The following is a 144,179-nucleotide window of genomic DNA, read 5'->3' on the forward strand; positions in this document are numbered from 1 at the left end:
CAAAAGATAGAGATCTGAGTAAACAAACAAACGGCGAAATGTTTGACTCGATTCCGTTTGTCTTGCAGTGACATCTTCAGGTCAAGGAAATTGATACCAAACTTCGCCAAGATGCTAGAGAACATCTTCCTCCCCCTCTTCGAGGCCACAGTCAACCCTCAAAAGCACAAAGCCATCCATGTATTCCTAAAATACGTAAGTATTTTCTAGTGACTGACAGATCGAGCAGTAAAAGGACATCGCCACGTGTTGAACCGCTCCTCCTATGTGATGTTATTTTTATTCCTCTGTAGCTGACGGGATTCGACAGCGTGGACGATGAATCCAAACACAGTGACCACATGTTCTCTTACAAAAGCCCAAAGCCTGAGGCATGGACCACGGACGACAACCCTCCCTACACCTATTACCTCTTCCACATGTATGCCAACATCATGGTGCTCAACAACCTGCGCAAGTAAGTCCTGCCCGACAACCTGAAAAAAGACACCCCATACCAGACGTCACAGGCCTTCAAGCATTTGATTCATTTGATTAATGATACACAGACACTCTTGGATGTTGATCCCCCCCCCCAGAGTTATTATAAAGGGAAGCCTTGTTGTGCTCGAGACGAACTTAAAACTAACAAAGCATCCATCAGTAGTAAAATGTTCCAGCCCTAAGGTACAGCCATGCACAAAAAAACCAAACTGCGTGTCTCTGCACAGGGAGCGAGGACTGAACACCTTCCAGTTTCGCCCCCACTGTGGTGAAGCAGGCTCCATCACCCACCTGGTCTCTGCCTTCCTGACAGCCGACAATATCTCCCACGGACTCAACCTCAAGAAGGTGCATCCTTAAAGTCACACGTTGGTGTGATACTCAAGCTCTCCTCAAAAATTAGACCGCTGACTGTGAAGTCCATCGTCTCCCCCTGTTTTTTTTGCCAGATAATAAGTGGTAACAGTAAAGGGCACAAAAACCCTAAAACGTATAACTTCACAGGACAAAACAGATTTGAAATGTATTTAAGAGAGGCAGAATTTGGTTATTTCTGAGCTTTTCAGCTATAGTGACCCGACACTGCATCAGCACTTAAAAGTAAAAGCATCTGAAACTGGAAATAGGCTAACAGTTATATAAACAAAACCTTTGCATACAGCGAGGGCAGCTGTGGCTCAGAATATTGCTGGTTTGATTCCTGTGTTCCCCTTTCAACATGTCAGTGCATCTTTGGGACAGATACTGAACCCCACTTCCCCCCCTTAGTGTTCCTCACCTGTAAGTCGCTTGGGATACAATTATCTATTAACTGTCAAATGCATTCCTTTAACCTCCAGTGATGAAGTTCCCCCAGTAATTCTCTCAACATGAACAGCATTATTACTCCTCTTACAGTCGTGTGTGTGCATTTCTTCCTGCTCTGCAGAGTCCGGTGCTGCAGTACCTGTTCTACCTGGCCCAGGTCCCGATTGCCATGTCCCCACTGAGCAACAACAGCCTGTTTCTGGAGTACTCAAAAAACCCACTGCGAGAGTTTCTGCACAAGGGCTTGTGTGTGTCACTGTCCACCGATGATCCCATGCAGTTCCACTACACCAAGGTCGAACCATAAGAAGTATCATAATATTTAACCACATCTCAAATCAGTCAACAATTAAAGCAAATATTGGAATTGGTCCTGGTGGCTTTAATCCAGAGACACATGGGCATCTTATCGAATCAAATCAAATTTATTTGTATAGCACATTTCATGTACAAAACAATTCAAAGTGCTTTACATAAAATAAAATCATTGCAGCAGGGAGTGGAAGAAGCATTAAAAATACATAAAGAATATAAATACAAATAAAATAATTTAAATGAATTTAAAAACAAGCAACAGTCTAGATAAATTAAAAGATATCGTGCAGATTTCATGCATAGACACATGAGAAAAGAAATGTTTTTAACCTGGATTTAAAAATGTCTACATTTGGTGAAAGTTTAATCTCCACTGGCAGTTCGTTTCACTTGTTTGCAGCATAACTGCTATGTAGAAATCAGTATCACTATGCTTTATATTATGTGTTGCAGAAGTATTGGGAGGTATGGAAATAACCCCCCCACCATTTTGTTCTTTAAAATAATTCAGGAGGCCTTGATGGAGGAGTATGCTATCGCAGGACAGCTGTGGAAGCTGAGCACCTGCGATTTGTGTGAGATTGCCAGGAACAGCGTTCTGCAGAGCGGCCTCTCACATCAGGTAAACCGCTCTTCTTTCTGTTGCGTGACTCGGTTAGGGAACTAAAAGAAATGGAGGAAAGAGCAACGCATTACTGTCAACACACTCTATTATAGACATGATACAGATTCGTTGTATCCATAACGCGGTCATCACACAACAGTATGATGACATTATCACGGATGTTAAAAGCAGATGATCTGTTTAGTTTGGTTGTGTTGTCCGTCATGTCTGGAGGAATCCATGTACTGCCATCTGCTGTCTGTAATCAGAACTGCACTCAAAACTGCTGAAGGGAAGTCTTTTGTTTAACGGTTTAGTGATCATCATTGTCCGTCATTTTATTATCCATCACACATGGCGTAGCCAGTCAATTGCAACATGTTGAGATATATTACTCTACAATAAGACTACTGGGTCTGTGGCTGGCTCTAGATTCCCCTGGGCACTTGTGATTCAATCCAAAACACAGAATAGAAAATGAGAATATACATTTTTCATGGAGCACAACCTCCAGCTAAATCTCCGAAACATTTCTCAAAATAATTACCAATTGATTCACTAAACCAGCAGCTACTCTGAACAAAAACCCCGCCGCCTGCTCGGTAACTAAAATACTGCATTAAGCACATGTTCAACATCCGTTCTTCATCTTGTCAATCCCCGATGTCCACAGGAGAAGAAACACTTCATTGGTTGCAACTACTTACAAGAAGGACCAGAGGGAAACGACATCCGGCGGACAAATGTGGCACAGATCCGCATGGCGTACCGCTATGAGACTCTGTGCAATGAACTCAGTTTTCTGGTGGATGCAGTGAAGACGTTTGGTTTGAATCCAGCCGAGTGATGGACCCTCCCCAGAGAGGATGGGAGCACGAAACAGGACATTCTTCTTTCTTTTTCTTTTTTTTTTTACATACTCATCTGGATGTTCCTAACCCAGACTTGAAAACAAAGACCGTGTACGTAATGTTTAAAGGTGATGGCGCAGGCATTTTGGCCCACTTCATGTAGGATTATAGGCTACACACTTTCAGACCAGTGCTAACGTTACCCGTCTCTGCGTACCTTGGTTTGTCCTTTCTTCTGAAGGCTGCTTGTGGATTTGGGTATGTCAGAGGGCATCTTTCACAAAAGCTTTTTTTTTATTTTTTAGAAGTGACACGTTCACAAGTAGAACATAAAATGATTTTCACAAAAAAAAAAACTTTATAATCACCAACAACTGCTTGGTGTTCTGTTCTGTCATTGGGTGAAGGATTTTTTCTGTTAAATGTTTGATATGAGGTCTAGTTAAATATGTCATGTAATGATATCGTAGTCAGATTAGCCTATCGGTACTGATTGGTAATGATTTTCTCTAAAGTGAATGATATGCCTGCCAAATATTTGCAAGCACGTAGTGCGATAGAACCAAAAAGATAGTTTTGTGGCGACTTAGAGAAGTTACCAGTGTCGAAAACTGTACTTTGTATTCTCTCCATTAACTGTGAAATTGTGAAGAGATGAGATCAAATTGTTTGTTTTTTTTGTCTGTCGTTTCTAAGTTTTTCATACCTAAAATAAAGTTTCCAGAACACTCAAGAATGTGTCTGTGTAGCAAGTCATTTCTGTCCACAACAAGAGCTCCGTTTAAAGTCCCCGAGGAGCCAACCTCATCAATGGCGTCCCATAAAGTAAAAAACTACTATTAATGTATACTCGGATAATAACCTGATGCAACGGATAATTAGACATAACTGAGTTTTGAAAGAAATACACATAAAACAGATAAGCTAAGCTAACAATTATAAAGTTTAATATTAATATGCATGAAACCTACTGATCTTAGTTGTTGCAGCAGAAATGCCACGACTTAGTGCCTTGTGCATACTGCAGAACAAATTAATTAGCATTAAACTTCCTACCAGCTGTGCACACACACACACACTGACAGCTGGAAATGATGCCAACAAATACTGTTCCTTCAGTGTTTGGTTGGAAGGGAGGCTCATGCATGTATACAATTCATACAGCTGACTAGTTACTTCTTCATGAGGTATAAATCCTGAAATTGTCATCCTCTAAATTTTAATATGTCTATTATAGCAAAGGGGACCCATCCTGACAGCTGGACTTAATGCCATCACATACTGTTCCCCCTGTGCAATTCTTGCTCAAAGCATTTATCTGTGGCGCCATTTGAAAACTTATCAATTTAATTTTGAAAGTAAACACTTGTTTGTTTTCAAAACTGAACTTCCAGGTAATCCTGAAAAGCGACTCCAACACAACTTACACCGTAACGTGACTGAAGAAAAATAAGACATTTCAACTCAAAGATGGAGGTTCCCCCACTGCACTGGCAGCAGTACAGCTGTGTTGGAGAATGTTCTAGACAACAACACTCTCCCTTGGGGTGCTGTTTACTTAAGGAAATCTTATCCCAAACCTCAACTTTAGCATATTAATTTAGGTCTAAAGTAAAGCTAACAGACCACAACATTAGCCTTACCCTACCCCTAACTGAACCAAATAATATATATGGATATAGGTGAACTTCTGTGATTTGGCACACAGACCAACTTCCTCACTTTTCCTTCTGATGACAACAGTTTGTTTTCACAGCATACATTATGGCATGTCATTACAGCAAGTGCAGATGTATTACGGATGACTCCATTTCACTTGGACAACAGTTCTACTGCTGTGCATATGTTTGTTGTTGTGTTTATGCATTTGGCAGACGCTTTACAGGTAGGCAGGCAAGGTAAGGGGGTCTTGCCTAAGGACCCCTACAGGAGGTAGTACTTACCACTATACTACCTTTAAAGGTTCCCCGGGGAACTAAGAACAATTTAGGGCTTTCGTCTGAACCATCTTGGGCTAATAAAGGAAAAAATAGCTATAAATGAAAAAAATGACTTCCCAAAAGGAAACTATATCAAAAAGATTTTAACTGGATCCTCCAAGACTCTTCCTTTTATTCAAAGGAAGGACGGTTGACTTACTGCTGATGTGCTGTAAAATGCGATGACATATTGCTCGTCTGACGCGGTGCATGAAAACAAACCTAGAAATCATTTCAGTTCATCATTTCAATGTAAAATCAATGACACATTACAACATTAAAGTTTTTATTGCAAGTTTTTTTTTTCTGATGACAGCAGATAGAAACGTAGTCTGTGCTAGGGGTGTAATATAAACAAACCGCCTGGTTATAGAAGTTAACAAATTGTAGATTATACCAGCGAGGAAGCAGACTTGTGTAAACCTTCAGCCCATTAGAACACCGAGTCATAAAGTGCAAAGATGGAGAACATCTTTGTCAGGGATCATACAGTAAGAAAGGCTTCCAGGCCTCTTTCGCTCCAGCATTGCCTCTGATAAGGATGGGACTTCCATCGGCAGAATTCCAGGTTAATGCAACCACCTGAAGGCTGCAACATCGCATTACACAGCGGTTTGAGCGTTCAGTGCATGTACAGTAAGAAAAATAACAATAAGTCAAACAAAGAAATAACAGAATATGTGTGTTTACGGGACCAGATGCTTCACAAGTATAGCAAGTTGTGTTTGAATGGCCCATGCAGTCATGCAACAGCAAGATCGAGCTCCGTCTGCTGATCTTGGTGAAAAGTGTCTCTCACTGCTGTGCACGGATTACAGTGTCGGAGATTTGTACTAATTCCACCCAAAGAAAAAAAAAAGAAAAGAAGAAAAGCTGTGCAATTTTTTTCAGCAATGACAACCAAAAATTACTTCCGATTGCATTACAGTACTGGTTTTATTGTCTATTAGAGAGAACAGGATAAAAGACGATTATATCAAAAGACGAGCAAAAACTGAAAAGTGAACACTACATCACAGAATTCAACGAACAGCTACAGTTTCAGACGTGGAAAAGCTGGTTAACATGAATGCAATCGAAAGGAGAAACTGACTCGCCGTTACAACACAACGCTGAATTAGCAAGTCAGATCAGTACAACCTAAAATAAGAGCCTTTGACTTCAAAAATAGAAAAATTTCACGAATGAAAGTTAATGTTGAGTCATATTCACATTTTGTGAAATACTTGGGCTCGGACAAACTCCTCATAAATAACAAAGCAGAAATACTCATTCGAGATAAAAACCCTCTTTGTGGTTTAAATACAACAATTATAATCCTGCAAAACAGCATGTTTTAAGGAAAGGGTGCTTCACTTGTTAAACCAGTCATTTTTAGATACAGGCGTGAAAAAGCAAAGCAAGGACAAGAATGGATGCTTTGCTGGTGCAAAGTATAATATTTCGACAGCAGTCTGACTGAAATAATTCTAACAGAATCGTGTATGATGTTAAAAGAACGATAGTTCAAGTAAAAACAAGAGAAAATCTTAAATGACAAACAAGGGCCACATCAGATCAGCAAAGAAGACACCGCAACGAGCCAAACTGTCAAAAATCATGAAAAACTATTTAGTCCTTTACAATCGAAAGTAAATGGGTCACAGTCGGGCAATAATCTGCTTCAAAAATCCGCTTAAGACAGCTTCACATAACAGCACTCACACGGCATGTCATGTTGGGTATAAACAAGCAGGGTTACAGTGCACGGACGACACGATAGCTTTATAAGTGCAAAAAATAGATTTGGCTTCACAGCTTCTTACGAAACAGGAATGCGTTTGGTGCCCGAGACTTACTCAGATTCGCTGGAAGCAAACGTTTTGGAAATATTTTTGGGAAACGTGTTCGTTTTGCTTTCTGAGACCGACTCTCTCAGATGCTGCAAGGAGATGGGCAAAGACTCCATAAAGCTACCGTGCACTGCCATTAAACTGTTTGGCATCTAACGATATGATAATTAGCCAGTGTTGGGGGTGCTGACAGGCTAATGTATTAACACTGGAAAGTGCAAGGCTAAGCTTTTCTCTCTGTTCCCAGTTTTGGTGCTACGCTAACTCAGACACTTAAAAATAGTGGCATAACTCATGTAGTTCAACTCTGGCCAGAATGTCAACAAGGTTCTGAGAAAAAGAGTCAAACTTATCAAACCCTCTGAATACTAGATGCTCACTTAGTGCAACTATTTTTTTTCCTTCCTCTGGTTTCATCCCATTCAAATGAATGAAAGGCAACGTTAGTTTGTGTTGGGATTTACTTAATAAAGTGCTACAACAAACCCAATCCAAGTTTTCCTCTCCCACGCTGGGTAATGTCTGCAGGAGCTGAACGTTTGGGTGTTCTGTGTGTTAAATCAAAGAGTTACAATTGATTATAGTGTACAAGCACAAGATTATTACTCAAGACAACATGTCACACACTGTTCCCAAAAGACACCACAGCTACAATACATGGATTGCTCGGAGCATCATGGGATTTTTAAAAGATATAGGGATTCATATTCACGGTCTGTCTTTGAGAACATTAAAAGAGAACCCTGCCGGTTTCTCTTGCACTTTGCCTTTTATGGACAAAAATATATAGAATTCTTCTCTGTGAAAGTGACTTCTTATGTTTCAGCATGTAAAGTCTGCCTACGTGGGTTGATTTCCCTTGCTATCTACTTTGCTGGGTGTGCTGTGCGTTAAGGCCTGTGTGGGTGGCCTGCCTCGTCAGCCAAGTTGAGGATGTAGCCGGCTATGTCTTGCTCTGTGGGGATATCAGACATCACCCACGATTCGTTGGCAGCGGTCACTTGCAGACGACATATTGGACAGTTTTGGCTCTGCCCACTCCTGCGGAAACACAAGCATGTGCGCAGCAATCAACGGTCAGCGTGTATCTAAAACCTTCAAACTAAAGTTTACTCTGTCATCTTACCATTTATCTATGCATTTCTGACAGAAGCTGTGTGCACAGGGCAGGATGAGGTCGGCCTTTCCGTCCATGCAGATACAGCACTCCTCCTCATCAGTCAGTTGCTTCACTCTACATAGAGAGACAAACGCAGAAAAGGGTCCGGCTTCCGAATGCTTTCTAAAAGTAAGGTACTACTTTTTCTTAAGCATGGAATATCACTTTTAAAAGGATTTGATGGAGAAAGATATCCCTTTGTCAATAAACATGCATTAAAATCTAGAAATGATCACATCAACCACCCCTCTGCCCAGCCTATGCAAAGGAATTCTCTCAGAGGGAATTCTCTAACTTCCAGTGCACTGACCTCCCCATCCACATGCTGGCCTGGCAGGAGTCTGTGGAGGGAAGCTGTGCAGACGGGCCCTCAGTGGCGCCATCTGCAGACAGCACCTCGGCGGCCTGGCTGGTGATGTCGCGGTACAACTGGATGAACTGGTACAGGTTCATGATCCTGGTAGCTTCCACTATGCCACTCTCCTTGTTGATCTGAGCAGAGACAAGAGGCGATCACATGACACACGCGACCTAAATCCCACACATAGCAAAAACTGATGATGGGTTATGAGGTTTTCATTTAATTCAGGCAGGTGACTGACAGCTGCTATTAAAGGCCGCAACATTACCAGCCTCGGTCAGCGATTTTAATCCAACCTTATGAGGCATTTTGAGCTTATTTTTGTCATTTGTTTACATTTGTCAAAATGTTACTGAAATACAAAAAAAAAAAGAAAAAAGGAAAACTTTTATAACAGCTAAACATACTAGTTCACACCAAAGTTTAAAATCCCACCCAGAGCAATTGCCAAGCTCGACTATGGGCATTATTTTACCCTCATCTCCTTGTGAAACGGTTGTCCCACACAACAGCTTGTAGTTTCTTTTGCATAAATGAAAGGTGTGTGGGCAGCTGCTGCTCTTGGCAGATGCTCTGGGTTTATTTGGTCTCACCTTGGTGCACACGATCCTGACAGCCACCTTCCACAGGGCAGTGGCATCGGATCCTGGCTGCACTTCAAACAGCAGGTGCTTCTGCTGTCCAGCAGCTAGCTTGGCCGTCCTGAGAAGATAAGAGGGTAAGTTCAGCTCTCATTCAGTGTTGTTCTCAGTGTGGTTTGCTGCAGCACTTAACAGCACAGAGTGTGAACACAGCAACTTTTCATTTTTCCAAGCTGTGTGTTCAGTTTGAATATCTATGCAAATTTATTCCAGTTACTTCCACCGATCAGTCATCAATTACATCACTCTGTGCTCAATTTGTGTTTTAACAGTTTAACTTGTCAGAAAGTTTGAAGAAACCCAAGCTTCTAGACTAATACGGTGTTGTTTCATGTCACCAAGTGTGACTCTAGCTCACTTCCTCCACATCATCCTGCCTTCTAGTTCTTATCTCTGAGCGCTAGAAAGGTAATATTAAATTAGCAAAGAAATATCATCCAAGATAGTCACAGAAAACTACCTTTATAATCCACATAGATATCAGCCGAGTTCTGTCACGACAAAGCTATCTACGTTTTAAACCGACATCCGCCCTTGACAGACTGTCACTTACACGTCGTTAAGTTCAGACACTCTTGCCAGAAACTCTTCGTAGGTCAGGTAGCCACTGTCACGTACCAGCCCGGCATGTTTCACCAGCTTCTCAGGCAGATGGTTCATCACCGCCTGACCTGAGATCTGCTGGCCCATCCTGGAGGCGGCAGCACTTACAAAGCAGCAGAGGCAGAGGGCAGCACCGCATTCAAGTTCTGCACAGCCTGGTGGGAAACGATCGGTTAAGTTAGTCCGGACATTTAGGAAGTTTGTTTGTGGTGTGTCCATATTTTGTTCAAACAAACAAGTAAACTAACACTGACTGCGCCCTGTTGCTAATCTTTACAGCTGTCTGGTTGCTATCAACATGAAGTCAGAGTGCAAGATGTAGCAATGACCACTGAGTTGCCTCAGTAATGGGTGAGAACACAACTATTTACATAACATAACATTTCTATTCTATTCTATAAACACGTTGGCTAAGGTTGCAGCTGATGTGATGAGTCTCAATAAAGTCTCGAGTTTGTACCAGCCTCTATTTCTTTCTCCTTTAAACAGGTCTAAATCACGATCCTATCCACTAAACAATCTATCTACTACTATGTAGTAGATGGACTGTATCTACTACAATTTTGTGTTGAAGATTATCAGTCAGTGCTAGCTATAAAAATAAGAATAATTCATTCACTGACTTTAGTTAGTGTTTATGTTAAACTAAAGGGGGGGGGGGGACTCATAAAAAACCACTATGGGCAGCAAAAATGACACATGGACAGTTGTATCTTAAAAGACCAGGTGGACCTGAACACGTTTTAAACCAATCTCTATAAAATATCTGAAAAAAACCCAAACATACCGTTTCACATCAACAAATACTTTCTGTAACTGCACACATAGCATTACGTAGTAATGTCAATATTCCATAAGATACCTACCCATAGATTTTATGCATAAGATAACCAACCAAATGCTTACTTGACAAACACAAACTACGGCTCACCTGCATTAGCTAAATTAGCATTATGTAATAAAAGTCCACCAGAGCTAACTGTGCATACGTCAAGCTCGTTTCTCCAACAGGGCGAGGAGTGAAATGCTGTGGCGACGACGCCTTGAAGCGCTTCAGTTACACGTTTATAACAACGAACATCATCTACCAACGAACCTAAGTTAGAGTACGAAGGTTTCACAGAGCTCCTGAGCAGCGTTCTGCTACCAAGAGGCAGTTCAGTTTTCCCTGCAAATGAACCAACCGGTCAACAAGCAAAGAGTGAAAAAGACAAACCGTCCGCAAATCACCATCTGTTAAGAACAGGTGCTCTCTCACCACGCTTGTCACACCCGAGGTTGGAGTTCCAAACTTCACACGTAGCTTCGCTGTTAGCTTCCGCTGCTGTTGACAAAACGTTGAGGCGCAGCTTAATTACGTCACGGCTCTATCGTGAGTCGCATGTTATTCTACGTCACTTGTTTGTCTTTTTCCCCCTTTCTTCAAGAGGTCCTGGCTGCAGACCTCTGCCACTCCCTTTCTTTTATCAAAGCAAAATAAAACAAGACAAGAAAAAAATAATTGTTCGGTTGTCTTGTAGTATTCTACGTTACCCATTTGTCTTGTTTTGTAATGTTGAGTTGCTGAATTGATTACTTTATATCATAATGAAATTAGAAACAGGACTGTGTGTGAGACAAACAGTATTCACAGGCTGAATAAAACCAAGTGCATTCTAACCTGCTTCAAAGACTCAATACAACACACAACTAGACAGACTGCATCAGGCCTCTTTCTAATTCAAAAGAAGCTAAAAAGACCACATGTTGATTTAATGAAATAAGGTTAAAATGGCTGGAATTTCACAGATGTTTTGTGAATTATGTCATTTTGTGACACTGGATTACTGCGTACACCATAATCTAATTTTGTCAATTCAGTTAGTTTTAAGAAAATAATAAATCTAAAAAAGTTTTAAATATATGCTTGAACACATCATACAAACAGCTGGCAGTATGATATAATGAAAGCATTATCTGTGCAACATATTTAGATAGCACATAGATTAATCTTCTTAAAAAAACACTATATTGATTGTCTTAAAAAAGAGTTTTGAATCTGTATTTATCTATTTAATGATCTATTTTTGGTTTGGTCCACCATCCCATTTTTTTTTAATAGATTGTGAAGGAAAGCTGATGAGAGAGTGAATAGATTACATGTGACAGCAGGAGGTCAGGGAGGTAATAGGTGGAAGAAAAAGCAAGAAGAGGTAGAGAACGTGACAAGGAGAAAGATAAGATGAGGGGAGCTGCTCAGACTGGAGAGCAGAACAGGTCACCTGAGTAAAGATAACGCAGGGGGAATAAAATGAAAAAAAAAGGAGCACATTTATGACAAAAAGAGACACTGAAACCTGTATGAAACTTAAGCATGAGGAAAAGTCCATGAAAATGACAGCCGGAAATGAGGTCGGGGATGTGCATAAAATGAGGTTAAACTCATCATTAACTTATCTAGCCTGATGAAGCATTTTTGTAACAAAGTTTGAGAAGTGGGATCAACTTTGCTCCTGTTTCTCACCTCAAAACTCAGTTCAGGTTTGGCTCTATCAATGGCCAATCCATCTATTATTTACTGGTGATCACAACGCGTAAATGGGAGTCATGCAGAGATGAGACTGCATAACAGAGGACACCCGTAACTCCACCTCACTCGAGGAGGGACTCGTCCTTCACAGATTCTCATTCTTCACTCACACTGATTCTCACTGGATTGGGATCTGGAAGTTTGAAGAGTTGTGCTTGGACTGCAACAATGTTTAGGTGCTTCTGTATGAGCAACAGACCAAGGTGTGTATATACATACATACGTATGTATAAATATGTATATATATATATATATATATATATATATATATATATATATATATATATATATATATATATATATACGATATATATATAAATATATATATATATATATATATATATATATATATCTCTATATATAGAGATATATATATATAAATATGTGTGTATGTCCAGAGAGAGAGAGGGGAAGAGAGAGAAAGTAAATATGTATACATGTGTGTTTGAGATTCCACTGACTAGTCAGGGTCTTGCCTACATAATATCTAAATATCTTACCTACTGCCTACCACCAGAAGACCCCTTTTTTTTGTTCTTTTTTCCCCAAAGACAACTCAAACCTTAAAAGTGTCCACAGCGGTCGGTGCATAAGCCACACTGTGGACACCACATAACTTCTACATCTTTAATGTTGTGGTTGGTTGCGCTTATATGGCTGATACTAATATTAGCCCGTTTCTCCAAAACTTAAAATTCCAATTGTTTTTCTCTGAACAACACTCTTCCTCTTACGTCAGTTTTCTCCTGTTTTTCCCCATTGTGTCAGATTGTTCACATTACAAAACCCAAATTTGTGATTCTTTCTGGGCTACATTGATAAAAAACACTTCATATTTTTATTGGATATGAATTTGTGAACAATTGATAAGATGATATATAAACATATATATGATATTATGCTTCATTTTTATTACATGTTATTGTTTATTAGTACTTTTTGTTTAAAAGTGTCTGCTGTGAGAAATGATATGTATTATGAAGTTATCAATTGGAGTACAAGTAAATGGGTATTAAGTATATGCGAGGGATTGAGAAAAAAGATTATTTTGAAGAATTTTTCAGTCAATTATATAATCTCTAAAGGGGTTTGGTTAAACAGAATCCAACAATGTGGGTTTTCTAAATTACAAGTAAACCCTTTTGGTTGAGTGGATCGTCAGTAAGACAATAGTTTCTATGGCAGTTTCTTGATTAACCAGCAGATGGCAGCAGAGGACATCTAACAAAACTGAATCAAATTTTAAATGACTGATTAAAGGATAAGACCGGTTTTTTGACATTGGGCCCTTGATTTCACATTATAACATGATGTTCTACTCACCCCTGCTTGTTGTTGGTCATTTGGAGCTGTTCCGAAGATATTCGCGAGGCGTCTGGCTGCTCTCTTGAGATATTCGGCCATGAAACGGTTTCCTATGGGCAAGCTTATACAGGCACAAACTATGCTGTTTATAATTTATTAATTACTGTACATTAGCACTGATAACGTGGAGGTGCGTCGCTTACTTAAAAAAATCCGGGTTACTAATTTTGAATTTTAGCCGAATGAATAAATAGGCAGCAGGTCTGTGGGCTGTCTGTGGCAGTAGCACGACGAGGACGTCAGTAACACCCACTTTACGACAAAAAAAATCAAAATTACAATAAACCGGATTTTTTTAAGTAAGCGACGCACCTCCACGTTATCAGTGCTAATGTACAGTAATTAATAAATTATAAACAGCATAGTTTGTGCCTGTATAAGCTTGCGCATAGGAAACCGTTTCATGGCCGAATATCTCAAGAGAGCAGCCAGACGCCTCGCGAATATCTTCGGAACAGCTCCAAATGTTCAACAACAAGCAGGGGTGAGTAGAACATCATGTTATAATGTGAAATCAAGGGCCCAATGTCAAAAAACCGGTCTTATCCTTTAAAGCTTACTTTGCACATATATAACTCTGCAGAAGAGACAAAGTCTAACCTGACATTTTCTTTTTGATTGATGTTAGATGCCAGAAGCAGCTATTTAAAGCAGCATCAAATCTATCTGAAATCATGAACTCCATTCAGCTATTCAGTCATTTAATTTTTTTTTTTTTTTACTTCTGAAAAATGTCTCATAAAATTGTTTTATTTCAGCTACTAGCATTGATTCAGAAAGTCTGAAACCAGGACAGACAAATCAGAGCAGCACTTTTGCTACATTTAAATGGAATTCAGATGATACGACAGAAAAAAAGGAGATACCAGCCGAGCATAAATGTTTTTATAAACAGATTTTCAGAAAATGAACAGAAGTATAAAGGTTCCACGTACACATTAGTTATCCGAATAAATCACGATGAAAACTTACAGCAGGTCTCTTAACAACCCAAGAAAATATGGATTGATTTGAATTCACTTCACAGCAAAAGTCCAAAATGAATGCATTGCATCAAATTAAGATGTAAAAAAAATCATTAAAAAACTTAATCTCTTACTTTTTAAACTGACTAACGGGTTGTGTGGTCCATAGACTAACAGTTCTTATGATAAGCCACTCTTTTTGAGTGGCTGTGACAACTATTCTTACACACTCTATGTCAAAGCTGATCTTGCGGTCCACATTGTAAACCTCAATGTTCCCAACTTTGAACTCCCCTATTGTGATGTAAGAGGAACACTGTCTTCCCTGTTTTGTCTCCACAGACTTCTGGCCTACTTCCAGAGCTCCATGGTGAAGAATGTCATTCTGTCGGTCCTCCGTGCCTGTCACAATTTTAATTCTGCTTATTTTTGTCGATCTGTTAAATATTATGATGAAGAAGTCTCCAGTGCATGGAGGTTTCCCCCAGAAATACTCGTCAACAATACTGCTGTAAGCCTTGGTGGCATCGTAGTTTTCAAAGACGTTGATGTTTGTGTAAAGGCTGGCGGGGGGATTGTCAGGAATGTCTATGGAGTCTTCTTCAAAATCATCATCCTTCAGCTTGTTCTCTGCTCCTTTATAGGAGGAGTAGTAGCCCATGTGCTGGAACAGCGAAGGTTTGAAGCGGATCACGTCCTTCTGGGCCAGCAGCCCCCTGAAGTGGATGAGGAGCCAGTCGCAGGGCATTTCCTGGTAGAACATGAGGAGGAAATGAGCCAGACGTGGCAGGTCTCTGGAGTGGTACAGCTTCCCGATGTAACCCAGCTTAGAGAACTCCAGCATCACCCAGTAGGAACCTTCTCTTGATGTGATCACCTTCTTTAGCGCGGTCAGGAAGTTCCTGGAGCAGCGCACATCGTCCTCCAGCATCATGTAGAAGTCTGACAGGTTGGTGCAGAAGTTAAGGAGGAAAGCGTAGTCCACATTCTGCTTAGAGCGGAAACGGACCCGGTCCTCTGGGTCGTTATAGTTCCTTTTCAAACCGTCAAGAGATGGATAGTACTCCTCTGGGGTCTGGATGACCAGGAGGCGTCCGGCTATGATGTGGTGAGCAAACTTTCTGTTCATTTCCTGGACCAGGTTCTCACACCAGACCAGGTCAAAGTCTGCCAGATGGACCACAACCACAATCTCTTTCAGTTCCTCGTAACTGGACTGATCAAAGATGGATTTGATCGTCTCCAGCAGGTAGTTTCCTTTTTTCCTCTTGACAGATGCCAAGCCAATTGTGAGATACTCTGTGAAAAAAGAAGTCACGTCAGTCACTAATCCGTGGAATAATCCTAATGTATGTCTTGTTTTAAGATGTATAAACTATTAACAAATGATGTCTGGATGAGTATAAATACCTACTTTTGCGTGGCAGAGGAATCCCAGCAAGGTAGCGGTATGTCACATTGATACTCCCAGAGAAATTGGACAAGTCTCTAAAGGTGTGAACATATCTCTCAGAGTTTGAAGGATGTATCAACGTGTCACCTAGTTGTCTTTTTTCAGCCTCCTAAATTGAAAAATAACATGATAAAAATGTTTTTAATTAAAAACCATCAATATTCAGCACCAATAAGATTGTTTGGTGTCAAGTTTTTAAAGATAAGAAGCTTACCAACACATATCCATCATCCATGTAAAGGTTGAAAAAGAGCAGAGAGGTGAGAAGGAAGGCAAAGAATGGGAGCATGGATCGCTTCCTGAAGCACCTCATCTTGTCCACCGACTTCCACAGTAGCCTCATGCTCATGTTCCCAACTGCTGGAAATTACAGAGGAGCAGAGGTTTGATTAGCATTTGCTAAGTGAATGTTTTTATGTCAACCCTTGTGAGCACTGGGATTATGTCATTTTTACAAAGGATTGGCAGCAGGCTTCTGTCAACAGCAGACGTCTGCGTCCCATCATCTGCTGTAATAACAAGATTTGATTAAATTCCTTCACTGAGCGGACTGGCACAGAGTGCACCAGTTGATAGAGCTAAGTTCTGCAGCTCTGAAACGAAAAATACTGAAAATGCTGAAATGATGGCAGTCAGTCAATTAAAAGCAAACAAGAAATTCAATGACAAATTCAACTCTTTTGTAAGTCTTTTTCTTTTTTTCTAGAAATCATAATATGGCAGCCAGAGCAGATTTTTGTCGTCAAAGGAGGCAGAAACGAGAATAACAACAACTATATAAAAATTACAAATTTTTTGCACATTGCTGAATTCTGAAAGTATCTCAGGGGTGAAACTCAATCACCTCTTTCACCATTGTACTTTATTTTAGTCCATCACAAGTTTTGTCAGGAATTAGTAACAAGACAGTACGTGGATTTCCATTCACTAGCAAACCAAATTTGAAGCAATCTTTTTAAAAGCTGGAAAAAGAAAATGTGAATCCAATCCTGTGTTTAATGTGAATATTTGGCACACGGTGTCACCAGAAGGTGACAGTATAGGGTACATTGCTTATGGTTGTATTTCAGTAAAAGAAGTAGCTGTCCTAAATAAACTTCAGGGTAGGAAAAAAACAATAAGTGCAGCAGACATCCACAAGAGGAGAATGGAGCATCTACAAGAGGGGCTATTCTTCAGGAATTTCTTTTATCTCAGGAAATATTGGACATACTACATCATTTCTGGGAAGACACCTGTCAGTCATGACGGTCAAACCAGGAACAGCTGGTGAGTCACATCATTTTAATCTTTGCCATCTCAGAAGATATTTCCGTTCCCCCCATATGCACATCAAATCTTTAAAACAGACAAAACCCCCCTTAAGTGAACACATAAACTTGTTGCACATTAATGGAGATCATGTGCCATTTGTACCTTTTGCCTTTCATTTTTGTTTTTTACACGTAAATGGCAATGGAAACCCAACTACTTAGCTTAAGAACACTGCACAGTAACAGTCATTCTTTTATCTACATTCTTCTAGGCAACTCTTTTCTAATTACACTTGGATTTGACCAATTGTTAATATCAGAATATTGATTAGTGCAGCTTTAATCAAAATAATAATCAGTTGCAATACTGATGTAGCAGTCGCAAAGATGGACAGATCTTCATCTTTAATTAGGTTCTAATGGGCTACTCAACATGACAGATGTGGCCAACAGCACTCAGACTGATGCAGCAGGCTGATCTTAACGTTTATGAGTGGATTAAGCAAAATGACTGCTGGTAATGGATCATTTTTGGCCGTTAATCTATCCACTCACAAGGGGAGACGTCAGTCACCTGTTCTGTTTGCGTGTAGCAGTCACACAAGCCAGATTGTTTTCCAGAAGTCTCTTGACATCTCTTTATAAAAAAAAAATGCTCCAAGCACCGTCTGGTCTAATATTTGCTCACAGTTTTGGAAGTCTTATCTTAAAAAAAACGTCATCCTTCACTTATCCTTATCTTTCCTATTTGGCATCCCATCCAAAAAGAAACACTGATCCCATGACACCTTCCCTTATTCTGATGTTGTACAACACAGAAAAGCAGCCTTCGATGTGAGAAGTCGTAAGCTCCCCGGTGGCACGGACAATTTCAGCAAAGACCTGTTGCTGGGTTTGCTGACTGATTTAACAACCTATTATTAATTCTGTTATCCGCTGCTCGAGTTCCATTTTAGGCTGAAAACCATCGGCTAGAGAAGAAAGCCATTTTGTGCCTCTGACAGGAAAAGGCTCCAGCGTGGCACCTGAGTGAAGCAAAATTAGTGGAAAGACAAGGACAGCTGTCACAAGTAAATATTATGAAAGTCCTCTCAATCCCCCCTCCCACACACACACGCACACACACTTGCACACCATTATCTGAGACAGCAGCCTGTGAAATCAGATATTGAGACGAGAAAGGAATATCTAACAGGGCACGATAATGGCTTCATGGTTTCTCTGAGGGACAGAATCCTGCTAAGAAATTAGATTTTTGTTTGCTTTCTCTCACTGAATCTAAACAACAAGTAAACTTCCAATGAGTCATATGGAAATGAAGGTACGTTTGTGAATATACAAGCACCATTTTTTTGTGGCCTGTTTAGTTTTAAATGCTCGCTGTAGTGTTTCTTTGATTATTTATTCAGTTTTTGTCGGGAAATTATCAGGCTGTATGCCCTGCAAGCTAATTTCAACAACTGAAGTCATTTCAGATTAGAGGTGCTAAAATTACAACAGGTAGAAGGGAATACCAATAAGCTCCTGCATTTAAAACCATAAAATGTCCCAGGCGGGCTTCTCTTCATGACTGCACATGAACAACAGCCTCACCTGAACAGAGATGAGAACTGATTTGCTCTGCTTACTAGAGTTTTGTTTCATAAAATCAACTGTAAATGGGAAATTGCAACACCACTCAAGGCTTGCAGTTGCTTGGCAGTCTTGATTTGATGGTAAATCTTTTGGATGAACCTTTTAAAAAGGTAAAAACGAGGCTGAGTTGAATGCTTAAAACAAGTAATTTTCCGCATTCTACAGCTGCAGATGGACACGAACATTCCAGTACATTCACATGCATGGTTAATTAGAGCTACGGTTACAGTTTGACTTGGCCACGACTTTGTCCCAGTAAACATGCACAAGAGAGGAATAAAGTTATTGATAGAAGTATGTTCGAAGCTGCCACACTGTGGTGTGCATAAGAAAACATTTGATATTTTGGTGCTTCAAACCAGATTATCGTTCATGTCAGTATAGCTGAGTTCACTGCACGTCTTTAAGTTATTTGAATGGTGATTTTGCTAGAAGATGCTGCAGTTATAAATAATCTGGATTTTATTAGAGCAGAGCGACAGTTGTAAGTGCTTTAAGTGACCGTGAGTTGACACGTAGTCTTAACGGGCTGCTTTTTAATCAGTTTCTGATGCATTTAGCTGTAATTACAGTGCATTTTATTTGTAAAGCACTTTACATTGCATTACAACCTCACAGGACAACAATGAGAGCTGTCTGACTAAGAAACTGAAAATGTGTAAAAGGGGCAGCTTTATTGGGGAATTTGGCCTCACTGATATAAAATGACGCTTTATTGCTTTTTTTATTTAATTTAAAGGCACTTTATCCCCTGTGGTTATTCTATGTTGCTACCAGCTTCTTTTTCTTCTGTGTACTGGACGGGAAGTAAAACTCCAAGGCTAGCTGGAGTCCAGTTGAGCGCATACATGCAGTAAGTCGACTCTCAGCTGCATTATCTTGGTGTGTTAGTCCCACTTTGATAAGTTTGATCATATGTGATCATGGTCAAACTAAAATGTTTACATGTATTCTAAAGGTTTGGTCACGGTCGGAATACACAGTAATTCCTTAATTTCTACTGTAATGTAAATGTACTAATTGAAAACAATATATTTTAGGTAGGGTTGTTTTCACACCTGTGGATCTACTCAAGGCAAGCAATAAGCAGTGTTCAGTGCCTCAAAGTAATCATAGGGTTTAATTGTCTCAATCTAATAGTCTAAAGCGTAAACAAAAGTGAAGTTTAGTGCATGTTTTTCCATGAAGTCAATGGATTTCATCTTTGATTGATGGAAGCCTCATAGGACGACTCTTTGGTCTGCTCTGAGAACTCCAATTTTGATTCAACAATGGACTGTTGGTTAGCAATCCCTATTAATATGGTCTATATCAAAAGGTCTCACATGATCTTAGCGCTGTCATTCTCCACCACCTTTGGAGGTGTCTCCTATTCTGATCTCTACTCAACACAGATGTTCCTGTACACTTTTCAGCCGCCTGTATATGACATCCTGATACATGACTTTCTTGATCCTTGATATTTTGTCCTGCATAGTAACTCTGATGCTTGCTAGCCTCTGGCCTCTTTCCTTTTGATCAGTGTGCTGGACTTGGGCTGAAACCCTGTGTGCATAGTGAGAGGCTTTTTTGTCTTGATATCAGTGGCTTCCATCTCCTGCTGAGGCCAGGTTTTCATTCCTGCGGGGTATCTGATAACTAGCGGGACATGCGTGTTAATGGCTCGGAATCAACAAATGGGAAGAGCAAAGTGTCTGTACGTCCACATAAATACACACAGCATAAATGAATAAATAATGAGAAATAAACAAGTTTTCATGATAGAGTGTTGTGGATGAATTCGGTAGTCTCATAGCTGGAGGAAATAAAATGCTCAGCTGTACAACAGTGGATCCTTCTGTATCACTTGCCACACAGCAGACGGGTAAACAGGCTGCGGCTGTGGTGAGCATCCTGATGGCAGACATTTCATTTGCTTTACTGATGGGAAGTTTAAATCACCTGCTGCAGCGCCTTCACATTTTGGGCCATACATATTTCATGTTAGTTTGTGCTGTTTCCAGGAAGGAGACTTTCTTTTGGTTCTTTGTAGAAGTAGGAGCGTTTTTTTTTTTTTAAATTAGGGTGAAGAGGTGCCCTGTGATGGACTGGAGACCAGTCTAGGGTGTACCCTGCCTCACGCCCAGTGGCAGCTGGGATAGGCTCTATCAATCAATCAATCAATCAATCAATCAATCAATCAATCAATCAATCAATCAATCAATCAATCAATCAATCAATCTTTATTTATATAGCGCATTTCATACCACAGGCAACTCAATGTGCTATCTCTAAAACCCCCGCAGGCCGCAGCCCTGAACTGGATTGAGTGGGTATACCATGTGAGGTAACCATGAACTAGGTCTCAGTGGATTTCAACAGATTTTTCTGTACCTGTCACTATATATTAGTGATCCATTCTAAAGTGAGAACTGGCAGCCTTCAAAAAAAGCTATGATTTGAACGGCAATTTGGAAAATGAAGGGCTTGCATATTGCGTCAAATTTAGAGGAGACAAGCTGGAGGGTTGAGGATTTAATGACTTAACCATAATAGAAGTGTGCCTGCAAAAAGAGAAAAAAAACAACGTCCATCAAGGTGCCCTGTCGGCAAGACACTTTATCCCTATTTGCATCAGTATCGGCAACGTCTCCACCAGTAAGAGAGGGATTTTACTGGGAGGCCCACATGTGGGAATATGTGTAACTGCGTGATACGCGGAAGGAGGATCTGGCTGCTCAGCAAAACCATTCCCTGAATAAATTTGGACCGAAAATGATGGATAGGATACTTGTTGCAACAGAGACAGATTGCTCTGAAACTCCACAGAGATGTATACTGTATGTATGACAGTCAGCTCACATTAAATACTCATTGAATTTGGATGATTTGGCATAGGCAATGACATGCAAAGGCTCTGCAAAGATATGCATCCTGCGTTTTTGAGTAAAACTGAATATAAAAGAGCAGCATTGAATACTAACAGCTTAGCCCACTGAGGCTTCCATATCTTCTTTCTCATTTATATTTCAGGCTTTCTCTTTCCTGTTGTGCAATTACAACTTATTGCATGCCTCTGCAAACACACACTCACCTCCTCTCATACCTCTCAAATTCAACTAAGATAACAAGGTTGATTCTACTTCAAGTGGGAGGCAGGCTCAACATAGACCTGGAAACTAAAACCCTTTTCACACATGAGATACGTAACATTAAATCAAAGCAACGGTGTTCAGTCATTCACACCTTGGTCTCTTTTCTGTTAATGTTCTTCACTCTTCTTTCAGACATGCCTGTGAAAGCGATGGAAAAAGCCACGATGAGCCCGTGATATTCAGATTCACGTGAGATTGGACCATGGGTGAAGTGCGTAGGTGATGGCTTTAACCCCTCAATATTGCAGTCTTTCAGTTTTCTGCCAACAAAATCTCATATTGCCATAACAAAGTGTGCAGTGACTGTGTGGAACTAAGATATGGAAGCAGTTGCAGTTGTAAACATCACTTTCCTACATGTTTAAGCTTATTGAACATTCATTGTTATACTCATTAATCACTCTAAGTACACAGCTTTTATGAACTCAAAGAATTTTTTTTATTTCACTTGAAGACTCGAGGAAGTTTTACTTTTGGCATAAGAATCCTATCAATGTAGATATGATGTAACACTAAGCTAGAATTATTGTAGATAAAATCAAGGCATTGGCAGGTTTGAACAGTGTTATTTATTCAATATCATGACCTGTTGGATTCGTCCAAAGAGCTGATTTTATATCAGATTAACCCACTTTTTCCTGTGTTAGAAGTGATGTGTATATCTTTTTAGGTCCAGTTGCCACCAGATTAATGGAATGAAGTGCATGTGTGAAAGGGGCTTGAAAGAGCCACAGCCACATAACAGAGCAATCCCTGTACATGATCACCAAAGAGTAGCTCACAGATTATAGTTCCAGTACCGACTATATGTCTGGATGCAAATGTGCTCATTTTTTGTATTTCTAAACTAGCAGTTACATGGAAAACAAAACTGAGTCACGCATATGAACTTAAGATGCTTTCAGGCTTCGTTCGATAACGATTGACGATAACGTGTGTATTCCAATCAATATTTTTATTTTTTTATTTTTACAATAACATTAGAACATAAGTTCAGTAAATATGTGTCACTCATTGCACTACTTTATAATTAGAGAAGAAGAATTTCATAATCATTTATCACATAAAGAACAAGTTTGGTGTTGTTGTAAAATCAAGTCACCCTCAGTATCAAGTTTCAATATAATGACCAGAGAAAAAATTCACGGGGAAATATTTTCTTTATACATTTACTTTTCGTGAGCAATACTTACTGATTATTAATTAAAATAAACAAGTCTATTCATGTTCACCATGCAGTTGTGCTCGTGCCACTTGCTTCTCTTCTACGTTTTTTTTTACTCCATAAAGCTGCTGTTTCATCTTCCAGTCGTATATATACAGCCTGAAATAGAAGGTCTTCTCTGTGTGTCACTCTCCGTGTGTCACTCTCTGTGTGTCACCTTGAATGAATAAAGCAAGCAGACTCAGTGTTCCTTCAAATTTCCTGAGAGTTCAAAGTCCACAGCAGACTGAACAATGACGATGGCGCTGCATATGCAGTGAGGCTGTTTCACTTCTGTTTCAGAGCAGATCATCGCAGCACTGAGATGTGCTCAGGAATCTGTGCCAAGGGCTGCTAATAGCTTTTTTTTAAAATCCCCTCAAGTTTCTGAACTTCATACAGACTTTGAATATAATCTAACACACAATGTGTGTCTCTGACTCTATATCCTGCTATTATTCTCCATCCAGTGCCTCGGGCAAAGAGGTAAATGTGAGTCAAAGCGCTGACTGCTGAGGAGAGGCCATCCTCATTACAGTCACTACCACTGGGACTGCAAAAGCCTTTCATGTTCGTCTTTGACCCTGAAAGGTAAATACACTCATGTACAGCAGGCCCCCTGAGCACAAGTGCCAAGCCTCAGAAGTAGAGAATTATATCTGCTTGGGGATTAAAGCCTTCTTTAATCTTGAATACTGTGCAGCTCGTTGCAGCAACTGTGATAACAGATTACAGTGATCTGATTATTTTAGTCAACGGGAATCTGAATAGGGTTCTGCGACCAATATAACACTCACAGTAAATCTTACAGATGGTTTGAGTTGAAGCAAAGCGGCTCAGAGGCAATACATTGTTATTAGTAACAGGAAAACAAAGACTTGGATAAGAACAGAGTGATGTAGTGAAAAGCTGATTAGATCCGAGATGTAGAAGCATTTCACACTGATTAAGCATTGCTCCTCAGTCTGACCTGAAACAGACCCTTTAGGAAAAAAAGAAAAATTAAAAATCAATACAGCAGAGCTAGAGACACTGTCTTTATTATTCCACACATTGTACTTTCTGGTAGCCCGAGGCAGAGGAGAAGTGCAGCCTACAATCTGATCAATTCACTTCTCCAACTCCACGACTCTCAACCCACTGATTTTTCTTTCTCACACCTCACACCCAGTGCAAGACCTGTAAACACACTTTGATGTGTGAAATCAGCACATTTCTATATTCGAGCCAACATACACTTGGGCCTTGAAAAAAACAGCTACAAAATGCTTCACACATATATTTTTTCTAACTGCTCAGTCCCCCAGTTAAGAGAATTTCAATCAAAATCCTTTTAAATTTTTTCATGACAAGTGAATAATTGCCAGATTCTGTTTTGCAGCTTTTCCACATCAACACTTTAGATGTCAGAAAAGTCCCGAATTTGCAGTTTTCCATCAGTTTTGTTCTTCTGACTCCAGTTCGAATGGTTTTCCCTCTGCATGTGATGCTGGTCTGCTACTGCCACTGAATTGTGAGTGCAATATCTTCAGAAATCGATAGAAATGACAAATTTTTGTTTTTTGCCAATCAGATTATGTCGTGAAATGTATAGCTATTAAACAGCAACAAATAAAATGAACAAAGCACAAATACAAAATACATCCCAGACACAATTATTGGCACATGTCACTAATACATCAACACCATAATTAGTCATAGGTGTTGAACACCTACAACTAATTACACTCCGCTGTAACCGTATATACATATTTACCTAGCTATATATTTAACAACTGTTCATAACTGTCTATATTTTACATACATATTACTTTATATTTATTTTCCTACACCTGCTGTTTTTTACTGTATACTATATATAAATATCGTATATATTTTTTAACACACTCACTGCATATAATAATATTTTTATTTTCATACCTGCACTAATCAACATACTGTATATATTCTATGGTATATTCATTCATACCTGCAGTAATCAATATGCTGTGTGTATATATAGTTTTAGCACATTCACTGCATATATCATATATAGGGCTGGACAACGATTAAAATTTTTAATCTAATTAATCACATGATTTCCCTGATTATTCACGATTAATCGCATTTGTACGCAAAATCCAAAAATGAATTCAAAAGGAGTGTACAGCTTTTTGCATTTAGTTTTATTTCAAATCTGCTGCCATACGAATGAAAGTGCCATAACATTTGTTGTGCAAACACACTTTTAACATCAGCATTTTTATGTAGAAGCCTCGCTCCACTGTGTGTTTTGTTGAATGACTTGCTGGTATCAATTGTGTGTTTTGCCTTTAAGTTATATTTTAGACTGGAACTACTACGGTGAGAAGACAATTCAACTTGGCAGTGTTTACAGATGACTTTGGTTCTGTCGACTTTAAAATGAAAATGGCCAAGTAAAAGTTCCGTACCCTTCTCCATGTTTGGTGGATCCGCCGATTACTTTCTTTTCCGTTCCGCAGCAGACAGCAACAGACTTTTACAAAATAAAAGCCTGTGAGCAACAGACTTTTACAATTTTTTTTATAATTTTTAAATAATAAAACTAGGGGTGGTTTGTGGCATAGTAGGTGCCACATGAGCAGGCGCCCCACGTACAAGAGGCTATAGTCCTCGCTGCAGTTGGCCCCAGTTCTAGTCCCGCATTGGACGGCCCTGTTCTGTGTGTCGTTGCCCCTCTCTTGGCCCCCTGCTTCCTGACTCTCTGAACTTTCCTATCCATTAAAGCCACAAAAGCCCTAAAAATTTTCTTTTAAATTTATAAAAAAAAAAGAAAAAAAAAAATTATTATTATTATAATTTAATAAATTAAAAAATAAAACATGCGTTCATGCGCCATCAAATATTTATCGGCGTCAAATAATTAATGCGCTAACACGATAATAACGAGTTAACTCGCCCAGCCATAATCATATAGTATATTCAGCTCATACCTGCACTGCCCATATGTAGATACTTTGCACTTTACTACTCTGTACTTCTAGTTAGATACTAAACAGCATTTCGTTGTCCAAGTACTTGTTACTGTGTTCAATGACAACAAAGTTGAATCTAATCTAATCTAATCTAAAACTATATTTCCACATCAGGGACCTTTTCCAGGTACCAGGGTCTTTTAGGAGGTCCTTTCCTCGGCCCGTCTGCTTTGACAGCAGGAAGCAGGGTGTCTTAAAAGAGTTCCAGGTGAGAAATCTAAGCCACGAAAAGGTCCCTGATAGGGCAGTAGTTCTTTTGAGGTTACCCTGAAGCTTTTGGGTGGAGCTTGCAGCTCTGTACATTTCTGCTTGGTTCCAGCATTTTATCTTTCATCTTCTGTCTCAGTCATTTCAGGTTTAACATCAAGTGGCTCATCAAATCTTTTAACTTAAATTGCATGTCTTGAATAGTTATTACTGTTTTTAAACACAGCATTCAAACTCACATTAATTTCCAGAGTCAGGGAGGACACAAAGCTCAGATTGGGACACAAAAGCCGTGAAAACAAAGCAATAAAACCCTAGTCTCTGGTATTTTCACAGCGTTTCCGCTCTGAGCCAAAAAAAAAAAAAAGCCCACTGAAATGTAAATCAGACTGATTCTGAGGTGATCTAGCAGAAGCGGACTTCCTGGCTTGTTGGCTGTTTTGGTAGAGCGGTGCACTGCCACCTCTACGGCAGACAACGGCGCTGCATTAAAAACAGGTGGGAATCTGTCATGGAAATCATTGCATGGGCTCAGGAACACTTCCAGAAATCATTTTCTGTGAACACAGTTCACAGTGCCATCTATAAATGCAGGTTAAAAATCTATAATTAAAAGAAGAAGACTTCTATGTGAACTTCGATGTCTGCTGTCCAGACCTTTCATCCCTTGAAAACGATCTCCCAAGGGTCCAGCAACTGGTCACCTCAGTCCCCAGATGTTTAAAGAAGTCCCAACTTTTTCAGATGTGTTCCTGCTATTCAATTCAACATTTGATATGTTTTTTTATGTTCTACTGTGAATAAAATGTTGGTTTAAGAGATTAGGAAATGATTGGATTCTGTTTACTATCAGTCATTTAACAGTCACTTTTTATTAAAGGTGACTTAAATATGAGAAAAAAATAATCTTTTCATTCACATTTTATACAGAATCCAAACATTTTTGGAGAGAAGGTTGTAATACGGTTTACAGTGAAGAGTTTCAGCATAACGGTGCCATTTATTTTTTATTTTTATTCAAAAACACAATCAAAAGCCCAAAGTTTCATCTTAACTCTGGTTGGAATCATTTTTTGTCTTTGCCTTGACAAGAGCCGAGGCAAATGTAAGTGATAAGTGTTATTCGCTTGTCCTTCTGTTGACATTGTTTGAGAGGTTTAAGCAGAGGCAGAAAAAGAAATAAAACGTTTCCATTAAAAACATCAAATTCACTTTCTTTCTTAAATTGCAAAGGCAATTACCTTGTCTGAGCATACGTTTCGGATGTACTAACTCTCATATTTTTACTTCTGATTGCTCTTCTACCTGTGATTTTGAATGTTTTTGCCCTGCCGAAAAAATGTCAGGCAAACAAAATGAAAAAATGGTCAGTGATGATTATCCTATCACTGTCTTCCATGCAGTGAAGTTTAGATGGAGTCCCATCCGGTGAAGGTCAAACATTATATATACATATGTACTTTTTAATTATATGTTTTTCTGTGATAAAGTTACTTTGAATCTTGCTTTTTTTTGCTGCTGGACTGTGGTTGAGTTATTTGTTGAGATCTCACAACACTGTTCATTGTTCAGCAGTATCAGGGTTGTTGTGTTTCACCTTATTTGAGCATGAATCCAATTGCAACACCTATTTGCTTTGCCTGTTTTCCGCCCATCCTTGCTAATGAGGATGATGGAAAGAAAAAAATTACACCAACCATTCTGGAAGAGTGCTCAGTGCTTGTTAGGTTAAGTGGCTTTCAAGTGAGATGATTTGTTAAGTGCTCGAATAACATCCTCTAATTAAACACAAACCAAAGTGCATCAGTAGCCTCTGCCGTCCAGAGGGACATATATATGACATGTATATATGTATGGGAGGAGTATCTATTCATTGACTGAAGTATGTTCAACACTGCAACGCTGAGCTTAAGACATTCTTCTAACTCTCTCTGTGGGAGATCATCATAGCTAAGCATAGCTGAATTCCCTACACATACGTCGTTGAGCTACTTGAATGATGATTTTGTCAGATGATGCTGCAATTATAAAATCAGGATTTTATAAGAGCAGAGCACAGAAATGCAACACCATCCATAAATGTTATCACATACATACCAATCCAACTGACTCGTCCATGTCGTTACTATGGTTACTGCTAATCAGCAATCAATCTTCGATGTTCTTAAGCCGAGCCATAGATACATCAGTGAACAACAGTGCCATCTACTGGATGGTGCTTTGTGAATCACGAGCCATTTGTTTGTGGATCTGTGCGAATTTGTGGAAAGAATGTCTCAAAAATACGAACGTGTGATTAGTGATCCACAAATGCTGAGTCACGATTCCCAAACACAGTTTTCAGTTTTACAAATGGAAAATGATATATTTACAAATGCACCTACATTTGAAAAAAACCAACACACAAGTAAGTTACAAATAGGAAATTTGTATTTGTGGATAGCAAAACACGTGTGCAACTCAAGGCATATTTGTACATCATCCTCTGTGCATTTGCAGTTATTTTTGAGACAAATCTAAGCCCATACTTATGGATCCGTCACATTGTTTACAGATTTTTGCTCCAGGTTACATAGAAAAATGCTGATAGACTGTCTTGACAAAGCATCCGGAGAATTATTGGCGCAAGTTGAAAGATGTTTACACACACGGATGCATATTTGCGTCCCCAACTTGAAAATGCATTTATCCACGTCCATGCATTGGCTTAATATGTAATCATGGCTCTCTCGCAGTTCCCTTTGTGCAAAGTCTGAACACACCATTAATCTTAGTGACAACTAGCAAAAGAAAGCATGAGAGGGCCAACATTGAGACCTGTTGGACATTATATTATTTTAACAGGAAACACCTGGAGCCTGCTTTCACCACCACTGCAGAAGAGCTCCAATTTGAAATTGAAAAGTGTCTGAATGCACACCAACGCAGCCACACCACTGAGTGGTTTTGTCAGACTTTCTATCCTGTAATCTGAATATGTAAAGCTGTTACAGTCACAACTAATCCATATGCAACACAGAATGATAATGAAGAGAAAGTGCTTTCAAAAAATGCAATTAATCTCTTATAAAATGGTGCCTCGGTGCCTGTAATGAGATGCCATTTTAATAAGCTTGTGTGTTGAACAACAAAGCCATTTGGTAAACACTGTTGTTCATTTGCCTGTTGACATCCAGGCAGCGCATGAACCCACATGGATGGTGCCGAGCTGCTGTGTGTTCAAGTGTCTGTTGGAGTGTGTGGGTGTGTCTGGAAAGCTTTTGATAAAGTGTTCCGGGGGAATATTTTCTGCTGCCTTGCGGTCCAAGTTTTACAGCAATCCTACTGAAATAAGGTTTTCTACTATATTCAACTTTGCTTGTTAGAGGGTGATAAATATTCACAGCACTGAGTGACACTTCTTTGGCTTTGTCTCTTGATATTTAATGGAGAATGTCTGTGCTGTAGTGGTCTGGAATCGCTCCCACCTTTTCACAGAGCGGAAGTTAGAGCCCACTGATGCTGCATTGTTTTGCACTTTGCATTTTTCATTGTGCAGGGTTAGCATCGTGAAAGGGCCTTTTTAAACCCATGTCATGTTCTTTTCTCAACTCCAACAAAGAAGTTTTAGGGCCTTAGCCTTACTGAAATTAAACTAAACAAAAAAAACAATGGTGTTACTTCATAACCACAAGGGGAATCCAGATGGTATTAATAAAATGATCTGGTCTTAAAATAAGGGTGAATTCAACCTTAGATAGACAACAACACATGACATATTACGCCTCTATAAAAACAGAAGTTTTGGTCTGGTCTGATCTGGAGCATTCAGGTGTGTCTTAACACAATGCCAAGGAGGAAAGACATCAGCAACGATCGATTGATTGAGAAAGATTATTCACAAGTGGAAAACGTTCAAGACAGTTGCCAAGCTTTTCCTTGCAAAAAAACCCAAGAGCTACATCTCAGACTCTTCAGGCCTCAGTTAGCATGTTAAATGTTAGAGTTCATGACTGTATGTAAAACAAGTATGACTTGTTTGGAAGGGTTGCAGGAGAAAGCCTTTTCTCTCTAAAAAGAACATGGCAGCATGCCTTAGGGTAGCAAAGTCACACCTTAACGAACCGCAAGACTTCTTGATCAATGTCAAAGTCCAGACCTCAACTCTACTCAACTGCTGTGGTGGGACCTTAAGAGAGCTGTGCATAAATGAATGCCAGGAAACCTTTATGAACTGAAGTAACGCTGCAGAGAAGAATGAACAAAAATGACTCCACAATGATGTGAAAGACCGACAACCTCATACAGAAAATGTTTACTTGAGGTTGTAGCTGGTTATAGGTGGTTCAATCAATTAATCAATCTATCAAGCTATCAATTAAAATGATGTACTTAATTTCCACACACTGCATCTGACTACATCGGCATTTTGACTCAATTTTTGTTCACTACTAGATAATGACACAATGGAATATGTCACTTTTTGTTGCTCATTTGAGGTTGTTTTTTTCTTAAGACCTGCTAAGGACCAAATTACTTTTTTAGTATATCCCGGAATGTAAAAGGGGGCATTACTTTCTTTTTCACGTGACTGCATGAGCTCCTGTGCCTGCTCATACAGACTGTCCGTCTTTCAAACAACAAACTTCACTGTTGTTGTCCAAGGTGTTTGCTCTCAAACTAAAGTCAGAGGACACTTTGATAGAGATGTTACCAGTTGTGAAAAAAAATAGGCTGGTTGGCACCATGATTTGATTAATCAATGCAATAGATATGGAACGCAATAGACGGATTTGTGGTTGGATCACTAACAATGGTGTCAACTATGTCATGACAAATCAAAACCCGTTACCTTTTTTCAACAGTTGAGATTGATGTGTTGTCAGTGACTTTATTCTCACTGATAAAAACAACAAAGAACATAAATAACTTAACATAATTTATTTTGTCAGCAAACATGAACTTGTTGCCAGCAACTGCTCTTGTAGCTTCTGTATACACCTGTGAGCTGATTTAGATTTTTTCAATGTGGGCAATTACATACAACAACCACATGTCAAGGACAAGAAAATGTTTTTTTTTACCCACAATTTAATAGGAGTTGCTACAAGTGTGACTGAGGCACTGAAATGCAATCTCCTGACCTGAATTAAAGTTGACGCATGAATCCGGACTAAAAGGAAAAACGTAATAGAGTTCACAGAAAGCGAGCTGTTGAATTAACAGCGAGTAAACAGCATTTCTTCCAGAAGAAAGCAAATCTTCTTGCCCCCAGCGGGGAATTTTACTGACTGCATCTCTGCCTGGTTCAATGTGTTTACTTATTCATCAAGGTGGTGTGGGATAGAGTGGGTGGGGGGGCAGCGAGTTTCTGAGACTCCAGGAGTTACCCTCTCTTCCTGCTGTTGGACAAGAAGGTCAGACATGATTAAAAATGCATGGGAACAAGTGCAACTGCAAGACCTGCAGCAAGTATTCATGCGCCATGATACATGTTTGGTTGTCAGCACAGGGAGATAATCTCACAGCAGACCGGGGGTTGAATTTGATGTATCACATTTGCTGTGAATACTCTTTTAAAAATAATGTTTTTAAAAAGACCCACAATTTGTCTGGTTCTCTTTATCAAATTACAACAAATAATGTACGGCTAAAACTTTCCATCTTTTTCATATTCATTTTCATCAACTCAGCACGGGCCTAACTGCATTCTGTCTCAGAAACAAGGAACTTATACAACATATTTTAAAAGGAATCATAGGTTTTTAACAAAAGCATTGGGTGGAAAATCAGGTCAATGACCCAAGATCCCAAAGTAAGCTACACCAGGAGCTAGAAACATTAGTAGCCTGGGGCCTGTTTAGTTGCACCACGTAGACACAGACAGCAGTCGGCACCATGTCTGTTTAGGTGTCTTCATTAGATAAGGGGAGAGAAGGCAAATGGGAAAGAGGGCAAAATCTCCAGCTTCTGAATAATTGTAATGCCTAGTTATACAACACTTTAATTCAACCTTTATCATGCTGAGACATCTCAACACCACAAAGTCATCAACCTTCAAAGATGAATCCAACCAGGGCTCTGAGACCACCTTGAAGTCCACATAATGGTCACAAGTTTATGTTATCACGACTAAGATGAAAACATGGATGTTTTTTTCTGTAGTTCGTCCGTGAATTTACTTTTCAGCATTTTCTAGCTGCGGATGCTGGTGGCATGTGCTGATTTAAACTGAGAAACTCGTGCTGAGGGCTGTCGTTGGTGCTCATCATACTGCTGACCAATTGAATGTTTGAAGAGAGCAGGCGATCGACCAATGATGGTTATTCTCTAGTCATAGACTACTATGTGCAAGACTACTCACTTCCCCTCGATCTATACTGGAGTAGGGCTATGAGGAGAGCGAGTGTATGGGGAGGGAAACGCGACGCAAATCAAATGTAAGCATATTGGCTGAGATTAAGCAAAAACCTGGACAATTTTGAAATTCCAGCCGGACGCAATTTTTAGCTCTCAAAAAGAGAACATGTCCGGGTAAAAGAGGACGTCTGGTCACCTTGCTGTTAGCTGTCTGGCTAACAGCCCTTTAAATAAATTTCAGAACATTTTTCTTTCTAAAGCCTTTCATGTCAAATCAAATCAAATTTTTTTTGCGTTTTCTTAGCTGGTGGTTGCAGAGGCCAATGTATTAACACAGTGCTGAATTGACTGAGTGTGATAAGGACTGATGGACAGTGCTGAATAAACAAATATTCAGCAAATAAAACTTTGTGCTTAGCGATTCCACAGACACTGATTGATCTGAAACAGAAGAGCCCGAATTCTTTTCCTTGCAGCAACCCCTTTTTCTTTTGAGACAATACTAAATACCCATCAAAGGTCTATGAGCTTCTATGCACACTTCCGTCTCAGTATTCTTGCCACACAGTCTTTGAAAGGGAGCTTGCAAGCCTGAGTTTGAATGTTAAAAGAAGCTTCCAAGCAGGAAAGAAAATATGGCCCATTTTCAGACATGCAAGGTCCATCATACCTGTAACATAGGGATAGTGTTCTTTGAGCGGTTGCTTTGTCATAAGCTCAGCCAATACGTTAGGGTGAGCATCAACCAGTGGTGTTTCAGTCAAAGTCCTTTTTGCAGCATATGCTGCAGTATTAAAGAGACAAAAATACATTGTTGTGTAATTAAAAACAAAGGTGTCACTTTTCATCCAATTTTCCAAATGTTTTCATCGCCTAAAACAAGGATGTGTTCACTGAATTTTTGGATACAACAAGGCTGGCTGCGCATATAGAAGGACAGTAGAAATATAGTGGGAACGCCTTCTGTTCTGTATGAAGCTTCATGAAAATCCCTTAAATAGCTGGTATTTGAAAAAAAATTTTTTTTTTTTTAGTTTGGACTAAAATGACAGCATCATTGTTTTTGAATGGTCCCATTTGAATCCTCACACAATCATCAACAGTAATGTAACACTGGTTAAATAAATACAGCCTACTTAGACTGCTCAGCTGTTGGATGAGTTGTGTCATGTAACCTCAACAGGAAAAATTGCTAACAAATGGCAGCACAGTCCCTGAGGACATGGTGAAAGGAGAATGTGCTCTCAAGCTGTGAAAAACAGTGGCACTGTAAGGACAGGGAAGAAAGCTGTTAACTGCAGTCATTTACTTTAACAGCAGGGATTTCTATTGTGGTGATTATACAAGTTTTACAAGTTTCATTTCCAGAGTCCTGGATCATACTGACTGAGAAACTGATAGATAACAGACTTAACAAACACAACTCTCAGATGTAGAGACCTGATCATGTATGGGGCTAACTGCAACGAGGCCATAACACTTGCTTAACACCATTTAGAATTATTAAACTATGACTATATCTCTATATCAGTCACAGAATAGATTTTAAAAGCCTGCTGATGGTTTCCAAATCCCAGAACGGTTTAGGCCCAAAATACATCTGTGATATGTTCAGAGAATATAAACCTAGCAGAGCTCTTAGATCCAAGGACTCAGGTCAGCAGGTCCAGTCCAGAGTCCAGACTAAACATGGAGAAGCAGCATTTAGCTGTTATGCTGCAAACAAGTGGAACAAACTGCCAGTGGAGATTAAACTTTCACCAAATGGAGACATTTTTAAATCCAGGTTAAAAACATTTCTTTTCTCATGTGTCTATGCATGAAATCTGCACATTATCTTTTAATTTATCTAGACTGTTGCTTGTTTTTAATCATTTTAATTCATTTTAATTATTCTATTTGTTTCTCTTTATGTTCTTTTATGTATTTTTAATGCTTCTTCCACTCCTTGCTGCAATGCTTTTATTTTATGTAAAGCACTTTGAATTGTTTTGTACATGAAATGTGCTATACAAATAAATTTGACTTGACTATTATCCACCGTGCAGCTTCATTGAGACTGCCATGAAAAGCCTTGTGTGATCCATTGGGATGTCAGTATTAATGGGACGGAGAGAGAAATGTATTTGATGCATGCTGAATTTGTCTGCAAAATAATAAGCGCTTAGAGTAATAATCTGCACCTTCTTCTTATTTGAAGCTCCCATCAGTGATTTATGTAACCCAGCATTGATTCAACCAACAACTAAAAAAAGCCTTTCAATTTTCTGTCTCTGTTGGAGATATGCTTACATAAAGGAGATGAGCAAATCTCTATATAAGTTCAGCTTCTTTCCGAAATAATTATTTACAAGAGCTTTTTGCTTCTCAGGCCTTCCAATCATGTAAGAGTTCTGACTAAATTTAGTGTACAAGTGACCAAGTCCACGCATAATATTCTGTACATACAAAGATGTTACATGTTAAGGTCATGTCAAACTCAAACATTTGTTGTAATTTGGCGCTATATAAATAAAACTTAATTGAATTGAATTGAATTTAGCTTTTATCGAAAGTTGCTTACACATGGGGAGCAAAAGTCAAGCTTCAGCCCAGCAAGAAACCCTGGCATAAGCATTAAATGCTTTTTTTTTTTAAATGCCAGATTACAAGTACAAGAGATACAAAAGTGCCAAGTAATTTCAGGTTTGACATGTTTGGCTGTAATAAGTGCTTGGAGAGGTTTTTTTGGAAGAGGGGAGTCTTCAAGACATTTTAGCAGGTATAGAGGGACACCATTACTCTGATAACATTTGGCAACTTGTTCCACCATTGTAGAACCTCAAATGAAAACAGTCTGGGTTGAGACTGACTGCACCAGCTGATGTTCATGAGAGGAAGGCTGGGATCAAGAAGGAGCATAAGTCTGTATGACTGAGGTTGGATAGGCACAATCACTCTCCGGGAAAGCATTATTGTCTTGAATTTGATTCAGAAAGCCACAAGTAGCCTGGGGAGCCTGGTGTGATGTGCTGGTTTTCATCGCACCTTGCCTTTATAAATCCCAAAATATATTAACACACGCCAGCTGTCACAACTTGTCCAATCAACAATGATAAATTCTGCTGCAAAGAATAAGAGGAACTTCACAAAGTGGGAGATCTAAAAGTCAGAAAAAAATGTAATATTTGCTTGTTTATCCTTTGGATCAGTAACAAACGGAACCTACTGAAGTGGAAGTGTGATTGTCACAATTAATGCTGACAGCATGACGAAGACATGCACAGATGCCAAATTTGTTATTTTCATTTTAAAGGGAAAAAAAGTGGTCCGATATCAAAGGTGATGGAAAGGAAAGGGGGTGACAATACAGAGTGTGGCTGACACAGGGGCGTGTGCAGAGAAGCCAAGGCTGAAGGCACACAGAGAGGTTGGCTGCTATTTTCCAAGCACAGTATGTAGGCTGGACACAATAACTCAATATAATGATAATTACTGTCATCGTTCATGAAGCAAAAACTAGGTAGTCTCGTACCAGCCCATCCAATTCAAGCAATTTCAGAGAAAAGAGGAACAGAGGACCATCAGAGTGTACCAACTCTTCAGGGCAGCTGACAGTGAGTTCTAGAGGAATGATTCATTGAAGTAAATGGTTGAGAATACGTGCCAAGTCCTACCACCACTTCTTTTTTCTAATTCTTGTATCATATACTAACCACAGAGTATAGCAGCTGCATTTATCTGTGGTTTGTCCTCTATGCACAGGTGAATCTGCTCACTCCTTGTCATTTATGCCTCTGTGCTTCGTCCACTGTGCGGTTCCAGACACAACATGTCCAAGTCAAATGAACAGGAAGCTGTCCAGTTTACTGATGATCATTCATGTGGTTGTGGCAAAGAGAGAAGACATCTGCTGTGGGAAATTTATTAATAGCAGGTGTCAAAGCACTCAGCAACACAAGTTATGAACAATGTGGATGAAATATTAGCTTCTAGTACTAGGGTAGACTAACTCTGATTTAGAAAAGATGACACCAGGTGCTTTTTTTGGCTTTCTGATGTAAAACTAAATCATTGTGGCTTATCAAATAATTGTGTATCTGCTTACATGAATGTTTCTTTTAATTGACACATCACCATAACTGGATGTGAAACAATATGTTGACAGCTTCTGTGAGGAGACAATGCTTTGTAATTTGTCGCTGGCAGCTGACAGGAGCCAGAGAAGCGTTTGCGGGACCGCCTGGACATTTTTATTTCATGTTCATTTTTATACATGCCCATCTATGCGTGGAATCTGGCATTCAGAAACCTTTTTTTGTACGGGAGAATGGTTTATACATGTGGCCCCAGATGGGTTGCAACACTCTGGACCATGTGTAGGGGTTTCACTGTGCACCCCACGACACCTGCTAGAAGATCGTAGCAGTCAAGGCGAACCGTGGCTTGTAACAGAAGTTGGCTCATATAGAATATGGACAGATTTGTCTTATGTTGTAAAGGGCAAAGCAATGCTACAGAGAGAGAAGGACATCAGTCATGGCTGCCAGCTATCTAGCAGCCTTTGGGAGATAGTTGAGGAGGCAGTTTTTTTGCTGGTGTTGTGTTGGATGGGCTGATCGGCTGGAGGGACCAATACATAAGTCTCTTAGAGGTTTAGCTGAAGGTGACGTTCCTTCATCCATGATGATCTATAAGAGAGATGAGCTGAGAGTTCTGATGAAACTGTGGGGTCATCTGGCGAGAATGATTAGTGCAGCTGGATATAAACTCTGTAGCAGCAGTAATATCAGACACAATGTGAGGGGATGTCTGAACCCAATGAGCATCGTGTATAGCACCACTATAATTTAAGAATAAAAAAATTAAAGTAAGTAAGTAAACTTTATTTATATAGCACCTTTCACAGGTAAAGATCACAAAAGGCTTTACAATCAAATACATAAAAACAAATATAAGAAAATGCCACCAATAAAACAAATGAATAATTATAAATTCATAAAGATGAAAAAGACCATAACAAGATAAAGATATATATAAGTGGAGACATAGGTAAGTTCACTACTGTCTAACTAAAAGATTGCTTCAATAAAAAAGTTTTCAGCTGCTTCTTAAAAGAGTCCACAAATTCAGAGCACCTTAATGAAAGAAGCAAGGCATTCCAGAGTTTGGGGGCCTCTGCTTGAAAGGAACGGTCGCCTCGAGTGTGGAAGTTTGTGTGAGGAACAACCAACAGCCTCTGACCTGCTGATCTCAGAGTACGGGCAGATGTATGGTAATAAATCAGATCAGAGATATATGCAGGGGTTTGACCATGTAGGGCTCTAAAAGTAAGGACCAGTGTTTTAAAATTGATTCTAAAATGGACTGGAAGCCAATGCAGGGCTGATGCGAGCTCTTTTCTCAGTAGCTTTCTGTACAGTCTGGAGACGATCCAGGTCTTTCTTTCCATCGAGAGGAAATAAAAGCGTGGGTGATCATCTCAAGTTCAGCCTTTGAGACCAGTGACCTTAATTTGGCAATGTTCCTTAGGTGAAAGAAGCAGTTTCTAGTCAGTTCTTTAGAGTGCTGCTCAAGAGACATTGCCGAGTCTAAATGAACACCTAGATTCCTAAGACTAGGCTTAACAGACCAGCCTAGATCCTTATCAATGAACTGCTTGATCTCAGGGATTTTGTGATCTGGTGCAATGTTTAATGTTTCGGTCTTATTGGAGTTGAGTTTTATGTAATTGTTGTTCAACCATTGATTGATGTTTTTCAAGCAGTCCATCAAAGAAGTCAGTTTGTGCAGCTCAGCAATTTTAAACGTACAGTACAGCTGGATATCATCTGCATATAGATGGTAGGACACGTTTCTGTGTTGCTTAATTATATTACCTAGTGGGAGTATATACAGAAGGAAGAGCACAGGCCCTAAGACCGAGCCCTGGGGCACCCCACACGACAGTTCAGCAGAATCAGACATAATCTGATTAACACAAACACTAAATGTTCTGGCTGACAGGTAAGATGAGAACCACTGTAAAACTGAACCAGAAATTCCAACCATGTTGTGAAGTCTGTTGATTAAAATGTTATGATCGACAGTATCAAAAGCAGATGATAGATCTAATAAAAGCAGGACAGTGTATTCCCCTTAATCAGCCGCCAGCATAATATCATTTGCAACTCTTAAAAGTGCAGTTTCAGTAGGATGCCTTTTGCGAAAGCCTGACTGAAATTTGTCAAAGATCTCATAGTCTTCTAGGTAAAGTGCGAGTTGTTCTGCTACCACTTTTTCTAAGATCTTTGACATAAAATGAAGTTATGAAATTGGCCTAAAATTCTCAAGTTGTGACGGGTCCAAGTTGGGCTTCTTTAAAATTGGCTCAACAAAAGCATGTTTAAAAAGACGGGGTACGACCCCGGTGACGATAGAATTGTTACAAAAAAAAATAAATAAATCAACAATACTAGGGCCAATGGATTCAAAAACATTTTTAAAAAGCACCATTGGGAGGGCATCCGCAGGAGAAGATGAAGGTTTCATTTTATCAAGCAAGACAGACACATCATGCAGTGTTACAGGATTAAAGGTGGACCAAGTGTGAGGGGGAGGCAGATTACACGCCACGTTGTGAAATGATGATGGCGAGATGTTTTCAACACAAGCGGATATCATTTTCTGATGCCTGTTTTTTGTCTCCAGAGCTCTGAATGTCATTAAAGGTGGACGTGTCTCACTGTGATATTTATATAGGAGCCACTGCTTTTTTTACAGCTCCTTCAACATTTTTATCACATGTCTCGCCTGTCATGAGGGACATCCCAGAATCACATGGTGTAAAGTGCCTTGAGAAGTGAAGCATGCAATCCACAAGGATCCCATCAGCAGTAGCTTAGGTTGGTGATTTCACTCAGTTCCTTGCCAGTAACTGAGGAATTGATCCAGTCACCATCAGTCTAAGGATTAAATATTTATATATTTTTTTGTATTATTTATACCACTGATTGGAAAGTGACCAAAAAAAGAGGGTGTTTTCTTTTTTAGATTTTTTTTCTCTACTGCCAAGGGCTAAATTAGATTTCATTGCTACATAATTCATGTTATTTTGATTGTTCGGGAACCAACTTCAACAACATTTAAAGCTCTGCATGTAACCTTGTGAAAACAATACCGATAAAAGAGGAGTTTAGACGGAAGATTTTCACAAATAAATCAGTCTCAGGAGAAAGAAAATACAGTGATGGTAAAACTGATGTACTGTATACTTAAAAAACATTCTAGTCTGCCGGTAGCTGCAGACAATATTTAAAATGTAGGAGATGGGCCGTGGCTTTCAGCCAGACAAAGAAAATAATCTGTTCAAGCTCAAACAGCCAAAATATGTCTTTAACAGTAGAGAAAATGGTTTAAAATCACTTTTACTTCTCTGTGATTTAAGAAGTGAACACATTTAAGATAATCACAAACTTAAAAATATTCTTTTGTGAATCATGACGGGTGGCTCAGTGTAAGACTGCTTCTCTATTCAAGGTAGGATTGTAACAGCTTGGCTGATTAGTATGTAGCGTTCAGGACCACTGGTGGGACATGATTGCTAAATCAGTCAGTCTTTTTTTTTTTCAGGTTCATGTGACGTCAGTGCTGAGCTGAATGTCAGAAAATGACTGATTTGAGTGAGAAGTGGTGGACGTGAGGTTGGGGGTATTGAGATGGCGAGGTGGGTAATTTCGAACGACACAGTCGCCTTGGAAACGTTAATGGCCTTTGATGACTTTGATCACAAGTAAGCAACACTAGCTTCAGAGACATGTGGGGGATGAAAAACAAAATGGGGCAGGTGCATCGCTAAAAGGTACATCAGAGCATTTCCATGCTTACAAAAGGCCTAAACACTGAAAAAGGGGCAAGAGAGAGTGACATATGCTTTTATTTTGGCAGGATTAATGCTGCTGTTGTAAAGGGTTACATAACACCAACATGATAGAAGAGCAGGATTTGTATAAACTGACTGTATTTCTCTTGTGCTCTCCTGTCTTATTCATAGTGTTTAACATTACAAGGCACATTCACACAATACAGACATAGTGCCTTTTTTATCATGCACTTAAAAAAAGTGTATTTTGATGCGATCCATGATAAAAAAAAGTTTCTGTTTTATGTAACTGCATTGTAATGCCTAACCTAATCTTAAACAAGTAGTCTGTTTTAAAGCAGCGAGGCAGTGACTGAAAGGACAAAGATATAGCCACTGAATCTTACGGTAACTTTTTGACAGTAGTGTGTTCCATTGTTCCATTGTCCAACTTTGTCACCTCTTCAGTGTTGCAATGGGGGGGGGGGGGTGTCACTGTATCGAGGAAGGCGGGTGATAGAACCACTTAGAACCACAAACCTCTGATCAGTGGACGACCTGCTCCGCCTCCTGAGCTACAACCACCCCATACTGTGCATGATGTAAGAGTGTTGGTGTGCTGGAGGATGAACATGTCATTCATTTTGCACCCATACAATATCCGTGTGGCTTTTACCTTGTTCACCATCATTATCACCATCACAAAGAGATTTGAGCCAGAAAGAACTCTGTGACACACTGCTGACCTACCTGGGTGGAAATTTGTTTGTGTGGCCAGTTGTGGAGGTACTCTACCTCATTAATCATTCATCAGACAGTGGAGCGTCTGCTGAGAGCTGTTTCTTGACATTTAGATGGGAGGGAGACTACAGTAAACACATTTTCTGATTGCTGCTCTGTGGTCCTCATATAATCAATTCTCCTGTTATTGAGTTTCACTTGCTGTGGGGCAATAGGGCGAAAGGATAAGATATCACCCAGGACTTGCCAATAATAAATTTCTATCAGCGAAGAAGCACCGGAGGGGACTGGGAAGTGTCAAGCTGGTCTGAACCACATTGTTAATAACAAACAGCCCTCTTATGAGAAGTCAACAATGCCCCAAGGTGAGAAATGTAACATTTGTCACTCTGGACGCATGACAATGTGCGTTGCATCCCTGAAAAATACGCTTTCATCTGCCTGCAGGGGTTACTGAGATTTCACATATGAAATGACACTGCCTGAGAGGGTAATACTGAAGTCATTAAATATTCTCAAAGCCCATCATCTCCTCTCAGCTCTGCAGAAAGAGGGGAAAACTGTGTTAAAGGGACGCGGCCTCATTGCCACTGCTTTTCGAGGTACATACAGTGTATGGAAAACAGAGAGATTTAGAAATGCAAAGGAATATCGGGGGGGAAATATGTTGGTCTCCATGGCGACGAGTGTAATAGAAACATCAGTGCAAGCTCAGTGGCAGAATGGCACTGAGACGCCCAGAATCTTTGTGACTCTGAAACGATGCTTGCTGTAAAATCATCCCACACAGAGCAAGAGGAGGGAGATGTGTCAAAGCGCACAAAGCTCTGCTCTCAAACTTAAATATTCCCCGTTATTTTTCAAAGAGTTGATGATTCAGAAATCTGATGAGCACAAATAGCTCAGCTTCATTCACACAACAGCAGATGCTGCCCCAATTCAGATTTAGTGTTCGAATATTATACAGAGAGTGAAATCTGGAAACAGCGCGTGAACAGCATGACGTTATGGAGAGAAGCTCATCAGCAATATGTGACGTGTCTCAAATATAAGGTGAAGAAATGAAAATCATTATTCAACAGCAGAGAAACAGAGAAAGATTTCTTAGTAAATGTATACGATTAATAGTCATTGTCTTGGAGTATATCCATGCTCGCCCTGCTGAAAGGTTACAAAAATCAGGAGGTTTACAAATACTAATGAATACAAAAGAGCCCGGTGTGCGGTATTGTGACATAGGTTACAATACACACCACCATTTATGATTTTGAGAACAGCGAGCATAGCCTTGACCTAAATGGTGCCCCAGTTAGTAAGAGGCGGCGCTACTGAAAGCTACGAATGACCAATACATCCTCAGCCCTAAACATGGATACTGTGCTTTTTAAAAGTTTTTGAACTTTTAAGGTTTTATCACCCAAAATAGAATCGGATTTTGAGATTCTGATATGAAGAAAAAAAGACAGGAAAATAAAGACGCCATTTAAAATTAAAATAAATGAAATGTCAATTGTAAATATATGGCTGTGCAGTATAGCTATATAATTATTCTGGCTTTGTTTTACCGTATATATTCACTATATGTAATGTAATGACAGTAAAACTGTTTTAATTCTACCGAAGTGATTCTACTATACACACAACTATTGACGTTTGCATTGAGATAGAAGCACATTTGCCCTCATGATGTTACATGATTTGCTGATCTACTGTGCCTCTCCTGCCTTATTCAGGCAGCACACTCACTGGTTTATTCATCACATACTTGACTGCACTATAAAGAATTCCACTGTAAAATAACAGTAAAGTACTGGCAGCAAAAACACATATATATTATTTTTATTTTACAGCTCATCCACTGTATCATGCTTTAACAATAGACCAGTAACAGTACAGTATATGACCAAATCTACCAACATACAACTGTTGTATGTTGTCTGGTATGTGGTTAAATAACATCGACTTCCATTTACTACTACCAATTGAGTTATACTAATTTGTGTCACAATGGTTTTCACCACTGATCCTGCAGCCCACTACAGCCATGGTATTATTGTGAGGTTGGTTTGTTTGTCAGAAAATACAGTTTTATGTTGATAAATTTCAGTTATCGTCTGTTATTTGTTCACTGGAGTCACCGACTGTTACTTTTACATGTGAGGACATTTAATTTTAAGTTGCAGCTGCAGTAAAACACAACTATCATAAAGAACAGTAAGGTATGATTAAATCCTAATGATAAACATGCTTGTGTACAGTAAAGGCATTGTATTAAACTTGCATTAGGCACTTAGTATAATTCTACTGTTGTACCCTTGCCTGTGTTGTTTGTTGTCAGGGATATCTTCTTTCTTCTATCTTATGCACCAACTTTTTCATACAGTTGATTTAATGGGGGGTCAGGACTCTAAACAGAGTGACTGTTGCTATCCACATTCTTTCACTGAACTGTGATCAAGAGGCAGCTAATGATGGAAGAATCCATACAAAATTATTATTATTACCATTATTCATCCATCTGCTAAGTGACATGCTTTCATAATTATCACTTACATGGATGTGAATCTTGCAATCTTACAAGCAGAGACATGAATAGTGATCCGACCCCCCCCCCCCCCCCCAAAAAAAAAAATAAATAAATCAGGCCGGAACCCGAATTCAAAACTGAGCCCAAAAACCCACAGTGGTAATGTTCTGGAGCAACAGCATCATTACTCAGCTTCCTGCGAAGAGTGTACAAGGGAGACTGCTACTATAAGACATAATGGGATGCTAATAAATTCTCTGGGAGATCAGAATAATGTTTCGAAGAATGTCCATCAATCAGACGAGTGAGAGGCTGAGTTGTTCTCAAAAAGCGTCCTTTCTAAGCGCTGCTTTGCTACGTCTAGCGATCACAGTCATGTTTCTGTCTGATATCCCAGTTTCATGTTAGAAATCATTATTTGATGGCTGAAGAGGCAGTTTTTTTTTCACCACTTTACTGTTACTTGGAGCTGGCAGCACTTATCCTCTAATGTCACTGCTCAGACTGTCACTGTTGTGTTTGTCTTGGGTTTGCTTCTCTTTCATCTGAGACAGGTTGCTTTATTGTGTGAATTATTACGTAAAAACAAAAGCTGTTCTTGGAAATAGTTTGGCGTCCTTTTGCTTTTTCAAATCTTTTGCATCTAAAGTGTCCTAGCTTTCAAGTATACTTTTGAGACACAAAATCTTCCAGCTGGCTTTGTTTTTCATTTCTGACAGGTTAAAAGGTGTGTGGATCTGCCAGAAACAACACAATAGGGGAGTTAGCTTGCTCAGTCTGTTATTAAAGGAATAAATCCTAATGAGGTCATCATTAACCACTGACTTGACCAATACCCTAAACACTTCCATGAGGTCCTATAATTCTAACAAACCTTAGATATATCTTAAAAATGGGAGATTATAAACCTGTTAAATCTCATTACATCTGACAGCTTTCTGTTTCCCATAAATTGGTCTTATTCATAGTGCTTTTTAAATGGTCATAACCCTTTCATCATAAGCCTTTTAATCATTTTAACATGAATTCTAATTGCAAATACTAGATTTTATCCTCCAAAGATAAAAGAGATGATTTAAACAGAAAGGACAAATGAGAGAAAAACTGATTTTATGAAAGAGGATAAAATGAACTATTTGGTTGTCAGAGACAAAATAATGATTATTATAAACGGATGATGTTAAACACCAGTAATTAACTGTGAGTCACAAAAGATTTCGTCACTTAATTCTTTCTAACGGAAACTTTAGGAAGTTATCACCAGTTAATCTGTCGACTTTAGAATATTCCAGAATGGTGTTGCGTGTACATTCTACAAAATTTTCTTTCTTTATTTGTCTCCAAACTTTGTTTATACCTTCTAAACCAAATCAGTCAGTGAAGAAAATGGGAATAATCTCCTATGTACGTGTCTGTTAAAAGTTCAAACTAATTAAGAAATTCCATTTTTGTTCATAAGTTTTTATTGGATTTTATAAATTCTTCCTTTTCTGGAAATGGTCTTTGTATAACTAAATATTTTCTGTCTCTCAGTTCATTCCTGATGTTTCACATTATCTGTGAGAATATATTATCATATATCATCATTTTTTGCTTTATTACAGCACTAATTGCATTTCCTTTTTTTCAGGCTGGAGAGTATTTTATTTCTCAATGTTTTCCAAAGGTGCAGCTGAGGACTTCGCCTCGGTCTCATAGTCTATCTTCCAGCCCTTAAAATGGAGATGTGAATCTGCCGGAAGGAAACTTTTGATTTTTTTTTTGCTGGATTTCTCTCTCGGCTGAGAGCTGCAGCAGCTTCACTGCTTAAATGTTTGTCTTTGCGGAGGAGTTTTGATGAGAAAAGGCTGTGACAGAAAATGACCTCCACACCAGCCTCAGCTTCATCAATTAAGATTTTCGAACCTCTGCGAGTCACTCTCATTTACAGTCCGAGAGCTGCATGCCTCCCTGGAAGAATAATGAGAGGAAAACTGTGCCACAGGTTGACTTCGAATATCAACATAACAATTCACTGCAGGAAGTGTAAAGCATCTTTGCTCTGCTCACCAGATCAATTCTAATTTTGTTCCTCAAGTCAATACTCCTCTCATATCTCTCTTTCTCTTCAGCCACATTATTTATTGGCCCTTTTTGTGCATCTAGTGTTAAATCAAATATAATTTTCTTCCTGAGATCACTGCAATATAAGTTTCATATAGAGGCTTTCCACCTGCTTTATAGCATTTACACTGACTCCTTTCCAGCTTATTTACTCTGATGCAACTGTGGCATACCTGTGTTGTCCACCGTGGTGGTATTTCTCTCATCGTTCAAGGGAAACTGCAGCTATGAAGTCTGTACATTTTTTGGAGAGAAACTCCAGGAGAGGAAAAAAAATATACAATGAAACATTTCATATAAATACAAATATGACGATAAAGTGGTAGCAAGAAATCATAGAGAACAGTGTAGCGGCAATGATCATGACAGCATATGAACAGGCCCTGAGCACAAGAGCAGTAGAGGCTGGGGTCTATCAAACTAGAAAGGACCCCAGGAGCAGGCTGTGCTAAGAGGCTTCTGGGACACAGCAGCAGGGTCTAAGATACATGCAGGTAAAACATACATGGAAGAATACAACACAGGAATAGTGTAGAGAAACATATTTACTGAGTTTGGGTTGGAAGTCCCTAAGTCAAAATCAGAAATCTTCCCAAAGGAGGTGGAGAATGACAAAGCCACGGTTCTTTTGGACAGATTAACTGGTGATGGTGGTTGATGATGCTGTCCCTAAAGACAGCAACATCAAGAAGAAGGAAAACAAACCATAAGCCTGGAGCCTCAAACTGGGACAGTGGCTCCAACAGAACCAAGGGACAACATCCGAGATTTCTGTCCGAGAGTGAAGTCCTGGGAACGGCTAAGATACTGCACAGAACCCTCAAGCTTCCAGGACGCTGGTGAAAGACACAAGTGTTTTTTTTTTAACCCGCAGACTGGCCCAAACAATCTTTTCTCATCACCGTCAAGTGTGACAATAGACACTGTGTGAACATGGAACAACATGTTAAGGAAGCAGGTGAATTGATATGATATTTGTGGGCAAAGAGTTCTCCAAATCACTAAATTCTGATTTAAATATTGGCTTTATAAAGAAAACAAACTGTCAATCCATGTGTGTGCCATGTCACACTGGACTCACACTGGTGTCTTGTTTAAGGAACCCGCTCTCATGTATATTACATTTCTTCAGACAATTAAAATTTTATAATTGAAATATATCAAGCGAATGTTAATAAGAACTGTATGAAATTACACCATTTAATTCCAACTCCACACATGCATACATATTGATTACATTTTTTCCTGTTCTTTTAATATTTTTTCATACGTTTTAATAATTGGAAAAATTCCAATTGATTCGAGAATGAACGATAAAGAATTCGCCGTCAGCAGCAGAGTCGTTCTCGTTGTCACTTTCTACAGTTTGACTGATTTTTAAAGACTTAGAATCATTAAAACCAGCCACCATGTAAAGTTAGATAACAGCTAATTAGAAAGTTGATTTTTTTTCAAAATCGTTTCAATTACTTAGTTTGACCTGTTTCCTGAGTGTGGATTAATTTTGCTCTTTCTCTTTTACCGTGACCTTCGCTGGGCAGCTGAATCCTGGATCCTGGAGCCAACAGATCTGGCACAAGAACTGATGGATTCCAAAAGCAATGTCTGTATAGTTTGTTTAGTTTCATTCTTTCCTCCCTATTTTAGACTGAGGTGAAACAGAGACATAGTGCATGCAGAAAAACTAACTTTCAGATGCTTTGTTTCATGCTGCTTTCATCCACAATAATCAAAAGGTTCTGTCAGGTAAGTATGACACAGGGTCCTTGAAAAGTGAAGACACCTGGCAAACCTACCACTGCTTATTAAGACTTTAGGTGCTGTGTGCTCGATGTAGCTGCCTACTGGTACCTTCCAACATTGCAGCATGCCAAAAGCAGCATCGTCTCAAATGCAATAATCTCTGAACAATCACAAAACCTGTGGTCACTGTCACTCTAGGCATGATTTGCTTTAAATAATACAGCAAACCCTGCTGAAACCGGGGAGAAATCTGCTGCTGTAACACTATGTGTCTGTTTGAAACTATGCCATGCTTTCCATTTTTTTGCAGCAGGTAGGTAGAACGGATAGGTGTTAAAGTAAGTCTAAAATGCAGTGATCTGCTTTGTTTGAATTAGAATAATACAGATTTTTCCACTTCTACAAAGATATAATAGTTTGCTTAAATCATTTAGGTGTCAGGTAGAGTCAGGGACATTGAAAAGGCAGGATAAATTCCAAATTGTCTAAAAAAAGTGGGCACTAAATCCCCTAGGCTACGGCTACACGAAAACGAAACGAGTTTTTTTTTGAAAACGGGTACGAAAATTCTTGCGACCACACGGAAACGCGCTGCTGTCCAGACGAGAACGAATGAAAACGATGAAACGATGCAGTACACACGCCACTGTGTCACGCCACGCTGTGAGACAATAGAGAAGTGTTAAAATTGGCTCACAGCGTCAACGTGTGACTGACGCAAAAACGTTTTAGCTGTAACAATGGAAACGAAACTAGGCCGTTTTCAAACTTTCCCACTCTGGAACCCGTTTTCAAAAACTATCGTTTTGGGGTAGTGGGAACGCCGGCTCCGTGTGGCCGCGACAGCGAAACGATAAGAAAAAGTATCGTTTACAGTGAAAAACGTTTCCGTGTAGCCGCAGCCTAAAAGCTTTACCTTTGGCATTTTTCCACCTCCATCTCTGTGTAAGAAAACCTCAGACTGACAAGAGATGCTGTGTGTAGTTTTCCAACTATTTTAACTGTGTTTGCCAAACAAGAGTGTGAATCCTTAGAAGAGCACAACCCGTGAAAGTGCTGTTCCTGATGAAATCTGAAAGTCAGATAAAAGATTCTCAGTAGACGGTGAAACAAACAGTGCATTCAGGTGCATCTCAAAGACTTGTAAAAACAAACATTTACAAATGTATCACCAGGAGGATACCCTGAAGCATTTTACTGAACTGCATCCTGCAATGCCATCACAGCTCTGTAATGATTCAACTGATTCAAAACTGTTCATCTGTGTCTGTTGGTCTTTGGACCTGGAAAAAAAGAATTTGTCAAACTCACAGTTGTCGTAGGAGGACATCTTAAATTTCACAGATAATTAAATCGCACTCAAAAAAAAAAAAAATCACTCTATTATGGGATCAGTAAATAAGCTTAAAAAAATGGAGAGGAACGTTAGGTTCTGACAGCAGTAAAGCATTTAAGAAGCAGTGTTGTAAAGGTTTTCTTTTGCTCTATATCATTGACACAAAATCATCAACTTAGAAAAGGATGATCTTGAATTTAACAACATCCAATAAAATAGTTTGCCTAATTTTTGTAACATTTACCGTACACAATAAAATGGGCAGTGTTAATTTAACACTTAAAGAGTCAATTTCAACACTGAGCCAGTGAACATATGGTCCCGCCCTGCACAGTGTTAAAGTTACACTGCTCTCAGTGTTAAGTTTTCAGAGTTGATTTTACACTGATTAGAGTTAAATTGAGTTATAGAGTAAAATTGTTTTAACACTCACAATTGTTAATATACTTTTACTCCATGAGATAAACAACACTCACAGTGTTATTTAAATATGACACTGCTACTTTTTAAGTGTTATTCTAAATCATCTCCTACATTTTTTATTCTTAAGTGTAAAACCTATGTAACACTCACTGTTAATTAAATTTAACTCTAAACAATGTTAATTTGTAACTAATCCAGTGTCAAAAAATGTACTCAATTATATATGGTTTTATTATAAACCTATTGTTAATATTTTTTACCAATATACAGCCAAAAATTTGCAAAAATATATGTAGGCAGACAAAAAAAAACATTATCTTCCTCGTCTAATCAATTTAAGTTGCATACAAAAATAAAATGCACTTAGGCTTCTCAGCATTTTATTACTTTGAAGAAGAACTTGACAACATTAGTGCCATTTTTAACAAAGCAAGCATCTTTTTGTGTTCGTTCAGATAACAGATAAGAAGCTTCCCCATCACCTCGAGGAGAAGCCATCATTGCTATGCATTTCAAGTCATCCTTCCCGGGACAGTAAAGTCTGCATGAAGTGTACTTTGGCTGCAGCACTGTTTGATTCTGAGAGCAAACCCTGCATCATTAACGACCAACAGAGTTTGCAAAAAGAATTATAAAGTATTTATTGCTCAAAAACCACTGAACCGAGGCTGATTATCATGAAGCTGATGTTCCTTTACATGGGAAAAGGGAGTTTTGTTGTCTGCGCCTCCAGCACCACGAGTTCACATTGAAAAGGAGATCACGTTTAAAACATTTTTTTAGGTTTTCAAATGAGATGCATCAGCATTCTTTAGATCAGACATCAACGTCACATCCCATGCGTTCAAGATTTCATTGCATTTTTTGTTTAAATCACTACAACTCAGAAATCTGCTTTCAGGGTGAAATATAGCGGAATTGGTTTTAAGGCGATGTCTTTTTTAGATTAAAGCATTTTTTTATAGACACCTATCCCACAGGAGCCTATGATGAAAATATTATCCAGACGAATAGTGAAAAGTTATCGTCCCATTCATGACTTTGAGGGTTTTTTTGCAATAAAAGGTGTAGACCCCGACCGGCTTTTGTGGAGAGTGCAGTTTAAAGCCACTACCACACTGAACTATTTCTTTCAGACCTGGATGCCACAAGCAACTTTTTATATATGAAGTAATCTCTTCTGTCTATGACTTCACCAACTTGACAAATGAAGGATAACAATGAGAGGAATATTCATGTTATCCCACACAGAATTACAACAGAAAACAAAAGGATGATGACAGAACTCGGTCGACAGTCAACACTTCTGAACAGCACAGTACAACTGCAGAGCAGAGATAAAAAAGTAGAAAATAGAATTGGAGAGCTTAGTAGCAGCAAGACTCTGTGATGAAATCCCCACTGGGATTTGCAAAATGAGGCGTAAGAGCGAGCTCTGAATGTCAAACACTTATCCAATCAACGACGGGGTTCACTAAGACGAAAAGCATATCCTCGCTAATTAGCGAAATAATCTCTGATCTGAATCAGCATCACAAGCACAGCAAAGAGAATGTGTTGGGAATTTAACTTGTGTGCTCTTCACAGTTCACCAAGTTGCTGATATAAACGGAGGATTGACACACTCCCATCTGATTGTCCTTCTGGCTCCGACACACACAGTGATTACTGAACTGCACAGTGACTGATCTGGTTAATAGTCATAATTCACTGCATAGCTGATGTCTATCTTTCATTTACGACAAAGTAATTATTATGTATGAATTATTATGCATGTGTTAATTCTTATCTCCCAGATATCATTGGGTTTTATGAAGGGGACCTAAGGTTAAATTTGTTTTCATAAGGATCTTAAATTCAGCAATATGCTGGACAATGTCCTTTTAAAAGCATTACCATTTTTTTACTCTATGTATTTGACATTTCTAATACTTTCAGTTTATTAATCCATTTTACATACGCCTTACTTTACCCCTTAACATTTAGCTTTTTTGGAGCAGTCCAACTATATTCTGGGACATAAACACCAGCAGCCTTTGAGTTACTTTTGAATTGTCCATGTGTGCAAAACATTTTAAACCCCTTGCAAATAACTGCTTTTCTCCGTGTGTTTTATCTGTTTTAGCTTCATCATACTTAACAATAAATATTCAATTCAAAATTCTCTAAATTCAGAACTGAAGATGTTCATCTGCAAGCAGCCAGTCTTGGATCAACTAATCATTTGAGAATATTAGATTGATGTGAACATTTGAATCCTGCAGATTGACAGTGCTCTTTCAGTGATGCAAGATATTGTGTGTGTTTGGAAAAATGTGTGTAACATGAAAAATGGGGAGGTTAGATGAAATTGTTCCTCTTAACAATATTTGAATGTTTTAATACCCAGTTTTCGTACTAAAACAGATATGTCTCTATAAAGGGAGTCAAAAAGTCTGAGACCACTCGTGAAGAAGAATTACAGCTAAATTTTTGGTTTGTTTTTTAAATGACAACCATAGCAAATTTGTATAGGTTGTATATGTTTAACTTGGCAAAGAAATGCCTTTTATTTTATCAAGACACTTGTCATGGTTTATTGTTACACACTCAGATATGTACTGTACAGCGGGATAGAAGGAATGAGTGAAGACCAATTGTCAGTTGTTTTCTGTTGGCTCTTTCATGGGAATGTGGATTTTCCATGTGTTAGAAACGTGCTTATTTAACATTTTTTCATGTGGTGGGCTCAAGTTAGAGTCAATAAGAATTTGAGTTGGAAGATGTAAATTAGGCTTTTGTCGCCCAGCGAAGCATATCTGCCTCAGAAATTCAAGTTTATGTAAGTATAGAGATTTAATTGTGCATGTTGAAAAAATATTTAGCATTTGTTAAAAAATGTTGTGAAAAAACAATAAGAATTCAATTTGTCAATTTGTACAGCGGGCCTGCCAGCATAGTAAATGAGGTGGCTAGCATGCTCGTGGTTTTTAGCTGAAACTCCATAGATTTAGTTTGTTTCTTTTTTTATTATCCTTTCGATTTTTAAATTCACAATAGCTGAAAGAGGATAAGATATAGATTTTGAGACAGATTTAGGTTATAGGTGAAGCCATTTAAGAGACTGACTTCTCAACAAAAATGGACACTGTGAGGAAGGGTTAGCCAACCTCTCAGCTAGCAGTCTTCTTTTGTGTTGGACCTGTTACAGGGATAAGCAGCTTTGGTATGTTTGATGGGTCTTCTTTTTCTTTCTTTTGTGTAAGTGTGTGTGTCTTCACTTTGCCATACCTAGTGCCACAAGGGGTCTTCAGTGTGTTGAGTATTTTCTGTATATCGTTTGTACCCAGTCTGTTTTGAGCAAATATATATCAAAGAGGGCAAAATTATGATTCAAGATACTCACCGTCACTTATCTGATGTTTAGTCAGTTTTATTGTGTCTCCTATACTGTAACACTGTGGAGGAGAATAACAGACAGACTTCATCTTCACACTGGGCGTGTGACTGATATATTTTTTTTATCAATATTGCTTGGTTTGGAGTGTAATTATGCCAAGATTCAGTGGTTGGCTATTGCTTTAGAGAGTGTGTGTGTGTGTGTGGTGGCATGTGTAATCTTGGTCCGAGAGGCTTGCTGGTAAACTCTTTGATTCGTAATTGAGTTTGTTCTGTTTTTTTTTCTTTGATGGTTGTCATAGTAAATGTATATTTGTTCTTGGGTCTTTCGTAATGACCATAATATCAGATTTGCGCTATTTGTGGGCATGGAAAATGGATGGATGAACAGATGGATCGATAGATGGATGGATGGATGTCTCTCCAGTTAGCGTACTGTAATCCTTGCAGGTGTCTGTTCAGCTAAATGGCTCAATTCTATTCAATGAAGATTACTGTCACTAACAAAATGACGTGATTACCCCAAATGACTGTAGCATATAACCCGAGTGTCATTTATAAGTTGTTCAAGGTTATTTTCGTTACACAAGGGCATAATACTAAAAATAAAAAATAAAAACATCGCACATTTTCAAATGGAAAAGAAAAACAACCTTTTAAGTGTCATAACAGCTGGAGAGTTCCTCTGGTGCCACACTCATCCACTTGCCCTCCTCAAGCCCCATATGCCTTTGTGATAATTACTTTTCCTACAGAGGTGAAAGTGGATATATGAATCATTAGACTTGGACTCAGCTCACCTCTTCTCATCTCTGATATCATCATATATCATCATTTGATATTGTCCCTGAAAGTTAACCTTCACTGAGTCTCAGACTCGTACTGTAGGAATGTTTCTTGTGGTTCGGTCCCAGCGAGGCACTTAGAAAGACACCACACGGTGACACAATAACTGAATGCAATTCATGTTTTATCAAACAACAAAATTAGGAGTAGATTTGTTTTAGGCCAGATTAGCACAGCCAAAAGTGAACGTAAAGCTGCTTTTTCATCTCTTAAGCAGCTTAGCTTTTTGACATCTGTCAGAGGGCACATTTTCTGCTTTTCAAGTCAGACTTTGATTCAATGCAACTTACTGCTGTTGTCAGTAAATTGAAAGGATACGACTACATGTTTTACTGTGAAATATGTTTTGTAAGCCACCCTTTATGAGCAGATGTTACTGATTGTATTGTTCTTGGTTACATCTGCGCCTTCGACGACCAAATCTGCACCAAAGAGAAAGTATTGTTTGTGTGCTTCATAGTGAGCCTCCTGGGCTTTAAAGGCCTCATGAGCGGCACTACTCTACTGCTTTTATCATATAGAAGCTGTAGCTATGTCATATTCGTGTTCTAATTTGGCACATTTTTGGTGTTCTTCGAATACAACACTGACAAATGGCACCTGCACCTCAAATTTCTGCATTTGATTAACTTTTCAAAAGTAAAATGGAACAAATTATTTAAAAATTGGATATTAAAAGCTAAGTTTTGTCAACTCTTTTTTTTTTTTTCCAAGCTGAAACAATTTTCTGAGGTCTTTATGAGATGTCAGTGACATTATTTGGCCAATATAACAGAGGGACACTATCAGCTCCTTTTTCTTCCATTAAATTAAACGTATCATTTTAGGGCATGGAGGGAATCACTTGACTCCTCTTTTACCCTCTCTTCCTAAGGGTCAGCCAGTTATGAGATCTGTTGTAGCTAATAAATTCTCATTTAGGCACAGTCATGTGTGAAGCTAGCCCAAATTGTAAACACATGTACCACACAGAAAGTAACAGCTGCTAGCCAGTTAATAACACTTTTGAGAACTCATTGATTCCTCCGTCATATATTGGCTCCATAAACACTGGCGTTTACTGTCAATCCATTCCTCTGTGTAGGGACAGTCTTGTAAAAAACAAACCCCCACCTGAATGTAAATTTGTTGTCATGCTGAGACCTTCAGAGGCCACCAAAAATTTAAAGCTACAATTTATTGTAATGTTTCAGGAACTAAGAGACTGCAAATTTGTATATATTGAGATATATGTGATAAACAAACTGGCTCATAAAAAGACAAAACAAACAGAAAAGTAAAATGTTATAGTTTATCTGTAACTTACACAGTTTGCGTTTTCTGAATTTCAATGTGGCATATGTGTAAAATCAATACACATCCAACGTAATGCACATTGTACTGTATATTTTACACTCCCCTGTATGGCGAGATAGTGGAGAACCTTTTGATAGGCGGCAAACATCCAAAATTTTGGCATGAAATTAGGAAAAACTGGCTAAACTCTTATCTGAGACAAACTTATTTTTATGTTGTTCTGAAACTGAACTGAGGTGACTCACTGAGTCTTTATAAGAACTGCGGTTTCTCAGCCCTTGGACGCTCCAGGGCAGTTTCAGGCCCAGGAATGTGCACATCAAAGGTTAGTATCCATTAAAACAGCCCCACCTTGCTCTGGACCTGCGAGCATATCATACTGACCTCTGCATTTTGATGAGACCTTTGGTGTGATTAATGCCTTCATGCATGTTCATAGTTTCATGATCTATTGGGAGCAGGCTGGTCAGTTACCTCTTGCTCAACACTGTTCCAGAGGTTTTTGGCGCTAACAGAAATTGAGAGGATTATGTGCTCCGCCTGCCAACACAATCTTTTGATCGGAGGCCAGGTAATATCAGACAATCTACATTAATCCCTACCTCCCCCCTCCCTGTTGCTTCCTGTTCTCATTCTGGCCGACCTCCCCTCTTCCGGGTTGTTATCAGTCGGAGGGATAATTAAGCCTTGTGGGACTGCTGTAGGCCTCTCTCCTCTAACTTGTCAAAAGTTAGTGGGAGGCAGATCAAACGCCTTTGAAACACAAGCGAAATGAAACAGCTAATCTGCCAGACGTACTAACTGATTATGCTTTGCTTTCCTTTGGCCCTTGTTCTTTCCTTCAAGATCAGAGTCCCCCCAGACTCTGAGTGGACTATCATTGTAAAATCTGATAAATAGTAGGAAACTAGTGTTTGATACTGATGCGAGCAAAAAAAAAATTTGTCTGGCCCAATTAACTCATCAACGCAAATCAAAATCTACAAGTTAAAGATTCAGAAAATGTGCTGCTTTCAACTGTGTCACAGCACAGCAGATTTAAATATTTTAAGGCTTTAAAGTGTTGGACAGCTAAAATAAGCAATTTGAAGACTTGTTATGGGCATCCTACAGACTTCAACTGTATGAAATACAGAGGCCACCCTTTATTTATTTTAGATCCACTGTAATGGAATATATCAGACTCAATGAATCCATTTAGATTTTTAGATATTTCCAGAAAGAAAAATGTGCAGCTTTAAACTTTAACTCTTAAGAGATCAAAGTCAGTGTGTATGTCTTTTTAGGACATACATTTTTCAGCATTGCTCAATTACAAACCTGTGTTTGTTCCATTAATAAAAAGTCATTTTGTAGGTATTTTCAATGAGATGTGGTCATTTCTTGGACAATCATGGGAAAATGCTGATGACTCATCCTGCCCCTTCGGATGTATACTGATATTGCCTCCAATGAAATGCTTCATGCTCAGGAGAAAGTATGGACAATTTGATCAGGTCTTTGTCTGCAGGTACTGTTTACACAAGCATGTAAGGGAGGATGCAGGAGGGAGGATGTGAAGCAGAAATTCGGCTTTGAAAATTGCTGTCTCTTTTTTTTTTTTTTTACACTACATTAAAAATAGCATATGAGGCTACTTACTGTGTTGATACGAATACTGCACGTTTCTGTGCGTATCCACAATAGCAGGGAGCTACAGGTCAGCAGAAAGGACAAACTCTCACCAGCACATACAAACATGCTCGCTCACAGTGTTACAACGAATGCTTTGAAATATTTGCTGACACGTTCATACATTATCTCCTCTGCTGATGTTCCAGGGATTTCAAATTGGGTGGATGCTGGGTGTAAAAGCTCTGCAAAAAATCTGGAACAAGTGTTGCAGCCAAGACTCCTGAACTGACTAGAACATTTCAGGACTCTGCGTTTGTGAAAACAGCTAAACAGAGCTGATGCAGGATATTGGGCAGTTCCTGCTTAGGACCCTGCTGAGTAGTCAGGTTTTTTTCTCGATGTGGGCAGCCACCAGTGGAAGGTCCAGCTGCACACCCCTCTCCTCAGAGTTCTGTTTGTCAGTGGGATTTGAGCATGATTATCAGGGATCTGTTATATGAAGCTTGCTCCTATTTTGAGGAAGGCAATGCAAACTTTCAAGTATTTCATCTTTGTAGTCTTCTGAAATCTATTACTCTATGAATAATGAACAGTGGCAGGTGTTACCCTCTGTGACGATGCAAATGCATTTCACTGTGATCTTCATCAAAAGTTAATTGGGATCCATCGCAAACTTATGCCTCAACATATCAGCAGAGAGAGGTCTGAGAACAAAATCAGCCACCAATATGAAAACAACAAATGAGAAGAAAAGTTAAAGAATAGTTGTTTGGGCGGCATGAAAGATGAAGAGAACATGTCGTATCTTGTTTTGTTTGATCTTCTGTTTATTGAACACGTTCTCCTGTAACAAGCAGCTTCACTGCAGTAAAACAGCCTTACTGTAATAGGCAGTAACACAGGTGCCTTTTTAACAACTGAGCACCAGAACACCACAGATTTCTGTTCACTTGCAAAGAAAAAAACAAAACGATCTTTTGCAAAGTAGCAAAAAAGGAATGCAAATCAGACATGTTTCCATTAACTGGTTTGAAGCAAACAAGCTAGACTGCATAATGTCTCCACAAGGTGGTGCTATAGGGTTCACAGCATGTGGTTGTAATTCAATATAAGAAGTAGTTGTCCGAACTGGAAGAAACTTTAATTTTGGGGAATATCTGGAAGACACCAGTAATTCACAGGATTTAGCCATTTAAATTAGCCATTTTATTCTCTGTCATATCAGACGCAGTTTGCAAAGCTGTTTCCATATCCCTTGTGTGCATCAAGTCTTCTCCAAAACAGGCAAAAACCACCTCAAGAGAGCGTATAAATGTCTCTGAAAGTTTCCATTCCCTTTTTCCTATTTAATATATATATATATTTTGGGGGCTTTTTATGCCTTTAATCATAGAATGCAGAGGGCAGAGACAGAGGGGAGACATGCAGCAAAGGGCTGCTCGGTGTGGGACTCAAACCAGGGCCAGCTGCAGCGAGGACTGTAGCCTCTGTACATGGAGCGGCTGCTTAACCCACTACGCCACCGACCACCCCTTATTTAGCTCTTTTAAGTCTGAATCAAAGATGACAAAGGGAACCTGGCTGCTCTCTACACTCTCACACAACCTGGATAATGTCCCATGTGATTGCAGAAAATCACAACAAGAAAAACTTCCCGTGAGAACTCAATAACACACCATTTATGAAATAGTTTATAATAAATTGCTCATTTTCATCTTTTTACTTTTGACTTTCTCAACATCGAAGTACCGTCAGATGTTAAGTTTTGTTGTGAAATATTACTGCATAAATAAAACAACACATTTGGCTCAGCTGTTAAACTTGTTGTCATTCAGATATAGAATAGAGTTCCTCAAAGGTATTTCTGACATTTTATAATGTTATATATTGTACAGCCAGTGTGTTACTCTTCCTTCCCTGTCTTTTTTTTTATTTTTTTTTTTTTTAAATTAAGCATACAGTTTCTACACAAACGCTGCTCACAGATTTTGCACACAATTAAAGCTGTGAATATTGACATTACGATGAAATGATGACAGTGTCTGATGTGTAGCTCTGCACTTTTTCTGGTGGCAACAGTCACATTTTTGTCAGCAATTAAATCGAGACATCAGTATGAGAAAGAGCCTTGTGTGCTGAACGCTGAGGCACTTTTGAAGATAACCTTAACAATGCAAAACTCCTACCTGCCCGTCGATGTCCTCAAGTTGTATGTCAGTTGTGGGAGGGTTTTCTTCCGTTGGCTCTCTGGCCTGGCATGGATCCTTTAATCACAACATGTGACAGTCGAACAGAGAAGGAAAAAGAGAAACTATAAATATGAGGCACCGCAATTTCTTTCATCCTTCAAAACACTTTCATGTATTTTCACCTTTTGAATCTCTGATTCTCAGTTTTCCCACCCAAAGTGGAAATCACAGAAACCTCTTGTGTTTGTTGTTGTGTATCGTCCACCTGGCCCAGTTTCTGTCTGAATTCTCAGAGTTTTTATTCCCAGTTAGTGCCGAGTACAGATAAAGTCATTGTAGTGAGTGACTTTAATATTCATGTAGATGTTGAAAATGACAGCCTAAATATGAACTTTATTTCTATATTAGACTCTATTGGATTTTCTTGTCTTATCTGACCATTTCTTGATAACATTTGAGTTTACATTACTTGACTATACAGTTTCTGAAAAGAAATTTACATATAGAAGGTTTCTATCAGAGTGAGTGTGAGCGTGAATGGTTGTTTGTCTCGTTTGTCTCTGCGTGGCCCTGTGATGGACTGGCAGCCTGTCCAGGGTGTACCCCGCCTCTCGCCCATTGACTGCTGGGATAGGCTCCAGCCCCCCCGCGGCCCGACCGACGGATTCAGCGGTATAGAAAATGGATGGATGGAAGGTTTCTATCAGAGAATGCTGTAACCAGATTTAAAGAGTTAATTCCATCATCCTTTTCTTCACTGCTATGTGCAGATGTGACATACGACAGTGACCTAAATGTTACAGTTTTCAGTCAGGATTCAGAGTGCATCATAGCACAGAAACAGCACTGGTGAAAGTTACCAATGATCTCCTCTAAGCCTCTGATAGCGGACTACAGATACGGTCGATCACAGTATTTTATCAAAGAGACTTGAACATGTTATTGGGATTAAAGGAACTGCATTAGGCTGGTTTAAGTCATATTTATCTGAAAGATTTCAGTTTGTTCTTGTAAATGAAGAATCTTCCTCACACACCAGAGTAAGTCATGGAGTTCCTCAGGGTTCTATGCTTGGACCGATTCTTTTCACTTTATACATGCTTCCTTTAGGTAACATCATTAAACAGCATGGCATAAATTTACATTGCTACGCTGATGATACTCAGCTGTACGTATCTATGAAACCAGATGAAACCAATAGGTTGGTCAGACTACAAGCATGTCTTAAAGCCATAAAGACCTGGATGACTCAGAACTGTCTGCTTCTAAATTTAGACAAAACTGAAGTTGTTATCTTTGGACCTGAGTGCTTTAGGGAGAAATTGTCTAGTTATATAGTTACTCTAGATGGTATTTTCTTGGCTTCTCGTACTACAGTGAGGAACCTTGGAGTTGTTTTTTACCAAAATTTATCATTTGACTCATATATAAAACAGGTTTCTAGGACTGCCTTCTTTCACCTTCGTAATATTGCTAAAACCAGGAACATCTTGAATAAGAGTGATACAGAAAAACTGCTCCATGCATTTGTTACTTCAAGATTGGACTACTGTAATTCTTTATTATTGGGCTGTCCCACGTATTCTCTGAAAAGCCTCCAGCTGATCCAAAGTGCTGCAGCCAGAGTTCTGATGAGAACTAACAGGAGATATCACATTTCTTCAGTTTTAGCTTCTCTTCATTGGCTCCCTGTTAAATTCAGAATAGAATTTAAGATTCTTCTCCTCACATATAAAGCTCTTAATGACGGAGCTCCATCATATCTTAAAGATCTCATTATAAGATATTTTACTAACAGAGCACTTCGCTCCCAAACTGCAGGTTTACTTGAGGTTCCCAGAGTTACTAAAAGTAAAATGGGAGGCAGAGCCTTCAGTTATCAGGCCCCTCTCTTGTGGAATAAGCTGCCAGTAAATGTCCGGGAAGCAGACACCCTTTCCACTTTTAAGACCAGACTTAAAACTTTTCTTTTTGATAAAGCTTATTGTTAGGGATGGCTCAGGTGATCCTGAAACATCCCATAGTTAAGCTGCTATAGGCCTAGACTGCTGGGGAGCCTCATCTGTCACACCTTTCCTCACTTTGCTCTCTTTTTCCCCTGTTTAATTTCTCAAATGATATTATGTACATGTGACATTATTGTGATCATTAACTCGTGTTTCCCTATTCCAACAGATATCCTTTGAATGGTGTTACAGTGGTTCCCCCCCCCCCCCCCCCCTTTTCTGTCTTCTCAAACCCCAGCTGATCGAGGTGGAAGGCCACCCTTCCTGAGTCTGGTTCTGCCAGAAGTTTCTTCCTGTTAAAAGGGAGTCGTTCCTTTCCACAGTCGCCTCAGGTATGCTCAGGACGGGAGATTGGACTGAAGAGAAGTTTCGGTGCAATCTGTTGGTTTCCTTACTTTGGAAATTGTTTTTGAATTGGCTTTATATGAATGAATTGGACTATATTATTTAAAGGTGGGGTAGGAGATCCTGGATTTTGACTCCAGCGAAGCTGCATTTTGAAAATAACCAGGTAAAAAGTCCCAACCCTTTTCTTCACTTTCCCCCCGAAGGCACGCCTCTAGAGTACATGAACGCGCACGAGCACGAAGGTGCACGAGCGCTGTTCTGACAGCAAGTATCGATCGTTGCCGTATTTAGTATTTAGTATTTAGTTTATGCTAACTATACGTTTAATAATGCTAGGTGCTAGCCAAGCTGGCTCTAGTTTAGCTTCCTGCCAAGCTACAGGACGTGTAATTCGTTCACGGAGCAGGGTACGCGCACGGGGGGGGGGGAGAGAGGGGGAGGGAGGAGCAGATTGCAGTTTGATAGACGGCATCAGTATCCAATCATTGTGAACGGTCCGTTCACAATGATTGGATACTGTTTTTCCTAGATTGTACGTTCTAGAGGCCACTAAAACTTTTCATATTTGTGTCAAAACTTTTAATTAAGTGGTTGCAATGGGGGTGTGAAGAGTATTTCAAGCAATATGTAAAAAAATGTTCCAGAAAAAGATCCCCTACCCCGCCTTTAAGTGCCTTGAGATGACACTTGTTGTAATTTGGCGCTATATAAATAAACTGAATTAAATTGAATTGAATTCACCCACACATCCAAAAATGAACTGTCTGTCCATTAGAGACACAGGACTGCATGTTCAGTCAGACTTAACCATCAGACTCTCACAAACAGATCGTTCTCCTGCGAAAAAGCTCTTTTTCCAAAACAATGCATCTGTATTCAGGCAGAACAGGCTCATTATTAACCATCTCTGCAACAGTGTCTCATTAATTCCAAATTTGAGCTCCTTTCCACCATTAAAATTTTGCATATGAATGTTTGCGATTGTGCGCTGGCTTATGAAATGTTATAACATAGCATGTTTTTGCTTTTATTACATATATACACATATATATATATATATATAAATATATTTATAGTCAATATATGTATATATTTATAGTCAATATGTGTATAGAAAGCAAAATTCAAGAAGTGCAAAAGTATCATTTTAATTTTTACATGGTAAGTTTAACAGTACTTAATTGTACTCGCATGTTAGTTATTTCAAAATCCTCACTCATACACCAACAGAACATCTCTGACACCAAAGTCATGCTTGGATTTCAGCTTGACTTTATCCTGACTAACATGATGTTCTGTGTTCTGTTCCCACTTAATACAAGATGCTAAATTGCACGAGTGAAAGAGTCTGGTTCTTGAGGAGCTGCAGTCATGATTAAAAGAAAACTCTGCTGCGAGCAGATGGCGTGCAGACTTTGCTTGCTTGCTTAAAAGTAGGCAGTCCACCCACCTTCCATATTTTTCTCACTTTTTCTTTACTGAAGAGAAAGCTGAAGAGGGGGACAGACCACTGAGGGCCAAAAAAAAAAAAAAAAAAATCCTTCTCCTCGAGTGTCTCTTATAATGTGATGTGAATATGTTTTTTCTGGTTAAGTTTGTTGGCTTGTTGCCATTGAACATTTGGTTCACACTTGTTTTCGGATTTTGTTGTCCGTTCATAACAGCTTCGCCTATTAGAAGGCAAATTTGTTCATATTATGTAATTTAGCTGTGAACTGTATGCAACAAAGGGCTTGAGCCAGGACTCAAACCTAGGTCGGTTGCATCAAGAAGCATTTAGCTTCTGTAAATGGGACACCAGCTCAACCAGTTGAGCTACCCAGTGCCCCATCTCAATGGAAAAGTTTATATTTTGCCGTCCTCTTTACGATTTAATGGACCCGTAATTACTCTCTGGATTAAAATTCACCTCACCAATATTTTTTCTTCACAATTTGTTCTCATGAAATATCTGTAGATAGACTGAGACACTTTGGGAAAAGCTTTGTATTTTTAACATTATCAGGAACTCGTTATGTAGAAGAAGAGCTTTTGGGTAATTTTCAAAAAGTGCATATGAGGAAAGAAGCTGTAGTTCGCATACATTTAGGCTTGTACAGCAGTGGATATTTGATTCCTTCTTTTATTAATCCATGGATCAGAATATACTGTCACTGGAAAAAAAAAACATTTTACCTCTTCTTTTGGAATACAATGTTCTATAAATCAGGGTGAGATATGAAGCTTCATGATACAGGAGGGGGGGGGGGGAATATTTCCAGCTGAGAAAATGGAAAAAAAATCCTTTTTTGGATTACTATGTTCTTTTTTTTTTTAATGTCTTTGTTGGAAACCACTATGTTGAAATAAAATATATTCATCCGTAGATATCAGCAAGATCTCTTCTTGTACATAAAGATTTTTTGTATAACAACTTTTCTGAAATTGTATGTTTAAATATCCAAAACCTGCATTATCTAATCAGGTATGCACTGATTAGCAAAAATACCCAGTAGATAGACAGAGCTGGGGGTGGTGTTGTTTTTCTGTGTATCTTTAACTTGGCATTTCTATTTAGTTTCCTGACATGATTAGTATTTACCATGTACTTCTGTGTTTACCTACTTCACCTTCCAAACCTGATTAGCTCCAGAGAAACTGTGCTTGCTTGATTTGTTCTAAGCTCGGCGATGTAGTTACTAGTTTTAGAGATTCCTGCTGACATTGTTTCTTCCCATTTATTGATCCCTGTGCGTGAGCTATTTCCCCGGCTACAATAAGGAAACTTCACTACCTCATCTTGAATTTAAAATGAGGCGATTTTAAAAGTCTGAGGGAGCTCGTGCAGAACAACAAACAGACCACTAAAGTGAATCCAAAAAAAACTTGTTTTTTCCCTCTGAGAACACAAAAGCCATTTTCCTTTATTGATTCCCCCTATTAAATCTGTACCAATTACAACACAGGCGTACACAGGCGGTAGCAAATCAATGAAAAGGATTTTTAAACTCCTACATGGCAGCGATGGAGAAAGGCCCTGGAGATCAATGTGAGGGTGATGACCCGAATATTTTTGTATATTCAGTTATACAATACAGTGTTGAGGACCACATTGTTGGCCCACCAGCAAAGATAAGAATATCCTCTGGAGTTGTCCTTTACAGACAGAGAGAATGATGGAAGTCCTGGCTGACGATCAATCCAACCTACAATAAAGGAAATTTCTAATTTGAAGGGCTCCGTTAATTCTCATCCAGCACCTCTGCCAACGGTAGTTTTGACGAGGGTCATTTGGAGAGCTAACATTAATAACAACTGTCATATTACAGCTGGATGTGGCTTGCAACAGCGTCCCATTTGACAGTGTCCTCTTGGAAATAACATATGATGCTATTAGGTGCCATTATAGGTCAAACCCCACACAAACACACCCGGGCTGGCGAGGAGCAACAGTAAATCACTCTAATCCAGCCGTGAGATGAAGGTAGGTTATTTGCTCGTCGCTGAAGGGACGGGGATTTGTGTCACAAGCTGAGCTGCAGTTTACCAGCTTGAGTCACGATGACAGCTGTGATAGAGCTCAGCTGTCACTCAGAAGGACCGAGCCACAAATCTCTGATCACCTGCCTTCTACTTGCACAGAAAAACCACCAACTCAGCCTCTCAGTGGATGTGAGGGGATGCCCCGAGAAACACCCAGCTCTTGAGATAGTGTAGCTTTCTTATCACAAGCAGAATCTGGACGCACACATCTTGTCAGAGCTGTGTAATAAAATCAAATATCGGACAAAAATTGTTGAGTAAAATTTAATGAGCATGCAAGGCATATTTGAGCAGGATTATCTTTTTTTTTTTCTGTCCCTGCTCTCTTACAGATTTTCATCATCATCATCACTGATGCTATTACCCTCCAGGTCCCTCAAGCAGAAATTTGACTCATCACCACTCATCTTCTTCCAACCCTCAGCCCTACTGAGTCCGCCTGTCAATACAGAGGCACTAAATGCTGCTCAGACTGTCAGAGAGCAGCTGCAAGCACGCCTTTCCTCACTTTACACAGTCCTACTGTGAGCCTGGCTCATCACAAACTATTACTTTACTGAGAGCAGAAATTTGGAGAATGTGAGGGTTGTGTGGGGGAGAGTGAGAGGTGAAGCGACAATCTGAACAAGACACAAACTCTGAAGAAGTTGTTTGCACCTCCTTTTGGGAGATGGGAAAGAAAAGCAGGTAAAAGATTGGAAAGATGCAGAGGGAGCTTACCTGCCCACGATGCAGACTCACAAACAGGTCCGTGGCTTTCTGTTGCTGCTCTGCTCCGTGCCGCTCCACTCACCTACACTAAACCACTTCCATGACTCACGCAGGGGGGAGATAACCAGCTCTCAGGAAAAGTGGAGTCAACACTCATTGCAAAGGCAGGCAGGCAGGCAGGCAGGCAGGCAGGGCGCGTGCTCTCGCTGCAGTGCTGCTATATCTCATCCTCGTTTCTCCTCCTCTGCCTCCTCCTTTGCTTTGATCCCCTCCACCCCTCATCCAGTGATGCCACCCCCTCCCCCCATTCCCTCTTTCCCTCTCTCCCACCTCCTCACTCTCCACCAAAAGGTGCCACAAACAGAGTGTGCCTGCATCCGGCGCCTCTTATTGGCTCCCTCTTCCCCCCACCATTCCCTCTGTACAGTAGCTGTCTCTCTTTGGACTGTCAGCCTTAAAGAGGAAATGCATCTCATTCATCACCGCACAGCTCACAGCATGTCCACACTTTAGCCAGCTAAATGTGTGGCCAAACAAAATGTAAATTGCACTTTCAGACTTTTGTTTTCTCTTGTGGATCTCCATCAACACGAACTGAAAGAAAAACAGGAAGCACTCTGATGCTGTCACAGTCAGGAGACGACTGTTTTTCATCGCCCCAACCAAAAGTCACTAAATGATTTTTTCCATCTTTTTTTTTTTTTACCCATAATGTTCTTGTGCTGCCTTCAAATTCAAGATGTTCTAATATTTTCTGGGAAATAGTGAAATGCCTCACTTTCAACACTCCCTCCACTATTGTGGAGGAAATATTGGTTTATAACATCTGCAAATTATTACATTCTGGATTTTTTTCTTCATTCTACACAGTGCCTCAAATTTTTTTTGGAATTGTAGTTGTATATATGCCCTCATCAAACCAAATCTTTTGTGATGTCAGCTTTAACCACAATTTCATGTATGGATCGGTTTTCAAACTGTATTGAAATACTGTGTTAGATTAGAAAATGCTAATATGTGTTGTTTGTGGAGGGTTAGTGTAAAGATTGGATACAACTGAATTCATTAATTAATTGAGCAAATTTAAAAAAAAAAAATTATTTTCATTGTCAACACAAAACGATAAGATTGTGATTTGGTGATCTGTTAGCACGTCTGAGCTGCTGCACAGATTTGTCATTGTTTAAAATAAAGACAGATATTCATAAAATAAATTGTTGTTCTCAGAGATTCTGAAATCTCTGCACGGTGGTGTGGTGGTTAACACCGTTGACTCACAGCAACAGGGTTCAAGTGTGAGTATGCATGGTTGTTTGTCTTGTGGCTTTGAGATGGACTGGCGACCTGTCAAGGGTGTACCCTGCCTCTCGCCCAATGACAGCTGGGACAGGTTCCCCCCACACTGTGACCCCAAAGTTGGATTAAGCATGTATAGAAAATAGTTGGATGGATGAAATCCATTTGAATTTAGTGATGTGGCTGGGTAACTGTGAGACACTTTGTGTACACGGCATCCAGATCTTCCTGACAATTCATGTGGTAAAACCTACAGTAAGTAACCCGCAACAGCTTTGCCTCCAAAGTATTACAACAGTTTACATCTATTCAAGAATCACTGTGGTTGTTGTTTAAAAAAGAGACCAGGAGAAACTCATCCATTCATTCATCTCCAGTAGACTCGATTGCTGTAATGGTCTTTTAACTGGACTTCCCAAAAATAATCCAGAATGCTGCTGCTAGATACAAATAGATTTCAAATAAATATGACTTGACTTGACTAAAAATGTGCACAATATAATAAAAGTGTTATAAATTCAGATATAATTACAGCCCTAAACTGCATTTGCATCTATACATACTGTATTAAATGGTCAATAAAGATGTACAGTAATAGAGGGGGAAACGGGGTTCACCGTTGACAGGGTGGATACAGAAAGAGACAGAGAGCTATTCACGTCACACTTGCTCCTAGAGCCTAATATGCATTTTACAGGACTGTTATTCTTGGTCCCAAACTCACACAGGACAACTCTGGTCGCTCCTCATAGGTGTCATTATTGCTGTTATAGTTATAGAGGACCACATCTCACTTGACCAGCATCTGCGGGAGTAGCCTAAGTTGGTAAATCAGCTTGTTTTTACATAATTTCAACCTAGTGGACTGTAGTGCAAAACTGTAGATTTTAGTAAGAAAAGAACGGATTGGAACTTTGGAAACTCGGAAACTATAAATCGGCCTAAAGAAGGATGTTGTACCAGGCCCAAGGTACCAGGTCAATGAGTGTGGGGGGCTTCTCTGTGTAAATATCCTCATCAAAAGGTGCACCTGCCTGTTAAAAAAATCCACAAATATTAATCTTCAAACATTTTCAGTGCAGATAAAATTATTTTTACTTGGTCAAATCAAAGTAACCTTACAAACTCAACACTGTAGCCGACTGTAGGAGCACTCTCTGTGGGCTGTTCCTTAACACGGGGGATGATTCACATTATCAATTACAGACCAGAGGATGGAGATGCTCTTTAAACAATATCCCACACCAGCTAGTTTCTTCTGAGCTTACACTGACCCAGAAATGAGATGAAGAAGGAACTGCTGAAGTCCCTTTCTGTGGAGTTCTTCCACAATGAATTTCAGAGTGCTCATATAAATGGATCAAATCAGACTCACACGTTGTCCATCCTCTTCTTAACCTCATTATCATTGTTGTTTTTCATGCATCTATACTTGATGACACATTTTAAAGCACAACATGTCAAGATGTAAAATTGTACTGCATATACAGCCTCCATTGAGAGTCTTAAGATTGTGCAACTTGAGTGGACACAGCCTTTGATAATCAGTTCAAACTGGAGCTGCCCCGAAATAAGACCAGGAGTCAAGCTGCCAATTTGCAATTCTAATTTGCCTTCGAGCCCTTTAAATGTAGATCACATTTATTCTGAAAGCTGCCACGTCTTTGTGCAATATTTGTTCTAATTCAGCATGAAAACACTTTAATGGCTGAATCAGATATGTGGTCCTGCGGCATGAAGTGCTCTCTCTGTTGTCGTGTCTGTGTAGGAGAATGTGTGCTGCAGCTGTTTTTTTAAAATGTAAGCCTCCTAAATCATTCAGATCACTCCATGTAGCCCGACACATCAACACAGTGTCCTAGCTGTCAACACTCATGTAGGCAGCTGCCTTTCAGTGAGGTGGAGAGCTTTCATTTAAAGAGAAGTGGTGGAACATCTGCCCTGCTTTTATTGGAGTGTCTGTTTAAAATCAGGGGCCAAATGTGAGTTTCCATCCATTGTGGTCTGCTTATTACAGTTGCAAGAAATCATGTGACCACTTTTCTTTTTAGGCGGTCCAAAACTAGATTTGATATCGTTTTGTTTTTAATTTTAAGACACGTCCATGCACTGCGAGAAGTCTGAGCAGACTTAATTTCATGGTCAGTGATTATTTTTTTTTATCCATGTTCCATTTCTGCCTGAAGGATAAAATCTGGTGTGCACTATTCAAACAAACAGTGCTTGTGCTGGAGGAACCCACTTCACCAGATGTTGTAATGAAACTATTACTTCACACAAAAACATTTGATGTGTTGTCTCCATACATATTTCCATTTAAACATAAACGTTAACTGATTTGCAATGCATTACATCCAGTTTTTACCATCTCGCCTCCTTTTTGCAACTGCGTCACCTGCTGATGCAGCCTGTGATGTCCTCCTCTCTGTCACAAGGAGGCTGCAGACAGAGCATCCACAGGCCCTCTTTCTGATCTCTGGGGACTTTAATCATTCCTCTCCTTCCTCCACTCTGCCTACATTCACCCAATAGGTTACATGCTGCACCAGAGACACTCAGTGGGGTTACATGGCACTGAAAGGATCGGATAATTGGCTAAATTACAATAAGATTGAGTTATTGTGTGCATGTAGACGCCTTAATCTGACAAGAAATTGGATCGGATCGGGTTACTCGCGATCAGATTAAGACCCCGAGGTAACTCGGTTGAAAGTCAAATTAAACATGTTTGCAGACGGTGAAGCACGTGGTGAATTAGACTTTGCGTTCTGCGCATGCTCGAGATTTTTTCCCGGGGTCGTGAACCGGAAGTCGGAAAAGACGATATTTCAATTGTTGTCGCCGTCAGAAACAAATAAACAACGCAATGGAGAATGCGTCGTTGTGCAACGCGTTTGTGCAACAAGCATGCTCATCACAAATTAAATGAAGAGGGACGTAGCTTCATCTTGCTCTTCATTCACCATTTTCTCGAGTGCCTGAGTTTGATTCGATTCATTCACCGTGATATATCCAAGGATAATTACCCTTACTCAACTCATTCTTATTGTAATTTAGCCAATCATCCGATCGTTTCAGTGCCATGTGACCCCACTGACTAAGACACTGTATTTGTGTTATGCCAACACCAAGGAGCCATACACTTCATCACCCCTACCTCCCCTGGGAAGATCTGACCACAACCTGGTTCATCTACTATCCGTGTACAAACCTCTCGTGCACAGAGGGGCTGTTGTGTCCCGCACATTGAAGAGATGGTCCGACGGGGCTGAAGAGGCTCTGAAGGACTGTTTTGACACAACTATGTGGGAGGAATTTTGTGATTCTCATGGGGAGGACATTGATAGCCTAACAAACTGTATAACTGACTACATTAACTTCTGTGTGGAAAACACCGTACCCACCAGGACAGTACAGTGTTTTTCCAACAACAAACCTTGGATTAACCCTCACATAAAGGCTCTACTAAAGGAGAAGAAGAGGGCCTTTAGGTCAGGAAATAAGGATGAGCTGAAGGCTGTGCAGAGACTGCTGAGAGAAGGGAAAAACTCCTACAAGAGGAAGATGGAGGAACAGCTGCAGCAGGAAAACACAAGTCTGGAGAGGCCTGAAAACCCTCTCCGGCTTCAAGAAACCTGACCAGTGGTGGGGGACCAAAAGTGAGCAAATGACCTGAACATGTTCTTCAATAGATTTGATCAGCCATCTGCCCCCCCTCCCCCAGCCCAGTCCTCCATGCTGCAGCTCCCCTCTCTGCACCAAAAGCTCGTGGTCCTTGCTCCTCCTTCACCTCCACCTCCAGGAGTCTTCTCTGGCTCTCTTCTCTTGCCTTCTGTGCGACAAAAAGCCACAGGGTGAGCAGCAACACGAGCGCCTCGATGTCCTCCATGCTATCCTCCTCGTATGTTGTTGTTGTTGTTCTGGTCGCGCAGCCGTGTTACGACGACCCCGCCCATGTCGAGGAGGCACGAAGTGATACTCGGTTGTAAAGGGAAACACAACCAAACCGAGCCGTGCCGAGCCGTATCGAGCCTTGCTGAGCTAGTGAAAATGCGCCATAAGACAACCCCCTCACCCACACCCTCCAACACACAGCCCCCCTGCTCCAACCTGTCCTTCACAACAACCCATGTGAGAAACCAGCTCCAGAAGATCAAAGCAAGGAAAGCCACAGGTCCAGACGGCATCCGTTCCAGGCTCCTCAAGTCCTGCGCAGATCAACTGTGTGGGATTGTTGAACACATGTTCAACTTGAGCCTGAAGCTGGGGAGGGTTCCACAGCTGTGGAAAACATCCTGTGTGGTACCTGTGCCCAAGACCCCACACCTCAAGGACTTCAGCAGCTACAGGCCGGTGGGACTAACATCCCACCTGATGAAGACCCTGGAGCAGCTGGTGCTTGTCCATCTTCGTCCCCTGGTGAGCCCATTGTCGGATCCAATGCAGTTTGCCTACCAGCCTGGCATTGGAGTGGATGATGCTGTGATCTTCCTCCAACATCGAGCGCTCTCTCTCGCCTGGAGAAACCTGGAAGTACTGTGAGGATCATGTTCTTTGATTTCTACAACCTGTACCTTTGAGGGACAAGCTGGAGAGCACCGGGGTGGACCACCACCTCACATACTGGATTTTGGATTACCTCACCGAACGTCCACAGTATGTAAGGACCCGGGACTCTGTGTCCGATGTAGCTGTCTGCAGTACAGGGGCCCCACAGGGAACGGTCCTGGCTCCGTTCCTCTTCACCCTTTATACTGCAGACTTTTACTACAACACAACCACTTGCGAACTTGCGAAGGTCACCTGCAAAAGTTGACTCTGCAATCGTCGGCCTCATCACTAATGAGGACGACAAGGAGTACAGAGAGCTTACGCAGGACTTTGTGGACTGGTGCCAGCGGAACCGCTTCCAGATCAACGAGGGGAAAACTAAAGAGCTTGTGGTGGATTTCCGCAGACGATCACTCTGCCCCCTGACACCAGTGAACTCTGCTCTGTATAAGAAAGGCCAGAGTAGACTCTATCTGCTCAGGAGACTGAGGTCTTTTGGAGTGCAGGGGGCTCTCCTGAAGACCTTCTATGACACTGTGGTGGCATCAGCCATCTTTTATGGAGTGGTCTGCTGGGGCAGCAGCATCTCGACAGCTGACAGGAAGAGACTTGATAAACTGATCAAGAAAGCCAGCTCTGTCCTGGGATGCCCCCTCGACTCAGTGGAGGTGGTAGGAGAGAGGAGGAAGATGGCTAAGCTGTCACCCATGATGGAGAATGACTCCCACCCCATGCAGGAGACTGTAACAGCTCTGGAGAGCTCCTCCAGCGACGGACTGCTTCACACGAAGTGTGTGAAGGAGCGCTATCGCAGGTCCTTCCTTCCTGCAGCTGTCAGACTTTACAACCAGCAGTGTTCCCAGTAGACCACACACTGAACAGTTTAACAGTTTAATATGCAATATATCAACCAAATATATATCCAACTGTGCAATTTAAAACACTATATATACTTATGTTTATATATCCCATATTGTTTATTGTTTATAGTGTTCATACTGTTATTTTAATTCCTTTACTATTTTGGTATTTTTTATTTTTCTTTATCTATTGCTGCTGCTGCAACATCAAAATTTCCCCAATGTGGGACGAATAAAGGTATTCGTATTCGTATTCACCTGCATTACTTTGTGGTTGCAAACTGAAGCCAATTTTTAAATTGTCCTCAGTTTGAAGACCAGGAGCCATCTGCTGTTTGAGTCAGCTGCAGCGACACGTTGCAGTCTTTGATGTGAAGTGAGAAAACATGGATGATGTGAGAAGCATAGTGTAAATGCGCCTGCTTCCGACTTTAAAAAAGGATGCTTTTAGCACCTGACTATAATAGCTCTGGTGTTAAAGCACCTTTGAAACTGGCAGCGTGCAGTGGTGCCGTAATGTAATGTGCAGCTTTGACAAAAGACAAAACTGTTGAAATGTTCACAGGGATTGATTATTGATGTAAAGCACATTTCCATTGTGTGAAAAATTACTTCGATTTTAATTTGGACCCCTTGTTGGAGCTTCCGAGTAGAAATACTTCAGCAGTGCTATAATGTATTGGGAATTTAAGTGTATCAAAAGCAGAGCCATGTCATATCAAGCTCAGAAACCAAGCAGCAAGTGAAACTGGTGTCACACAGGACTCATAAAGGACATAAGCAACAGTCTTTAAAGCAGAACTAAGTAAAAAGGTAGCAGTGTCAAATGGGAGCGGAACATTAGATTTAGGGTTCACATTAATGAGGCAGCGCTTGTTCTTGGTCTCTTAGATTGCAGCAACTGGTGCGTCACAACATCTGCACACCTTTGAAAAGAGAACTCAGAATCTTCATTTATCGTCTGAAATATTTCAACATCTCCTGGATGGAGTGGTGCCATTTCATTTAGACTCATGAAAAAATGTGAAACTTTCAAAAAGATTGATCAATAGAGAATGAGAAGGTACATCATGCCATGTTGCATGTTGGGCTGATAGCGCCATCTTGTAAGAATTGCTCCCCTGTTTCCTCTGCCTACTGCCATTGTCGCCCGATTAGTTTTTGTTTTGTTTGCCCGGTTAGTTTTTGTTTTGTTTGGATAAAAATGTCAAAATCTTGCAGAGGAATGAAGAGATGGAGATAGGAGAAGGGGAGAGAAGATGGACCTTGTAGCAGTAATCAAATCGTGCCTCTCTGAATGCAAGATCTGCTAATTAATTAGTCAGAGTTGTGCCAAAAAGTGATCCTTCATAAAATATGACTCCAGTTATTTGGTCCAAAATTATAATTTAGGGTCTGTCCATAAATAAAGACACCCTCAGAGCGGGCAAGAATACCATATGGTATCCAAACAAACCGGCATGTTGGCGTTAAATTCTCTATTAATTGGTGTCCTGTGACATTACTTTTCGTTTTTTTTCCTGATGAACATGAACATGGTCATGAAGTCAAGTAGCTATATTTAAGAACGCTGTCGGGGTTCAGGTTTATAATGTGGTGAGGACCTAAACGCAGGACGTTTTAAGGGAGGAAGTGAAGACAGGCTGTAAAATTACAAAGGTTTTATTAACATTTAACAAAAGGCGCCACCAAGGCCGTATGTAAACATAAGACATAAAGTTAAAGAACTTACTAACAACAGAACTAGTGGACCAATTGAACAGACTGATGGAACTAGCCAACTTAACTAAAGAAAGGCTTAAGACAATCAATAAACTGGCTAGGAGTAAAACCTTGAGAACATATACTGAGGCAGTGTTTACAAAATGAGCTGCAGGAACATAGTAAAACCCAAAACATAGGAAAACACAAAACCCCATAATCATGACATGTGCAGTCTCATTGCAGCACGTGAAAATGAAAGTGTGTGAATGAGTGTTTTTCAGTTTTAAAAGGCAAATGTTCCACATAAGGAGGATGGAGTTTGTGACAACTGGAGTGACAAGTCCCCCCCTTTATCTTTCAAAGACACATACATGGTGCTGGAATGAAGGAAACATCCAACTGAAATAACTCACTTTGAAAATTACGCTGGGGGTCGTGAAAAACAAATGCACAACTTGTGTCCATCTGTAGAAGCGCTACGAGTTTCTTTTTATGTTTGTTGAATTTTTTAGCACCATGAGGCTCACATTTGTGTTCTTGTGTGAAATGACTAGAAAAATACACGGATGGATTTCAAAGTCTGGAAAACATATTTGTTTGCTTTGCCAAACAGCGAGATGCTCTTGAGATTTACAAGATCATGATCACAACAGAATCTATCTTTCCAGGCTCCAAGTTACACATTTGTGGTCAGAAAATAAAAGTTTGAACAAATCAGTGTCATACTCTGGTAGGGATGGGAATCGAAAAACGGTTCTTGTTGAGAACCGGTTCCCAGTGTTTCAATTCCTTGGAATCGTTTGGCGATTTTGCAAACGATTCCCTTATCGATTCCAATGGGCGTGAATGACGTCACCACGCAACGTTGCGTGGCGAGTCCAGTGCAGCCAGCAGTCAACAGTAAACATGGCGCCCAAGCGGTACAAACGCTCGAAAGTTTGGTTGCACATCCTTAAAAAAGACGACCACAGGGCAACTTGCAAAGTGAATATTTCACCAAAGGGAGGAAATACTACCAACATGCAATAACTGTGAATGAATGTCGCGTTTTCGATCCGCTCCGGACTAACGTTGGTGAATCTGAACCCAGCAACGTTAGCAACGTTAGCAACGTTAGCAACATTAGCATGTCCTCGGCTAACACTGCATGTAACTAACTAACTAACAAACACTGCCTATCATGTTAGCGCCATTTGCCTCATTGTAAAAGCTGCTGTTAGTAACGGTCAAGGTTAAATGAATGCCTTCTCAGGCATTACATTTAGATGAAATCATGAGAGACAGAGCCTGACTGGCTCAGAGCCAGAGGCTGGTGGTACTACCCCCAGTTCACGTCTACCTCCAGCTTCTCCTTTCACCAGAGCAGGGAAGAGTTAAATTACCCAGGCCATGATAGACCAATGTGGACCTCACCGTTGTTGGGTTTGTAAGGTCACGATTCATGTTACTTCTAAACTAAACAAAGTTGATGCTAATCGACCAGTTTGTTGTCCTTTTTCTCCAAATGAGACTCGATAAGGGAACTGATAAAGAACCGAATCGTTAAGCAGAATCGAAAATGGAATTGGAATCATAAAAATCTTATCAATTCCCATCCCTATACTCTGGTAGCTACAAGCGGCTTTTAGGTTTACTGGCATTAAACAATGATTTCTGTTCACTCTTCCATACAGTTCCACATCATTCATCTGACTTGACTAAATTTTCCTTGGATGAACAGTTGCTTCATTTGGTCATCTGAAGTGTCTTGAAGGGACTTTGTGCCTGAAGCACATCCCTTTTCAACTTTTCACATCCTGAAGCTTTGTCTAAAGTAATTAGCATCAGTTTTTAATACTGTGTGTTGCCCTTTACCATCACTTTGGGATGCACAGGGAACTGCTTTACAGCTGCATAATACCAGTTATCCCACTGTGCCGGTAAGCGATGCATTAGCTGTGCCCATAGTAAATGCCAACGTTCTCTGGAGCTGGCTTTAAAAAAAACAAAATAAAACAGATAGTCTTTACCTAAGCTCTTTTTGTCAACCTCTTTGGAAAATGTTGTGAATTAAAGGAAAGATGATGAGAGAAATTAAAGGACTTTTTAAGGACCACAAAAGTGCACGGATACAAAATTAATAACACCTTTGTCTCATATAATAAAACCCTTTATAAGTCTCACAGCCCACTAGACCTGGTAAACCAAAATAGCTTCCTGGATGGATTGATCATTCCCTGTATTTCTGAGGGTACAAAAACGGAATCGGAGGGGGAATTAAATTTGAATGACACTGCATCACCCGAAAAGGATTTCCTGGACATCGAAGACCCGTAACTCCTTCAATGTTTGAAGAGTTCATACAAATATGAAAGGAGGTAAGGCTTCAGGTCCAGATGGGCTTCCGATAGATATTTAAATTATTCAAAGCAAAATTAATAGTCCCATTATTAGATGTTTATCTTTAAAACAGGTTTCCTCCCCGCTTCGTTATGTTGTGCGCTGATCACTCTTATTCTAAAACCAGGCAAAGCGTCAACCAAACGCAGTTCTTACAGACCCATATCATTTTTAAATTCTGATGCAAAGATTATAGCTAAAGCTCTAGCTAGGAGACTTGAGAGGGTTCTACCAGCCATTATACATGGAGACCAGAATGGTTTTGTGCAAAATTGTCAGGGGTTCCACAATGTGAGGAGAGTTCTTAATATAATTCATGAGTGTGAAGAGTCCCCTGATACTGCAATACTTTCACTCAGCGGGGAAAAGGCGTTTGACCGAGTCGAACGGCCCTATCTACTCGAGATGCTACTCCACTACTCTTCGGCAATGGTATCTACTAATAACCTCATCTCTCAGCCTTTTGAGTTATTTTGACGCACAAGGCAGGGGTCGTCTATTTCACCTCTACTTTTTGTAATAGCCATGGAACCATTAGCAATAGCGATTAGATCTCACCCCGCAATCCATGGTATTAGGACTGATGACACAGTACACAATACAGCATTGTACGCTGATGATACTACAGTATTGTGTTTTTATCCCATCTTGCAGAATCGATACCATCTCTCTTAGAGTTGTTAAATCAGTTTGGTAGTATCTCTGGGTTCAAAGTAAACAAAGAAAACTCATCTATTTTGTTTTTAAATGTAAACGAGAGGAATAAGCCAACACATTTGTGAACGCCACAGGGGGATTTAAATATTTGGGCATCAGAATAACCCCAAAGATAAATATTCTGAGTTCAGGAAGAGATCGCTAGAGGGACAACACTACCTATTTCAATACAGTACTGGGAAGAATTAATATAGGAAACAGGGCTCTCAAGTTTTCAAGTTTGCTTGGAGTGAGATTCGGGCGGGGCAGGGGCCGGGCCGTGTGCGCGGCGGGGTTTTTTTTTTGGGGGGGGGGGTTCTAAATCAAGACAGCTGTACCAGAGCTGGGTACTGAGCTGTACGAGCGCACAGTAACCTGCCAGTGACTCGTTTATGGTATCGGCCATTAGAATTTCTGTGCGACGAAGTTGATCATTTCTCAGCGTGAGAAATGGCATGTGTGGCGTGTGAGCGTGTGAACTTGTTGAAATGCGTGTGTCTCACGCTCATTGCGTGAGACTTGAGAGCCCTGATAGGAAAGATGTCTATACGACCTACGTTTTTTTCAGTCGATTCCACTAGTCCCTCCTCCTTCTTTTTTTTCCTGGGACCAGAAAGCTTCTTTCTAATTTCATCGGGAATAATAGGAAGCCAAGACTCAGACTCTTCCTTCTATATTTACCTTATGATTGGGGAGGGCTGCAGTCGCCAAATCTAGAATGGTATTATTAGGCGGCTCAGTTGAGGGCCACAGTTGAGGGATGTTTTCTTGCCCTTGTTAGAAATTGAAAAACTGTCCTATAAAAGGGTTGCCATTGAATAGCTATTGATATTCAGCTTCCTTTAAAACACTAAAGAAAAGTATGACTAATCCTTTTTTTTTTAAATACCATTGTTGTTTTGTATGCAGTGCAAGAAATGTTGGATGTCTCCCCAGGGTTGTCCTGCTTCTCCCCAACCTGTGGTAAAGATTACTTTGCCCTGGCAAAGAATGACATGGGTTTTAAAGCATGGTTAAACTGGGCATGGTAAAGGGCATAGTAAAACTACACGATGTATGTGAGGATTATACTCTAATGTCATTCACTGAGTTAAAAGTAAAGATTGATACTACGGAGCCCTTAAAATGACACAACAGTAAAATAAAACCCAAGGTTTTCTCGTGCGCACCAGAAACTTTCTCGTTCGCACCTGAAACTTTTCTGGTGGGAATGTGAAACCTTCTCGTGCACACCTGAAACTTTCTGGTGCCCACCAGAAACTTTATGGCACGCGCGCATTTGAAACTAGTCAAACTGCAGGCTGCATAGGAAAACATAGCAATTCATGAATTAGTGCGCCTTTATTTAAGTTTAGGACTGCACTACAAAGATATCGTGGCATTACTTGCAAGCCGACATGGCTATATTTTACCGAGCCCTTAAAATGACATGGGAGAGTAAAATAAAACCCAAGGGTTTCTCGTACCCACGAGAAAAGTTTCACGTGGGCACTAGAAACCCTTGGGTTTTATTTTACTCTCCCATGTCATTTTAAGTAGCCTGACTACGTCATACTCACGATTCTAGTCAGAATGTGAGTCTGATACCGCTCAATAGAGATTTGAGTATGGGGCGTGTTTCAACCGAACCAGGAGAAAAAATGCCTCTTCGCTCAATTGGATAGACCTACAACCAATCAGAGCAACATAGTATGTGACGTAGTTTAAGCGACACACACTTGTTGTTGGAAGGACGGCAAAAACATCTTTTCTATCGATAAAAGCCTTTATCGCTTTCCTCTGTTCGTCTTTCAAAATGAATGCAATGTGGAGATCCTGTAGAACAGACTCGATGGCAGAATCTACACACCCTAGCTCTCCAGCGGCAGCCATGTTCAGCTCTTTAGTGACGTAGTCGATAATATCCCTGTTGATCATCTGTCCATCATCGTATAAAGCCCGCCCTGGCAATCTGATTGGTCCGACCAATTCTTGGTCGGGCATAATGATTTCCCCAACTGAGCAGAGCCAGACCGAACTTCCTGACCAAAACTTTTATGGGCGGGGCTAAGTTCGGCTGGCACCCAGGCTACATTTTAAGGGCTCGGTTTGATACACTGCAGAAACTCTTCTTTAAATATTTACAACTTCGAAGTTTTATTCTAGCACACTTAAACAATTCAGTGCAACAACCACAATTCTCCATCTCAGAAACACGGTACAAAAGACAGTTTCGGTAAGAGACTGGTCTCCCGGTTTTATGACATTTTGGTGCAAAACCATAAGGAAAACTCTGATAATAAGAGACAGTAGTGGATACGAGACTAACAAAGAAGATATTTCACTCATTGAATGGAGTAAAATATGCTTAAAAACACACACTCAAACCATTACCACTCAATTGAAACTGATACAATTTAATTGGATAATGCCAAAATACATCTCCCCTGTACAATTAAATAAATTTCATCCTAATATACCTGATCTATGTCTGGTGTAACAATCACCAGGGTACACTTTATCACCGTCTATGGAAATGTGAAGAGATTAAAAAAATTTGAGGCTCAGTGTTAAAGTACATCTCCCAGATCACAACTTCCCCAGTACCTTTATGCCCCGAGTTATTTATTTTAGGCATGCTACCAGATAACTGTACTTTATCTTGTAAGGAAATAAAAATGGTTGATTTTTGTTTACTACAGGCCAAACGATGTATTGCATTATGTTGGAGGAATGTTGGTTGCCCCTCCTTTAACCACTGTTTAAATAACTTAACATCGAGTTTGGCTCTTGAGAAACTGACCTATATTGTTAAAAAGAGGGCTTCTGAATTTTACAACATTTGGAAGTTATTTCTGGAACTGTTGGGGAGTGAAGATATGGGGGAGGCGTTGGGAGAATGAGATAATGGAAAATATCTCATTTATTTTTGGGAATGTGTGCTATATTCTACATAAAGAATTATTTTTTATTTGTATTTGTATTTGTATTTCTTTCTTTAATTTTATTATTAATTCATTTCAGTCCTCTTCAGTATGATTCACATTTTCATTATTATTTCTATTACTGCCATGTGTTGACGATGGTTTAATTGTTGGATGTTGTTGTATTAACACAAAAAAACAATGAATATATGTTTAAAAAGAATTTTAAAAAGTGCACAGATGCAATCTTATGACATTGTTACATGGAGGCTATATCATGTATAAATAGCTCATATTAGTGTAATAGTGTGGCGGGAGGGGGGCCTACCGACAAAGGGAATTTAGGTGTTTTCTTTAAGCTACAAATGGTACCGTTTACAGAATGTCCAGCAACGCCACCTTAAACAGTACAAGAACTTAATTGGGTTAAAGAAATGCAACATCTAAACATGCAGCACAAATTCTCAGAATAAGTTTAAACAAATAAACCCAAGTAAAAGTGGACACCAATTCAGAACTTCAGTACCAAGCAGTCCAGTTAAAGCTCCTCAGCTCCTATTCAGGGCATACGGTTGGGGGTTAGACATGGACCAACTTTATGGATTGCCTGGACACAACTCCTAAACCCACCTATCAAGCCTGCTGGACAACATCCTCAGATACAGTGCAGGTGGAGACACTCCAAAACAAGAGGGAAAGATGCACAGAGACAAGACAACAGCAGCTGGGACCACTAGCGCCACAACATGCCTAGAGAATACAAGCAAACCACATGTTACACATGCCCACAATACAAATATCATTTCCTATATAGGAACATACATACCTGGAAGCTGAGGCACAGCTTCCCCACAGAGGGGAGGAGGGTGAAGCAGTGAGCCACGTCCTTACCACTAAAGAGTCAATAAACTACAGTTAGTGTCAAGACAGATTAATACTGCATGCAAACTGCACAGAAACACTCCAGCCCAAATACCAAAGCCAACACAACCTGCTACAAGGCACAGGGACAGAGCAGCTTAATGCCTGCGCACACTACCCAAAGCTCCACTTAAAAAGGCTCTGAATGCACAACTTACAGTTTGAAATTGATAAAGGAGCTAACACAAGGCATGCAAGAGCCACGATGCTGCAGCCCAACACACCAGCACCGAGAGTTTAGGCTCAAGCTCGATTTTACTCGGTATAATAGTATGGCCTAGCCTGTTATATTGGACTTGCTGTTAAGGATTTCGGATCGGATTCTGGTTGTTCCTCATGCCCCGTCCTTCCTCTGCATTAAACTACCTGATCTCAAAGTCTCTCCCCAGTTCAGCCACATCGCCTCCTGGAACTCAGTAACCCAGCATTTCCCCAATCAACTCCCCTGCAGATTCCCTCATCTATGCTCCTGTGAGTACCATGCTTTTTCATATCCATCAGTATCCTGGTCAGCCTGCTTGCACTCATCTGTGTCCAGGCTCACCTGAAGATCGGTCTCACTCCTACTGGTATCTGCTGCTTGGACTTTGGTCTTGGATCCTCCTGTAATTATTTCATTGTAAAATAAACCTTCAGAATGTCTCATGGGCATTTTTTGATTCCTTCTGGCGATACGCATTACAACCATGGGGGGTCTGGATAAAAAGGCTCTAAAATGATGGAATTATTAACTAGATTCATCAAAAAGCTAAACGATGTAGCTGGGAACTTGTTGTTCTGTCCACCTGTTCCTGGGAGTCTGGGACATATTTATTGCATGGGTGAATATCACCTAACATTGGTGTTCCATCTGAGAGCAAATGTGAATATCTGTGGGAAGAAGATTCATAAATGAGCAGAGGAAGCCTTTATGAAAAGACAAGGGATCAAAGTGAAGTGCAGGACATTTGTATGCGCAACAGTGAATCTGAGTGCAGATTTAGTTTTGAGGTGAAGCAGAGCATATTTGAATGTGCGTGTGAGGCCAGAGCTCTGAGGGAGATCAGCATAACTGAAGCTAATGCTCCCAAATGGAAAAAAGATAAACAATTAAATTGGTAATGTATAACACTGCATGACCAAATATGTTTAAAATGATTTCAGTCTGGATATGCTGGCATCAGAATCTAGTTCACCTGGGGCTTACTGAGAACGACCCCCGATTATTTTCTCTAACTAGAATCAACTGAGCACACAGTTGGTTGCTAAGAAAAGCTAAAAGACAACTGCACTGCCAGTTGAATAATTACTGTATTTTGACTTCTGCAAATTATATGACCAATACTGACATAATGTACAGCATAAAATGGCAATTAAATGGTAAAAAAAAAAAATATATATATATATGTATATATATATATATATATATATATATATATATATATATATATATATATATTTAAACTGTGTCCAAATTGCACTGCAGTAACCCCCCCCCAGCTTCAGAATTTACAAATTGTGGTGCACTCACAGCTACAATTTACCTTGTGTTCTCGGAACATCTCACCATTGCAGGCAGTTGGTGATAACCAAAGAGAGAAGTGTGATAATTCTAGATCTGGTTAGTGAACATGGAGGAAAGATCTTGAGGTTACTTTTTATGCCATTAGAAGCATGAGAAATGTGTATATAAAAGCAAGCACATCAGATCAACTTCTCACCCCCAAATCACAGCAGGCACTCAAGGAGTGAAACACACCTGCCGTGTTTGAAGGAGACAGGATGGATGGGTTTTGAGGAAATCCAATAAACACACTTGCATATAGTTTCCTACATTTTTGTTTTTTTCTTCTTTATTGTGATGCTGTGCACACAAAACCAAATTATAAGCATAGCTGTAGACTCTGTGGATTGTGCTGGATGTTATTGAAGGAAATCAGGAGGCATTACAAAGAAATATTTCAAGGGTATCCTTTCTGTTAAACTACTTTTCAATACAACCTGGTAAAATAACCGAGAACATAATAGCTTTTATTCAGCTAGCGCTCCGCCACGAGCAGACATTTCTGTAAGCTGCAGAGTTAACATAGTCTTTATATCAGGAGTCTAAACTGTCAATGTCCACTCAAAGAAAAGCAGGCTTCGATGACCAGCAGACATATAGATGCTTCAGTGTTTCCGAGCTCCTGATGAAAAGCGTTGTTTATTCTTTTGTCATTGAAACGCAGTTGTTGGTTCTAAAGATTCTCCGATCTGCAAGGCACCCAGAACTATCAGCAGACATGATGTTAAGTGACAGTTGGCTGACTACTACCATAAAAGAGAATGCAATCATACATCAGGGGCCAGTGTGTACTTTATAAATTCATGTGTGCTTTGAAGACAAGCTAAGTAAATTTGGGAATAGATGAATAAATCAATTAAAGATTGAAGAGACAAGGCAAAGTCCTGCTCAAAGACGCGCGAGTGCGAGTGGTTTCTTCGTGATGTGCTTTATGACCTTCTTCTCTATAAAATATGAATATGGATATGGATTTCCTGTCTGGGCAACCAGCTCAGTGTGTCAGAATAAGTCTCAATTAACTGTTTGAAAAGTTCAAGCTGCTCTGAGAATATTTTGAGGTTGACAGATGACACTTAAATTAAATGGAAACACAGGAGCAGAAGTAAGGAGAGAGAAAGAAATTAAATTGTCTCTACCGATATGAAACAGCCTCATCTTACCTACCTGAGAGAGGATGCACGTTATTATTTCCTCCATCTGGTACGCATTAGAAAGAAGATCTTATCATATTTAGATGGCATACAAAATCAGAACTATTACAAGTCGGTGTAAGTCTAATAGTCTAGCCACAGCTGTAAATACACAAGAAAGAAACTAACATCTGATCATTTTGTCTAGTTGGTGTGTTCATGAGTGAATTTTGGAATTCTCTGGATCATTTTGGACCCAGATGGGTTTTGTCTTTATAAAATCAAATGAATTTAGTTCTTACTGTGCCAAATGGCATTTACAGCTTTGTGATTTAACTGCTGCAGTCTACAAGTGTAGGTTTTCATGCTTTAACATGAGACAAAAACATGCAATCTTTTACATACATCTGTGCACCTCTGCTTGTCCCTTTTAGTCTGAGGAGTTCCATTATATGTGTGGTCTTTTAAAGACATCAGCATCAGATCTTGACTGTGAAATCTGGTGAGGCCACTGCCCTGGTTCATGGGTCATATCCCCTTAATTCTCCTTTGGAGTTTCACCTTTTACATTTGTTGTGATTTTTCTTTCAGCCTGGATCTTTTCTTCCTGATGCTGCCATCAGCTTGGAGTGCCATTTCCATTACACCTTCCAACTTCTGCTGCTTAACAGCATGAACTTATAGAGGAGCTTTACCATGTGGAACTTTCTGTTCCATACGTTCTTAGCTTAATTTTTCTAAGCCACTTCCAGCTGTGTGTCCTAAAAAGATTTCAAACCCATGTTGGCACAGATATATCAATAATAACAACTGTATAAACTCCTTAAAGGTAGTATAAAGTTGTCCAAACTGGTCTGATTTTAACCAGGACTAGGATTGGCTTAAGATTTATAGTACTTGAAATGCTCTACAGAGTTGTCGGCTTTGGTAGTAAGAGATCTCCATAATTCCCTGAAAAAGCTCTGATCCAAAACATTATGCACTGAATAAGTAATACTAGACCTTGAGGTATGCATTGAGAGCAATGATTGTATGAAGTAAAAATTCAATATTTCTACTCACTTCCTATATCTGTGGGAGCATAAAGGATCACGGGAGCAGCGGTTGGATTTCTGTCCTCGTCCTCTGGAGCCGAAAGCACTTTATATCACCACAGCCAAACCCGAACTCTATCCATTAGCTTGTCAGAGACTTTGAATTAGAATTGATTCCTCTTGCCATAATTATTCATCTGTCTTGATTATTAATTGTCCTTACAGTACTCGGCAAAGGTGTGTGTTGCCTCCCTAAAACGGTGGAGATCTGCCCGGATGACGTTCATGAGCCGCAGCTGGTGGAGAGTCAGTGAGTGAAAATACATTTACTTGAATTTTCCATTACTGTCACACGTTTCCCCAAAACTGATTCACAGCATTCTCGGCTATTAGATTTCTTTGTTTTTAGTCATTTGTCATTGTTGTACGTGTTCTAGCAAACTAAGACAGCTTAAATAAAACAAAGAAGGGAAAATAAAAAAAAGATAAGTGAGTATTTAGGGAAGCATGTTTTGTGAGACCTAATTTTCTGGCAGTTCTTTTTGTGTGTGACAGATGACTGACAGAAAACATACTGCAGCCCTGATTATGAAAACGCCCACTGAGACAACAATGAAAACACACAAAAACAGCTTTATGTTTGCTATGACAGATTACGGCTCCATGGGGATGTTTGAGTGCCAGCAAATGGCTGAAAGATGATAAACATTAATATCTTATGATGAGACTGAAAAAGAGTGCTGCAATCTAAACAACGGGCATAAAAGTCAACTGAGACATAGTGTCATGGAGGTGAAGCAGAGTTCAGCAGCACATAAGAGAGGAGAAATGAATTATGCTCCATGACAATAAGATTTCTGAAAGTAATGGATGGATGGACCAATTCCATAAATGTTGTAACACTGTGTAAAATGCAAAAAAAAACAAAACAGAAGTCAATGATTTTAAATCTCATAAACCGATATTTTATTCACAATAAAACACAGAAAACATTTTTACCCTTGTATGGTATTCGGGTCAAATTGACCCGGGCCGTTAGTATAAATTTTTACTACCTGAAACTCAATGGCCTAGCTTATTTTCTGTGATAAACATATACAAACAAAAAAAAAATTCTGAGCACACATGTTACTATACCCCTCTATACTATACATCTTTCATATGGTCTTCGGGTCAGTTTGACCCACATACACACACAATGTTACATTATTATCGTCAAAGCACAGAGAAGCTGTTTGTTCTTACTTTCTTTTTTAGATGTTATTCCATAACATTGTAAAAATCAAACATATTCTCGCACTATATGCTTTACACCTTCACATCAGGGGGGTGAGACAAAAGAGATAAATACCTTCCACCATCAGTATGACCAAAATATTTAGCTGCCAGAGGGCTTTGGAACTCATATTTGAAGAGAGTCAGGCACATAGCGATGTTGAAGATTTGTCTCCAAATATGAGGGTAATTTAGATGTCAATTCAGAGTGTTCTGATTCTGAAAGGGAATTTGAAGATGGCCTTCACTCGGAATATACACCACAGGTGGCAGCTGGAGCAGCCCAAGAGCCAGCCACTGGAGCAGCCCAAGAGCCAGCCACTGGAGCAGCCAAAGAGCCAGCCACTGGAGCAGCCAAAGAGCCAGCCACTGGAGCAGCCCAAGAGCCAGCCACTGGAGCAGTCCAAGAGCCAGCCACTGGAGCAGCCAAAGAGCCAGCCACTGGAGCAGCCAAAGAGCCAGTCACTGGAGCAGCCCAAGATCCAGCCACTGGAGCAGCCCAAGAGCCAGCCACTGGAGCAGCCAAAGAGCCAGCCACTGGAGCAGCCAAAGAGCCAGCCACTGGAGCAGCCAAAGAGCCAGCCACTGGAGCAGCCAAAGAGCCAGCCACTGGAGCAGCCCAAGAGCCAGCCACTGGAGCAGTCCAAGAGCCAGCCACTGGAGCAGCCAAAGAGCCAGCCACTGGAGGAGCCAAAGAGCCAGCCACTGGAGCAGCCAAAGAGCCAGCCACTGGAGCAGCCCAAGAGCCAGCCACTGGAGCAGCCAAAGAGCCAGCCACTGGAGCAGCCAAAGAGCCTGCCACTGGAGCAGCCAAAGAGCCAGCCACTGGAGCAGCCAAAGAGCCAGCCACTGGAGCAGCCAAAGAGCCAGCCACTGGAGCAGCCAAAGAGCCAGCCACTGGAGCAGCCAAAGAGCCTGCCACTGGAGCAGCCCAAGAGCCAGCCACTGGAGCAGCCCAAGAGCCAGCCACTGGAGCAGCCAAAGAGCCAGCCACTGGAGCAGCCCAAGAGCCAGCCACTGGAGCAGCCAAAGAGCCAGCCACTGGAGCAGCCCAAGAGCCAGCCACTGGAGCAGCCAAAGAGCCAGCCACTGGAGCAGCCCAAGAGCCTGCCACTGGAGCAGCCAAAGAGCCAGCCACTGGAGCAGCCAAAGAGCCTGCCACTGGAGCAGCCAAAGAGCCAGCCACTGGAGCAGCCAAAGAGCCAGCCACTGGAGCAGCCAAAGAGCCAGCCACTGGAGCAGCCAAAGAGCCAGCCACTGGAGCAGCCAAAGAGCCAGCCACTGGAGCAGCCCAAGAGCCAGCCACTGGAGCAGCCAAAGAGCCAGCCACTGGAGCAGCCAAAGAGCCAGCCACTGGAGCAGCCAAAGAGCCAGCCACTGGAGCAACCCAAGAGCCAGCCACTGGAGCACCGCAATTGAATGGTCTACATCCCCAGTGAGAGAGCACCTTGAGGGGAGACGTGTTTTTTGGGAACCAGTGGAAAGAGATAGACATCATGCATCTGCATGCCTACTTTGCCATCCTCAGCCTTGCTGGTGTCTACAGGTCAAGAGGGAAGTCGACTGAAAGTCTGTGGGATGCTAAGACAGGGAAACCATTTATAGAGCCACAATGTCTCTGAAGAGCTTCCATGTATTCGTCATGATGATTTATGACACTCAAGTCTTGAGTATGGTGGATTTTTTGGGGGTTTTTTTTAAACATTTTTTGGGGGGCTTTTTGTGCCTTTAATGTACAGGATAGTTGAAGAGAGAGACAGGAAGCAGGGGGCAGAGAGAGGGTGAATGACATGCAGTGAAGGGACTTGAACTGGGGCTGACTGCAACAAGGACTGTAGCCTCTATAAATGGGGCGCCTGCACAACCCACTAAGCCGCCGACCACCCTGAGTATGGTGGATTTTTAACATCAATTCTAACCTTATGACAAAAAAAATTTAGTCATGCTTCCATTGTTAATTTTGTTCTAGTAGAGACTGATTGTATTCATTAAACATATATGTTATCTCAGTTGTTTGCAATTGAGATAAAGACCATATATGTTAATGGTTTATGAAGTAAAATTTTATGTTAGAATTGTTACCCAAATATGTCCTGGGTCAATTTGACCCGAGGGACACCAGAGGGTCCCAAAAGTGAAGACCATACAAGTAGTGCTGTGCGATATGGACAAAATTTGATATCCCGATAATGGTCACTTTATATCCCGACAACGATATATATCCCAATATAGTATTTTTTCTTAAAATTATATATATGAAATGAATGGCAATTTCTGAATTTTTGAATGGCAATGGTGTCTGTGTCTGCGGGACTGCTTGTCATAGGGAATGCCTTTGGTCAACGATTCATTCAGACTCGTTTGGTGTGTTTTTTTCTTCGTTTGTGGTTTTGAGGTAGTTTGTTGCATCTTCAAGCTGTCTCTGTACTGTTCTTCATGTCATGTCTTTAAGTGATAGAACAGATTAGACGTGTTCAAATCGCTTCTAATGAATTGTTGGTGGCATGTTTTGCAAATCATCGTTGTCTGGTCGGTGTCTGACTTTTTAAATTAAAACCAAAACCACACTATGGAATTCCGGTCCCCTCTTTTCGGCACTAATTCCTCCCTGGTTTACGATTCCATTGTGTTTTCCATCGTACTCTCCACCAAGCTCCCCGCCTCTGCCATGTTGTTGTTTGTATCCATGCATGCTCGCTTAGCACTGCAGTAAATTAGTCTTTGCGGGTGACGTAAAAATGCTACCGCAAAGTGGTAGCGTTGGTGCAGTTACATTTAGCCTTCATTGTTCATACAATGTGTAACAACATGTAATTTTAATTTAAAAAAAAAATATATATAAACAGTAAAGGGCTATATCGTACGGTAGACATTTTTATATCGCACTACGACATATATCGTAATATCGCACAGCACTACATACAAGGGTTAAAAAGTTAAAAGGCTGAGGAGACCAGTTGCTGGACCTTTTCGAGACGAGTGTTGCCCCATTCATGTCTGATATACAATTCTAGCTGCCCAAGAGTCCTTGGTCTTCGGTCCCATTATATTGCATTTCGTGTTGCACCAAGCATTGGTCTTCTACTATGCTGCTATGCTGTTATGATAGATGCTGTATGTGGTTTAGCATTGTCTTGCTAAAATACGTAAGGCCTTCCCTAAATACAGGTAGTCTAAATGGGAACACATGTTGCTCTAAAATCTCTATATACCTGTCAGCACTGATGGAGGCTTCCCATATGTGCAAGTCACCAGTTCCATAGGCACTAATGTACCAATATACCCTCAGAGATGCAGGCTTTTGAACTGAGTACTGATTCCAAGCTGGATGGTCCCTCTACATTTTAGCCCAGAGGACGCGGTTTCCTTGGTTTCCATAATGAAATTAACAGTTCGATTAGAACACAGAACAGTTTTCTACTAAAACTGTGGTGCTGATGGTCATAGTGGCTCATAATTTCAACAGTCATTTAACTCTTATATTTAATGAGGAAATGTACAAATACAATCAGTCATATAGTGATTTTTAAGAAACTTTCATCACAGGTTAAAAGACTGGATAAACCATTCCTTCATTTTTTCACCCGTGTTTGCATCCGTGAAAAACTTATTTTATTTTGTGAAATCGAGAGGTAGGCTATCATCGTATTGAGACCAACTGTTTATTTATCTAGCTCTTTATAAATAAACAACAAGATTCCAAACATTCAGCTTTCACCTTAGAGGCAGATTGAATTCCTTATTCGATTTTGATTCAACAAATTGAATATTGAACAAGCTGACACGTTGGGGGCTGAATTGATGAAGTCGTACTGTATTTCTTATGGTAAATTGTTGACAATCCTTAAACAGCATTCACCAGTTCACACAGATCAAGACAAGTTTGCATAAGCACAAATAGGAAAGTGAAGTGCTGGTGCATCTCTAATCTCAAGGAAATTATATTCTGAAAAAAATTAAATTCAAGCATGGCCTCTCTTAGATTCTGTGTGTGAGAGCAACCACATGGGAACAACTTCTACATGCTCATATTGAAGTGAAATAATGTAGCGAAATAAACACATATGCTGTGACAAATAATACTCTTATAAACATCAAAGTGCAGCTGTTCAAGCACAGATGACCCAAAGCCGTAGATCTTTGCGGTTTCTGTGTTTTCTCTATGTCTGCCTAAGATTTTCCTCCTATTAGGGGAAGCTGTTACTGTGTATGCTTTATTTATACTCTTGAAATTATTCAGTCCCCATAAATCGCTTTGAATCACAAATGCATCACGGCACAAGTATACATAGACATCATGAGAGTTTGGGAAACGCCTATTTGAATAAAGGTTTCAAGGAGACCTATAACAAAAATCTGATTCATCATTTCAAGCTCATAGATGTTTCAGTGTTACTTTTCATGGAGGTAATGGATAACACCTTATTCATATACAATGCTCCCCAGATATAACCTGCCAATTTCAATATTTTCTAGCTGCCTGCATTGTAATTACCTCTTGAAAGACTTGAAAGGTATTCATTAATGTCAGCCTCATCACTGTAAAAGGTGAATGCAGTTACAGTGAGCATTAAAGGGAAACTGTCAGCCAATTAGCTGTCAGAGTCTGTGCTGTGTTTCTGTTCTCTCCACACAGAGGAGGTCTGAATATTTCATAACTGAAGGGTTGCAGGAGTCTACACATTAATAGAACCACTTCTATTTATCTTTGGGTCATGATTTCTGAAACTACACACATCCGCTAATCTGTTTAAAAAATTGCTGCTAAGCGATAGCTACTTAATAGTGACTGTCACCGTTATAGCAGGCAATTTACACCCTGAGGATGAACCCTAACGTGCACCAGCAGAAGGATTCATAGTGTGTGGAATTAAACTTTTAAAACAGACAGATTAATTCGATTAAATAACAATGTACAGCCCTAGATTACAATTAGTGATGTAAAAATGTTGCACCTGTTGAAGGTGGAAAAATATAGAAAGCAACACTGCTTTTCAGCCTGGTGTTAAAATGCTCTTTGACAAATTCATCACATATTTTTTTAATCACACATTCCAGATAATTATGTTTGTGATGTTATTTTCATCAATTTTTAAAAAAAGCACCTTAGAGTCTCTAAGAAGTAAAGATGTGCAGAGGTTCAGCTATCTGTGAAAGACTGCTTCTACAAATGGTGTAGGAGTTTCAGAACAATGCTCCTCAATGTGACATTGCAAAGACTTTGAATAATCCATCATCTATAGTACATAATATCATCAAAAGATTTAGAGGATCTGGAGACATCTATTTGCTCAAGGCCGAAGATCAGTCTGGATGCCCATGATCTTTGGGCCCTCAGGCAGCACTTCATTAAGAATTAGGTATGATTCTGTCATAGACATCCCTGCATGGGAACACAGTTCACCGTGCCATTCACAAAGTCATGTTAAATCTCTATCATAAAAAGAAGAGGCCATATGTGAACATGATTCAGAAGTACGGTTGTCTTCTCAGGCAAAACTGTTCTGTGGTCAGACAAATTGAAATATCCAAACTGGTTTGGAGAACTAGCTACTTTCTACATCTGGAAAGGCACCATCATTGTTGAAAGGTGTAACAGGTTTTAGAGCAACATAATATGTACTCCCATCACGTTGTCTTTTTCAGGGAAGGCCTTTGAATATTTCAGCATCTACTACAACAGCATTGCTTCGTAGGAGAAGAGTCCCGGTGCTGGACTTCACTGTCTGAAGTCCAGACCTTTCGTTTGGTACATCATGAAATGCAAAATATGACAAAGAGGACCCAGCTTGGACTGAACAGCTGGAATCCTGTATCAGACAAGAATGGGACAACGTTCCTCTTCCAAAGATCCAGAAACTTGTCCCCTCAGTTCAGTTGGTAAAATAAGAGGGGATGCCACACAGAAATAAACATGGCCCCGCTCGAAATGGGTTGCTGCTTTCAAATTCAAGATGAGCTAACATTTTTTAATCAAATACTAAAATGCCCCATTTTCAACATGTTCTATGTTTTCAATCTTCTATTTGTGAGTAGAAAAGTGGAGATTTGCAAATTCTTGCATTCTGCTTTTACGTACATTATACAAAGCTGTTTTTCAATCAGGGTTGAGAATGACTGGTTGTTTGTTGCATTTAAAGCCTTTAGAGATAGCTCTCAAGGTGGAATGTCCTGGTGCATGTTTGGAGATCTGACACTGCAGGCATCCAAGATTCCAAAGTGTAATAACCTTGGTTCAAATAGAAAAATTTTGTTTTTTTTTCTCACAAAAGCAACTTTCTTTTTGTCCAGTGAGTCTGTGTCCTCATAAAATGAAAAGTTTAACAATTCAAACTGCTTTCCCCTTTGGTAGCCTTCACAAAAAACATTAGTTTGTACTGTGCCTTATTGCACAGTACTGTTGACAAAAAAAAAAAAAAAAAAATATATATATATATATATATATATATATATATATATATATATATATATATTTAAATTGACAGAACATCTTAAAAGGTTCCCAGTATCCTTTTCAGCAGAAATCCTATGTTGATACCTTCTGTACTTTCTCACCCCCTCTTAGAGAATGAGTTCACTCACTCATCTACAGGTTTGGTCTTTTTTTCTGTCCAGGCGCTTCCTTTACCCCAATTTGTTGTTGTAACTGTGGAGCCACAGTCATTGATTTTCTCTTTTGAGAAATTGTATGCCCTCAGCGTTACAACCATTTTTCACCAAGGTATCAAAAAGGGTACCGGATATCAGTATCTTTCAAGGTATTATATCAAAGTAGGAAATTCCAAAAAATTATATTGACATTGTTCCATCTTTAGCTGAGTAAAATTTCATTCACAACCAAATAAACACAGCCATAGCACATCATAATAACATTTTACATGACTCAAAGGTGCCATACCATGTTCAAATGAATGGGGACTAGGTCCTGTCTGAGAGTAAAAAAAATGTCAAGGATACACAATCCCACACACCGGATCTCGTGATTTTCACATGAATCTAAAAGGATACATATAGCTTAGCATTTTCACCAAAGGATTTTCACAAAAATGACCAGTTTACTTCAAAGGCAATCAGTTTTACAGTCTTATTCCAGTAGTTAATTCTCTATAAACTGATCTATCCATCCATCCGTCCATTTTCTACAGCTGCTTAATCCAGCGCAGGGTTGCAGGCCCCAGGTCCCAGCTGTCATCGGGCGAGGGTCCACCTGAAAAGGTCACCAGGCCACATAGAGACAAACAACCGTGCATGCTCCAACTCGCTCCAAGGGATGATTTGGAGTCACCAATTAATGCAACCTGCAATGTTTTTGGACGGTGGGGTAAACTTGACAATCGATACTACTTTACACTGAAAAGCTGAATGGATAATTGAATGCAATTTTTTTCAAACCTTGGGGACACAGAACAACGTGCAAGGTTTGTTTTTTTTCAGTTGGTAATGACTTCAGACGCCCAAATATGTGCTCTAGAGCACAGAAAAGGGATTTTTTGTTTTTTTTAGATAAGCTCTAGGGGGCTTCTCTTTTCACCGTTTCCTCACAGAACATGCAAATTGGCAAACTGGCTGTAACACCTCACCTCGCAAGCACAACCGGTTTCTCTAATCTTCTACATGGAACATATGGGCTGTCCTATGAACAAGTCAGGAAGTGATGGTAATCCATATCAAATTTCGTGGCGAAAAGTTGCTTCTGTCGTGTTTTATTTGGCAGCTCGTTCATGCTCGCACTATTTTCTTAGCGGTGGCGGAGTAATATCAACGGACATCCAGTACAAAATGTCAAATAAAACACGACAGAAGCAACTTTTCGCCACGAAATTTGATATGGATTACCAGTGCACACCGGTAACCACTCCGGTGAGTTGATGATTTTGAAAACGGACGTTTATGGTGCTTTTACGGACCTTTTTGGACATGCGCATGACTTGCCATTCTGAAGCAGGTTGAGAAGAATCAAAATTAGGCAAATACCGGACAGCAGTAAACATCAAAAAAGCGCTGAGGGGGGTTCTAAAACATTGCAGACGACTCAGAAAAGAGTTCCCCTTTAATGTTCTTCAGTGTGCATGTTGTGATTAAACATTTTAAGCTGCACATTAATACACATTTCGTAAGTAATTCTTTAGTTCTAGCTGCAGGATGATGTGCTTGGGACTAATTGAAAATTAACGTGTGTACATGTGATAGACTTCATGTCGAAGAAGGACAAAGCCCCCTGCATTCTCTAGATAAGTCAGCAGGCGGCGACTGCTGCGGTTGCAAAACGTTTGTTCCGTTTGTATCGAAGTCTGCAAGAAAATGTCTTTTCTCTTAATCTGATACCTCTGTAAACATTTCCTGAGGAATTTCTGGTCTTGATGACTTGTTTCACTTCTTCCCCTATACAGCACCATGTTTACTTTTTAAATGACAGTCCTTTTGGACAATGGTGGAGGCATCGGGCGCAGAGGAACATTTTACAATCTTTTTTGTATTTTGTTGTCTTCCAGGGTTTTTCCTCACAGGAGTCCAGGTCACAAAATCCAAAGTTATCTTGAATTATACGACTTTATGGCCCATTCTGAACCACTTTCAGACAGAGGCAGCAGAAACCCCTTTGTTTCCCTGTGATGTTCGGCATAAACAGCTGCAGATAATATACAGCAGGGCAGAGAGTGAAATAGATTTTTCTAAATGATTAGGGTATTTGTCCATGCTTGGAAAACAGCCAAACACATGAGGACATTTTACCTCAAACCAGCGTGTTCTGTTCTGACCAATCCTCAAGGGTCCACTGCAGTCTTTTCACCTACACACACACACACACACACACACACCAACCGATTTGGAACAAAGCATTTGGCTCAGCCTCTTATGTGCTAATCAATGTGAAGAGACCACTCAACATAATTGATCTAGGATGATGTTTTTCCCCTTAATCTCAACCACACACACACACAAACAAAGCTGGAACAAACAGCTAAGTGGAGAGTGAAGAGCAGGGCGTTCTTTTTGAGGATAAGTTTGCATATGAATAACAGCGAATAATACATTTCTCCTACTTGTCATTGTTGGAGTGAAGTAGTACATGTGTTCCCTCTTCAGTGGAGTCACAATGAGCTGTGTGCTGTACAATGGCTCCAGCACTATTTTAATATAGGCCGTATTTTTATTACATCAAAGTAAATCTATTATAAAACATCAAGGCCAGCTGTATTTCCTCCGCCAAGAGCCATAAAATGCTCATATGATGTATAACATTTCACACAGTCCAAGTGACACCACTGGGTTTTACTCACAGGATCACACAGCTTTCTACATGCAAACAGTACTAAAGATAATTGAGATTTCATAAAGAACCTGTAATAGACAGAGCAGAAATGTGATATAAACACACATTTATAATCAAGAACTGTAAGCCTAAAAGCAAAACATAAGGGCCCAGGTACCTGAAAGAAAATGTCCTGCAGTACTATGCTTTTGAAGTGAGAGAGAGAAGAAGTCCCTGTGGCTGTTTGACTCACTCATCTGAAAGAGTCAAACTTAACAGAGCAGTGATGGAAGTGTCTCCTGTCTCACTGGGTTTCCTCCACTTCTCTATGAATTATGGATGAAATCAAATCAGCTATCGTGACATTAGTATTATATTTTCAGCGCACACTACCAAGGCATTACAGTTCAGTTTAGGTAAAAGAAAGATGATCACCGTAACTGTACAACTGTCCCAGAAAATGAGATGAGTCACAGAAGAATGTTATTGAAAAATGTTCCAAACATGACAAAATAACATCAAAAACTAAGCTTGTCAAATGACTTAAATTTACTTTATTACTAACAAAACTGAAGAATGAATCAGTAGAAAGAGATGCAAAAAATGACCAGTATGAGTTGCAAAGATAGGCAGATTTACCACAAAGACACAAAATGACTACAACAAAATGCAAAAAGACCAAAGTCAGATCTTTAACAACCAAAAAGAGATTGAACAAAAACTGATGGAACACAGCCTAAATCAGACAAAAGATGACAAAACAACTAAACTTGGTCACAAAATTACCGCAAATTATGTAAAATTCTTCTCCCTGTTTACTCGGATGTTGAGTCAGGTTCCTTTTCCACTGAATTTTTTTCCACTGAATTTTTAGGTGTTAAATTTTTTTCCACTGAATTTTTTTAGATGTTGAATTTTATTACACTGTTGGTTTTTCCAAATTCAAAGTCTGATTTTGATGCTGTAAAAATTCAATATTAGAAATTCGTATTCAAACTCTGATGGCACAGAAAAACGTCCATACATATACCTTCATGTAATTAATTGGGTAATGTGAAAAATGTTAAAAAAAAAAATCTGTGCAGTCATCTGCGTGAATCTGTTTACGTCACGTGACTCCGGTTGATTGACGGGTGAACGGACGGTGTTAATGGGAAAAGCAAAGGCAATAATGTGGAGTCGTCATGGATCATCATCATGGTAAAAGACCAAAGAAGCCATCAGGTGCCCAGTTTAGAAAGAGAAGAGAAGAAGAAGAGGAGAAACGGGCAAAAGATAAAGGGATGCAGATATCTGTGAGTGACGTGAGTGACGTAGTCTACAGGCTATTTATTAGCCTCTTGCTAATATGTTGCTATTAGCCACGACTGTATTTGATTTTTAGTTTTGCTGAACTAGAATTAGAATTGAGGCATCATGTCATGCAACTAATTTCACCCATAGGCAACCTAGTTTGTGTTTGCAACACAACAAGTCCTGACTGTGGATTATTTTTATTGTTATAAGCTAAATGCTAAATTAAATAGCTTCTAATATACATTGACATGGCATTTTGTAAGCTACATGTGGTATAGCTTTTTAACTAAATTGTAGTGTGTTATGCTTAGTTAAAAGGATGTTAACAAATGTTAATAAAATGTGAATTATGGTCATTTTAATTGGGTAACTGATGCATGTGTGATGTAAGTGTGATCTAACTTATATAATATTGTATCTTAATTGTAAATTCAGGGGCACTTCTGAAATATTTTGGAGCTGGAGCACCCACTGGCCAAAATGAGACAGACACTTCCGCAGCAGCCACAGACATGGTCCTGGTCCTCTGCAGCCACACAGGCCTCTTCAGGGATGGTCCTGGAGCCACCTACCTCAGCCTCAGCCTCCTGTTCCCTGCAGGACTCCTCAGGTTTGTGTGTGTCTGTGTATGTGTGCATTTTTGCATAATTCTTTACTTTTGTAAACGCTATAAATGCTGTGAATAACATGTATGCATTTACTGGAATGCTGTGGAAAAGAAGTGTGATCAAGACACGAATCTCTTTATTAGAAATGCCTCAACCAGAAATCCCACCAAATCCTGTGCCTGAGGATGAGCTTCTGTCTCCTGACCCTGCTAACTGGCCTTCAGTTCTGACTGACAGAATTCGGACCAGGGGCGTCTGTAGCTTGAGCAAACATTCGGGGCTGTAGCCCAGACATGAAAATAATTTAAGAAAAAAAATTAAAACAGGGGGTGTTAATTAAAAAAAGCCTTGTTGGCTTTTAATCAACAGGACGATTATAGCGAAATATTCTTTTACATTCATCATGACATATCAAATTGCTTTCTTTTTCCTTTTTAAATTGGCATTAGGAAAACAAAACAACTTCCCCTTAAATATATGTCTATATATATATCGGCATAAAATAAAAGACTCAATACACACAAGTTCCAAAATATCACACCATTAACAACCTCAGTTCACTTTCATAGACTTTTATATCAACACAACTTTCTTTAGCACACCGAGAAACAACAGAAAAATAGCCTCAGAGCAGCTAGAAACACATGTTTCTCACCGTTGCTCTCTGTATTTCAAAGTACGCCGATATCGGAGCTTGCAGCGGCTCTACAGGTGACAGGTGAGTGTTTAGCCTGTTAGCCACAGAGCTAGCATTAGCATGGACGACGGTAAGCGTTAACAAGCCTTTATTTTGATAACTGACTCGTCTTACCGACGTACTTGTCTCCGGACTTCCAATCGGTATGTGCTCTGACTTTCTTTCAGTGTAACTCGGGATTTTTCTCCTTTTTCTGTCCGTTTCACAAGTAGCTGCGCTTTACTTCTCTGGTTAAGGTCAGAAAATAACGTAAAAATCGTGTGCCTGCAGTTAACCTCCGAGCTGAGAGGCTGAACGTGGCCTGCGTAGCCCCCGATTGGCTGTTGAGGCACTCCCCACGTGGGGTCATACGAACTGTGTGGTGCATTCAAATGCAACAGGAACATTAGACTTTACCGATGCAAACATAAAATAAATACTCTCCCGCTTCTTTTATTGGTCTCTATGTCAGTCCAGAGAGATTCGGGGCTGAACCCTGAATGACCAGGTCTCTCGACGCCCCTGATTCGGACACAGCGGGTTTGCAGAGGACCAAGTGAGGTACCTGCTGACTTTGTTTTCCCCAGGAATGAGTTGGATGGAAGAAGTTGCCATCACCAGTATTTCAAGAAGACATTGGTTAAGGGTTATTTTTAGGTTATTTAAGGATTTGTGATTGATATTTATATACTAAATAACCCTTTTGTTGTACCTTTTTGTATTTAAGATTATATATAATAAAATAATACAAATAATATAATGTGTTGGTAAGTAAATCTAAGGCAAGGGCGTAAATCTAGCCAGGACCGCCTCTGGTGATGGGTGACTGGATGGTTGGGAAACAATTTAGAACTTTCTTGACATTTCCAAGTGGAAATTGATGTCACTCTGTTTCCCTCCCCTGCTGGAATCCTGAGCCGCAGCAAACTGTGTCCTCTGAGGAATATTTTGCATGTGCGGCTCACACCACCAGCCAAACAGACCGCTTGGCTGCACTTGAGTCACCAAGTTGACAAAAGTTAAGTGCATCCAAAGTTCAAGTACTTTCGGCCAGACATCGTGACCGCAGAGGCACCGCACACATTCACCTCCCTCCGGCACATCATGAGCCAGCGTCACCTCTCCCTGATTCAGCCCAGACGGTCCAAACGGATGCTGTAATGAGCTGCTGTTTGGCTACAGGCCGTCGCGGATGAGTGACAGTGCTGTCACTTGGATTTCATGGCAGCTGCCCCAGTGCTACTGAACCACCATCTGAGTCTCACCCCGCTCCCACATGTGAGCAACAGCGAGTTCTAAAAGAATTTCAGTGTTATCCCCTGGTGTAAAACGTCACTATCCTGGCTTTATTCAGTCTTTCTGTATTGCTGTTAAACCTTTATTTGTCCACAGGGGTTTGGAACACCTTCTCTTTAAATGGACCAATGACCGACGGTTAACTGTGGAAGCAGAAGTTGGTATTTATTTGCCAATAAATGCATGAGCAATGATGTGGGGCTGTTGCTGCTTTGCTGGAGGCAAAGAGGAGGAAGGAGAAAATGCTTTAGTCAAACATCTATAAATTGTAGGTTTAGAGACTTATTCTCCACAGTGGCCTCAAAGGTTTTATTCATTCCTTTAAGAGGCTTCAAATGCTTGTGTGAGACTGTTAAACATTCAGCGTCAAGCATGAAAAAAATGTTTGTTGAGTAAAAGTTCTTATATTTTACATGTGCAGTACGAGACGCCATAAAGCAGCATACTTTGTTTGTTACATACGTTCTTACAGGCGGCTGACAAATACAGTCATCCTTGCTGGACACTGAGAAGTGGCATTTCAGTGGAGGGACACGTCACTCCCGGTCTGTTGCAGCAGCTCGCTGTCCTTCAAAGCACGAAAGTGCAATGAGGCCACAAAGTGCTTTATTAGATGTCCCCCGACAGATCTGTTGTGAGGAAGAATTCACCTCTGTGCTAGGAGACAAACTCGGGGGGGGGGGGGGTCCTCCAGGGATCAATCACTGAAAGGTGACTGGCAGACAAATAAAAAGCAGAGCTGGGTCATTTTACAGGATGAAAGTCAATAGAGTCAATACCGGTAATCATCTAACGGATGGCTCTGCCTTCCCTCCAGCTTCTGTATTTACAGCTCAGGGTCAACTGGTCTGCTTGAGGAGGCGTGTGGAAGGATATAGAAGGCATAGTTATAGTTTCCTGGGTCTGATAAAGCCTTTTTCATGGTTATTTACTTGAGTCATGCTAATCCACTAAGTATAAAGACATGTTAACGAAGATATTTGGTGGAAATAAATGCTTGACGAGCCCGACAACGCCAATAAAACACAACTAATCACTGTCGTCACCGTCTAATGACTGTGCAGATTGACCAGAAGAAGTAAAGTGTTGCATCTTTCAAAAGTTCGGTAACACAGTTCTCAGTATTGACTTCACTTCTTTAACCCTCCCCCCCCCCTCCTTTTTATTTTACTAAAAGGACTAAAATAATTAAATCAATTGTCTTAGGTGGTGACTCATTTCCAGGTCATCAGTTAATCATCCCCAATCACAAGAGATGCCGAAATCCTGCCAGATAAGAATCCGTGGCAGGGACTGGATGCCGTTTTTGTTTACACAAAATGAATTATTATTAAACTCTTTGCTGAGACGGTTAGTTACGGCATCGTTTCCTCAACAGGTTTGAAAATTTCACTCGATGAATTAAATGAACTCCCACTGGGTTACACAGAATTTCACACAGAAGTGTTTTAATCATCTGAATTTTTCACATTTCTCTTACATGTAGTCTGGATATAAACCAAAAAGACAAAAATTCCTCTCTTCCCGCAGAGAAACTACCAGCATCAGTCTGCACTTCGACCTGAAAGATGTCTGGGATAAGAAGCTGAGACCTATTTTCATGTTTCTAATTTTGTGTGTGCAAAACAGGAAGGAGTGAGGCCGCAAACCAGCCTTTGATTTATATTCAAATGAGAAGTATACAGGGGAAATTGGATTTCTCTTTCATTTCAGAGAATGAATTTCCTGGCGGCAGATAGTACTGAATCATCTTGTGGCGTTAATATCCAGCTCTGAGCATCCGGAGCTGCTCTTCATTACAAAAGCGCTGAGAAACTTTCACACCTCCTCGCCACAGAATGCAGCAACAATTTCCATTTAAAGCTCCTCCGTTCAAACAATACCCCCAAGGCTATTTAAGACATTTTCACCCATTTTAATTTACACATGAAAGCCGATAATATATCAAAGAGGGTTCTACTTTAAATTCAAGAGAAAACTTGTCTCTGCTTTGTGTCCCACATGTTAACGAAGCGGGTTAATTCTGCACCGCAAAGCAAGCCAGAGGGAGGAGGATCCTTTTGGAGGTGTAATTGGGATCTGGATGTTTACACACTGATGAAAAATTCAACACACACACACAACAATTCTAAATCAGCCTGCAATGGTTCAAGTGGGGAAAGAAAATATCCAATTATTCCAGAGAGGAATACCATACGAGATAAGTCTTTTCTGGGCAAAAGCCAATAATCCCCAACTCTGATGTGCTCTTTAAGTTTTGTACGCATGTGATGTAAAGCTGAAGTCATGCAGCAGCAGCAGCACCCCCCTCCCCCCTCCCCTTATAAAGTTTGGCAACCTCAATCATAATGCAATCTTTTCCGAAATAAAGGCTGTTACGTGTAAATTGAAGCGCATGTTCGGCTGAGCTGAGAGTTTGCGTAAATGAAAGCAGGTGTGTGTTCAGGCGGCTGAAAATCTGACAGGTGTGACTCCTCCGACACAAAGTGAGCACCCTCCCACCCAAATGCACATCAGCGTGACGCTCCATTTCTTCCACGTTGACTGAAAGAGCTCCGTTTATGGAACATGAAGAAACCAGACTGTTTGGCGCCACCTAGTGGATCAACACGCCCACGTCGGCGTGCAGCAATAATGGCATTTTCCCCTTTTATTTAACATTTACTCTTTTGGCTTCAACAGCATCTGACAAGGCAGTTTGAAATGTGTGTTGTTGTTTTATTTTAAACAAAGTTTGGAGAGTTCTGCTGCCATCAAATGCGACATAAGTGAATGAAAAGTTTATGGCGCCTACAAACTGTAAAACATAATAATAAAACCAAGCTTGTGATGCGTCTTCAATAAAGAAATGATGCCTTCCATAACCTCAGCACGATATGGCAGGATGAGCAAAATGATGGATATGTGGAAAATGCTGAGTTTCCACTTGTGTGGGCGGAGATTTTATATTTCACACAAAACTGCGACTGTCCCCTTTCAATGTAAACAGTGAGGCTTCTGATACGATACAAAAGATGAAGCAGGGAAGTCAACAACATCTTGTAAAAGATCAAAAACAAGGCAATTCTTTAACTACCACTTCACTTTTATTATTTGTTGGGCAGCTCTGTGGATGTGTAGACAAGCAAATAAAATGAATTAAACAATCTGATCTAAAATTGAGGTTTGGACAGACACCTCTGACGGATCTAAAGTGATTTACCTCTACCTCGGCATCCGAATTCTGTACCAATCTCATAAAAACCTGAAGCGTCGCAGTCTGAGGCTTCCAAATAAAGTGAAACAAATCCCGTTCCCTGCACACAAGACTCGGGTTAACAAAGTTTCTCATTTTACGTCCGCGCGCCTCGTGTCCATGATTTGTCCTGGTTCTCTCTGTGAAAATCTTCATAAGCATATCCCAAAATGGCACACTCGTGCTGGAACTGAAAGCAGTCAATGTGCACACAAGCAGTTCTCAGACTGGATTTTTCAACAATAAAGCAAGGTAGACAGTGAGGGAGCGAGACCAATTTCAGGACCACAGGCGACGGCGGTTTGTAATGCGAGGTGCACGATCAAAAATGAGCCTATTCCAAAGTCCTGGAGCAGAGCTCGTGTTTCGGGAGGGGTCCACAAATCTCCAGAACAGCCGTTTTACACGTTTTCAGGCACTCAGATCTGCACCGAGAGCACACGTCTGTTGATTCTCTTCGTATGGATTAACAAAGCTGTCGTGGGCTCAGAGACCACCAGTTTGTCTTCCTGGAGTCACACTATTCATGCACCTCCGCATAAGCTGATCACTGCAGTAACAGAGCTGCTCCGGGGTCAATAGCAGAGGGTTATGATTGATTCGTGCAGCCTGTGGGAATAAATATGTCTGTTGAGTGGGGTGTTATTGATTATTGCTATGTGAGCTCAGCAAACCTACCTGCAATAAATAAAAGAGCTAAAAAACCCCTGTTGATCTGAAGAGCTGACCGAAGCAGTCTCAAGCATTTGCATTCATGCACCTCGTCTACAATTCATCAGCCACACTTCAACAGCTGAAGGCTTTCTTCAAGCATCCTAAGATTCCCCGCAGCCGGACAGACTGTCCCCTGCTCCCGCACAGACGACACAACCAGGCAGCTGGGTTTGTTTTTTTCCGACAAGCTATTTGGCAGCAGGTTCCCCGTCGGGCCTCATGCTGAAAGGCTCCAGGCGCTCGCTCTCGGGCAGCATGTTGTTGAGGCGCTCCATCAGCGGCACCGTCTGGTCGATGCCCATCTGGATGCGTCTCAGGATCATGGACATCTCGTTGACCTTCTGGATCTGCTCGGCATACTTGGCGTAGCGTTTCTGGCGCTCCTGCATTATGCTGAACAAGGTTTCCACTGACAAATCCAACTACAGAGAAACAGAACCAAGGGAGACGAAAGGTTCAGCACTTGTCTGGCAACAAAAGGTCAGCTGCGAAACCACAAATACAGTACTTATGCTCGTAGTTTCTATCACTATTAAGCATGCAGATGAAACTCTTCACATCCTCCAGAACCGGTCAAAGGTTGGTGTTAGCAATAAGGCTCAGTGTAAGCTAACCCCCTCAGGCTGTGGCTGAAATCTGACCTCTTTAATCCTTTTGACGAGGGCGTTCTGGTCGAAAGCCACGGCCTCGGCGCACTGGTGCAGGTGGTCCTGGTATCGGACGCAGAGCTGCAGAACCTGAGCTGCGTCCAGCCTCTCCAGACACACGCTGCTGGGTGACGTCTGGCCGCTCAGCACTCCTGTGGAGAGATGTCGGACATATTGGATCCAAGTAACACTTCGCTAAAGCGTAGCACTTTTGTAATTACGGCAATTAGCCACGCCAAGGAGGCACCCATCCTGCTATTTCAGGAGGGCGCCAACACAGGGAATTTGGCTCATCATCCACTTTCCAACACAGTGCTAATGGGTTTCAGCAGCAATCAGCCACACTACACGGAATGTGAAAATAGAACATTGGAGAGCGGAAAATTGGAAATTTGGATCAAACTTTCAGCATGTGAAAAAAAACTGAAATAATGGAAGTAAGAGAAAGTATCTGAAAACCTACAGAAGCTGACCACAGAAATTGAAACATTGTTAGCCTATTTAAATCTGAACATCTGGAGGCCGACCGCAATGGGGTCTTCCTCTGGCATTATTTTCTATAATTTGTTTAGATACTGCAGCGATGCCTTGCCAGAGTGTTGTGCGTGATGCGCTATGAAAATGGGAAAAAAAACAACAATGTGGACTGCAACAATGAAGTACAAATACAGTTAAAAAAGTGAAGTCAGCCAGCTCATCCCAGTGTTAAAGTAATGCCGTTCTTTAGTCATTAATGGTACGGGTGCATTTTATGGTGAAAGTGCCCCCCCCCCCCCCTCTAATGTAAGAAGCAGCAAAGATAATAACTTTGTTCATACTTATTACACAGCCTGCTGTGTGGATCCACTATGCTGAGGACCCACAGACTGCATATTAGTTTAACGAGTAAAGCTTATTAAATGGGTGCACAATGCCAAATGCACTTGCTAATCTAATCAAATGAGACAAGTTAAATTCATGGTAGGAGCGACTTCCTCCTGCCCAGCCTTCCACAGCTGCTGTTGATCTGCAACAATATCAATGTGACTAAATATTTCTTGTCTTGCGATGGTTCACTCAAACTTAACAATCAAATCGAAATGTTTTAAGAAGACATAAACAACGTGGCATTGGTGAGGATAGCTGAACAGTGTTTTCTGGTTTTCCACCAGCAGTGCTTTCCTGTTGAAGATCCCCAGTCCATGTAAACGCATGTTGATCTGTAACATCAGCAGCATGGCAGTTTGATTGGCACAGTTATTGGCAGTGTTATCTTTTTTCTGATAATTGGCCCAGCATGCTTTGACATCAACCGACTGTTTAATCTGTATACCAAGAATTTCATCTGTAATAAATCTAAATATATATTAGTGTGTTGTAAAAGGCATTTTGTGTTCTGCTTGTATCAGTGAAAGATCTCTTTCCGATCTACTAATTTAGCTGGTGCTCTAAATCAGTCTTAAAACATTCAAGCATGTCCTGCACATATTACACACTGAGACAGAGATGCACACGTTGACACTGGAGTGGGAACTCTGATAGACTGCATGTACCCAGTTATTACTGCTCATTAAAGAACATCGAGGTGTGAGAGAGCAGCAGGGAGACGGTAAGCGTGCCTTTCAGAAGCGGCTGAAACGTGGGTATCTCTTGCAGCTTGATGACATCAGGATCGTTGTGGATGTTCCGCATTGACTGAGTGCCTTGGGCCACAACCACAATATCATCCATCTTTGCCTTCTGCCTTGCTGGGGATGGCACCGCTGCAATCACACACACAAAAAAAACAAAAACATGCAGAGCTTAGTTCAGCTCAATCTGGCGTCAAATCTCAAGAAAAGTGATGTCCTGCTGTTAAAAGAAACAAGAAATTGACAGTAGGACCTCCACTTCTGACACGGTAGTGAGTTATAAGATGCATCTTTCATGCTGCATTCTGCAAATGTGACTAAGCAGACACCAGCTATTGAATAAAATGCAAGTTTAACTGGTTAACTCATATAAAGCCAAACCATGGAGGGCAATCTTACCCGATGAGCTGTAGTCAGAGTGTTTGTGCTCCGCATCTCCGCTCTGCTCGGCTCCCATGGTGCTAACGCTGGGCTAGCAAGCTAGCTGTAAACTTTAGTCAACTCTTCCAGAGTACAGCTCAAGGAAATGGCTCCCAGATGGTAACTAGTTTCTAAAGACTTCATACAATATTTCAAAACTGACTAACAGACTGACTACGAAAAAAAAAAAAAAAGACAGGGACTTGTAAGCCGTCTGCTTCCGAGCGACGCTGCTACACCAGCTAAGCTTTGGTGTAAATTGCCCTTCTGACTCACTACTCTGAAGCTACTAGTCTTGAATAAAAAAATCCAGGCGGTAAGGTATATTACCTAAAACAGAGACAATTGCACAAAAAATAAATCAATCGAGTTCTGTTCCCGAAGTAGCTTCCGTAAATAATGGTCCTTGTCTGTATTCAGGTGGTAACAGTACTGCCCCCTGCTGCTCCGGAAGTGTCATTACATACAAAGCAAAGCTGCATCGCCGAGATCCACCAAGACATTTCTGGTAGGACTCCTCATTTTCCTTTCCTTTTTATTTTCTTATGAAGGACTGTTATCATGGCCATATGAATAGATAACGTAATAACACAGACAATTAGCTTACTCAATCTATAAATGGGGCTAGTTTTGAAGAACATAGGATCTTTAAATAGATACATTTTAAACTGAGACCACCACGGGGCAAAACAAAAAAAGCACACAGTTTCTTCAGCTAAGTGTTTTTAATAAACATTGCTAATTCTGAAAAGTAAAATGTGTATACAAAACACTTTAGACAAGAACATGTTATCATACTAACATTCAGCAACTTTTAAGACCTCCCCTTGAGAATAAACACATTCAAAAACACGAGAAAAGCTCTCTTGAAATGCTGTAATATGTGGCTGTGGTATTTTAAACTGTACATGGTTTATTTCTTTAATCGCTCAGTCCTGTTATTGACTAAACTTGCCAGAATTTAAACATGTGGGAAATTCAAACTTCCCAACCAGCTCTTAAATTGGCTTGCAAATCCAAAAAAAGCATCCAGTGATAGCTTGAGCTTTAAACTGTTAACCCAGAGAAACAAGTAAGTGAATTAGAAAAATCAGAACAGAAGTTTTAAACACAACTACGAAGAGATAAAAACAGGAAGAAAAATGGCCAATAACCATAAATAACTGGAAACAAATGATGGCTTCAGGAAGCTGATACACTAACTCCTATCCTTGGTCTGCTCTGGTCACCCTGTCGTCCTGTTTCCCAGTGTCCTCTTCCACCAGAGGGTACGGACTCAGGTCTAAGGTCAGAATGCGGCTGAACATGCATCCATCAAACTGTGAAGAAGACAACACCACAGTGACAACATTGCCAAAAAGCAAAGAAACAGACGTTCAGCTTGTAAAAAAAAAAAAGTTCCTTGCATCTGAAAAGACTCCCTGCAGGGCGTCGGCCTTGGAGAAAAACTCCTCCTTCAGGGAGATGACAATGATCTGCATGTTCTGCCTGGACTCCTCTCTGATGAAGCTGGTAACCTGGAGGAGACGAAACAAAGTATTCACAGATGGAATCCTTAACACAGCACCTACCCTGACACACAAGTAGAGCCTTTTAAATGATGCATGGAGAACTTCATCTGTATTTCTCTCCACATGGACAGTTTAAGCCCAGTTTTTGCTCCCTTTTAACCTAGTTTTTAAACTCAACCCCTGAGGAGCATGATGTAACTGTTGGCTTTTATTGTGATTGATCCCTCAAAAAAAATGTGGGCTGCTGCAGGTGAAAAGGATGCAATCTTACCTTGCCAATGTTGGTGTTGTCCAGAGCTGCATCCACCTCATCCAAGATGAAGAAAGGAGCAGGTCGGTAGCTTTGGGGGGAGGGGACAAAACAGCTCAGACCCTGTTACCCAGCAATTTGTCAGGGCTGCAACTATGGTAACAGTCTCAACTAAAGTTAAGTAACAGGAAAAGGGATTAAAACAATTTTCGCTCAGTGGAGGTGCATGAATATTTTCATTTTCATTCAGGACTAATTAGTTAAGTAGTTTCAAAACCCAAGAAAGAAAAAAGGAGCTGAAGGGTTTCAGGTGAGCTGTCGAGTGTCTCTTGAGTGGTTTATTGAACTGATGATTGAGCAGAAGATGAAAGGCCTTTTAAATAAAACATTTCAAAGATATTTCACGATGTGTGATGCATGTGTTCGTCAGGTACAAGCTGAGCAGAACTTGCTTGACTTCTCCTCACTTAGCAACTTTATTAAAGAAGAAAAAGCAACCACCTTATGTGTAACGACAAACTGTGGCTGAATTCAGTAGAAGGGTGTAGCCAGAACAGCCGTGCAAGCTGCAACTCTGTTAAAGGCAGGGTAGGGGATCTTTTTCTGGAACATTTTTTTACACATTTCTTGAAATACTCTTCACACCCTCATTGCAACCAATTAACCAATTAAAAGTTTTGACACAAATATGAAAAGTTTTAGTGGCCTCTAGAACGTACAATCTAGGAAAAACAGTATCCAATCATTGTGAACGGACTGTTCACAATGATTGGATTCTGATGCCGTCTATCAAACTGCAATCTGCTCCTCCCCCCGTGCGCGTACCCTGCTCCATGAACGAATTACGCGTCCAGAAGCTTGGCAGGAAGCTAAACTAGAGCCAGCTTGGCTAGCACCTAGCATTATTAAACGTATAGTTATCATATACTAAATACTAAATACGGCAACGATCGATGCTTGCTGTCAGAACAGCGCTCGTGCACCTTCGTGCTTGTGCGCGTTCATGTACTCTTGAGGCGTGTCTTCGGGGGGAAAGTGAAGAAAAGGGTTGGGACTTTTTACCTGTGTATTTTCAAAATCCAGCTTCGCTGGACTCAAAATCCAGGATCTCCTACCCTACCTTTAACTAGTACTGCCCCAATGCAAAGTGTTTCTGGTTGTCAAACAGTTGCAATTTAAAACAAGAAGTCGACTAATAGTTGACTCATGAAATATATTTGGCAAACGACTCATTCAACAAATCTTTCAGCCAATCCCAGCTAACACAGGGCAAGAGGCAGAGCCCACCCTGAACCGGTTGCCAGTTCAAACCAAGTTTTTGATCTTTTACAAGCTGAAATAGAGAAATCTGCTACTACATAGTCCCGTAAAGCTCCTGGATTCAGCCTTATACCTGTCTCGGTCTCACAAACACACAGATTATATCCCCTCCTCCTCTTTTAATACACATGAGACCAAAGTACGATCACAGTCTCATATATGCCCTTGTTGTCATTTGAATGAATCTTACATTGCCATTCAGCCACAAAATAACGGGATATGAATTTTGCTTTGTGTCCCGCAAACAATCAAATCAAATCAAATCAAATCAAATTTATTTATATAGCACATTTCATGTACAAACAATTCAAAATGCTTTACATAAAATAAAAGCATTGCAGCAGGGAGTGGAAGAAGCATTAAAAATACATAAAAGAATATAAAGAGAAACAAATAAAATCATTTAAATTAATTTAAAAACAAGCAACAGTCTGGATAAGTTAAAAGATACCGTGCAGCTTTCATGCAGACACATGAGAAAAGAAATGTTTTTAACCTGGATTTAAAAATGTCTCCATTTGGTGAAAGTTTAATCTCCACTGGCAGTTTGTTCCACTTGTTTGCAGCAACAACTAAAATGTTATTAAATGATTAATTGTAAGTGTATTCCACTCATAATCTGATGCTGCTATAAGAAAAGAATATATCTAATGTGCCGTGCTCTACTTTAGCGTCTCATTGTAAGTGCAGCGTTACCTGTGTATGGCGAATAGTAAGGCCAGAGCAGCGATGGCCTTTTCTCCACCAGACAGATTGTCCATGGACATGAAGCGCTTTCCTGGTGCCACACAGTTGTAGTTGATGCCACCCAAGTAGGGTTCGTCTGCATTCTCAGCACTCAGAATGGCCTGGAGGACAAAAAAAGTGTTCAGAAATATTACGTTCATGCATAATGTCTTCTGAAAGGCTATACAAATGTAATGAAAATGTGAGATAGCACTCAGTCATTTCTTACTACTTGCCACATACTATATTAAACTATCCATTATTCTTACATCCTCTGGCTATACCAGGAGTTCAGAAATATTGGACGCTGCCTCCAAAGACGGTTATTAAACTCTATCGTCTTTCAACTAACGTCAAATAAATTTTAAGTTACAAATCTTTTTACAAATACTGCACTAAAGAGGGAGAGAATACGCCCACGAATACGTAGAAAACTGAGAAAAATGTCAGTGTGTTTTAATATCGCCGAATCTTTTGTCCCACCTGAGCGCTGCTGTTCCTGCATATTCTTTTGTAGAGTTGATCGATTACAACAGACACGTGCTCGAAACACCGGCTGAAGAGATGGAAGCGCTGGGCTTTGACTTTTTCAAACTCCTGACTGCACTTCCTGGCTGCTCTCGTGCTGGCATCAAAGGCTGAGTGAGGCAGAGGGAGCTCAACTGTCAGTCACACTGCTGCACTTTTCCTAATGAAACTTTAAAAAAACAACATGCTGCAATCCAAAGAGGAATAAAGACTAAAATATATATATATATATATATATATATATATATATATATATACATACACATATATATATATATACACACTCACACACACACAAATATATCTAGATATATATATGAACCAGGAATGCAAACAAGGGCACAAGCAGATGTAAAAATCCAAAACAAAAAGCTCACTGCAGAGAGAGGACCAATGGCTAAAGCTAAACGCCTGATTGAAAGGAATTCTCTAATGGAGGTAAGACATTTCTATTGTAAGGTAAAAGTTCACAGAAAGTTCTTTAAATGCATCACTATCTATAAAATTTCTCATTCAGAAAATCCATGAAATCTATCGCAGGAGAAGCTGATCTGACAGGGAGTTTCCTACAATTACGTTAGTTAAAGGGACATGACGCACAACCTGTGGGGCAGAGGAAAAGCTCTGACAGGATCTGTCCTGCCGGCTGAATAGAATCTGTCTGCTGAATGCAGGTCAGTCACCTGAATGTGACAGAAACCTCCTGTCCTGATAAATAATCAAGCAGCGGAGATGAAAGAACATATAGTTCACCAAACAAGAATTTCCTTTTGAAATGAAAAAGCCACAGATCAAACAAGTTACCTTCCATCACACCCTGTAACTTGTCCTTCACCTCCCTCATTTTCTCCACAGCCTTTAGGTTGGGTGCGGTGGTGCGATGGAGCACTCCTTCTAAAGAGGAGACTGACTCCTTCAGCTTCTCCAGGTGGGCCTTTATCTCCTTCTCATTCTGCAGATTCTGCCAACGCACATTGATACAGCGTGAGTATAAGGAGCAGAGAGACGGAAGAATAAAAATGAGGATGCGACTTGATTTGATGCGTCACCCTGAACTCTGAGTCCAGCTCAGAGTAGTCGATGACCAGCTGAGCTTCTCTCTCATAGATGTTCATGGTGGCTGAAGTACTTTCTGACTCTGTGTCCAGCTGCACAGACCAGACAGATCGACCATCAGGAAAGACTGAACTCTCTTTTCATTACTTTTGCACGACCCTTTCAGCTCTAATTCATCTCTAGAACTTTTCCAAATTGTACAGGTGGTGAAATGGTTAGTCATTCAGCTTTAATTCCACATGTTTACGTGTCCTACCTGAACCTCACTGATTTCGTTCAAGCTCCCTGACAGCAGAATGATGGGCAGGTCCTGGATTTTACAGGCCAGAAGAAAGTTGTGTCGAGCCAGGCGTTTCTGCTCCAAGGCAGTTTCTGTGGACATCACCTCCCGCTGAAGCTTCACCAGCTCGCTGAGAGAAAAAAAGAGAAAAAATCATCTCACACATTCAACGGCTTTGTTAGAAAATTTACAGACAAAATGTTTCTCATGCTCAGCAAAGGAGAAATCTCTATGCTCTGCATTGTAAGCCAATTACTATTGTGATAGTAAAGATTCAACAACAGCACCAGACCAGTGCCGGTGTTACAACTGTGGTCATTTAAAAGTTTTACTTGTCAATGTCTTGAAGGGTTTGAGTGTTCCGGTCCAGCTCAGCTTTGACAGCAGCCACCTGACTTTTTTTAGAGAGTAGCTGGTTCTTCAGCTCCTGCAGCTTATTCTCACCCTCCAGCACTGCATCCAACAGCTTCTTCTCGTCCTGCAGGGGAAACACGGGGGGTGGATGAGTTTGTAGGGGCCAAACAGACCAAAAAGGCCACACGTTTGTCTTTGATTTTCCAGTGGAAAATCCTGTTTCTTAAAAACTGATGTCGCTGTTCTAATATTTCATCCATCGCAAAATTACACGAAGCAGCTTGACAGCGGTAAACCGTTTCACATCAACATTTACAGTTAAAGCCTGAGGTTATTACCTCCATCCTCTCAACCATGGTTCTTTCCTCCTCACTAATGGCATCCTCCATTTTGCGAAGCTTCTTCCTCTCCTTTTCCAGCTGGTTTTCTTCATATTCAAGCTGTGCATTCAGGCGAGCACACTGACTTTCAAACTCCAGCCTCAATGGAGATATATCATCGTTAGAGCAGCAAAACAAAATGAATTCATAGTGTAAATGTACTCAGTTCCCTCAATAAACAAAAGTACAGTATCTTGCGAGATCTAATGGAAAACGACAGGTGAGGACTTGTATGTGGCCAATGAAAATATTTCTATTCCATAAAAAGCTGAGTGTGACAGTTGTACCGTTTCTTGTCGAGCTCCGACTGCTGTTTCAAATGCTCCTGCTCGTATTCTCTGATGGTGTCCACACCAATGTCAGCACAGAAGTCAGAAAACACCAAGTCTTCCATCTAAACACACACAGCATCTGTACTGTTATCTGAGTGGAACCAGCCACGGGACAAGCACCAAAACTGCAGCTGACAGTCATAGATTTGCCTTTACCTTCCTTGTAGACTTGTTCGGTAGAGCGGTACTAAATTTGTACCGGGGTACTGAGGCATTTAAAACGGTGCTATACTGTGCTTGGCTGAGACTGGTATTTATTTATCTATTTTTTTACGTCGCCATGTGACGTCACAGCATTGTATTTTGAGCAGAGGCGAGCGAGTGAGCGAGCAGCGACAGAGAGCAATAAAGTAGAGAAAGAGAGAGAGAGACAGAGCAGGGACAGAATGGCAGCTGCTGCAACCTTCACCACGCTGCAACACGTAGATTAACCAGGTGCGCGAAGTGCGTTATGGAATTAATTCGGCTGAAGCCATTAACACCGAAGCACCACTGTGCAAACGGTGTTACAAAACATGTCTGGCCAAGGGTGCAAACACTTCCAACTTGGCAAAACACTTTAAGGACAAGCACCCAGACCTGCAAGTTCAGAGAACGACAGGTGATAACTTACAGGAAAAAAGCCACATTCAGTGCTAAAAGCAAGCAACGCCAGCCCCCTTCACTCTCCACTGAAGTAGCTCTGGAAAAAAAATTAAAGCTGCATTGCAATTAGCTACCACTTTCTCTGGTATAAATAGCCTTTTATTTTGTATTTATTTTAAAATTGTGTTGTCTGTGCATTAGAAAAGCCTGTCTTTATGTTGGTTTATTTCATCTACTGATGCATGGTTATAGTTCTAAGATTTTCTATTAAAATAGAGTCAATAAGGACATTTTTGTGTTCTCTTTTTATTTGGAAAAGTATGGAAATACTGTACATGTTGGCACCGGTATCGATACCAAAATGTTGGTGTCGTAACAACACTACTTTCTTTATAAACATACTATTTCAAAACACAGTTGTGTTCCTATGTTGGTTGCGTTACTACTCTCGTTATTTGACAGCAGCGTGGTGGTAACATTAGTTTCACTGGGCTCAGTATTTAACATGGTTCACAACAAGCTATACTTTACTATGCGTCACATTTAACAGAAATTAAATCTACTGTGCGAAGAGGCTAAGCTAGCTGTCACCTTTCTGAGTAAATGCATGGCCTGATACACATCATAGAGACTGTGACTGAGTGTTTTTACAATGGAAAATCTGTGTAGACAAGTCCTTAGATGCATATATTTATGCTCTCGGTGTAGTTTTAAGAGCTAAGTCTTCCGACATGAAACCAGAGTCTTGCATTTTGAGACATGAAGTGAGACCTTTGGGCCTCGCAGGACTTCCGTCTGCTCCTTGACAGACTGGATCCACAATCTTCTTCTGCTCTTCTGCAAAGGGGTACAATCCCCTTAGAATTTTGAACAATCTCCATCCATCTTTTTAGGTGACTGGATATCTATTTACCAGATTGAGTTCTGCCCTCTGCCCCTAGTAGCACACACACATCTGTCATGACAAATTACAGAAACACATCTAGCAGGTGAAGTATAACACCTTATTATTTTATCTTTTTCTTGTGTTGGAGAAAGTACGTAGCATAAAACTGATGTTGGATGATTTTCACCTATGTTCCAATAACGGGTGGGCCGAAAAACAAATTCCCAGCAGCATTTAGCTTTAAAAAAATAAATAAAATTAATCTCATTAATGATGCCCTAATTTTTCACTCATTTTAGAGCCTTTTTATAGGGCCCCCCCATAGTACCTTTTTTTTGAGGCATTGTATAGCTGGAAATAGAAGAGTACTTCAATTTGCCATGTATTGTTGTGCACCGACTTCACCTCCTCCAGTTGAGAAACACTTGACTGCGCTGCTGTGGACAGACAGCCACACAGCTCCTGCCCTCACTAGCAGGCGACAGTTGAGTTTAAAGCTCAACGCTGCTGCCAGCACAAATCTAACATTTTATTGTTTTATTGTTGTCAGAGCTCCAGAGGAAGACAACTTAGTTGCATTTTATGACCACTTTTAATGACAACGTGACAACAAGGTACACCAGTGTGACTTGAAAATATAGTATGTGTCAGGTGTTACTCTTTTTCGCCACCATATATCTTGTGAAACACTCTGATGGAGCCTTGTTTATTGGAAACATTTCATATCTCCTAATTTGTCATTTTTCCCTCTGCGATATCAAAGGTTGTATTGAATATCAGGTACTTTCCTTGGTATCCATTAAAAAACTAACTAAATAATTCAAGCATTGTGACAATCATCAGCAGAGGTGGAGCATGGCTTCATTTAAGAAGTAATTCTTTTTGTCTTGCCTAGCACTGGCAGAGGATAACTGTCATTCATTATTTTTCAATAAAAAACTATTTGAAATGCAGACATGCTGACAGCTCTGCAGTACCTGGTCAATCTGGTGTCTAATCTTCTTCATCTCTTCATTCTTTGCCTCCAGGCTCTCCTGCTGCATCTGAATCTGATAGTCCAGGTTTGCTAATTCGCTCTCCAAACGAGAGATCTCCTGAAATCAGTCAGCAAAGACGGTAGAGACAAAGTGAGTACCGAGTAACAAACACATGCAGATTAATCTCTGCACCTGTATCACCATAAGGTTTTATGAAAAGGTTTATCGGCATCTCTTTTTATTGTGCCTTGGAGTTTGAATGAATGTGACACATGGAAGGCTTCAGCAGAGTTAACTGTAAACGTACAGCAGGGCACTGTCAAAGGTCTAAATCGTGATGTCAACATTAAGGTCAGAGTTCTGTGGCCCTACCGCTTGGCATCTGGGGATGGTTTTCTTCTGAAGGTTTTCCAGATCAGTTTTGGAATATTTGAGGCGGGTCTGAGCACCCTGAGCCTCAGCAACTGTCTGTTTTAGGTCTGACTCCTTCCTCTTGAGCCTCATTAAATCCTGTCATGGAGCCAAAACAAAAGCGGGTGTGCTTTAGCCAACGAAATGATTCAGCAATAAATCTGCAGTATATCTGACAGAATACAACCACTAATAAACAGAGCTGTCTGTAAGCAGAGCTGTGATCAGTGAAATCGTAACTAAAGTTTCTGTCATTTTTTTAGATATTGACTGGTGGCTCACCCGCAACTCGGCAATCAGCCGATCCTTGCGTTCCTTCAGCTGCAACACTTCTTTCTCATCCCAGCAGCGAGCTTTGGTCCGCAAATAACTGGAACCTCCGGAGATCACACCTGATGTTTTAAACAGTGTCCCATCCAGGGTTACTGTCTGGAGGAAAAACAATTCCTTAATACGTCTGTTTTCATTTTAATCCATACACACAAAGAAAAATTTGATTTCTTGTGGGTTTTTTTTTTTTTTTTTTTTTCTCAAATTGAGCCATTTTTTGTTCTAAGCAAATTTACCCTCAAGCGTTCCTCTCTGTCAAAGGCCACACTTCTGGCGTCTTTGATGGTTTCACACACTAAGGCATTGCCACAGACATACTGCACAGCTTTTCTCAGCTGCGCAGCACCTGTCGCCGCATTAACCTGTACAACATCGACCACCATTTTGGCACTAGGAATCTCTCTCAGTCGCTCATTCAGAGGATGAACCTGTGCAGAGACGGTTATCAGTGATACACATATGTGCGAAAAGGTCAGTTTGTCCGGGGAAATGGTTTCAACTTACAACCAAGTAGTCGATGGGCAGGAATGTCTCTGGTTCGGCTCGCTCCTCCTTGATAAAGCTGATGCAGTCACGGGCTACTTTCTCAGATGTCACCACAATGGCATTCATGTTGCTGCCAAACAACTTGGTGACAGCCAGCTGGTACTTCTTATGGATAGGGCTGCACAGGTCAGACAGTCGGCCATACTGGGAAAGGAAATACACCGATCTGATGAAAGGTTTAATGAACCTCCAACAGCAGTCAGAAATGGATACTTGACACCAACAAATAATTGGCTAGCTCATAAAAAACATCTTTTAAATATCACTACTTGTGCAGTGAGATCTCATAAGTAGCACAGAAGTATCTTTAAAGAAATGTATTACCAGCATATTAGTCCAAACCATTGACCTGGGACATTTTTTATTGATTGGTGACTTGCAAAAAAGCTCTTATTCTCTAAGGAAAAAAAAAACATTTTATCTGTGTGAATTACAGCCATCTTTCATCAAACCAAATTAGCAGGAGTTGAAGGATATTACTGATTCTCATTCTTACCACAGCTTCTGGATAGAGTCTGCAGAGCTTCTCGAGCAGCTCTCTGCGCCGCAGTTGGCGTTTGCTCTCGTGGCTGTCCAGACGAGCGTTCCCCAGCTCCTCCATGACCTGGCCCAGCTCCTGGTTCACCTCCTGGCTGCGCTGAGAGACGTGCTGAAGCTCGGCACTGAGGCTCTCCTCCCGCTGACGGTAATCCTCAAGGCACGATCTGATCATTTATTCAAATTTGCAGTTAGCTTTCAGTGGCACATGTAACTGTATAACAGTTGGGTCTAAAGTGGAAAACACGGCTGAAGCATCAACTTGTGCACATAGCCTGCGTAATATAAATTTTGTCATTTGCACCAATCTGTGAGAGTCCGCCAGGTTTCTCTGCAGCTGACCACACACAGCCCAAAAATTTTCAACCTACGACTAAGACTGTGGGAACCCAATAAGGACGGACAAGCACAACAACAATATGGAGTATCTTCTTAAGAGAATCTCTGCAGAACTGTTATCATCCACACCTCTAAAAAGCCTCACTGTAAGAGTTACTTACTTGCAGGTCTTGGTGTACTCCTCCAGTTTCTCTGCTCTGCTTGTCAAATCTTCCAGGTGACTTTGACTGTTTCTGATGCCAATCTTTAATGTGAAATGCAGGTAATAATATGCATGAGATGAATGTGTTAAACCTCTGCCTTCTCAGCTCAAAGGACTCGTAGTGTTAGCTACTCTGAAATGTAACAGTACCTCCACTTCCTTCTTTCTGCGCTGGTCAAAAGCCATCTTTTCACAGTCCACTCTCACCTCCCAGTGTAGCTTCTCTGCCTGCTGGCTGAGAACAGCCCCCTGCTTCCGGGCCAACTCCTTCAGCTCCTTGTATTGCTCTAACTGGAACACAAACAGACACTGATGTTATAAATGTATTCCTGCTTTCAAGGTATCTGCAGGTCGGACAATCGGGGTGGGAAAAAAAACATTTATGCAAACACGAGTTGATTTTCAACCTTTGCTCATATTTAATGTAACCTCACCTGATCCTTGTCCAACTCGATGTCTCTTCCCCCTGCAGTCCCCTCCGCCTGAACCTTCTTCTCATAATTTTTCCAGGTCCTCTCAAGTTCAGCCTTCTCCTGCCGACCCTCTGCCAGATCCTGCTCTTTATTAACCAACAGCTTCCTACTCTTTCTTAAAGCATGATGGATCTCCTCAGCCTTCTTCGTGTGATGAGTGGTGTTCACTTTGGCTTTGATGTACTGAGACCGAGACTGGGAAAGGATGTGTTCCTGGCCACTGTGCGGCAGAGTGAAAGTAGACCAGAACATTCAGGTTAAAAGCAGATATTCTGACATAGTTTATTACAATTGTGAGATTAAAAACTAGATGCTTCAAGTAACAGTGACAAAGCCCTTAAAGGTTCAAGCCACACAAAAAGACCAACACACCGAATCTCTTTATCGATGTGCTGCTGTTCTCTACTGAGGCGGCCATGTTCTTTCTTGTGGGCTTTGACCGTCTGCTCCCAGTTGACCAGTTTATTGTTCTTAGCTGCTGCAGCGTGCTGCCTCTTCTTCAGCGTGTCACTGATAGCGCTGATGCCTCTCTCATTATGGTAAAGCTCAGCTAGACTTAGCTGCAGATGGTGTTGATGAAGGTCGTCAATCAATGCCTGGTATCTCTGGGCCTGGAAGTGGGGCGGGTGGGAAAACAAATTACAGCATCTAAACCACAGCGTGATTAATGCAGCCCATGAAACCATTTGTGTGATCACACACAAGTCCAAAAGTTTGTGTGTGCTATTACAGTGGTTTTCAAAGTGGGGGCCGCCTCAGAAAATTGGAGGGAAGATAAGAAAAAAGTGCAAAAATAGAATCTAAATTCTTTTAAACATCATTATAAAAAAATACGGATGCTACAGTTTGCGCAAGTTCTCAAGCTGCTCTGCTCCTCAAGCTAGCGTGTAGGTAGCTAGCCAAAATGGACAGATTTTTAACAAGCGAGAGACTGAAGGAACAGACCAACAGCCCTGCTGTGGAAGACACTGCTGCAAAAAACCTAAGAACTGGCCAACTAAAATCAGAAAGTATGAGGCAGCATACATTAAGTTTAACTTTACAGCCATACAGAAAAATGGCCACGATTGCCCAAAATGTCTGTCTAGAGACCCTCTCAAATGAGTGTTTAAAACCTTCGAAACTGACGGGCCCTGAAGGCATCATTTTTACCCTCTAACACATTGCTCGTGCTAAAATACCTCACACAATTGGAGAGGATTTGATTCTACCAGGTACCTAAAGACATTGTCCGAGAATTGCTCGGTGAGGATGCTGCCAAAAAAAATCGATGCTGTCCCACTCTCTGATAACACTGCGAGCCGACGGATTGGTGACATGGCCCAGGACGTATCTGCTCAGCTTTTGGAGCAGGTGAGAGCCAGCGAATACTTCGCACTTCAGCTGGATGAGAGCAAAGATGTATCCAATGAGACCAACTGCTTGTGTATATTAGATTTATTTACCAGGAAAGATTTGTGAAGGAAATACTATTTTGTAAAGCACTTGAAAGAAGAACCGCTGGAAAATAATTTTTTCAAGTTTTGGACGATTACATCGAGGCTAACGGATGAAAACATGTTGGTTAATAATATCCCTATGCTAAACAAATGTAATAATTATTGAATAGTGAATAAAAGAAAGAAAATACATTCAAAAAGTTGATGTTTCTTTACATATTCTGTAAAAAAAGTTTGGGAACCCCTGTGCAATTCTATTGTTGTTATTACCGATCGAGAAACTAAACTTTGTACTATTCAAAGGAACAATATCAGTGTGGGGAGGTAGCGGCCTAAAAGAACAGCGCTCAGGGAAACTCAAACACAGAGCAAACTGGAGGAGAGTGGAAGATGAGTTTTAAATCGAAAAAGAATTGTAGTGAGGACTTAGTTGTCCTCACTTAGTCTCACACTGCTGCACTCAGTGTGTTAAGAGGCATAGTAAACTACACACACACACTGAAATGGAAGGCAAAGGATATGAAAGAAACTTTTACAGAAATAAGTGAAAATCTAAAATCAAATCAAGTATCAGGTGACTTCAACGATGTTGATGTTCATTCATCTACAGCAGGGCAGACACAAAGATGTGAATCTTATCTTACACGTTATCTTACCTCTATTTTTTCCTGGGACACCTGTTTCCTCTCTACAGTGGCTGATTTTTTCTTGTTGAAGTGAAACTGTGTGTCCTCTTTAGCTTTGAGCAGGGCCTCTTTCTTCTTGTGGTATTCCGCAGCATACTGCTTGGACTGACTGATGCACTCCAGCATCTTGGTTCGCTCCTTTGGGTCCTTCAAAGCAATGGATTCCACTGCCCCCTGGTGAAATCCACACAGAATAACAATTCTGTGAGGCATTTAGTCCAACTTGCTTTCACCAGCTGAGCCTATTTCTAAAACACCACCATCAGATAATGTCATTTATTTAAGCTGTGATCTGCTGCTATTCATGTCATTCTTAATATCTATATCTATTTCAACCTGTTATAGCACTGTTTAATTAATCTTTTTTAACTATGATAATTCATTTCGGTTAAACACGGCACCTGTTATTAAGGATATTTAAATCTTTATCATGCGTTTCATGTTAAAACAGAGATGTACAGTGGTTAGGCATGTTGCTCCCTAGCCCAGTTTGAATCTCAGCTCAGTTTGTATGTTTCCTGGTTTATTCCCACGTTTATTTGGTGACTGTAAACAAAGACAGAAGTGTGGGAGAGCACTGTCGCGTCTGCCCCATCTCAGATGACTTTCCACATCACTTCCATTTATTTATTTTTTTAAATCAATGAAAGATGTTGAGAGTGAATTCATTATGGATCATTGCAAATACATTGCTTGGAAAGTGCCAAGCAGTTGCAAAGAAAAACAAAAGAAAACAGAAATTCTGTTTCTTTATGATAAAAAAGGTGCATCAAGATGCAAAATTATCATTCCACTATCAAATCACAGCCCAGTCAATCCCAATGGAATCAAATTGAGAGGTACCTCGAGATTTCCACCTTAAGTGTTAGTCCTGTGAAAGCTGGACCACATATCCAAGGCGCACCCTTTCTCCCTCTGACCCGTTAACCTGAATCGGACTGAGTTGGTGCGGTGGATGGACGGATTTAAGTGTAACAGCCTTGTGTTTTACCTGGAACACCAAACAGTTCTGAGCTTTGGTCACAATGCCAATCTTCTCCAGCTCCTCGATGTATGTAGCAAACGCAACATGAACACCATTGATGCGATATTCAGAGGAATCCCCTGGGGATACAAAAAAAAAAGTTGAGGATATTCAACATACACTAAAAGACAAACCCCCCACGAGACCCAGAGCTATCTGCTGCTGTACCAATCAGACTTCTCAGTCATTTCTTTCACGATGTGTGAGACAACTTAAATCATTCTCTACACTCCATGACTTATTCATTCACTCAGTTACAGCTTTTTTTTGGTAAGTAATATAGAGTAACTACATTTGTATTTTTTGATATGCAGTTTTGTTGCATAATGACAAATTGAAACATGAATCTTCAGACATATTAGAGAAAAAAAGAAAACAATTCATTCAAAACTGGGAAGCAAACTTCAACTCTGAGAACTGCACAATAAGAAACATGAGCTGTTTACAGCTCAGAGGACAGTTCCATTTCCATGTAAAATATACCTAATTAAACCATCTTTTGAGCCACGCTGTCAATAACTTGCTAAAATGTGGAAGTACAGTGTAGAACGTGCTTATGACCAATTTTTCTTTTAACTGCAGTAATTATTTGGTGGTAACCATGTTCTTCTTCAGGTGATACTAAGCTAATTTCACATTACATGCTGAATACGTCATGCAGTCAACTTCTTTTACTAGAAAATGTATTTTCCTTGCACACACTGCAGCTTTAATAAAAAAAAATTAAATATCGTGACATTAATAGATATCCAATGTAAAACTAACCAGTGATTGTCCGGCAGAAGACAGTCTCTCGGTCCTCGTCGCTACAGTACCGCATGGCCACGCGGGCGCTGCTGGACACCGGTTGACCGATGTGGGCTCCGTGTATCAGGTCTCTCAGGTGCTTTACTCGGAGGGAGGCGGCCCGCTCCCCCATGGCAAAGCTCATGGCGTCCATCACATTGGACTTACCTAGGGTTATTTACGTCTTCGGTATATATCTGAATAACTCTTCAACTTACAATAATGTGTTATTAACTTCAATACCTAAGCAACAACAATCACAAGCTACCAAGCTAAATTTAGCTTTGTAAATTAAGCTAACTGATAATAAAGTCATACTCCAGTTTTATACAAAGAAGAATGATATTGGAGCTCTTTTGTATCCCAACATTTACAGGACTTTGATCCATATTTTTATACATATTCAGACCTCACAAAAATAAAAGTATTGCCTCAAGTAGGGTAGTCATTTCGGATTAATTCAACCAAGCTATCAATTTTGGTTAGCTAAAAAGTTAGCTAATTTTCTAATTAGCTAAGTTAAGTATTTAAAGTTCACTTACCGGAGCCATTAGGGCCAATTATACAGTTAAACTGCATGAATGGACCAATAACTTTCTTCCCTCGCCATGACTTGAAGTTTTCAATGTCAATTTGTTTAAGATAACCCATCTTAATCTAACCGCGGGAGGCGCATGTAGCAGCTACTCTGCAACTGTAAGTGTCCAAGCGGAAATACTGGACTCGGAGGGCATAGTAGCAAAGGCGGGAAAAAAAAAATACAATTTAGAAAGCGGTTTTAAACCAAGTTAATGGGTGTGTCACACTAAACATCACCTACAAATAACTGCAAATGCTTACGTTCTTAAGTTCTCTGTTCAAGTATATTTTTAAAAAAATGGTCAAGTGAGGCCTATCAGTGGAAATACATATTAGATTCCTTTGGCAAGCTCTTTGGTGGTGATTAAAATATTCTAAGCTTATTGCAAACCTTTTTTTTTTCTCATTTTCTTGGCTCCTGAGGATTTAACGTCAAAGTTTCTGGAATTAAATGACACTAAATGAACATACAGTAGTAATTACTCAGTCTAAGCTGCATCTGAAAACATGTTCAGTGTTCGTCTCAGAACTAGACTGCAAAAAGACTATGAATTACATTTAAGCTGAATATAAAGTAGAATGATATTTTTTTGTTTCAAATGAATAAAACAATTTTCCCGCCATGTTTTGTACTGCCATCAACTGAGCCTGTTTCCTTTACCTTGTCTTTTTAATGACAGTAGAAGGGCTTTTAATCTTTTGCACTTTTGAAAATGCTTGAGTTCGAAGCACTGTGTTAGTAGCCAATCTTTGCAAGTTAAAATTGGACTGAAAGTTGTACATCTTAAAGCAAAATTAATAGATTAGGGAATAAGAGTTATTAGAAAATCAGATTTATTTGAACTGGACGTTTTATCATCACATACAGGAGGAAAATTGACGTTATCATGTTTCAATAATGAATGAGGGAATCTTAGTCTGTATGCCTAACTTAAAAGCCATTCATTCAATCCACTCCAGACTTGGCAAATGTGTTGCTGCTGAGTGCAGTGTGATATTTAAATGTCTAATATTGCATTTAGATAAAATGATTGATAGCTCTGAAATTATAATTGATTAATGAGCTAATCTTATCCGACATAAATCCTCACAAGTATGTCTTACATGTATACGGAAGGTTAATAAGAATAGTTGAAAAGCAGACAAACATTGCTTTCATGGCTTTATTTGTAACAAAATGAAAGATGAGTCAAGTCATTTTAGCACACGTCTTCCATCCACAATTATATAGCCTCTAGTAAGGATTGTCACGGACATACTCCATGATGTGCTTCAGGGCCAGCCAAGTCTCTGTAGCAGTGGGTATGATCTGATTGGATGGCAGGATGAAACCATAACGACCGGTGTCTCTTAGCTCAAAGGCATAGGAGTATTTGATGCCCATATTGTAAGCCCAATCAATGCTCCCACCACTGGCTTGATCTGTGGGGAGAGGAAGTGATGAGAAATCATTCGCTACTTTTTCATTTCTGGTCACATATAGTGGCATGAACGAATAAGGAGACATGGATACTTACAGATGATTTTGCAGATGCTTCCAACCTTGTACCTGGTGCCATAAAGGGAGGTGAGTTTCTGTACTGCTGCTCTGCCAACAGAGTCCTGCAGGAGGGCAAAAAGTGCAGATTTGTTTGAAAAGTGTACAATATGGTGGTGTATGAAGAACAAAAGGACATCAAGGACATCAAGAACACAAAAAAGAAAATAACAAAAACACCCAAGTCAAATGGAAAGCCTCTGTTGAGGGAACCTGTGTGAGAAAATCTCTGCAACCTCAAGGCTACACACACAAATTATAGCAGTTTTATCATTATACCCCAAAGCTATTAGTGTGTGTTTGGGGGTTTAGTTGTGCATGAATGACCACAGGACTATGGGTCCATTAGACATATTCCCAGAGTTCATTTGCACTGCTTAAACACGAAGAGCAAAGATAGCTGAGTTAAGGGAGGAAAAATGAATGCACAGTGATGAGTTTCTAATTCATCAACCTTGAGGGAAATGATTAAAAATTTCAGCTATAAAACTTTAATTAGGAGAGAAAATGCAATCCCAAGATATTGCTGTCAATGTATTCTGGAGTTAAAAAGCATGGTGCAGGGCCTAGTTTTAGATCGGCTTATCATACCAGAACCCTGGAGGATACTGACACTGTACAAAGAAAACTTTACAGCCTCTTTGATGTGGAAGATCTGCCTTGTTATTACAGTTTCATAGGATAGCAGCTACAATTAAAAACCCTTGTTTAGAGTTGAAATATGCCTTGAGACTTAATTGGCCATGTTTGCCTCTTTAATAACTCAAATATTTTTTTCTGTTCTTACCAACTCAGGCTGATGGGGCACGTCCATGCAGGTATAGCCGTAGGGGTACATGAGCAGCTGGGAGTAGGCATGGACCGAGATGAAGGACTTGAAGTTGCCATGGTTCTTGATCAGATCCACCACATTCTTCACCTCAATCTCAGAGTGAGCAGAGGGACCGTGATAGGAATCGTAGCAGGGATTTTTACTGGCCCCAGGGCCTAGAGAGCAGATTTTGAGTTAAAACATCAATTCTGAAGAGATTATAGGTCTGACAGGTGGAAATAGGATTTTATATATATCACAATTCAATAAGATGATGGGAGTTCACAGACTTGTACTTGACATACATGTTGTAAACACATGAACTTATATAATTTTTCAACATTATCTCAGTTACACGTGTGCTTTAGCTCAGTGGTCATAGTTAATTTTAGTGCACTGGAATGCCTCAACCTCATTCATGGGTGCTACTAATATTATACCCCTACCTCTCAATATTATGCATTTATTTATCCAAAACCTTTGAGGAAATAAGCAATTTAGTAACTTGTTAAAGTTTTTACATATGGGTGACTTTATATTTGTATCTATTTATTACAAAATTTTGCATTTTTTTCCACAGGACCCTGGTCGAAATATGTAGCTTTAAGTAGTTAAAATATAAGACCGGTTTTTTGACATTAGGCCCTTGATTTCACATTATAACATGATGTTCAACTCACCCCTGCTTGTTGTTGGTCATTTGGAGCTGTTCCAAAGATATTCGAGAGGCGTCTGGCTGCTCTCTTGAGATATTCGGCCATGAAACGGTTTCCTATGGGCAAGTTTATACAGGCACAAACTATGCTGTTTATAATTTATTAATTACTGTACACTAGCACTGATAACGTGGAGGTGCGTCGCTTACTTAAAAAAATCCGGGTTACTAATTTTGAATTTTAGCCGAATGAATAAAGAGGCAGCAGGTCTGCGGGCTGTCTGTGGCAGTAGCACCACGAGCAAGTCAGTAACACCCACTTTACGACAAAAAAATCAAAATTACAGTAACCCGGATTTTTTTAAGTAAGCAACGCACCTCCACGTTATCAGTGCTAATGTACAGTAATTAATAAATTATAAACAGCATAGTTTGTGCCTGTATAAGCTTGCCCATAGGAAACCGTTTCATGGCCGAATATCTCAAGAGAGCAGCCAGACGCCTCTCAAATATCTTCGGAACAGCTCCAAATGTTCAACAACAAGCAGGGGTGAGTAGAACATCATGTTATAATGTGAAATCAAGGGCCCAATGTAAAAAAAAACGGTCTTATCCTTTAAGGGAGTAGAAGATTTAAAAAAAGTTGTTCAAAAAGAACCAATCTAAAGACAAAACCTTGTTTTCAGCCTTTCAAACAAGTTTATAGTATTATTTTGTGTTGTACAAATGTTTGGGTAGCTCAAGGGAGTCAAACTCAACTAACTTTAACCTTTGATTCATATCTTGTCAGGACTGTGGGACATTCACATTTATTGTTTGGATGGGGCCAGGTGATTAAAATTGAAAAGTTTTTAATAAATACTTTGACTTCTCAAACCTTGTGCCAACAATCAGCAGCCAAGGGCTCACCTAAGCAGCTTACTATCACTCATAAAAATTAATTAAAACCACAAACAAACAAAAAAAATTGATGTCAACAAAGCAGGACAAGGACCAGAAGGACAGAGCAAAGAGGCTTTTCAGATGGCTGATTTCTCAGAAGGTAATGAAATAAATAAAGAGTAGTTATCAGGAGCGGGGAAATTGAAGTGGGGATACTTAGGAAATTCTCAAGGAGAACTCCTGGTGGGATTCTGAGACAAGGAAATCAAAACCCCATCAGGCAATCAAAAACCTTCAGGGAGATTTTACTGACTTTGGATTGGTGGGGCACTATTGTACCTTGCAGCAACACCTGTCACTCTTTTAGGAATGACCAAAGACGACATGTTCATATGTCACCCTTGAAAATGATTACAGTGATTATGAAATCCCAGATGATATGAAACTTTTACAGATAAAACTATCCCCTTTGCCTGCTTAAATAAAAGAAATGATTAAAAATCGGTAGAGTACTGACCACCGAAGCCTGCATCCCAGTTCCTATTGGGGTCCACTCCACGGCACGCAGAGCCTGAGTTCCTGGAGCGAGTCTTACGCCACATACGGTCCTGTTTACACAACATCAGTTAATCCTCATCTTTATTTTTCTGCTGACACATTAAATGGTGCTTCAAATATTGCATGATTTTAAATTAAAAAACAAAACAAAACCATGTTTTGTCTCGTTTTGCTAACTAATTCAAAATCCAGTATGAATTGAGTGGTGGTGACATACATTGCTGTGAGTATAAGCATAACCATCAGGGTTGGCCAAGATGAGCATGTAAATGTCCATGGTGTTCAGAAGGGAGGTCAGGGAGACGTCTCTACCATAATCTGTGGCAATCTGAGCAAGAACACAAAGCTTGGATTTTATGGAAATCCTAAAAGAGGAAGCCTATACGTACAAGTTGAGAGTTTTATGTAGAGTAGTTGTTACTCATCCTGGTTGAAATGCTTTACCTTGTTGGCTGTCCACACTCCTGTAGCCTGAGACACCCACTCCCTGGAGTGGATACCAGTGTCGATCCAGATAGCAGGGCGCTTGTAGCCGCCAGTGCTGAACTAAACATAAAGTTGACAGGGTCAAACTCATAATCTTGTAGGCAAGCTTTAATACCTTGGTCTCCAATAGCAGACTGCCACTAAAGAATTCAAACGGAAGAATAAAAACAAGTTAACAGGTATTTTTATAGGCTTTATGCACAAGATGATACTGTTTAAGAGCTGGGAACTATTTTGTTAAATCAAACTCTCCCCTCTGCGCTTCTAACATTGAGGTAATTTAGCAAATCTCAAAGAACAATTCTCAAAAAGAGTAAGCTGAATTATACAAAGTCATGTGCAAGTGGAACTATCAGAATAGTAATGTACAGAAGTACCCGCTTTGAATGGCTGGCTGTTTCGCGCATGGGCCATTCATTTACCAGCTGTTTCTTGGGGATAAAACTGGCTGGAAAATGACTTGCTTCTGATTGGGAGAAGCAGGACTAAGTGGCTGCATCTGTATTCACTTTCTATGGCTGTCATCAATTTTAGATAAGCAGCGCTTATCAGACAAAAGCTGCAGCAAGTAAATTCCCAGCTCAGACAGTAAGCCGAGCGAGTCTTCAGCTCCTGGCAAAGGGAGCCCACAACTCTGAGATCCCAGGTAGTGATAACTAGCTCACGAGTTCCTGGCTAAATCCTTGACCTCGCTCATACGACTAGCTTAGCTCCATTAGTGCCACCGTGTACACCTGAGAAATAGTCTGGCTTGCTGTCAAGCTCATGGTCAAGCAACTTCCCTGCTAATTCTCTAAGTTACATTGGCTAGCTTCTCACAAGCTCCTGCAGCCCACTTGGCCGTGCCTCTGCTGTCTTCTCCATTTTGCTTGTATCAGCTTCTTGTATCAGTTCCTCACAGTGCATGCAAAATATCTGTACAGGTGCACCCTGCAAGAAGTCAGGACTGCTTCTTTTCCTATACTCTATGTAGAACATTGGAGGTATTTTTGAAGATGTTACTGGTACACTGGAGATTCAAAGAATATTTCCTTAGCCAGAGCAATAGATCACTGGATCACTGAACAACAGCCACCTGGAACCACTACTGCCTCTGCCACTGCCCCTTTCCTGGAAAAGCCAGCCTTAGTTTTTGCACGGCATCGGACTGGTCAGTACTTTTTTCCCTTTCAATGGATAACTCACCTTTAAGGACTTTTGTTTTCCCAGACTTACCTGTGTGTCCTCATGCAGATCCCGAGTTGTCTTCCTGAGTGCTTTTTGTTATCCCTTTTTAATAAATCTGTTACTCTTTACCTTTTGTCTCTGCTCATCACTGATTCCGACCTGTGAAATCTCCTTCTAATTATAACATGTAGAAATGTAGATGATTTTAAACTTGATTTTTAGCAGAGGAAGAGTTTGAAATTTATATCGACCCAATCGTGTCACAGTGACAACTGTATCAGTCCTGTGAAATGCATGCAATGCTGGTGTTGTCTTGTAAGGGGCTAAGTAGGACTACCGTACCTTGAGGATGTACATGGGCCTGTTCTCATAGGATCTGCCAATTTCCTGCTTGGTGACCAGCTTTGGGTATTGAGCAACTAGGGTGTCCATCCAACTGTAGATCTGTATGAAGACAGATCAAAGTTTACAACAAACGGTAGCCGTCCACTGTTCTGGCACGTCAGCTTAACTCGCCGGATTGGATGCCTAGTCTCGCCGTGTTGCTACTACAGTGGGTGTGTACAGAGGGGCGTGTAGAATGGCTCCGGGGGAAAGTAAATAACTTGTGATTTTAACCAACCGAAGTTTCTTCCTCTAAAAATTTGAGTTTTAGAGGGAAATTAATGTGTATAAATCGTCAGCAATGGAACATTATTTCATATTGCACCATGGATCCCGATCTGCGAGCGAGGAGAGCTGCTATTGTGCTGCTGCTGCTGCGACACAGGAGATCACATGATCTACTGTCATTGGATAACGCACTCCGTCTGCCGTGGCAAATTTGCATAAAGTTCCGCAGGTCCCCCGCTCGCCATGCCGGAATCCCAGCATGCTTTGCGAGCACGGCGACAACGATCGGCCGGATTTCATTGAAAATGAATTGAATGCGTTGGGTACGGCTTGACGTGCCGGAATAGTGGACGGCTACCGTGATGAATGCGTTGGATACGGCTTGCGTTGACGGAACAATGGACGACTAGCGAAAGACAGATCTGGCCTGTCTGAAACTGTATAGACGTTCTCAAAACACACTTCAGAATCTGAAGTAAATACTGTCAATGCTGACATGACCTGAAATAGTAAATATGTGTAAATATGTGATATGCCTTCATATCAGTCATGGTTTGGTCTCCTCCCATGTTGGCCAGTTCAGTTGAGTTACAGCTTGACTCGGCCATGTAATTGGACAGCCACTCTTTTTTTAAACATGGACCTTATTTCTGGCATAAAATGCGTTCATCTACTCACCGATAACAGTGAGGGCTATTGGGCGGCTTATAGGGGGCTTTCTACACACGTGTCTAGTGGGATGACGTCATTGATGCGCGCTGCTGCATAATAGGTATTTCACTCAATCATACTCAAAGTCGTCGTCCACATCGTCAAAGTCTGATAAATATCCTGACATGTTGCACAAAACTAGCAGTAACAAACTCTGTGTGTAGATAGCCGACTGTCACAGAGCTCGGAGTAAATAAGCTGTGCTGCAGCGCGCGTCGATGACGTCATCCCACTAGACGCGTGTGTAGAAAGCCCCCTATAAGCCCCAGATAGCCCCCAATAACAACAGCACGGCAGCTCTGAACTAACAGTGCAATAGTACACGTTCATTCATTCATTCGTCTTAAAGTATTGGTGAAATATAAACAGATAATGGCTTATTTAGAGGCTGTATTGTCAATGCCCTTTTCTCTCCCGTTATATGGATATATGCGGATCTCGAGTAATCTAAATAGCGTCCGAAGGACGCCGAATTTTACCAAACTGTTATCGGTGTGTAGATGAATGTATTTTATGCCAGAAATAAGGTCCATTTTAATAAAAAAAATGAACTTCCCCTTTAACACTGCACAGATGTTGTATTTAAGTTCTCCAGTGGGGATCCAATATAAAATCTGGATTCTCTCAGGGAAGAGCAACAAGAGACCGTGAGCTGAAAAGGCAGATTATCAATCACAATTTCTTACAGACACTGACAACTCACTTCATACAATATGACTGAAATAAAAATCCTTTTAAATTACTTTTAAAAAGACAAGAGTTAGATCCTACCATGATCCCGTCTTAAATTTAATCGTTCGGTATTCTGTTACCCTGTCAGCATTTCATGAAAATTTGCTGAGTTATAATAAAAAACATTTGTAGTTGATTTCCACTGGGGTAAATAAAAGGCATTTTGGAGTGTAAGCCTACTGTTTCCAGACGGTGATAGGCTCCAAAGTTAAAGCTCCTGGTGCTGCGCTCCCTCATCTGGTTCTCCTCCATCTCAGCTTTCTCCTCATCAAGAAGCTCCTGAAATAGACATGCAAGACATTTAGAATTCACAGCTTGTGTCATTTCATTCTCAAAACCCAATTCTGGACCTTGGAGGTTACAAACCTGGAGATTGGCAATCATGACAGAGAAGGGAACGTTGTGGGCATTGAGGTACTCCTCCACAGAGCTAAGACTAGAGCTGGGCACTCGGATGTCTATGGGAAGCTCAGTGGAGACAGGGTGGAGCCAGAAGTCCAGCTGGAATCAAAGAGCCAATAAGAATTCATATAGTTCATACAATTCATTCATACAATCATTTCACAACAACATATATATATAGAGAGAGATAGATAAAGCTTCTATTCTATATAAAACAGAATAGAAGGGGATGATTTGGGAATCTATTCTTTTCCTTCAAAATATGGAAAAAGTGCAGAGTGCAAAACAGCTGCTAAATAATAGTTTGGTACAAGCAGCTGAGGAAAACGTAAATGTAGTCCTGTGCGTGTGCATGTGTGTGTGTGTTCTGTTCGTGCGTGTCAGCGTGTATATACCCCCCACTCCTCTTCAGTCTCCAGAGCCTGCAGGAGCTGGATCTGTTCCTCTGATTGCACATTCACCCTTATCACCTGATCACTGAAAGAGATTCATTTTAGTGTCTCAGTATTATCATTTTAGTTTTTTCCTGCCAATGTCATTCTGTAACTTTAGTAGGTATTTGAGAAGGTATTATTTAATTTCTTTATATATTTTTGAATAAATAACAAAGACTACATCAAGTTTTGTGGCAAATTGTTAGGGGGGGACTTCAGAATTATTATAACAGGAATATATGTGGCTGTGAGTCATATTGTATTTACAGAAAAGTTGGGATGTTTTTCTAAAATGCAACATATGAATAAAGGGTAGAATTAGTTTGAACCTTTGTTCAACAGAAAAATTTTGACAAATCGAGCATTTGATGCCAGAAACATACTTTTAAAAGCTGAGGGAGAGGCAAAGAAAAATAGAAAAGCTTATAGAACGAAGAGGTAACATGTTCTGGAAGATTTCACTTTTGGTAGGTGAAGGTATCACGATGGAGTACAAAAGAAACACCCACTAAAGGCTCAGTCTTTCCAAGACCAGGCCGGGTTGGAGCTCACCACTCTGTCCCACTCTCGGTCAGAAAAACATTGTGAAGTAAGAAGAAAAAAAAAAAGGAGAAAACATTTTCACTCAAGTCCACCACTGTGTCCAGAAATGTTACCTGTAACTGTATTATATAAGGCATCTGCCAAGTTTACTGGGCACAAGCTTATCTCAGATGTACTGAAAGACACTAGACATGTATTCTGTTACCCAAAGCCAGTGTCTGTGATGGTATGGTGGTGCATCATGTCCATGGCATGGGTGCCTTACACACGGGTGCAGGTACATTGATGAAAAGATGCATACGGGAATTTTGGGGGGACATATGCTACCACAGCGGTAATTTAAGCAAAGACGATGCCAGACTTAATTCTGCATTACAAGCAGCCGCCCCATGTACAGAGGCTACAGTCCTCGCTGCAGCTGGCCCCGGTTCGAGTCCCGCACCGGACAACCCTTTGCTGCATGTCTTCCCCCTCTCTCTGCCCCCTGCTTCCTGTTTCTCTCCAACTGTCCTATCATTAAAGGCATAAAAAGCCCCCAAAAATATAAAAAAATAAAAATAAAAATCTGCATTACTTAGATTGTTATGGCTTCACAGACAGAGTGTGCGTGCTTGACTGGCCTAACTGCAGTCCAGCTCTGTCTCCTATAAATGTATGGTGCATCACGAAGAGGAGACTCAGACAACAACCGTGGACTGTTGAGCTGCTGATATTTTGTACTTACCAAGAATGGACACATGTTTGGACTTTTGTCAGTCAAATAACAGATTTATATTTTTGTTGCATTTTAGAAAATTTCTCAGCCTTCATGGAAATGGGGTTTTTGTACACCAACCCTTTTATTCTTGATACATTTCTGTGGAAAAGCAGCAGTGTTTTCTGGGTACTGGTTGCTGTTTGACACAAATGCTGACTGAGATGTTGTTCATCACACATGCACATTATCATTCCAACAATGTAAACTCTTCCACTCAGGCAACAATATTCATAATAGGATGCAGCAGCAGAGAGGATTGATAAGATAAACTGCGTGAGTCACTCCAAAGTCAGCACTAAGCAGTCACATAATGAATGCTAAAGCAACCACAATAAGATCACTGCAAGTGTGGGATGATTAACTTACCCAGCAAAGATTCTCTCTGCGTTGGCCGCCGCCACAAGCACCAACAAAAACCAAAGACCTTTCATCTTGTCTGTGCCTCAGGACTGTTCAGTGTCAGACATCAGTTCCTCTAGTCTCTTAATATCCTCGGGTGGCAGGTGGGCAGTTCTCATGCGGGAGCATTAACTCACTCTTCTGGGAATTTCTTCAGATTTCTTGCCAAGAAAAAGATTATTTCGAGTTGTGAACATGCTGACTTGGCTTTGTTTGATCTTTTACAGCCCAGCTGCAGATAGCGAAGGTTTCCCCAGATATTGTACTGGCTTAGTTGAAGTTTTCACTCTTTCGAAATATACTTGTTCTGGTTACACACACTGTAGTGCAGGGCTACTGTAATAAGTATGTATGATTAGTATTTTGTCTTTGCTTCTGGTAAGCAGGCCAGCAAGTATCACAAGGCAATACCACATGCTCGTGACATAAACTGTGCATTACTTACTGAGCTGTGAGTAGATTTCAATCAAAAAGTGAGGCTTGATTCAAAGACGTGGAATTTGAATTAGCACTTTGAGATTTTGTTGTAAATGTAAAGTGCGTTATAAATAAAATGTATTATTATTATTATAATTTACTTTTACACTTCTGAAGCAAAAGTCAAATGGTCTTAGCAATAATTCTCCAAGCTTTCTGAAGAACTTTCACAGGTTTTCTCTGGACATTGACTGCTTTTCAATTCTTTTTTTTTTTTTTTTCAGCCCAGCGCTTGCACATGACCATTCTTAGAACAATATGTTCTTGTTTGTTAAGCCACCTAACACTGATCTATGAAACATTCAAGCATCAAAAAGGAAATGAACTCAAGGTATGAACCAGTGTTGTGCATACACATAATAGATGAACTTTCCATGGAGACCATTTTATTGATGCGTCAGGGAACAGTGGCTGATCAACTGAAGGGACAGATGGATCTCGATTTTATGCCTGTCTGACACAGTTTTACAGACACAGTATAGGCCTTTGTGTAAAACAAGATGATTACCAAAGAGCTGTTAGCTGAAAACCTGGTGTGTTTCTGCATGGTGTGCAGTGTGTCCTTAAAAAGTTCACAGCAGATGAAGAGAATATGAAATTGATGTCCTCTAAAAGAGGAAAGATCTGATTCAGAGATACATCTGGACCTTCAGTTGATCCTTCCACTGTTAACTGAAGCCTTATCAGAAATGGTCTCCATGGAAGGGTGGCTGTCAAGAAGTCATTCTTAATGAAGGCAAAAAGTCAATTTACCAATCAATATATAAAGAAATGAGGGGTAGCTCAAGACTTCTTCACAGTATTGTATCTTCTTCTCTCTAAACTATGAATCATCTTGCAGCTACGGTCACAAACCCACAGGATCATTGACTCATGCCTCTTGACAGCAGACCATTTTAAAACAAACCATGTTCATGAGAACGTTTAGTGAGTGGCCATCTCATGTGGTTTGGGTTTAATACTTTGGTTCTAAAGAAGAAAACTGATCGTTGTATTTCAGATGACATATCTGTTTCACAATCTTCATGAAGACATTCTCTTGTTACTACATAACAACAGCCCCGACAAATGTGAGTTTATAAAGAAACAGCTGAAAGAACATGAACAGCCTACACAAAGCTCTGACCTCAACTACTAACTTTAATGCATTCAGGATGAGCTGGAATACTGACATCAAGCCAGGCTTTATCGCATAGCACCAGCATTTGATGTTTTAGGTTCAGAAATTTCAAGTCAAGTGACAGAAAACACACGAGTGCAGGGTGTCATGACAACACATTAATCCCTGTGGACACATTCAACAATCACACACATTAGGTGCAGAGTTCACATGCAGACATCATTTTGTGCATGTTAACAAGGCATTAATGGACACTTGCATGTGGACACAGTCACCAGTAGATGGTAGTGCATTACCACACTGACATTGTAAGGTGACTTGAGTGTGTTTTTTTGGTTGACTTCTAAAAACCCCAGCACATAACTTACTGTATTTGATCAAAGCTGGATGGTAAGAAATGACCAAAATGATTCATACCAGCCTCTTAAAGGCATTTTCTTTGTCTGAAATGTTGGCAGTTTTTTTCCAAGAATATACAGTTGTAAATGTAGATCCGTGATTATATTATGTCTTCCTCTGACCTGCTGGGAATCATGTCGTTCTCATAGTATGTGTTAACCATGTCACAAACATCCCACCAAGCCATAGAGCTTTTCGTCATTAAAAAAAAACAAAAGGGTGTGATAAGTTTCTCGAGCATCTCTCCCAATATTTCCTCAGCGATACAAACAAACTCATGTTTCATTACAGTCTGAGGAGGAACTGGGACTTTGCGTTATTTATGAACAGATCTGCTGGTTGGCATCACGCAGCCTCCCAGCTCCCAACTCCCAGCAGCAGCTGTGACACCCTGTCAAACACCCCATCAGACACCCCCCTCTCTTTTCTGAGAATTAATAAAAAGAGGTTTTACCATATCACTTCCCTTCCCTTTCACTCTTAAACAATCCCACGAGACAAAGTGAGAGGAGGGGGTTTAATAGACACGGGAGGCTACAGTGGACCAAAGAGTTGAGATCTCCAACTTTCTTAATGTGGAAATTATTTATTGCTCCTCTTGCTGTGTGTTGTCTGAAAGTTTAATGTCCCTGTGAAATGTGACTTTACATGCAAATGTGGGCGGAGTGTATGTGTTTTTCCCATCTTTTGTCCCCTGTCATTTGCCTCTAAAAGCTATATGAGCAAGGTACCCCTGAACAGCGAGGTTCCACATGACTTCCTCTGCTGCACTAAAAATAGATCCATTTACATTGCATTTCATGCCTGAGCTGTCTCTCAATATTTCAGAGGCCCACCAGAAAATTGACCATTAATCATTCATTGGTCACTTGCTCATCTCATTTTGCACATAGTGTAAGTGTTGGTTTTGCAGAGCACTTGTAAAAATACAGTGCCTCTGATCAGTTATCTATTGTATTTTCTCAGTTAAATCTGCAGAGTGAAAGAAATGATGGATCTGTGTCCAGTTTATTTCAGTGTTTGATGTTGGGAGACTGTTCGCTGCTTCACTTGTACGCTGGTCAACTGAGCGTGTCAGTCATGTGATTCTCCCTCCCCTCAGTCCAGTCTAGTGGTCAGATCACAAAAGCAAGGAGGAGTCGGTCAACTGTAAGTTCATCAGCTGATGAAAGATCTCCTCTCTGCATTTGCTGCACCATTTTCAGTCTTGTAATTGACTTCTGTGGTGTAGCATCTTTCTCACATCTTACTTTGTCAGCATCAGAATAATTCAAAACAGTATGGATGGACTAGACATAATGAGAGCAGAGAGAGAGCGAGAGAAGGACAGCTTCTCTGATCAGTGACCTCTGATTTATGATGCATCCAGACATGTTGTTGAACTCTGATTTAGCTCACAAAGTCTGCTCGACACAGCTGAGAGTTCAGTTGAAAGACACTCTGATCCAATCTGGGAGATTAAAACTATAGGTACTTTGCTGAAACAAAATCTGTACATTATATTAGTTCCGGCAACATCTCAACGTTTATGTTTGTGAAGTTATCAACAAAAATCCAAATAAACTACACCAGTAACTGTGCATCCAGGATTTTTTTCTCCGCAAGGGGACAGAAAGACTCCACCCCAGCCCTCGCATTTCATTAGCTTTTCATGATGTTATGATGGGTTACAAAGCAATCCCTTATTTACACATCTGGCAGACTCAGAGCAACAGTGGCATCCATGTGGAGTAATGTTCCAGGCCACATTATAAATGAATTTATTCTCTTTTATTGCAGCTTAGTTGTCTCTGATTGTCAGACCTACTTTCTGAAACTAAATGCTAGGAGAATGTATAAGTGCAACTTGGGCTTAAAGCATGATATGTATTTTGTGTATAGAAAAAAGCCAACAGGTGTGAGATGGGAAACCAGATGGCCTCCAAAATGTCTCTGCAACAACTGCAGGCTTGAAGTCGTAAGTCATTTACATTTTCAAGTCATTGTGGTGTCATTAAGTAATTACTATGAAAGTAACTTCCTCTGATCGGTGAGCTAGTATTTGTTTGGAAAAAAAATCCATGATTAAATAGGTATTGAGCCACATCTATATATAGTTTTGTCTAATAAGTTTTGAAGTATCATGCTCCAGCTCAGTATTACCAAGCAACCATGCAGACATAAAGCATACAGAGCTGGGGAAACTAATTTACACGCAAGAAATAAACTTTATGGAATTACATTACATTACAGCTACTTCTGAAAATGATGGTGACTGAAAAAGCAGTAATTTTATTTAGAGAGAAAAAAATGCTTTTAAAAAAAAGAAAATAAAGCCCTCACTCTTGCTTTTGTACTTTTTGCCATGGGTCAATCCCTCTACTGCTGGGGTCAACAAAGCAATCATTTATAGAGCAACACCATCAAGGATCATTCAGTTAGCAGTGTCAGCTCAAATCTTAGCGTTGTTTTTGAGTCAAGAAATTCTCTTACTTGACTCTGCAGTGCCTGCTGTCTGCAAATCAAATCAATGTGCAGCATAGTGCCCTAACCAACCTGAATCTACTGAGCCTGTGACCGGCTTTTCGCACCTGGACAGATGGTAACCTTTATGTACCAAAACTGTAAACTTGTTAAAACCGCAATGGAAATTATATCAAACTTGAGGAAACAGCAAACATTATTGGAAGACTTTTCAGTGTTACATCCATTTTTGCGTTTCAGGCCTGCAACACAGCCTAAAACAAAAAGCTGGGACTTGGGCAGTTTGGGTCCAGTTGTAAAGTAAAACAACTTATTGTAATTTGGTACAAAAGCAGTATCAACGAAAAGCTGACTGGCTGGACTGGCCTGCCTGCGGTCCTGAGTTGCCTTCAAAAGAGACTGGGTGGAGCAACAACAACCCAGTACTGTTGCACACTTCGGCATGTGTTTGCAGGACAAATGGGACAAAAAATTCCCGGAATGCATCACTTCACAAAGTCTTAAAATCTTTATTGTCCAACATTTTTTTGGGAATGTGCTACAGGCCTCGTTTCCCCAAAAAATGGATGTATATCAAAGAAATTGAAGGGAGAAATATACATTTTTTTGTTCCTTTTTTAAAATAACCCTCACTTTTCCCTTTCAGCGTTAAAGTGCAGTGAATTATAGAGGTACCTTCACTTTACGGATAAATGCTATTAAAAAAAGACATAAAAAAAAACTCAGTAAGGCTAAAAAGTACCTTCAAAACTCAAAATTTAATTTTCTTTCTTAAGCTGCCTTGTTGACAGAGTTTTTCTTTCACATTGACTTTGTTCAAATATGCATTGAGGCGTTTACACTGATCTGTGTTAAGATTATGTAAGCTCTGAAACAAAGCCACATCTCCAGAAAATGCTCTGTGGCACTGTCACATTTCTTGTCTCCTTTTTTGCCAATTGGGTTTTGATGGAGCCGTACATCTGTGTGACATCACATATGCACAGACTGGCTCTGCTGGATTGTTTCTCACAACATGAAGACGAGCAGTGGATGTTAACTGTCCCAAGGGATAGACGTTAAATGCTAAAAATCAGCACTTTTCTCTCTTTAATGTGGTTCCTGCTGGATACTCGAGACAGCATGTCTCCCAGCAGACTAACTCATTATCTTTCCCTTCCTTTCAACCAACCGAGCTCACAGCTCGCTGACAAACTGTCCTTTGGGCCGTTAAAGCCTGTCAAGATTCCAGCAAACATTGGCCTTGTTTTTTGCGAAAAACAGCCACATTGCTTCACAGATTCTGCATCCAAACCATTTAAATCTGTCTCATTATTCTTTTATCCTAACACAGATTTCTCGGTCTTGATTGGCTGATGGAGCCCTTCATTCTGCCTCTGACTCCACATCAAAGCATCATGGTTATTATATAATAATCTAAGAAAAGACCACAACAGCACAGGAAGGCCTCAGCCGGGGTAAAAATAGATTGACAGGCAGAAAAGGATCTGGCTATATTTAGCAACATCGCCCCTGTCCACTTCTAAGAATAGCATGGGAGATGTTTTATATTCACTCTATAAGCCTAAGCCCTGTACGTGCCAGGACATTTTCATCCTCGTGCTTCCTGAGTCGAGTGGACAGACGCTGCTTTCCGCAGGGGTGGTGTATGTTTGTGCGCTGGCTGCAGGGTTTTTTTTGAGGTGTGTGTCATCAAAATTTTACACACAGTTCCATATTCCATTACTCATCACAACCTATTTCAGCATACAGGCATCTCACAGTTGATGAGCTTATGAGAGGGAACGAGGGAAATAAAACGGGCAGAAACGGCAGCTCCGAGACCCAAGCAGCTCCCCGTATCAGCTCAAGTGATATTAGACTCATGCCGAGCTTGTTCGAATCTGCTTTATTACTTTCGAGTCTCAGCAATCTAAAATGATGGTCCCTGTAGCCAGAAAAGGTGGGACATGTGATACTCCCGGGAGCTTCAAACTAAGAAGTAATTTTTTTGTGTCACATAAGATGAGGCAGGGGTATCATCTTACTGTATTTAAAAAGATCTATTGTAAAGATATTTCCTGCTTTCCTGTGGTCCTTCATTCGGTGAAATCTGATAAGATTAAGTTAGATTAGTCAAATGAGTGCCCACTCACATTCTTTTTACTGTTTGTATAAAATTTTGGTTGACTTGAGGATAGCATTTACGCCGTCTCTGGTATCATTCTTACTAAAGAAACAGCATGACACACTGGAAGTATGTTCTTCCCATTCGTTACTAAGAAGTGGACTGGAAGAAACTGTATATAACACACATTTTTATCCACAGCCTTACAAGTCGTTTGTTCATGCTTTTAAATGCTAGCTTGGTGTCCCCTACAGGCTGCTGGAGATATATCACATCAATTAAAGTGAGTAACAGCGTGTATCTTGTTATAATGCAATAACCCGCTTGTTAAAGACAACACAGAACTCTGCTATGGTAATAGTAAGAGAGCAAGCGAGAGAGCAGTGAACCCTGCAACAAACTGCTTAGGAAGGACTAAAAAAAAAAAATAAGAACCACATGGAAAATATCACAGTTTGGGATTAAACACAACATTAAACAATTACATTAGAGCAACACTCGTTTGTGAACCTTAAAACTGTGTGCCGCTGACTCCTTTTGAAGAATACAGATTTTTTGTCATGCACATTTCCAGGCCCGAACCTGACCTAGAGCACGGAGGGGCTGAGATACCGTAGTTCACAACTTTGGTTGTCACCACACCATTTTGGATCATGGTCGCTTGACATCTTTGTGGTCTTTTGATAGCATCTTTTTGGCCTCTTCACCATGTCAAAAAATCATGTATATTGTTGTCCATGCGAAGGGCACACAGGGAGATTTATTTTTATGATAGTGGTGTTACATCTCACAACTGTAGATGGGAGCCAAAGAGCAAACGTTTGCAAAATTGCTTGTCTCAGTGATGTGTCACCATAATATTTCGCATGCACTCATTCAGGCAATTGCAAGACGTTTCTTATTTTGAAACAGTACTATGGATTGTAATATCAGTTGACTGTATAAAATGATGAATGAAAACATCTTTGGCTCCAATAGCTGCTTTCTTGCTTATAACACTTACTCACGGTGTCATTTTTTTAAGAATAACGGTTTTGAATAACACTACTAGACTATTAGCTTAGTTTAGTATAGCGTGAAAGCTAGAAGCAATGTAACGCAATTAGCCTGGCTCTGTCATGTGTTAAAAAATGACTGACTGAAAATGACATGACTTACAAAACAGATGGTAAACTGTCTTTGAGCTTTCTTCATAAACTGCCAACATTAAACAATGAATAACACAAGAAGCAATTCAAATTCAAATCTGTAACCGGAGCAGGAAGAGTTCACTGCATAGCTGCTAAAGTGTTGTGACAGACTAGAGGTGGTAGTGGAAGTCCTGTGTCACGCCCACGGGACTCTACCCATGTTTTAAGTTTTATGTTTTAGGTTACGTTTTGGTTTTCAGTTCATGTTTTGGTTTTGAGTTTGAATCTTGTCATTGTTTTTCCTCTCACTCTGGTCATTAGTTCATTCACTGCACCTGTTAGTCATTGTCACCAGCTGCACCCTGTCTCCAATCACTCCCAGCCCTCTATTTAGTTTCCAGTCTCCCCTGTCAGTTTGTCAGATCCTTACTAATGTTACCTTCGTTCCCACCCACCTGTCACGCCACGCCACGCCACGCCACGCCACGCCACGCCACGCCACGCCACGCCACGCCACGCCACGCCACGTCACGTCACGTTGTCTTTTTCGAAGTTAAGTATTCCATGCCATGTCAAGTAATTTGTTTGTTTTTTCACAGTTTAGTTTTTGTATCCGGCTCAGCCGGGCCTTTTGTTTAACCACGTTTTGATTTGTGAAATAAACCCAGTTTTCTTTTGTAAAGTCCGCATCCGTGTCCTACCTACCCACCCCACCCTGACATCCTGATCATAGGCCCTAAAATACATTAATTCACTTATGTTCAAAAGGAGAGGCGTCACAAATGACATCAGTTCCGTCATTATTACGGCAGACAGAATTCTGTCTGTAGTTCCACCAACATCTTGTTTTCTCGTCTCAACAGCCAAGCAACGAACCAGCTCCAGACTGTACAACATACTCTTGTCAAACTACAATAACATGCATTTTCTCACCTAATTTTACCTCCATTGCTCTTGCTGCCTGCCTGTTTTAGAAGTCCAATCTATCACATGTACAACCCTGCACAGCCCTGGTTCTGTTTACTGTTCTGAACTCCAGGTTAGAGCTTCTACTAAAATTAAAGGCAGTTTAAGTTTTGCTGTACTGTCTCAGATCTAGAATGGCCCTTAGGGCTGCATCAGGACTGCTTTTAAATCCACCTTTTTTAATTCTTTCTCACTGTGCAATGAGCTTTAAATTTAGCATTTGTGTCTTATTGTTTTGTGTTCTTATAGCTTTCTGCCTCATTTAGTGATTGTTAGGCTATTCATGATCTTCCTATTTTTATCATATCACTGTCTTATTCTAAATCATTTTTAATCGTGCTGAAATTATATTGTCTATTTTTTTTAAATAAAAATCAGGACAGAGTATTTCTAGAACCTACCAGCACATTCTACAGCAACTGGCATATCTTCATTCCTTTTGTTTGTTTCAGTAGCTTTTTTTTTTTTTTTTTAAAACTATCACATTATCCTTCCAACGTTTTTCAGTGTGTGGCAGAATTTTTCCAATTAAAGTTTCCAATTATAGCTTTAAGTGGGAGGCGACCTTAATAGTACAATAACTCATCATGAAGTTAAAAGTGATACGAAGATAAACACACAGAGCAGATAGCAATGAGGGCTCATTAAAATGTTGGACAGGCCTGCAACAAGGAGGAGAGAAAAGTCTACCGGCTGTAATTAGCACACTGTCACTTTACACAGCAGCCCACGCTCTTAGCATGTCAGATCACTTCCCGGCAGCATTGGCTGATTGTCTTGCTGCCTTCAGAAGTGCAGCAGGCAAACAATTCATATCTGCAGAGACCAGCGGTCTCTGACCATCAGGCATTTTCAGTGACTCTGTCATGGGATGTTTGAGTGAAAGTGTACCATATAATAAGGCAGAAAAGCTCCTGACTTATGAGAGGAACACTGGCCTGTGCATTTCTAAATAGGGCCTGCTACTCTCTCATCTCTTGCTTGGATGGGCGGTTCAGCAAACCACTGAACAAATGGCAAAAAACTGCTTGCACAAAAATATTCACACGTGGAGCTTTTGTTCAAACACTTCTGTGTGTGTGTGTGAATTATGAATTTGGTGGTCTGATTTCCTGCACCGTGAAACAGATGGTACCACGATGTTTTGCTCTTTCCGTTCTAAAAAAAAGCCATGTAATTTCTTGTTTCTCCATGCGATACTAAATAATAAAGCAGAGATTCCATAAATGACACAGTACAAACAATGTCAGTGTCATAAAGTGTAAAAAGTGAAAGAGCTTTGAGAGATCCTCCAACCATAAACTCCAGATGGCTCAACGTGACACAGAAGCCCCTCAGTATTTGATGGAGAATGGTGTTGTTGTATTGTAAAAAAAAACTTCAGAAACTAAAACACCTTTCAGAACCCTCCGATAAAGAAGAAGAATGGAAATCCAGATGGAATCTTGTTTTGTTATTTTCAGGAAGACAGATATTTTGCGCTTACGAGTTGCTTTACCACAAACTATAAAGCAAAAGTCAAAACATTCACTCAATGAATCTTGTGTTTCTGTCCTGAACCCAGAGTTAAAGCAATTATTTTAGAGGCGCCAGAGGTATGTGTTACTCAAATCAACCTGGTGGAGCAACCCACACGAGCTTATAACAATCTATGATTAGATTTTATTGGTATTGGTGTTTTGTTTTTTTTTTTAAATAATTTTTTATACCATTCACATATGTTAAAAAATAAATAAGCCATCCATGACTTACATATGTGTGAGGGGACCACTGATACATACACGTGTGAAGGTACACTGATGAAGAAATGTATATTGGAATTTTGGAGAGACGTATGCTACCTTCAAGGCAACATCTTTTTACAGGAGGTCTGTGGTTATTTCAGCAGGACAGTCCCAGATCTCATCTTGCACAACTTACGACAGTGTGGCTTCATACAAGCGGAGTGTGTGTGTGCTCGACTGGCCTGCCTGCTGTTCAGATTAGATTAGATTAGATTAGATTCAACTTTATTGTCATTGTGCTGAGTATGGGTACAGAGCCAATGAAATGCAGTTAGCAACCAGAAGTGCAATATACAGAATTCTTTTCATAAAGTGCAGTGGAAATCTTATAGGAATAAATGTCTATTGTAAAAATATGTAAAGAGAGTCCATATATATGAGGTATGCACATGTAGTGAGTGGAGAATGCAGATTACAGAATAATATGTACATAGGCGTAGGGCCTGAGTAAGACACAGTGCAGAAGGTGCATGGATGCAGTACAGTGACAGTACGATGGTATAAGTTAAAGTGACGGTGCAGAATTCAGTAGGGTCACAGCCTCAGGAAAAAAGCTCCTCCTGAGTCTGCTAGTGCAGGGAGAGGGATGAAAAGACTATGGCTTGGATGAGAAACGTCCTCGATGATGTTTCTCATCTGCCCAGGCAGCGTTTGTGGTAAATGGTCTTGGATGGTGGGTAACTGGGTGCCTGTGATGCGTTGGGCAGTCTTTACCACCCGCTGGAGTGCTTTGCGGTCAGCTGCAGAGCAATGTAGTCAGATGCTGCACCTCATCCCCATAGATCCGTGTCTGCTTAATGTGGAGGAGAATCAGACAACAATCACAGACTTTTGAGTATCTGAAATCTTACCTTCAGCAAGAATAGACACAGGAATATCTCCATTCGTGCTGGTAGAAAGATTCAAACAAATAAAAAAATGACAGACTTAAGTTTTTGTTACATTTTAGAAATGTTTTGCAGATGGGAGAACTTGACGCGCTCGGCTTATTCTATAAATTTGGATACATGAAAATACAAAGATTATATTATCTTAAGAATGGATGTATTGAAAGCTTCAATGAAATGTCTCCAGTATATGCAACACGTTTCAAAAGTTAAAATTTT

General features: G+C 40.3%; 6 protein-coding genes and 1 long non-coding RNA gene across 13 annotated transcripts in view; 2 read left to right on the top strand and 5 right to left on the bottom strand.

Annotated features, from left to right (window-relative positions):
* ampd3b (adenosine monophosphate deaminase 3b) overlaps window positions 1-3,796 on the top strand; it is a 14,441-nt gene extending 10,645 nt beyond the window's left edge. For both annotated transcript variants that reach the window (XM_075470482.1, XM_075470483.1), the window contains 6 exons: window positions 69-195; window positions 294-457; window positions 711-831; window positions 1,412-1,585; window positions 2,117-2,227; window positions 2,883-3,796. In XM_075470482.1, coding sequence (XP_075326597.1) covers window positions 69-195; window positions 294-457; window positions 711-831; window positions 1,412-1,585; window positions 2,117-2,227; window positions 2,883-3,056 — 871 coding nt within the window. In that variant the 3' untranslated portion in view covers window positions 3,057-3,796. The remainder of the gene's footprint in view (window positions 1-68; window positions 196-293; window positions 458-710; window positions 832-1,411; window positions 1,586-2,116; window positions 2,228-2,882) is intronic.
* A 1,512-nt stretch (window positions 3,797-5,308) lies between these two features.
* Window positions 5,309-11,009, bottom strand: rnf141 (ring finger protein 141). 4 transcript variants are annotated; one of them, XM_075470485.1, is made up of 6 exons: window positions 10,908-11,009; window positions 9,586-9,790; window positions 8,985-9,093; window positions 8,341-8,522; window positions 7,998-8,105; window positions 5,309-7,912 (listed from the first exon to the last, which is right to left on the bottom strand). In XM_075470485.1, the coding sequence occupies exons 2-6, from the start codon at window positions 9,720-9,722 to the stop codon at window positions 7,762-7,764; spliced, it is 687 nt and encodes a 228-aa protein (XP_075326600.1). In that variant the 5' UTR covers window positions 9,723-9,790; window positions 10,908-11,009; the 3' UTR covers window positions 5,309-7,761. The 4 variants fall into 4 exon arrangements, with proteins under 4 accessions (XP_075326600.1, XP_075326599.1, XP_075326602.1 ...); XM_075470484.1 differs by having other exon boundaries at window positions 10,894-11,006; XM_075470487.1 differs by having other exon boundaries at window positions 10,866-11,006.
* Window positions 11,010-14,443: 3,434 nt separating this feature from the next.
* Window positions 14,444-65,606, bottom strand: LOC142384773 (alpha-1,3-mannosyl-glycoprotein 4-beta-N-acetylglucosaminyltransferase C-like). 2 transcript variants are annotated; one of them, XM_075471081.1, is made up of 5 exons: window positions 65,367-65,606; window positions 58,768-58,845; window positions 16,202-16,344; window positions 15,949-16,096; window positions 14,444-15,833 (listed from the first exon to the last, which is right to left on the bottom strand). In XM_075471081.1, the coding sequence occupies exons 3-5, from the start codon at window positions 16,334-16,336 to the stop codon at window positions 14,665-14,667; spliced, it is 1,452 nt and encodes a 483-aa protein (XP_075327196.1). In that variant the 5' UTR covers window positions 16,337-16,344; window positions 58,768-58,845; window positions 65,367-65,606; the 3' UTR covers window positions 14,444-14,664. The 2 variants fall into 2 exon arrangements, with proteins under 2 accessions (XP_075327196.1, XP_075327195.1); XM_075471080.1 differs by having other exon boundaries at window positions 16,202-16,347.
* Window positions 65,607-96,039: 30,433 nt separating this feature from the next.
* On the top strand, window positions 96,040-98,112 carry LOC142384775 (uncharacterized). Of its 2 annotated transcripts, none has more exons than XR_012770112.1 (3): window positions 96,040-96,206; window positions 96,634-96,808; window positions 97,955-98,112. It is a non-coding gene; the product is annotated as an uncharacterized LOC142384775 (long non-coding RNA). The 2 variants fall into 2 exon arrangements; XR_012770113.1 differs by having other exon boundaries at window positions 96,040-96,197.
* Window positions 98,113-101,693: 3,581 nt separating this feature from the next.
* On the bottom strand, window positions 101,694-105,838 carry borcs5 (BLOC-1 related complex subunit 5). The gene is made up of 4 exons (XM_075470489.1): window positions 105,384-105,838; window positions 104,973-105,116; window positions 103,369-103,526; window positions 101,694-103,149 (listed from the first exon to the last, which is right to left on the bottom strand). The coding sequence occupies exons 1-4, from the start codon at window positions 105,439-105,441 to the stop codon at window positions 102,916-102,918; spliced, it is 594 nt and encodes a 197-aa protein (XP_075326604.1). The 5' UTR covers window positions 105,442-105,838; the 3' UTR covers window positions 101,694-102,915.
* smc1b (structural maintenance of chromosomes 1B) lies at window positions 101,694-122,013 on the bottom strand. Its single transcript, XM_075470488.1, has 26 exons — window positions 121,905-122,013; window positions 121,342-121,530; window positions 120,544-120,656; window positions 119,523-119,726; window positions 117,800-118,038; window positions 117,389-117,647; window positions 117,105-117,245; window positions 116,914-116,996; window positions 116,373-116,580; window positions 115,835-116,020; window positions 115,567-115,758; window positions 115,283-115,429; window positions 114,962-115,099; window positions 114,590-114,706; window positions 112,097-112,203; window positions 111,768-111,909; window positions 111,408-111,553; window positions 111,052-111,205; window positions 110,789-110,887; window positions 110,544-110,700; window positions 109,695-109,849; window positions 109,182-109,333; window positions 107,187-107,256; window positions 106,811-106,921; window positions 106,634-106,723; window positions 101,694-102,522 (listed from the first exon to the last, which is right to left on the bottom strand). Exons 1-26 carry the CDS (start codon window positions 122,011-122,013, stop codon window positions 102,433-102,435), a joined length of 3,798 nt encoding a protein of 1,265 aa, XP_075326603.1. The 3' UTR covers window positions 101,694-102,432.
* Window positions 122,014-123,140: 1,127 nt separating this feature from the next.
* cpa4 (carboxypeptidase A4) lies at window positions 123,141-132,675 on the bottom strand. Its single transcript, XM_075471082.1, has 11 exons — window positions 132,595-132,675; window positions 130,890-130,971; window positions 130,459-130,593; window positions 130,273-130,371; window positions 128,380-128,481; window positions 126,829-126,930; window positions 126,602-126,712; window positions 126,344-126,434; window positions 124,266-124,465; window positions 123,459-123,543; window positions 123,141-123,363 (listed from the first exon to the last, which is right to left on the bottom strand). The coding sequence occupies exons 1-11, from the start codon at window positions 132,657-132,659 to the stop codon at window positions 123,176-123,178; spliced, it is 1,260 nt and encodes a 419-aa protein (XP_075327197.1). The 5' UTR covers window positions 132,660-132,675; the 3' UTR covers window positions 123,141-123,175.
* Window positions 132,676-144,179: the final 11,504 nt, after the last annotated feature.

This window comes from Odontesthes bonariensis, chromosome 7 (assembly GCF_027942865.1).
Source record: "Odontesthes bonariensis isolate fOdoBon6 chromosome 7, fOdoBon6.hap1, whole genome shotgun sequence".
Classification (NCBI taxonomy): domain Eukaryota; kingdom Metazoa; phylum Chordata; class Actinopteri; order Atheriniformes; family Atherinopsidae; genus Odontesthes; species Odontesthes bonariensis.

Coding starts and splice junctions, on each gene's coding strand:
- LOC142384773 (XM_075471081.1), bottom strand. CDS start 16,336: ATGAGCATGAGGCTACTGTGGAAGTCGGTGGACAAGATGAGGTGCTTC. Junction 16,097..16,201: donor TGGATGATGGATATGTGTTG/GTAAGCTTCTTA, acceptor TTTTCAATTTAG/GAGGCTGAAAAAAGACAACT. Junction 15,834..15,948: donor GATTCCTCTGCCACGCAAAA/GTAGGTATTTAT, acceptor CTTTTTTCACAG/AGTATCTCACAATTGGCTTG.
- rnf141 (XM_075470485.1), bottom strand. CDS start 9,722: ATGGGCCAGCAGATCTCAGGTCAGGCGGTGATGAACCATCTGCCTGAG. Junction 8,523..8,984: donor TCAGGATCGTGTGCACCAAG/GTGAGACCAAAT, acceptor GTCTCTGCTCAG/ATCAACAAGGAGAGTGGCAT. Junction 7,913..7,997: donor CAGAAATGCATAGATAAATG/GTAAGATGACAG, acceptor GTGTTTCCGCAG/GAGTGGGCAGAGCCAAAACT.
- cpa4 (XM_075471082.1), bottom strand. CDS start 132,659: ATGAAAGGTCTTTGGTTTTTGTTGGTGCTTGTGGCGGCGGCCAACGCA. Junction 130,972..132,594: donor GCAGAGAGAATCTTTGCTGG/GTAAGTTAATCA, acceptor AATCTCTTTCAG/TGATCAGGTGATAAGGGTGA. Junction 126,713..126,828: donor GAGTGTGGACAGCCAACAAG/GTAAAGCATTTC, acceptor GTTCTTGCTCAG/ATTGCCACAGATTATGGTAG.
- borcs5 (XM_075470489.1), bottom strand. CDS start 105,441: ATGGGAGCCGAGCAGAGCGGAGATGCGGAGCACAAACACTCTGACTAC. Junction 103,527..104,972: donor GTTTCAGCCGCTTCTGAAAG/GCACGCTTACCG, acceptor ATCTCTCCACAG/GAGTGCTGAGCGGCCAGACG. Junction 103,150..103,368: donor TCGTCAAAAGGATTAAAGAG/GTCAGATTTCAG, acceptor GTTTCTCTGTAG/TTGGATTTGTCAGTGGAAAC.
- smc1b (XM_075470488.1), bottom strand. CDS start 122,013: ATGGGTTATCTTAAACAAATTGACATTGAAAACTTCAAGTCATGGCGA. Junction 109,850..110,543: donor GTTACAGGGTGTGATGGAAG/GTAACTTGTTTG, acceptor TGCCTCACTCAG/CCTTTGATGCCAGCACGAGA. Junction 106,922..107,186: donor ACAACACCAACATTGGCAAG/GTAAGATTGCAT, acceptor CGTCTCCTCCAG/GTTACCAGCTTCATCAGAGA.